The 124,488-nt window shown below is 32.1% G+C and overlaps 1 protein-coding gene and 1 long non-coding RNA gene across 6 annotated transcripts; one reads left to right on the top strand and one right to left on the bottom strand.

The window, feature by feature from the left end:
- Positions 1-5,760: 5,760 nt before the first annotated feature.
- Skp2 (S-phase kinase-associated protein 2) lies at positions 5,761-97,500 on the top strand. Of its 3 annotated transcripts, none has more exons than XM_085818547.1 (12): positions 5,761-5,895; positions 7,345-7,558; positions 18,106-18,247; positions 28,735-28,843; positions 42,690-42,804; positions 59,628-59,674; positions 68,380-68,514; positions 74,463-74,561; positions 83,573-83,700; positions 83,841-84,003; positions 86,056-86,262; positions 94,645-97,500. In XM_085818547.1, exons 1-11 carry the CDS (start codon positions 5,888-5,890, stop codon positions 86,240-86,242), a joined length of 1,347 nt encoding a protein of 448 aa, XP_085674673.1. In that variant the 5' UTR covers positions 5,761-5,887; the 3' UTR covers positions 86,243-86,262; positions 94,645-97,500. The 3 variants fall into 3 exon arrangements, with proteins under 3 accessions (XP_085674673.1, XP_085674672.1, XP_085674674.1); XM_085818546.1 differs by having other exon boundaries at positions 83,823-84,003; XM_085818548.1 differs by lacking the exon at positions 5,761-5,895 and adding an exon at positions 5,996-6,300 and having other exon boundaries at positions 83,823-84,003.
- Positions 10,311-38,450, bottom strand: LOC146996783 (uncharacterized). 3 transcript variants are annotated; one of them, XR_015041665.1, is made up of 4 exons: positions 38,337-38,428; positions 32,401-32,528; positions 18,609-18,769; positions 10,311-10,987 (listed from the first exon to the last, which is right to left on the bottom strand). It is a non-coding gene; the product is annotated as an uncharacterized LOC146996783 (long non-coding RNA). The 3 variants fall into 3 exon arrangements; XR_015041666.1 differs by lacking the exon at positions 32,401-32,528 and having other exon boundaries at positions 38,337-38,450; XR_015041667.1 differs by lacking the exons at positions 32,401-32,528; positions 38,337-38,428 and adding an exon at positions 37,433-37,736.
- Positions 97,501-124,488: the final 26,988 nt, after the last annotated feature.

Raw genomic sequence — 124,488 nt, 5'->3', positions numbered from 1 at the left:
AATAAGCATAGATATTTCCAAATTCAGGATCAGCTTTCAGTTCAGTAATAACCGTATCTCTAGAATCTAAAATTTTTGAAGTTAACACAGCGCATTTAAGTTCATTTCCTTCATCGTCCAGTTTTATACGAGAAAGTGCGTCAGCTACATTGTTTTCCTTACCCGGTTTATATTTTATTGTGATATTATATTCTTGGAGTTTTAAAGCCCATCTTATTAACCTGGGCGTTAGGTTTTTTCCCGAGTAAAGTCTACCAACAGCCGCATGATCCGAAAAGACTGTTACTGGCGATTTGCCGAAATAAACTCGAAATTTGTGTACAGCCATTAATACGGCTAATGTTTCTCTTTCTGTAGCTGTATAATTCCTTTGTGTCTGATTCAATGTTTTACTAAAAAATGCCAGCGGATGGTTATTTTGCATAAGAACCACACCCACCGCATAGTCTGACGCATCTGCTGCAATTTCCAGGTTTTCGTCCCCCTCAGGGAATTTTAAAACAGGGGCATTAATAAGCGCTTCTTTTAATCTTTCAAAAGCTGTGTTAGCTTCCGCTGTCCACGTAAATTTACTCTTTTTCTTTTGATTACTAAGAGTGGTTCAACAATATTAGCGAAATCTTTTATGAAAGATCGATAGTAAGAACATAACCCAAGGAAAGATGAAAGTTTCTTGGCGGTGTTGGGCGGTGGGAAATTCTTAATAGCTTTTATTTTTGAATCTTGCGTTTCTATACCCTTTTGCGAAATTTTATAACCGAGATATTTAAGTTCTTTAGTTGCGAACTTGCATTTTGAATCGTTAATTGTAAGACCGGCCTCTTTTAATAATTTAAAAACTTGTTCGAGGTCATTAATGTGTTGTTCCAACGTACTACTCGTTATATTTATATCATCTAGATAAATTAAAGTTGATTTTCCTAGGACAGGCTTTAGAACAATGTCCATAGCTCTCTGGAATGTTGATGGGGCCCCACACAACCCAAAGGGCATGCGTAAAAATGCATAAGTGCCCGATTTTGTTATAAACGCGGTTTTGTGTATATCTTCGGGTCTCATAACTATTTGATAGTAGCCAGACGTTAAGTCCAAAGTAGACATATATCTTGTCGATTTGATCTGTCTAATGATCTAGTCTATAACCGGCAAAGGGTAAACTGGAAATTTAGTAATACTATTTAGTTTTCTGTAATCAATAGCAAACCTCCAAGGCCTTTTATCCGAAAGAGGAAACTCGTTCTTTTTCCTACATAGTACGACTGGACTCGCGTACTCACTATTTATGGGCGTTATTATTTTATTCTTTAACATCTCCTGAATATGTTCTTCGATGATTAGGTCTTTTTGTTTATCATAACGATACGGTTTAGTCCTACAAGGTTTTTCGGCATTTAATTGAATCTTGTGAGTTACTATCTGGCAGTTTCCTGGTTTTTCTGAAAACAAATGAGAAAAATTACTCACCACTTGCTGTATTGCTTTACTTTCATGGTCATTCAGATGGCTAAGGTCCACTTCAGGTGTCTCCACAGGTTCCACCACCCTCTGGTCCATCTCCAACACCACGGAACTATCTTGAAAATTTAATTTGGCCCTCGCGGCCCTTAGAAAGTCCATACCTAAAATAAGAGAGTGTTGCAGGTCTTTCACCACAAAAATTCATACTTTGAGATTTTCCTCTTTTACCTGTAAGTTTAATGATAATTTCCCGATGCAGTGACATGTTTTTCCTTGCGCTGCTATAATTTCCGTATTTCTGGTTTTAAATAGTCGTATCCTATAAAAATTCTTTTTGAAGAAATTTTCACTCATAAAATTTCCTTCTGCTCCTGTATCTATGAGGGCTTCTACTGGTACATTGCCAACCAGGACTTGTATAATTGGTAGTTGTGAGTTTTTTACGATGACCGTGTTTAAATGTCTATTTGAGGGTTTCTCTAAAACTTCCGGGGTCTGGACCCTCCCTTTCACAGGCCCCTCTACTCGTTTAAAGCTTTCTTTTCAATCTGTGTCTTCTGGGTACGCGGATGTTTATTTTCAAATTTTCTTTTTGGGCCTTGACCTTCGAGTTTCGATGCGTTAGCTTGATAGTTCTTTCCCCCATAAGAGCGATTTACATTTCTGGTTTCCTCCTTCCTTCGGGTACTTTGAGAATATGTTTCCCCTCTCGCTCTTTCCGCTATTCTGCGATTTTGAAACTTCACCGCCAATTCGAAAAGTTCCTGCAATGTGCTTGGGTTTCTAATTTCAAAGTAGTCTTGGACAGCGGGTAACAATCTTGGTAATATTATTTCAATTATCTCCGCATCGGGTTTTTTCCATACAGCATATCAGGTAGCTTGATTTTTCGTAAAATAAAGTCCGTCAATTCTGCTGTATCCCGTTGGTAGAATCTATATAGTTCGGCTTCCAGCCGTGCGCTATCTTTCACTATGGGGAAGGCCTTTACTAACGATTTTTTGAAATTTTCAAATGTATACGTCGGGCTTCCAAATTCACCTAGAAGAAATTTGCCTATATTTTCCCACCATAGCGCGGCCTGTCCTCTTAGTGCTGATGTGGCGATGGCAACTTTTTGTCTTTCAGGCACAGGGTAGAGCTGAAAGTGGTTTTCTAGACCTTCTAAAAATACCGCCACCGAATTTTTTCCGTCGAAATGGACGTTTGGCTTGATTGATGCTCTCAAAGTCTGGACCAGGTATGCAAATCCTTCTAACTGACTTGTCATTTCTTGGTGTTGTCCAGCGGCTTCCATCCAATTTTCGGCCATTTCAGTTCGATAAGTGTTCGGGCGCCAATATAACGTTGCGCGCCTCCAACTTGCACGCAACCAAGAGGTGACTGTGAAAACTGGATAAAAGACAGAGCCTTGTGAAGGGGTTAAGTCCCTTTTTATTCAACGTAATAAAATTACAATTGCGTGCTCTTGACGCTCACAGAGTGTGCCAACTTGGCAGTCAAATAAAAATAATAACCTGAAAAGAAAGTAAAGACAAGATTCTAACTACGAGGCTCTCTAAAATAACTAACTCACCGCGTTTTACAATACCGCTGCTAATTCAGCAGACTTGAAGCTCACTGGAACGATTACCACTACTTCTCGCCAAGCACATAGGCCGCAACGCGGGGTTCTTCAATTCTCGCTAACTACCTCCGCGCTCGTGCATGTAAGAATATCACACACCGAACTCGTTTCCTTCTATTTAAATCAGAATACTTCCGCTGATAATTTGAATCCTTGCGCGTTCTACTAAAATTTACATATTCTGGCATTGGCAGTTCCAGGGGAAAGTAAGGCTTGACAGGAAAGATAGTTTAAACTTAAAATAAATGTTAGTTAAAATAAATATAAACCCTACAGGCTGACAAGGTCTGCAGTAGAATCAATCTCTGTTTCGTAAACAAGATCCACTGTCATTGTAATGCATGAAGTTTGCATTATCTATTTGTACAATTCATTTACAACAATTCTCAAATATCTTGCTGTAACATAAACAATTACCAAGGACTTCAGTTTTCTTAATTTAATTAAATAAATCATGAAGGAAACACTGCAAAATTTTTACTATCACATTCTGTAAGTTGGAGATGATTTATATTTATGATAATTAAAATAAAAAATGAAACAAACTATTTTTAGTTTATTCTTATAGCATTTAAATCCACTTTTATTAACTGCATTATTTTATGACACCAGAAAATATTAATTTATTAAAATTTATTGAGACTTCTGAGTTCATAATGCATTACATATATATAAAATACTATTAAGATGAGGAAATGTTTAATGCAAATTACTCTTTCCATTACATAATGCATGTAACTAAATATGTGTTTAAATACTACAAAGTATGTATCCTTCTAGCAGGATACATACTAATGAAATTTAGTAATTTTAATGAAATTTTTATATTTATACTGCAGTTAAAAAATGAAATTGCATTTTGTTGAATTTTGAACAATTAAGACTTGAAAGCATTACCATGTCTAACAGCACACAAATTTATCGCATACATATTTATAAAAAGTTATTATTATTTCTAATTCGTACAATTAATACTAAATATATTAAATCTGCTATAAACTAAATATCAGACTGAGGCTACAAATGTCCCAGAACAAATATACTGCAAATATGTTTAGTCTGAGAACTTAGGTCTGTTTAAGCCAGATATTTCTAGCAACTGTGAAGTAAAACTGCTACTCTATAGGCAAATTTAAAGTTCCTCTGAAGTCAGATTACTGTACATAACTATGAATATGATATGAAAGCGCACATTGACTTATTTTATTGCACTACGATATGAAAGCACACATTGCAAGAACGAAAGTACAAGAAAATTCAGAAGTCAAACAACAAAAATCAGCGTTATACCTACAAAATTTTGTAGGTATAACGCTGATTTTTGTTGTTTGACTTCTGAATTGTATTTATTCGGCGTGTTATTGTGTCTTAATTACAAGAAAATGTTTATAGATTACTTGCAATCAATGCACATAAAATAAATACTAAAAAACTATAGAATAAACCATGTTTGTACATCGATGAGTACAGGGAAGCATAACAAAGCAAAAGAAAACAGAAAATAAAGCATTAAATAAATATTTGCAGGTGCAAGACACTTATTTTTACATATATTATCAATATTTTATTCAATTATGTGCTATTTCTAATTTAATACTCTTTGCTTGATAAGGAAATAGCAAACATAATAATATTTTCCTAATACGTATCCCGATCTGCTGCTACGGATAATTCCTTAGCAGGGAAAAAGTATTACGCTGTCCTCTTAGAAGAAGTACGTCATCGGATGACAACCATAACGTGGTCTACCATAATATGCTGTTTCTCCCCGTTTTAGCGTTAAGTCTGTTCTCCGAACCTTATCCCATAAATTCATGTATATCTTGAAATTTTGAATAAAAAAACTCTAGTTTTTGCAGACATGCTTAGGAAAACATCTGATTTAAGTTGATGGTTGATCAAAATTTTATAGATAATTATTTTTATAGGTAATTATTCTAAAACGTTTTCGAAAAATTTGTAAAATTGTTTTAAAAGTAAAAATTTTTAAAATAAATTGTAAAAAAATTGGCGAATTTTATTTACAAAGAACCTAAATTTCGAAATGTGAAAGGAATAAAAAAGAGATATTAATAAATGCATACCAAATTAAATTAACATGGAAAAGCTAAAATTTTCACAGCTAATTTTTTTAAAAACTACGCGTACGATTTTTTACAAAACTTGGCAGTTTGGCATAATTTGAGTCGTAGAATCGAAATATGGAAAAAAAAATTGGCATGCTATTTCAGAAAAAGTCCAATTTTGTGTCAAAATACCTATGTTAGAATAATTGCTATGTGTAAATCTTATATATATTCTAATTCGCGTTTTCCAGACATGCAAACGCAAGTTAAATTTCGACAGTCGGACCCAGTAGAACGGGAGCTATAAAACTGTGCTATGTTTTTTTGTGCAAGGTGTACATCCTATGTTTTATCTGACACACGAATTAAAATGTTATAAAGTATACAATTACTTTATTTAAAGGACAAACAGTTTTCCTGTTAAACCTATGTAATTCAATTTTTTTTAATATAGCTACGAATAAATATTTTGAAAAATTAGGCGAAATACCCCTTTTTTATTATACTGGAGTATTTTCTTGCATAAAATTATTGCGATTTTCAAATTTATAACTATTTTACAATGGATCAAAACTTTTTTTCACCAAACCGTACTCCCTTCACTTCCAATTATTTCATTGCCCGGTCTGGCAATAGGTAACCATCCAGTTCTGGCGGCAGAAATAAAACTTTTGCTAAATTTCCTGTAATAATGAATTTGCAATGATTCTGATTAATTCTTCTTCTTAATTTAAGCATGCTAAGGTATCTGTCTTCACACTTGTTATCCTTTAGTGCGCAGTAAAAAAAAATCAGTCTTATCATTTAATCGAAACGTAATCTCCGATATGAATCGTACTCTTCCTGTTAACTACATAGACCTTCTTTTGAAAAGCGCCTTTAATCTTTAACATTTAGATTTCAGCCTGACTTTTCACAATTAGATTTAACTCCTTCAACCTTGAAAAGTCGTGTTTTTGCAAAAGATTTATAATAGGCTATGAGAACTTGATCTCTTTCGTAAGCTGTCGTATAAATAAGTCTTTCGCGCCAACGGGAAGAGAGCTATCTAAAATTAGCAGAAATAAATTTGTTGTTATTTTTAATTTCCTACTGTAATTATGATCTAAATTTTTCTTTCAAATTTCACCGATTGCTCTTGTGGTTAAGGTAAACTACAATCTTTGGATATATATATATGTATTTAATTCTTGAGCGGTGAAATTTCCAGAATTTATATTATGCTTTTTTATTTAGCATTCATTAGCCTTTTGCAATTTCTGACATTTTTATGCTGATTTTTTATTTTCTATTCCCCATTCTCTTTGTTTGATGCTTGAAGCATTTTTTTTTCTCACTTAAATTATATTTTCTGATTATTCTAAGATTTTGTTTTTTAAATAAATCCAATAATCGTTCTCTTGCAGTATTATGAATGAGTATTATTTAACTAACATGATATTTTCATATGTTTTGCATTGTATTTTCTGTGCTGCATGTAGATTTCAGTTGTACATTGAGTTTTTATCATGTGGTTTTCTTTTATTATTAACCGAAATGTTTGTATGTTATTATTATTATTATTATTTTTTTTACTTTCCAGTTACTGTAGTGAATGTAATAAGGTACATTTCACAGACAGAAAAATTTCATTATTGACTGCTTGTAAATTTCCTTCGTAAATGTACTTTTTATTCTTCACCTGCTGTTATCTAATTATCATTTATATTTTGCTATCTTTCCGTAATTTTTGTTTGTTTTGCATTTGCTTGCTTTGGCATTCTATATTATGATCTAAAACTTTGGATTTAAGTTAAGTGTATTATTTTCTTTTTACAAATATTAATAATTTTGGAAGCAATTTTTGCTATTAAAGAGTTTATCCTTCATGAATTAATCATACCTTATTTTGGTAAATCTAATAAGAAAGAGAACCTTTTTTTTAAAAAAAAAATAATAACTAGAATAATATTTTCAGCATAGAATTTTAAACTGATATTAAATAAAAATAATTTATAAATTTAGAATTTTATCTTTTCTGCTTGCTATGGCTGTAAATGAAGTATAAGACAGTTATTTAAAATGATCTGAAATGAATGAGAATATTTAGTGTTAATAAATTCAGTCACTTAGTTCCAACCAATGTTTTTATACGATTTGTTCCTTTTAAGCAAATAGTTTGTGAAAAACTAATAATGAAGTTAAATTATTTAGGTCACAAAAACAAAATAAGCCTCAAAAAATGGCAAGAACACTTTCTAAAGAAATCTATTCAGAAAAGATGTATACTAAAGAAGAAGATATTTTAGATGAACCATTAGCTTTACGCATCATGAGAGAAATGGAAGTAGTACCTCTGGAGGATACTCTTTCTTCTGACGAATCTCTCTTACCAAGTGTACGTGTTCCACCCAAAAAATTAAGAAAGGTAGTTTTATTTTTATTTATAGTATTTTTGTTAAAGGATTCTTTTTTATGCTCATAAAATTGTTGGTTCATGAGATTGTAGTAGAAACTGCAAAAAGTATAAATGTATGGTTCTTACGTGATGCTGATGATAGAGTTTTCAAATTAAATAAGAAATTTATGGTAGCTAACTTCAAATATGTTTTCTATTAAATCTCAAAGAAGTATTTTTTTAACATTAAAGTTCTTGTGTGTGAAAAATATAACTGTAACAGTCATAAATATTACTTTAAATATGAATGTATATTATTTTTCAGATATATTGATTTTTAATCATCAGACCTTAATCAGATATCCAAACTTATATATACATGCATGATTTGTGATAAAAAAGATTAAACTGAACTCGGAAATGATTAAAGTGTATATTTTTAGAAATAATGAGTTTCATATATTTTTGTAAATAAAAGAAGTAAGAGTTACTAATGCTTCAGTCTTATTGTAATATTAATATTTTGTTATTAAATAGCAAAGTGTTTTGCAATTCTTAAGTCATTTTTAGCTTACATTGTATCTTACTCACCTAAGTAGGGGCAGGGGGAAGAGAAATTAAGGCAGAAATATTTTAGAGTAGTTCTCCAAAATTTAGAAATTTATCTCTTTCATGCATTTGTGAGAAAAAATTTAAACAGTTGATAAGCTTCAGCAATTGTGTCAATAAACAATTCATTTAGCCTCATTTAAAATGCTTGGTATGTTTTGCAGATAGCTATTATAACATTCGAAGGTAGTCAAATTCTTCTTTGCATGAATTGCTTTGTTCTGATGAGAGATATGCCAGTGACCTGGTTCAAAGTAACCCCTCTCGCACACACCATTCCATTTTTAAGAAATCTTTTAATATGCTAATATTTAAAAACCATATTTGGTTGATCTTTACATTATGGTAACCTGGCGAAAATTTGGCGACCAACTCTCCTACAGCAACCCTCTATTTTTTTTTTCCCGCCGCCATTTTGTCTTCACAAAGTAAAGACATGTTTCTTTTCTTTTTATCTACTGAACACTTCTTCCAACAATCTACTAGCTGAATTACACTTATGCTAGAAATTTTATCTAACAAAACTGCTTAATCATGACAAATATTCACTGCAAAATTGGGAAAAAGTGCACAATACCATACTCCTTATGCGTTTTTCAAAATAACACATACACATAAACCATGTACACACCAACTTACTTTTACTTAAAAAAAATCCCAGAATTACACAAAAATGGCATTGCACACACTCTTCACTATATCCATGTGCACTGCTTTTTTCTCATAAATTAGAAAAATTTCACGAAAATACATGACAATTTTCTGAATCTTTAAACCCGGTAAAAAGAACATATATGAAATTACCTGATCGCGAAAAAATTTATACCCTTTCCAAATATGAACATTTCCACATATAAAATATCCAAAAACTTTTACCTCTAAATCATCTATTATATTATACACGTCACCAACGAATTCATACCGCAAGCATTACAAATACTTAGTATCAAATATTTAAATTATTTCCATGCACGTTTACTTCAACTTAAACGTATACCAAATTCCTACAAACATAAAATTCACAAAATAACTATTATTTAATTAAAGTATCACTAAACCATGTACACGTCGACTTATTTTTACTTAAAAAAACATCCCAGAATGGCACAAAAATGGCATTGCTCACACTCTTCACTATATCCATGTACACTGCTTTTTTCTCATAAATTAGAAAAATTTCATGAAAATGCATAACAATTTTCTGAATCTTTAAACCCGGTAAAAAGAACATGTGTGAAATTACCTGATCGCAAAAAAGTATATACTTTTTCCAAATATGAACATTTCCCCGTATAAAATAAATAAAATATCCAAAAACTTTTACCTCTACATTATCTATTATATTACAAGCGTCACTAACTAATTCATATCGCAAACATTACAAATGGTTACAAATACTTAGTGTCAAATATTTAAATTATTTCCATGCACGTTTACGCAAATTACTTTATTTGCACCTTACATTTAGAACAATGCATAAAAATAATATCCTCAAATAATTAAAAATACTAACTTACTTATTCTTCTTCAGAATCTTGATTACGTGTCCGATAAACTTTTCTTATTTCTGTTTCAGGATCTTTAAAATCATACTTATAGTTCACACCAAGGTACCAGGTAAAATAAATAACTTAATAAAACATCTTTACTTCTATCTCGCACAACCTTAAAGAAACATTTATTACTACCCCTTTCAATCCCACTGAATACCCATTTCGAATTCACTTTAGTTAGGGCCATGGGATCCAAAAATTAACAAACACTGTTTCACACAAAACAGAATAAAGCCAAATACAAAATTTCCAGATTTTTTCCCGATTTCCCCCCTTTTCCGATTAAAGAACCGTAATTCGTCCATTAATATCACATGACATATCCCATGATCTCTCATTTCCCTCACACAAAATAATGCGTAATCGGAACTGAGTACTGCTCACATTATTACCAAAGTCCCAGGTAGTAACCTTTATCGCCTCCAAAAATGTCGCCAAACTACCAGTTACCATATTCTAAAGATCAGCCCCATATTTACTCACATTTTAACCCCCCACAGTTTTCTTGCTAATTTTATATGAAAACCAAAAGAGAAGAATTAAGTGAATACTTAATTTCTGAAGGTTACAGTTACAGAAAGAACATAACAAATGTAAAGTATCTGTTGGTAAACTAAAAGTAACTATCACAATATTATTTATTTAAATAAAAACTACATTACAATAAGATTACATAGTAATATTAACATTACTCCTGTATCTTGAACCTTGTCTACTTTGTATGCCTCAAAACATTTAATGCTGGCTGCTGTGTCTGTCATCTCTACAACATGTAAGTTGTCATTGTTCTTGTTATCTTCATTACCATCCATTTCTCTTTTTCTGCTTGCACTGATTTTCAGAGATATCATAAGCATTAAATATCCTGGTTTTCTTAAAGCTCTTCACTATTGTCTCACCAGTCATACTCCATGCAGTCAAAATCCACAAGAAAATCAATTAAGAAAACCAAAAACAATCATTACATGAATGAATTCATTTTAAAATTTATAGAAGCACATTTTCTTGAACTCCTTAAGGGAACGGAAAATTACACGACTTCATAAAAATTTTTCAGAACCCTGCACTAAATTAAAAAAATGCATGAATAAATATGATAATAGATTTATCATGAATATTATGACAAAATCAGGCATCTCAGATAACAGATATGATGCTGATGTTACATTTACAGTGCCTTAACATTCATCAGTGCATTGTTTTTATTCATTGAATTTATTACTGTGGCTTGGATTTAAGCTTAACATAAATTTACTTCCAAAGAAGTGATGTACAGTGCCCAGGAATGAAGAATGTTCTGCAATATATACAAAAACAGTATGAGATTGTATGAAAAATATTTTAGTATTCAGAATTTTTAAAATGTAAATAAAATAATAATAATAAACCTAAGTAGCTGTAACTAGATGGGAAAAGAATTTTATCTGAAATGTCAATGCATTCCAAAATACCTGTATGACATTCCATAGGCAAAGTTTGTTCTTTGGTACTGGAAATTCTTGACAATCATTCTTGACAAATGGATGCATTGACATGATTTCAGGTACACATTTCTTTATTTCTTACTTTGTATGTTTGAAGGATATTTTGAAATTTATTGGTCTTGAATTTCACTTTTTTTGGGGAGTCTTTGTGTAAAATAGATTCTAAATGTCTTACTTTTAGTTTTATACTGATCAATTTTCAGCAACATATTGTGCGAAAATACTTTGAATAACTTCTTTTTTAAATAAAAAAAAGGTACTACTCTTATATGTGCCCTCAGATCGCCAAATGCAGTGATATGTGTTTTGCGCATGGTTTTGGCAAGCTTGCGTGTTCTGCGATGGTTTTGGGGATAATGTTGGTTTCTAAGGCAACCCTTTTTATGTGGAAACTTGGATTTCAGTTGCTAGTTGGTTCATGTGATGTGTGGTATTTAAGTGATTTATGACTGATTTATGTTAGCTGGACTTTGTATACTGTGGGTCTCGGAAGATAGGAGTGAAAGATAAAGTGGTGGAAGTTGATGAGTCAAAGTTCGGCAAAAGGAAATATCATCGTGGCCATCCTATTGAGGGGCAGTGGGTATTTGGAGGTGTGGAAAGAGGGTCTGGGATATTATTTATGGTGGTTATGCATGATAGAAGTAAGGAAACTCCGATGCAGTATATTAAAGAGTAGATTGAGCCTGGTACAACTATTTTTTCATATGGCTGGAAATCTTACAAGGATTTAAGAAGAGAAGGTTTTGAACATTTATTTGTGAAAGATAGTATCAATTTTGTGGATAGGGAGTCTGGCTGTCATATAAATGCAATAGTGATTACGTGGCGGCATAAAATTGGTATTTCTGCTGTTCGAAGAAGCATTCATTCATTCATGGTAAGTGCATTTTATTTTATTTTTGTTCTTATTTTGTAGAATGTTATGTTCATTGTTTTTTTAGTATGAATTTCTGTCATTATTTTTTTGTTTTGTTTTAATTGTTTGAAATTTATTTTAGTTATTTTAGTTTATTTTGTTGATTAGTGTGCAATGCCTAGATTGTGCGATTCATAGATGTTTTTTAAAGTTGAAACAGAACGCTGTGTACACGGTATTCTTGAAATTTATTGTTGTTATGTTAATTTATTAAAGCAAGGTGTGCATAGCTCGTAGATTCCTTCGCTTACTAGATTGTGCAATTCATAGATTTTTTTTAAAGTTAAATGCTGTGTACATGGTATTCTTTGAAATTTATTGTTGTTATGTTAATTTATTTAAGCTAGGTGTGCGTAATTCGTAGATTCCTTCACTGCATAAATTGTACAATTCTGTGATGTTTTTCCAAGTTAAAACATATCGCTGCGCACATGGATTCTTATGAAATATTTTGGTTAGAAACTTTTAAGTTTCTGCTATCTAAATTTTTTGTTTTTGTTTCAGATTTTTAGCTTAAATTGTGCGTTCAAAATGTGGTTCTTGCACATACGAAAATCACATTTTTTTCAGACATTTTAGGCTTAAAGTTTGAAATGTAGACAAAAAATTTAGGTAGTAATATGCCGGCGTGAAGTTTCTAGCCAACCAAGGGTATATATGAGAGTAGTTCAAAAAAAAAAAAAAAAAAAAGTGAATATCTATATATATGTGTGTATGTATATATGTATATATATATATACTAATAGTACCGGAAACTTAAGAAGAATTTTGATAATATTTTTACCAATCTACTTAAGACTGTTCGTAAAGTAGTTTTTAAACAAGTTAAAGAAGACAAAAACTTCTGCTGGATTATTTACGACAACTTGAAAATCATTGAAGAAGTTAAAAATCTTAAAATTTACAATATTAACTGCTATGACTTTGAAAGCCTCTACATGCTGCCACTCCAAGACATCTATGAAAGTCTTATAGAAAAGTCAGAATTTTTCCCTGAAGTACTTATTATACTGGATTAACAAAAATGGAAAGAATTTCTACATTTTTCTCTGTACAATAACTATATTAAACATTCAAACTTTACATGTAAACACAAGGAATTCCAGTGGGAAGTTCATATTCCGCTCATATTTGTAACCTATTTCTATTTTCTAAAGAATTTAAATTCCTTTAAAGCCTTTCTGATAATGATTTCAGTAAATTTGAACACACTGATGACATTATTACTTTCAACAATTTTAATCTGTTTGAAAACAGCAACATCTACCCAACTAAATAAGACCAATAAAAACCAAACAGAAATAGTTTATCTTGTTCTAAGTATTCATAAACTAAAGGAAATTAAACTTTTTGATAAACGTAAAGATTTTAATTTTTTTATTAATTGGAGCTAATGTATCTAAAAAAGATATTGCAAATACTATTTTTAGCCAAATTAGTAGAATTAAAAAAGTTTGCACTGAAATAGAAACACACACACACGCACACACATACAAAAAAAGAAATTCTAATTCTCATCACAATTTTAAAAGCAAATGAAAACCCTTTAAAATTCATTAATAGTATATTAAAGAAATCTGGAGTAGTATACACCCTATACTACTTTTTAAAAGTATGAATTTTTTATCTGAAAGCTCCAAAAGAGTAAGATGTTTTAAAAGGTATATATATATATATATATATATATTTAAATGACTATTCTATTACTAACCATGACCTTATATACAGTACAAAGTCTGTAATCCGGACTCGTCAGGACTTCGGTGATTCCGCATTAGAGGTTTTTCCGGATTATAGATCATCAATTTAAATCTCGTAAGATGGCATGCAGAAATTATATAATTAAAAATATGAAACCGTAATTTATGAAATAAAGAGCAATTATGATCTAAAGGGTATCAAAATTTACAAAAAAAAAAAAAAAAGCTTAATATTTATTTGTTTACTTTAGCAAACATTTCTATCAATGTAAGTTGTTTAAGTTGCTTCGTTTTTTTGTGCTTATACTTTCTCTTTAATTCTATAAACAGACATAATTCCTTGTTCAGTTACAAAGTTCCACTGTTTAAGTCCTGTAATTGCTGTATCGAGAATACCAACTAACTTGTCGATCGAAATTTTTTTGTTTTCAATAACGTTCTCTGTTACTATCTTTACTATTGGAAGCGCCCATGGGTAAATGCTTTACTGGCTTTACGCGCATGCATAAACGCATTACGTGCATGTGTAAGTTTGTGGCTTTAGGGTCCGGATTATAGATAATTTCGGGTCCAGATTAGAGACTTTGTATTCAAAGTTGTATATTCAAATACAATTTCTTTGAATACAAAATACATAAAAAAAAAAAAAAAAAAAAAAAAAAAGAACAAATTCAATTCTTTGAATATACAAATATTTGTATATTCAAAGTTGTCATGAGAAGCCCATGACTTTTCTAACATAGTTCCTTTGCTTCCTTTTTCAATTTTTTTTCCTGTAATTTTAAATTACAAAATTTGAAAACTAAAATTCAACTTTATAGATTTTTTTACTCATATCTACAAAACAATTATTAAAAACTATTTGATCACTTTTTGGACTACTTTTTGAGTCTTTTTTTTAAGGATTAATTGATTTTAAAATTTAATTAAAGTTTCACGCTAAATAATATACTGGTTATCATAAATTAAGGAAAAATCACAAAAATCACGATTACTGAAAAAGTTACATGTAGAATTTTATGAAACTTACCTACAATATACAACACATAGTAAGGTATCAAATAACATAAAAAGAAATTACCAGACAATTATAGTAGTATAGAAATTAGCACTTGTATAAAATGAACAAATCGAAGATGTCTGTTTGCTATAGTAAACGTACCTTCAATATGGAATATAATCGCCTCTAGAAGCAATACAGCACATTCAGCGATGTGTGATGCTTTCAATTATGCGGTCTATCAGTTCCATAGGAAGCGAGAGCCATTGCTCTTGCAAAGCAGTTGCAAGCGCGGCAAGGGTCTAAGGGGGCGGTCTAATTACGAATTTCAATTTCTGGTCTTTGTGAAATATTTGGTTTTAAATTTCTTACTTTATGTCTTTAAATGATAATTTTTCTGCAGCAATAATGCATGAAAATACTAAACATGTTTATATTTTGTTTTCAAAAGAATTATTTTGTAATTATATATATATAAGTAAAGGCATAAGGTAAGAAATTTAAGCATAATGCATGAAAATACTAGACATGTTTATATTTTGTTTTCAAAAGAATTGTTTTGTAATTATATATATAAGTAAAGGCATAAAGTAAGCAATTTAGAACCAATTTTTCACAAAGACCAAAAATTGAAACTCATAAGTAATAAATTTCAAATAATCCTATAAAAGGAATTTAATAAATGTTAAAAACGAAACACTTCAAACAAGCAATACTCCAATTAAAAAAATCAATGAAATTTAAAGAAAAAAGAACATAATAGAAGAGGAATTCAATCAACTTCAATGCTACTTCATCAGGAGGAGGACCACTGAAATCTCTCCTACACAAAAATCCCTGCTTTTCTGTATCTAGATTTAGTCGGTGAACCATTTCAATGTGTTTTAATTAAAATAGTTCACCCAAAAATTCTGGATCCTCCCCAAAGCAAGGAAAAAACAAAGTAAATTCTTATTAATTCCTACTTTATATATATATATATATATGTGTACACACACATACATGTAGAAATTTTTGAGAAGTTTTGAGTACTTATGAACATTTTTAGAACAATGCCCAAATATGCACTAGAGAGCCTAATAATATTATTAAAAATTCAAACAATAAGTAGAAATAATGTAGCCCAAAAATTTTCATACAGAGTATGAAAGCTATACAAATATTTATAAATATCATTTCATGTGTTATAGTCTATTTTATAAGATTGTAAGGATCTTAAGTTTTACTAACGTTTATTTTATTTTAAATCTTTACTATCACCTCTTATTTTCTACTTCCGGCCAGAATTATAAGCATTAAAGTATTTATGCAAAGTTTGTCTGGCGAACGCCAAGTATTTAAGTTGTGGCTTTTTGCCAAGCGAGAGAGAGGAAGCAGTTAGTCGAAGCAGGCCGCTTACCTTAGAAGTTTACTCAGTTGCTGGTTGCCTTCCGGGCTAGAGGTTTTAATCCTCTTGATAATTTTTAAACGTATTGTAGTGTTCACAGTTCTCTGTACTACATACGGCTTCTTGTTAATATAAGGCAAATCTTCCACGTTTATTATTTTAAAGTTAAATTAGAGTTTAGTTCTATTTTTATATTTTTACGTTAGACCCCAAGTAGCGGGTCTGTGTATTCCGAAGTACGGAAGTTATTGTAAATAGAGAAAAATAAAGGGTTTTGTATACCCTTCTTGTGTATCCTGTCTACTTCCCACAGTTTTGAACATAGCTTTAGTAAGCTTTCTGTTCCGAGTCAGGTCCTTGCATGTTCCCGAAGAAGGTAAGACGGAACATTGAACCTGATAAGATGAACATTTCTTTCTTGGCATTTATCAATGATTACACTTCACATTAATTATTCTACAGAGCATAAAATAAAGTGATAAAATTGCTGAATATAAGGAACTTTTTGACTTTAAAAATCCTGAGTAACATGTTGTTGCAACTTGTCTAAATTTAGAAAGTTCTACAGGTCTTTTTTTCTGGTCTTTTATAGAGTTTTTGTTTGTATACTGTTGTCAAGAGCATTTTTTTATTATAAATAAATGCACTTCTTCATTTGCACTACAGGCCAAGGCTGTCTCAACAAGTTCTTCCGATGGATCCGATCGGTCGCTACGGTCCTCCAACAACTGATTTTTAAAGTCTTGAGATCTATCTGCCTCCACACAGTATATCTAGTATCTTGTGTGGGATTTTCCTCTTTTCCTGGTACCCTCTACACTTGCAAAGGTTTTTTTTTTTTTAACAGTGTTCAAGTTGTTGCATCTAAAAATATGTCCAAGCCACCTGATACGATAAGATTTAATGACTCGGACAATATTAAGTTATAAGGTATTTCTCCCGCCTTCCTAGCGTGCTTTCGTGGTGTAGTGGTCAGCACACTGGGCCGGTATTCCAGAGATCCGTAGTTCGATTCCTGGCAAAGATGTTGCTAATTTTTCACTTTTCCTGCTTCCAAAAATATACCTAATGTCTCTACAAGGTTGTTTGTATCTTCTATAAATTTCATGGTTAAACAAAATTCTCCATTTGTTATTTTCTCTATCTGGGCTTTTCTGAGTATTTTTCTTTCAAAGATTAAAAGTCTTCATCTTTTTATGTTAATGGCCAGCATTCACTACTATACGGTAAGATAGTCTAATAAGAGTTGTTATAAATATTTATTTTTATAATAAATATTTATACAACTCTTATTAGACTATCTTATCATACAGTATGGTATAGTTTAATAATTTAGACATTAAAAAATTCTTCAAAGCATGATAACATGTATTACTTCAGGATTACGGACTCTGAAAAGTTCGATCTTTTCCCAGATATAATAATATAATTCAAATATGAAGGGGAAAGGTAATTTAGTTCATTGGAACAAAGATCTTTGTGCATCATGAAAAATTATTTTTAAAAAAATGAAGCTAGAGTTGAGTCCTTACATGCTAAAACTGGAACTTAAGTATTAGTTTTAGCCCTAACTGATCCATGTTTGATCCTAACTGATCCATGTTGGCCATGTTTGATCAGTTAGTGCCATGTTTAGATTGCCATGTTTGTCTTCCTCAGTTAGTTAGACAAATATGGCCCTAACTGATCAAAAATTACAGTAGCATAAAAAATTTCAACTGCTAAGTTTTTTTTTTTTTTTTTTTTTTTTTTTTTTTTTTTTTTTTGGTTGATTGAATTTGAGTAAAACTTAGCAACTATTGTTGTACAACAAAGCTTCATTATTATTACAGCATTAAAAATGATCTTTGTTTGTATTACTGTGTATTATTATAATTGTTTTCTTTTAATCAGTCAATATAAAAGATTATTATTATTTTTTTTAGACTTTGAAAGTTAAAAAGAAATCTGTAAATCTGTCTTCTGGAAGGTCTCAACCACAAACTTCTGTAAGGCCTCATCTGATAGAACTTTCAGATGATATTGTTTTGTTTAGAAAATTGAATCTTTCACAGCCATCAGGAGAAGGTATTTTTATCATTTTTTTACTAGGTACTGAGTTTTGAAACTAGATTTCTTGTAACTGTGGGATTAATAATCAAAAGGAAGACAAACATGGCAATCTAAAATTTTGTAAAGAACTAACTACTGATTTTGAGATGAATCAGACCCAAGTCCTTATTTTTCATTAGGAAAAGAAGAGAGACCTGTGTCTGATCCCCTTGAAACTAGTTTTATTCAACATCTGTGGCAAAGTAAGAGTAATTAATAAGTTTCAGTTTGAAATTTAAAATGTATGGGCTACGTATTAATATAGTTTTCAGTTTATTGAAAAATTTATATATAATAAAATTGGCTTTGCATACACAAATAAAAAGGGGGCAGATACCTTGGACTGGCTGTGAGCTGACTTTGGTGCCTGCATTTTGTTCAAATGACTTCATTGTGTTCTGGGAGACACGATAATATGGAAAATTAAGACTAAGAGCACTGTCCATCCCACGTCACAGGAAGAATCCATCTTATAGCCCTAGAAGGGCAGCACCTGTTCTAAAAACAAAAAAGAGGGCATCCATCAGCCCAGCTGTACCATAATTCGGTGAGCTTAAATTTTAATGTTAATCTAAAATGTAAAAAATTTTAAACAAAATTTAATCTAAAACTAAGTTTAAGCATAATATACATATGTAATAATAAATTGGTATGAAGAGAGAATTTAATAGTAACATTCACAAATTTTTTTGGCTGGATAGCATGGATGGTGATAGCAGATAGCTTGACTTTGTGGCATAGTAGATAATTGGAACTCTTTTGAAGAATCACAAAATTATTTGATAATTTGACATCTCATTATTACTCATTGATTCTTATCAACATATCTGATTGCATAGCCCAACACAATGGAGTAATTTAAATGATGCAGTTACATTTTTTAAATAACAGAGAAATATGGTTTAATGAAGAGGTGTGATTTATCAGGACAGTGCAAGCGACAAAAGAGCAATATATGATAGTTGCAGTAGTATTTACAGGGTTGCCATGCTACCGGGAAAACCAGAAAAAGTCTGGGAGTTGACCAGAAAATTTAGGGACTTTAAATATTTTAGTCAAAATCTGGAAAAGTCAGGGAATTTCATACAGCGATCCCGCCAAAAAAAGCAAGTTTTATGTTGACGTTGGAAGCGATCACTTTCTTGGCGAATTGTGTATCACATGAGCGTCATTCGGGCAGCTGGCATAGAGCAATTTTCGCAACTCCAATTAGATTGTCTTTTAGAAAAGCAAAGCAAGTTTCCAGCAACTTTTGGTTTCCAGTAACCTCGAGAATCGCATGTGCAGTGCATGTTGAACCAAAGAAAGTACTTATTCTTGTATAAAACAAAATGGGTTTAATCCTAGTATACTGTACATTGGAGGTTTGAATCAAAGAATATGTATTGTAAAGAAGGAAAAACCTCTCTGCAACAGGCGTGGCTCCGTTCCAACATTGAGGAAAACAGCTGTGCATACGTGAAATATCTGTTGCCAAAGCTCGAAGCCGGTGTCGAAGTTCCAAGGTCACATTATCAAGAGTTCATAAAATGAATATCATTTAAAATTTCTTTAAACTTTAACCCGCGAGAACATGCACCCATTTTTGAGCACGAAAACTCGAGCCAGGTATCTCATACCCCAGTTCATTTCTACTATTGAAATATCAATTAATACTGTTTATAAGCAAACCTTATGTAATTAAATATTACAAAATAATACATTAAAGAATTTTAGTGAATTTAATTATGCATACATACATGTTTAAAGAAAATTTTGACAAACTACATACTGATGTTCAACACAGATTTATTTCATATTTTTGGCTCATAAATCTTGATTTTCTGTCCTTATTTCATGGACAAAATGCACATTGTTTATAATTTGCTTTGAGATTTTATACCAGGCGGTTCACTATTATCAATTTCCAGTTCCTTAGAAGTGCTTCGAAGTTTCAGGCTTACGGTTTCTGTATTGTTCTGAAAGAATGAGTTCCAGTGTTTTAAAAAAGAAACATCTTCTTCTGAACTGTGCGGGATGTTTGTGGACATCAACAAATCCTGACCTTAATAACAGTCTCATTCAACATGTAAAATAAAATAACCATTGGCCAGCGATTTCATATCCTCGCTGTAGTGTATGCTGGGGCCATTTCGTCGACAACGCCCACAGCTCCTTTCGTTAGATTATAAAGCATGATGATATTAGATTTTTGTTTCAATTCCATTGTGATTTCGTGTATTTTGTCATCAGTATGAATTGTGGATAATATAACTACATTGATGTTCTTTTTTGCAGAATACGAAGCAATTGTTTTTTCTTTTTGAAATCCTAACCAGAAGAGCGCTGCTCTTTTTTCTCCAAAAATCCAGGTGGTATTTCTCTTTTATTTTGTCTAAATTTTTCAACCACTGTAAGTTTATTTTTCAAAAGTCCTTGCCCTAGCTGGTATTCCGTATACCAATTGTCAGTTGTCAAGTTGCGTCTAAAATTAAAAAGCTGTGTTATCAACTGCATCACAATGGATTTCGAGCTACAGTCTATTTTGAATGGTCCATTGAGTTGTTGACCGGCATAAACCTCCATATTCCAGGTATAAAATACTCTAGAATCTACTAGTGCAAATATCTTGATGCTATACTTAGGCTTTTGGGGCATATATACTGCCTGAATCCACACCACAGAAAACATTCCATGCATCTACGGGAGAAGCAACATCTCTTGAATAAGCTGTATTACCTGGAAGCTTGCTAATTATATCCCTTGAAGGCTTCCTAACATTTTGCCAGTATTTTTTCTTCTGCCATTTTGTAACTTTATCTTTACCAATATAAAAATTGGTTGTTGACAGTGAACTTTCATCTTCTGTTTCTATCTCAATTTCGTAATTGGGTAAGAATTGTAATTGCTACAGTATTCAGTCCTCCTTCAGAGGCAACTCTATCATCAGATATAGGTTCATCATCACTAGAAACAGTCTTGATAAGGTGTTGAAAATATTTATTTTCTTTATTGTAATTCAAATAGTGCGTCATAATTCACTAAGCTGACAGAAAAAAGGAAAGATCTGACCGACACGAGGACTAGCATGGGTAGTCCTCGCGTCAGTCAGATTCTCGTTGCCAGGTTCCGTTGCCAAATCCCTTGGTAAATTTTCCCTCCACTTTCTAGCAGCATATTATGCTGCTTTCTAGCAGCATTACGTCTGTGAAACCTTTTCTTTTTTATATAGATGTTCTTTGGTTAGAATAACCTCCACGTGCGGTACACATGGGATTTGGCAATATTATGATGAGCAGTAAACGGGTGAATTTGGTGCTGGTGACATTTTTCAGAATCGGGCCAAGGCCTTACCGTATACTAGGATTTTACGGCAAATTTTTTTTTTTTATCAAATGCCTTATTTGTCATTTTGAAATAAAATAAAAAAATAGTAATCAGTCATCTAGGCTAACTATGTAATATAATATTTGCTAAAATATCATTGATTTTCAATTTTTAAGTAATTATCTTTATTTTTATGTTATTCATAATCATTTAATGTTGCTTCTTCCTTAATTTTATTTGTTATTAGTAAATAATGCTTCCAAATTTCAGGAAATTTTCTCTGGCATAATCTTGAAATTAATTCTAGCAGTATGATGACATACCATCACGAAATTCAATGCACATATTTTTTGCTTATTTATGCTGTGAAATAAATATAAAATACCTCTGTTTATTTTTAAAATATCATTAAATAGATTTATTTCTTTTGTGTAGCTGCAAAATGTCTGCAAAAAAGCCTACTTTTATTTCAGATTGGGCAAATTCTAATCTCAATCTTCAGTGGAGAAAATAATTCCTATTATAATTATAATAGTGTGCTTTGGGGATATAAGTCGTATGTAATTGGAAAATTTTTCTGTTTTCAAGTAATACCATAATTAATTTACCTCTTAGCCCAGCCAACGTGCATTACGCGAATAGACTGGAATTTTCTTGAAACACTTCTTGAGTCAGGGAATTTCATTCCATTCTTCATTGAATGGCAACCCTGTATTTATAAGTATCCAAACATTTTTAGGGTAAACCTAGGTATTACTTTAATGCATCTGTTGTACTTTAGTACTTCATAAATGGTTCAGTTGGAAGTTCAACAGTAATATTGGGTTTTAATGAAAGTTTCCCACTACCGCAAATATCGTCTGCACAAACAGTCTGTGTTGGATGTTTAATTGTATTTTTTTGTCAAGTGATTTTTCGCATTTAAGAGAAAGAGACTTGCTTTAGAGAACTGTGTTAGGAAATTTACAAAAAAATATTGTTATCATTAAGTGCAAGGTGTCTGAAATGGAACTATCATGCTACTAGATTCGAACCATCATTTACTTCCAGATCTGTTGCAAAAAGTCAGTTACAGAATGTCATCAAATCATGTGTACAGCTTTAGGTACTAATATTGTATCAAATGACACTGTGAAGGTTTGGTACCAAAAGTTAAAAAACAAAGACTCTGACATTAAAGAAGTGGAGCATTCTGGCCAGTCAACTGATGTTGAGGCCTGCCTGTGAGAACTTGTGGAAGATGATCAGTATGCAACCACTCAAGAGCTTGCTAAGGAGTTAGACGTTAGTGCCATGTCCATTAGTCACACTATGCATCACATACACTTGATGTAGTAGTTCAATTGCTAGCTTACTCAAGCAAATAAGCTTGAGCTGACTCAAGCAGATAAGAACAGACGTTATTCGTACATGCAGTAATTTGCTTGAATATGAACGCAAGCACAAAATTCTAGACCAGATTGTCACTTGTAATGAAAAGTGGATTTACTTCAACAACACAGGCCAAAAAGGGGGTTGATCTGCACCCAGTGACCACGTCAGCAGCATCGCAAAGCACAATTTGACTAACAAAAAGATTGTGCTTTGTATCTGGTGGGATTGCTGTGGTGTTATCCGCAAAGAGTATCTGGAAAAAGTAAAACCTTCGACAGTAAGGTGTACAGCAAGATGCTAGTCCATGTTGATGCTGCTATCAAGGAAAAATGTCGAATTGAGTTCTGGTGCATAATGTAATGTTCCATCAAGATAATGCAAGACCACATGTGTCTGCATTCACCAGCTGGACTCTTTATTGACTCGAATGGGATCTTTTGGCACACCCACCATATAGGCCGACATCACTCCTTCAGACTTCTACCTTTTTTCACACCTGCAACTACATTTAGCTGGTGCTATCTTCCATTCTGCACAGGATGTCCGAAATGAGGTTGACCTGTTTTTGGAATCGCAGCCACCAAATTTCTGCGTCGAAGTCTTTGAAAAGCTACCAAAACATTGGCAAAAAATCATAGATTTGGGTCATTATTACTACCTGCCCTAAAGGAACTGCTTTCAAAATTTTTGTTTGTTTGTTTTGTTCCATTAAGAGTGTTTTTTGGTGGAAAGCTTCCGTTACAAACAGATACATAATATTTTTAAGCCTAAATTTGTATTTAGTTGCATTTTTTTTTTTTTTTTTTTAATTTTTCATATTAACTAAATGTCTAATTCCATTGTGCATAGGTTCTTGCATATATTTTATTGCATTGCTTATTTTATTTTACATTGTCTTTTTTAGTCTTAATTTTTTCCCCTTTTCTACACTATTGTGAATATGTCCCATTATTGCATCAGGGAAACCAGTCATCATTGAATACATATTTAAATTTTCACTATATTTATTTATATATTTCTCTGGTTTTGTGTATAGCAAAAGTAATTTATTAATTTGTATTCAAGAATCAACTGTAACGAAATATGATAATCCCTAAATTATTGTGCATCTAAAGAAAAAAAAATTCCCTTTAAAAGTCAATTCTCCTTTGGTAAATAAACAATATTTAAATTTTGATATTTACATTTTATTTCTATTGTAAAAAAAATAACATTTGTTTCATTTGTATAATTTTATAATGTATCATACATATATTCAAGTAAACTTCAATATCATTTTTAATGGTTACTATTCATCAGCCCAATATAAATTTTATATCTCAGACTTCTAAATTAGTTAAGTTTCATAGTAATTTAATATACTTGAAGTTACAATAATATTGAAATACTGTTCCTAGGAGATAATAATTAAATTCTAATTTTAGTTTATATATAGTTTATATATATATAGTTTGAATAAATTCATGAAAGTAATCCTGATTATACCATCTCTAAGGAAAAGGTGTAGTGAAAAAATTATAGATGTAAAGACAAGTAAGACTCTTGTATGGGAGTCTTATATATATATGTGTGTGTGTGAATATGGCAAAGCCTCGAGGGCTATCTGCCTAAGGGGAGGGATGCCTTCGTGGAGGACTTTCTAAGGGAAACTGGCCCGTATACACATTACACATGGGGAAAACCACGAAAACGCCCATGCAGCCAGCCCATTCGCGGGATTCGAACCTCAGACCGAACTACCAGTGTTCAGCGACTTTACCGCTCGGCCGCTGGTGGGCTCTTATATATATATATATATATATGTATAATATATTTAATATATATATATATAATTCCAGAAGCACAGAATAGGAATCAGCTTGCAGTTTTTGTTGTGGCTGAGGGTGGAGGCTTACAGATGAAGATAACAAAACATGAACTTGACAAATTGCCAGTCTTTATTTCCATACATATAAAATCATCTCCATATATATTTATCTGATCATAATGAAATCCAAGACATTTCTATGGTTCAATCTTAATGAAATATGATAGACTGCTGTGTACATTGGCTCTTAAAATTACTACGCAAGCATTTTAGATGGAGAAGCAGAGCAGTGGGGATATTTTAGCAGTGGCAGAAGCTAGGAAAAGAATGACATAATTAGCTGCCAGAAGTATTTATACCAGAGTAGATGCGATTTTCAAGCAGCGTTACGTAACATAGAGAAAAATCTTGAATTTGGGAGAACAAATGAAATAAGGGAGAGAGCACCAAATCTACAATGTTAATTTTGAAATCGGCAATTATTTTTTAAAGCAGCTATCATATTTTGTTATATCTTATATATTCCTCCCCCTTGAAAAGAAACGTCGGGGAAGCAGGGTGCCAGAAAAGGATGAGTGAAACAAGAGAGAGTTTAGTATATGAGGAAAGACATGAAGAAGCATCAAGGACATAGCCGCTAGGTTTGTCTATGCTCTGGCATTGTTCATGACCTTTCTCATACATAGATTAAGTAAAACTTAAACAACTAATTTACAATTATTGCAGTAACAATATAATTTCTAAATAAACTAATAAATTAAGACAAAAATTAAAACAAATATAATTTTAAAAGTCCTTTAGTCCTTTTTGAAAAAAAAAAAAAAAAAGTCCTATGTCTTTTTGAATGTTGAATGAAACGTTTGTAAATTCTGTTAACTGCAATAATTGCACAAGGTAAATGTTCAAAATTCACGAAAAGTCTTCCAAAGTAAATGTTCACATGTTTTTCATAAAGTAAATGTTCACTAAAAATCTCTCAAATTTTTGCTGATGAACACATTTCCATTATAGTATATATTAAATTGTGAACTTTCATTTACTTTCATATTCAGAAAAATATAATTTTCATATTTAGTTAAACTCATGTTCAGTGAAATATAATCTTCATCTCTAGAATTAATTAAATAAAATTTTCTTGCTGTAGATACACATACTTAATACAACAGAAATTCAATATAAAAACATAATAATATGATGCAATACTAAATAATACACTAACACTTTGACAATTAATTTGGCATGTCCTCTCCAACAAAATCAGCGTACTAACTTGCTGGTGGTTGGCGGTATGCTTAACTACAATAGGCCAGAAAAACCTCCATTCCTTGAACAAGGTAGCTGGTTTTTGGCATTGTACAGTTGTCAAAGTTTGTTTTCTTTAAAAAATCTTTCATATTACTTAATAAAAATACAACATCATATAAAATTAAAACTGAAATTCAAGGTAAAGTCTTTTTTTTATTTTGCAAAAATGTCATTAAATAATGGGATCGCCAAAAATTTTAGCAGTTTTGATATTTCTTTAACTTATTATAATAATTTTACAAATATCAAATATTTTTACATAATATATCTGAAAGTAGATAAAGATAAGACAATACAGACAAAGAAAAAAAAACGAAAACATTTCGACGCATTCTTTTTATAATATAAACGTTCATGTTTCTTGCTTTGCACGTGACATTGTCATTTCATCTGTTACGTATTTAAAATTTTCACATTGTTCTATGTCTTAAAATTAGAAATTAAAGTTAATGACCTAAAACTGCAATAGTATATTATGGTACAAGTGAAAAGATTGACAGTTTCAATCATGTGTGTGTCGGATTTGCTCAATACTTATGGGGTCCCACAAAATTTTTGTAAATATTATGGGCTCCTAGGGGTTGCGAATGAAAAATGTTTAAGAAACCCTGCCCTACACTAAGAAGAAAGAAAGAGAAAATTTTTTTAAAAAAATTAATGCGTGTGTGTGTGTGGGGGTAGCACTTCTTTGTCAAACTATGTTTAGAGTATCGTGACTGGTTAAAAAGGAGGGGGGGGGGAAAGAAAAAAAAAAGAAAAACCAGTGTCAAAAATAGAAAAACCAGAGTCAATATCATGGCCATAGTTGAATCTCCTAACAAAAAAAGAAGAAATAATTTTAATATGATGTTAGGAGTATCCCTAGGTGGACAGTGGATGTCTGCTATCACTTCTTGTATTCTCCCTAAAGAGAAGATACAAGGAGTAATACACATAATGTAAAAACTAGTGTCGGGGGGGGAATCATTTGTCTTTGAATGAAAAATCTGGTATTGAATCCATATTTTCAAAATGTGTTGGTAGAGTTTTTCCTCTCCTCATCTTCTGGGCTGTGGGGGACATACACAACAAATTTTGAATGGAAAAACTCTGGGAAGAAGAAAAAGAGCCAGATTAGGAAAGGTCAAGATCGGAAAAAATAATTTGTCACAGTTAGGGTTTAAAGTCTAGATCAGGTTTTAAATGTCATAATCGGGAAAACAAAATTTTTAATTCAGAATTTTGAAAACTAAAATGAATTAATTTTTGACAGAGACAAGAATTTTACTATTTCTAATTGTTAATTTAAATTCACCTTGCTGGATTAAAAGGTTTAAGTCTGGTTGAACGAACAATTTCTGATTTCTTTTTGGTTAGAGAATTGGGTTTATCTATTTCAAAAGTAACGTCATAATATTGTTTTAAAATTTTGTAAGGATCTGAAAAAGGAGGAGAAAGTTTACGAGTATTAGGATATTGAAATTCTTCGTACATTACTAAATCACCTACTTTAAAATTACTAGATTTATAATGAGTATCATATCTTTCTTTGTGTGGGAGTCATATATATGTATAAATAAATATAATAAATATGTATAATATATATGCGTGTATATATTTATAACATAAATTATATGTATATATTTTGTGTATGGTAGATATTATGCATATAAATTGACAACTTTGTGATAAGAATTAATAATGTTATTTTTATGCCACTATTTGCATTTTAATTTTTTAACAACTTTTTGTAAATAAATTTGCACTTTCATTTTCCTGAGAAATAAATTGTAATAATGCATGTAAACACATATAAATAAATTTTTGAATGATTAACAAGAGATAATATTTTAATAATTAAGTGTGTTTGTAATATAACATTTTTTTTTTTTTTTATTTCAGTATGAGTTTGTTGAAAATAATACATTAAAAAGTAAAATTAAATTACATGATGTTTACATTTTAATCTTCATCACAGGTACTTATGTATTATTCCACTGACCATGCAAATTGGCTATCATCGCACCAAAAAAGTTAGCAGAGATCCCATTCTTGTAGAATGCTGAGCCACATTTCTATCTGCAGCTGTTTCAATAACATTTGTCTCTCTGCACAATCTACTAAATTGCTACTGTTGTGGAAATATTCGACCTAATATGTAAAATGGTTTTCGATTTTTGCTGTTTTGATAGGCATTTTCATTTAATCAGAAGCTCTGTTTAGAATGCTATGATTACAAACTTTCTGTAGATGATTGTTCCGAATGATTTCTGCTTTGTTATCCATATCCAGCTGTTCTTTTTCCCATTCAACAGATATTAATTCCGTTGATCAGCTGTAAATGAACTAGAGTGCAATCACAAATATGATCTACAAACTCCGGACTAATGATTTTCAAAATTCAAGAAATAAATACAACAATAGCGATTAATTTACATGCTTGTTCATAAAAACAATTTCAGATAAGTCTGACTGAGAATCAATCGGGCTTACTTTAAATTGATGACATAAATCAGCTGATTTATGATAAGACTGATTAATATCCTAAATTGCATTGCTTTGTGACAGTTGACAGTCGATAGGATAATATGTATGCATCAGGTAGTCATATAAATTTTATTTTCATTTATGTTAAAATGTTTTGCTTTTCTATATATTTTCTGTATTGTTAATTTGTTTTCTGTATCGGCAGATCCATTTGCAAAATTATCTGATGAAATCATTTTGCATATATTTAAATGGTTACCAAAGACAATTTTGGTAAAATGCTCACAAGTTTGTAAAAGATGGAGAAATCTGAGGTAAATTTTATTATTTAATTATGAAAATAATGATCTAATTTTTTATGTAATATTTTTCTTTTTACATTACCTCCCTTTAATGATATAGAAAACATCGAAGTGATCCAAATCTACAAAAAATTTAAGTAGTACACCCTCCCAATAAGGGACACCCACCAGACCCTTAAATGTCTTGTCCCTTAAATACAAGTGTTCCTTCTTCAGAAGGTACATGCTAAAGAAATGTAATTTAATTAAAAATTCAGGTTATATCAAGCTTTAAGTAGATGATATGTAAATAACATAGTCACGGATATTTATTTCAATTCGAAGTTAATGAAAAATTAAAATTCTTAATTAAAAGGTTTAAGTATTGTAAAAATGTGTGAAATGAACAATATTTTTCCTTAAAGAAATTTATTGAAAATAATCTGTTACATACGTTGAAAGTCTGTGAACTGCAAGCATTTTTTTCCACATGGATATAAGTCATTTTTATAAGAATTCATTTTCATCAGTAGTATTTTCATTGAGGGCACTCGAAACTGTAATTTTAAAGCTTGCTTTCTTAATAAAGTGCTAAACACAACTTTATGATATGAATTTAACAACTTTTGTTATCCACTAAATGGCATTAAATATATTGACACATTCTGCAAGCTGATCACCATTTCCATCATTGGTGCAAACGCTGTAATACTGATGTTGCATTAAGTAGAAAAGGTACTTAATTCCATTGATTTGAGCTTTAAATTTGGTGGGTAGGCTGATGAATTGTCAAGAAATAGCCAAATCTTACTATTTTTCTTAGACATTGTTTTATCAAGAGTAATCAACCATTTTGACATTATGCTGTACACCATCCGTGAAATTTTATTGTGATGTGAATGGATCACGTAAGCTTTTGGACTGATGTGTTTGAAGCAGCTTTGCTTTTGGCCATTCTAATTACAAGTGGTTGCTCAAACTCTCCTCTCACGCTACAACAACGTAGCACAGTAAGACATTCTTGGAGCTTTTACCAAAAGGGGACTTTTTTCCTTTAAAGCAGTGTTTATTAGGCAAAATTCAATGAAATATTCCAGTTTCATTTAGTTTCAATTAGAATAATTTTTTATGTTAATTTGCTACCTTTAACAGCAGATATTTAATTTTCTTATTGTTTTGTATTCCTTTTTTCTCTTTACGATTTGATAATATTGTCCTTTGTTTTTGAAGAACTCGCAATATATTGTGTATTTAAATATTTGTGAAAAAATAACAAAGCAAACCTAGATTTTTCAAAATAAAATAGTTGCCAAGACTGGGCAAGCTCACACAATTGAAAAAAAAACTTTTATTACCAGCAGCTAAAGATATCATTTTAACATCATTCAATGAAAAAGTGGCTAATGAACTTAATAATATTCCATTATCAAATGATACAGTAAGTTTAAGTATTCATGAAATGGCAAATTCGATAAAAGAGAGACAATTCAATATTCGAAAAATAAAGCACAATGAATATTTCGCATTGCAATTGGATAAAGGTACTGATGCAAAGAACTTTGTTCAATTATTAGTTTACATATGTTTCAAAGAAGATAAACGAATTGCCAAAGAGTATTTATTTTGTGAATCTCTTCGTGATAGAGCTACTGTAAGTGAAATTTTCAAAGTAATTGACAATTTTATGTCTTAGAAAGATATTCCTTCGAATAAGTGCATTGCTGTATGCAGTGACGGAGCTCGGGCTTTAACAGGAAAATATTCAGATGTTATTTCTCAAATAAAGAAAGGTCGCACTTGAAACTAAATTTACTACTCCATTCATCATGAAGCTTTTATTGGCCAAAACAATCCCCGAAAATCTGAAAATCGTTTTGAATCAAGCTGTAAAAATTCTTAATTTTATTAAAAGCTTCTAAATTTAAGAATATTTGTGATTTTATGCAAATCGATGGGCAGTGAACATGAAACATTTTTGTTACATTTCGAAGTAAGGTGGTTGTCCAGAGGCAAAGTTTCAAATCATCTTTTTGAACTTTGATCAGAAATCCAAATTCTTCTCTGTGATTCAAAATTTTAATTGCAAAAATGTTTATTTATGAATTATGGTTGGCATATTTAGCTGAGATTTTTGGAAAGTTAAATGAATGAAATTTAAGATTACAAGGAAAAAGTGTTAATTTTGTTACTAGCTCAAAATATTTTGAAAATAAAAGAAGAGTTTGCATCTGACATTAAAAACCATTGGTTGTCATTGATAAATAATTTCAACATGTATTTTTCTAAGAATTATGAAAAAGAAAATTAGATTATAAATCCATTTTGTTGAAATGTACCTGAAATTTTATGTTGTGAAGAAAAAGTATAATTTATAGTAATTTCCTGTGCTCAAACTCTAACTGAAGATTTCAAATAAATACTCTTTTGGATGCTTGTTAGCATTTGGCGGAACTTGAGGGGGGGAGAGTTTAAACACATTTCAAATAAACTATTAAATTTTTATTGCCTTTTCACACAACCTATTTGTGTGAACAAATTTTCTTCCATGTTTTATTTGAAAAATAAATACGGAACAAAATTAAAAGTAGTATCCTGATATATGTTTAAAACTAAGTGAAATAAGACCAGAAATTTATCTCTCTTAAACAGTCCCAAATTTTACACTAAATTTTAGAATTAAAATATTATAACTTATTTTTTTTATAATTAAAATGATAACTAGTTTTTAATCTGATATTTTTTATGTGTGCATATTTAATACAAATAGCCGTTGGTTTAGGTAAAATAACACGCCAAACAACTATTAATTTAGAAGTCAAACAACAAAAATTGGGGTTATATTTTCAAATTTTCACAGGACTAGTTTTGATGGTTTTACCGAACTTATTTGCACTTTGACAGCTGAGGATCATGGTTCGGTAAAACCATCGAAACTAGTCCTGTGAAAATTTGCAAATATAATGCTGATTTTTCTTGTTTGACTTCTAAATTAAGCCAGTAGTTTGTACAAATGCAAATATATTTTTATTAACATTTCTATTGAGAAACTAAAAAATAATCATTGTAAAATGTAGTGGTGGTACTGAAGATTTTCAAGTTTTGTTTAGATGATACGCATTAGTCGAAAGGTTGAGAACCGTTGGTTTATTTGAATTAGTAATTTATAATATTTTTATTTCTTCTGTTTGGCATATGACTTACTCGGTTTTTAATTATTGCAAATATCTTCCCTAAATCTCTCAAACTAAACTTTTCAATTTCTGCTACATTAATTATATCAACTTTTTGTTCTTATGTTAATCTTTTCCTCTTTGAAGCTATGATAGTAACGTATGTAAAAATAATTCTAACATGTACAAAACTACACTTCTCTTGCTTCTCAGTCCTAAGAATGATAGAAATTTGCACTCTACATTGTGAGATCCCTGTGCACTGGTATCTTGTCCAGTTATCTCACCATCTTTTCTTTCGGTCTTGGGTTTCCTTATATCTTACTTACAGGTTTTCTTAATGCTACTGAGAATTGTAACAATAAGGAGATACTCAATTCTGTGAATGCAAAATATACTTTTGATTGTACCACAACTTACTTTTTAACAATGTAAAAATGCCTTTTCTCTACTCAAAAGCAGTTTTCAAAAGGGAGGGATTAACTTATCATTTTATTGTTCCTTTGTCAGAAAACTATCTTCCACTGAGCACAAACATGCCTTTGAACCTAAAAAGATTATTAACAAAGAGTATTTCAATTTTTATATATCTATCTTATTTTTTAATTTTTCATCCAAATTCTCATAGATAGAGTGTTCATTAATAAGAGATAAATACATTAAGATCCATAAATAAAGGGACCGGGGCCGGGATTCTGTACTTGTGACTGGTATTTAAACTGGTTACTATAGGCATCAAGATACATCTAGTTATCACAAACTATAACTGGAATAATGTTAACTAAAGTATCCAGGGGGATCACTATATGTATGACTTAGTTTCTTCTTAAAGTATTGCCAGCGTAGTTTGTCTTCTACAATGCGTTTCATCCCACATGAAGAAGTGCAGGGATGTTAAACGGTTTTTAAATTAGGACAGCATGAGAGGAGCTTAGCTGCTAATCTTTCTCTTGTTTTGAGAGTGTAATTTGCCTGGTCTGTTAAGTCCTGTTTCTTGCATATTGTGTGGTAAATTTTGCATATTGTTCGGTAAATTATCGTGGAAAGCGTGTAAATTGGTTCCACATAATAATGGAGAAAATAATACCATAACTGTCACCTCTCAGGCCTTAGAAATTTTGTAACCCAGAAGATATTTAATAATAATAAACAAGAAAATAAATTATGCATCTCCTTGATGTTATTTCTAAGTATTAGTATATAAAATATAATTAATATTAATGATTAAATGTGATTAAATAAAATTATTGTATTTAATCATATATGTATAAAAAGTATTAACTTATCTTTGAATACATTTGTCTAATAGGTAATATATATGTATAATAACAATATGCAGTGGTTGATGGTACAATAATACAATGGAAACAATATGCAGTGGTTGATTGATGATGTTAATACAAGTTATGTTACGGTAACATTAGCAGTCAATGTTATGTTGCTGTGCTACTCTGACACTTTGATGGTCACATCTGCTGAACAGCACTGAGTAGTTCTCCATCTGCAACTCCACTGAGAGTAAACAAATGAGTTGAATTGAACTGAATTATTAGTAGTTCTGATTTGAGCCAAATAAAAAATATTACAGCTGTCATTCATTTTTTTGCCATAAAAGGCAAAGATGGCTTATTAAATCATAATATAATTTGTGTACAAAAAATATTATTCAAACTAGAGCTTCAGTTCATAAATTGCAGATAGATTTGCATTATAAGGCAGAGTTTCCGAGTCGAATCCAGAGAGGTGACAGTGAGCAAGACCTGTATCTCTGCCAAGGCTTCTGAATCTTCCTTTATGCATCTTGCCTATCATCTTCCTCTATGCGCTGATATAAACATAAATAAAACTAAATAATAATAAAATTATTTGATATAAAACATGAGGATAGGCAGAAAGAATAAACAAGGCAAAATATTATGTACAAAGACCCACCTTGATATCTCCAGTAAAGCTAAGAAAAACGTACAAGAGACGTCACCTTCCCATGCCTGTGTTTGAAGGTTGCTGCTTTGAGTAGCTGTGAGAATATGTATGCGTGGTATATGTAATATATATCTGTATGTATGAATAAGTGTAAATACAGTACATAGTCTGAGATTCGGATGTCTAATATCCAGACCTCAAAGGTCACCACAATTTTTTTTTTTTTTTTTAACATGCTTTACGCATGCATATTTGATTCCGTGCCCTGCGCATAATAAAACATGTGGCGAGTGTTGCTTCTTAATTTCACTTCGGCACTAAATAAAATACTTCATTATTGAAGAAACAATCATTTTAGCATAAATTTTGTATGATTGAGAATTTGGCTCTAATCCGTAACTGTTTGGTGTACATCTCAAACCGAAACATTCTACATAGACACATCGTTGATTTCACCCCTACGAATGTTTAACATCCCTGACGCCAACCTGGCAAATCATTATTTACTATATTTTGCTTTCATCACCGTATGTTTATCAACACATAACAACTTGAGTAATGACTCATGTAGCAATGCCTAAAGAATTTGTTTACATTAGTAATTGAGTAATAAAGAGTATGGTAACCTATTGTGTTGTCATTACGCTTGGTAATGATTAGAGATTTAAGTTAAATGTGCTAAGAAATGTTGATGAGGAAAAATATAACAAAAATTCTTTCCATATGCTATAAATAGAGTTTCTTAATGATACTTGTAGGCCAAAAGATTACATTTAGTGCTATTTGAATTAAGAATAACTTATTTGTTATTCGCATAAACCTAGAACCAAGGCCAGGGCTTGTATGGTGGCAAAATGTAAGGAAGACAAAGAGAGGTGCTTGTAGTAGAATTTGGGACCTACAGAGACAGCACCAGGCGGTAAGATATCTACTCCAGCCCTCAATAAGCCTTAAGTATATGTGGGAATTTATTTATTCAGGACTTAGATAAGCCTTAAGCATGTGCAAGAAGAAATAGACATAAATATAATAAATAACTAATCTAATACAGTTCAGGCTTAATTCTCAGAGCGCAATAAAAGATCAAATTTAGCGGAACAACTTGTCTTTAGTTGCCAATTTCACGATACATAGCCAAATTTGTATAGGGAACGATAGCTAAATTTTCTACTGACAGCTGCAGATTTTAAAGGTTTTCAGATATTGCAAGTCAAAGGGAAAATTTTCCAGGTAAAGGATTTTGTAAAGAAATATGGAGAAGCAGTAATAAATGATGATGATATAGAAGAAGATTTTGTGATCACAATGCTCCTCAATCAACGATCAATTAATGGATGGTAAAATCTGTAATATGGTTCTAGATCAAGAAAATACCAGTACTGATAGTTAAGAAAGTGAGAGAGTGTACTGAAAGCGAAAAAATTTCGATTGACAAGTTAATCAGAATTATCGACACAGCAATTACAGGACTTCAACAATGTAACTAAAGAAGAAATTATTTCTGTCTGGAGAATTAAAGAGAAACTATTAGCACAAAAAACAAAGCATCTTAAACAACTTACATTGGAAGAAATGTTTAATAAAGTAAACAAATAAATATTAAGCCCCCCTTTTTTTTGTAAATTTTGGATTCCCTCCCCTTTTTTTAAGTTTTGAAGCATTTATGATTTTGATCATAAATGCATAATTATTTCATAAATCACATTTTCATATTTTTAATTTTATAATTTCTATGGACCATCTTACTAGATTTAAACTGATGATCTAATATCCAGAAAAATAGATTTATATTTCATACAGTTATGAGAAATGTTCCGTACTGAATTAAGTGTAGTATAGGAAAATTTTAAATTAGTGCACCATTTATATAAGTTGCTTCTAACGAAATTTTAAGCAATACCACTTAAAATTTTTGTTAACAATAAAGAGTAACAACAATAATTTTATGATGAGAAAGTTTCGGATATATTGAAAAATATGCAAAATTTCACAGTAAATTATGAAATCTTGCATAATGGAAGTAAAATGTATTGGCCATGTAGATATAACACAATTTTGAAATGTTATTGCTTACCTTAATTTTTGCTTTCTTCTTTCCTTCTGTTATAAACTTATCTCATTTTTGTTCAATTTCTTTTTCTGCATTGATAGAGTTTGATGTTCCTGCTGTATCTATCACATAATACTTAGAGGAGTTATTTTGTTATTCATCTTGATTTTTTTCCCGCTTTTTTTTTTTTTTTTTTCTATTATAATTGATCTAAATCTTGAACTTTTTCTCTTCATTTATTGATACTAATTTTCTGCATCCATTTTCGTAAAATACCTACACAGCACATCTTTTTGTTTTAACTTTTCTTCTCTATTCGGCACTGCTTTTTCTTTTTTTAATCCTGATTTATATTCGTAACTCATATTTGGTATTTTGCGGAATTCTGTTAAAAATGAATTAATTTAAGAAAATAAATAGAAATTGCTTGTATTACTTTTTACAACACCAAATGTAAATGCAAACGAATTAACAATGAATGAACATGTACAGTATGTGTATTTAGAGTTATGTCATAGCTCATACAAACTATAATCTGGTACAGTATGTAGCACTGAATCCAACTGTATTTATTTTTCAATTATTATGATGACAGTTATTTGTATTTTAAAAAATATGATGTTAATATTCTATATTGTTAGAATTTATTAAAATATTTTTTAATCTTTAATTATTCATATTTTGTTTTAATATACAGTCAAAAGTCGTTAATCCGGACTCGTCGGGACTTCGGCGACTCCGGATTATAGATCATCAGTTTAAATCTGGTAAGATGGCATGTAGAAATTATAAAATAAAAAATATGAAACCGTAATTTATGAAATAAAGAACAATTATCATCTAAAGGGTATCAAAATTAAAAAAAAAAAAAGCTTAATATTTATTTGTTTACTTTATTAAACATTTCTTTCAATGTAAGTTGTTTAAGTTGCTTCGTTTTATGTGATAATACTTTCTCTTTAATTCTATAAACAGACATAATTTCTTCTTCAGTTACAAAGTTCCACTGTTCAAGTCCTATAATTGCCGTGTCGAGAATACCGACTAATTTGTCAATCGAAATTTTTTCGTTTTCAATAACCTCTGTGTCACTTTCTTCTTTATTGGAAGCGAATTATAATGACGAGGAATTTGATTTAAATCATAACAAAGACAGAGTACATCGATATGAAATACTACATTTAGTAAGGAATTATAAGCCGAATAAAATAAAAACATCTGCCCTGAAGATAAGGATAGTGCTGACAGATCAACTTCCAGTTCATTGCGTGTCTCGCCTTCCCCGCAGAGCAGCGTGAAATTGATAAACAGATTTCGGAATGGTTAGAGAAACAAAGGATATGCCTTTATCCATTTTTTGCAGCAATTCCACTTTATGTTTAATAGACTTCGAAACATACTTTCGCTTTGTTGATCCTTTACATATTAGTAAATATATATCGGAAATTCTATTTGACATAATCGAAAGTTCAAGCTTACTTTTATAAAACAGGGGTGTTTGTGCTCCGGGGAAACCCTGGAATTCCGGGGATTTTGAACTTTGATACCCGGAAATTCCGGGGATCGTCGTTCAAAAGGAAGTAGGAATAATAATGAATTATTTATTTTGATCTGGGTAATTTTGTTTCCTTTGAAAGCAGAAAACGCAAGGTCAGTGTGTGTGGTGAAAACTTTTCCTTTCTTTCTCCTAAGGCAGTGATAATGCGTGAAAAGGGGGAAAAAACTTCTTTTTTGTTCTTTCCTTATTGCGAGTTATGACTCATTCCCCCGGTTCTTGGACATTCTCTTCTGGATTCTTTTTGGCAAGTAGGCGCGGCATAAAAAAAAGGGAGAGACTTCGTTCGACCAGATGTGTGATCACGTGACTCTGGGTTCAAAGGTCTTATCTCTCCTGGCGTGGCGCCAATAAGTAGAGAAGGGGGATTTTTCTCCGTATTAGTTATTTGTTATTGATCGCTTCTCAACTTTTTTTTCTCCACTGTGTAAAATTTTCGTTTCATTTATTGATGCACGTGTAAATTTTTCGTTTCGTTTATTGAAATATTTTTTTATTTATGTACGCAAGAGAATTTCACTATGAAATTTCTCAATATAAATAGTGATATTATACAATTAGAAGAAGGTATCCGGAATGCATTTAGGTGGAATTGGATTGAACGGAGAGATGGTAGTGGGGATACCATCGGCACATGGTGCAAGAAAATAAATGTTGCTGGACAAGCATATTGTGTTTTCTGTAACTCACTACTGAAGTATGGTGGGGAAGAATTCAAGGCTTTCACAAATCATTCTAAAACTGTGGCACACATAAAATATTTAAAGTGCATTAGACATTCAATGACTTTAAGTAATTATGCTAATTCAAAAAACACTGATGACTTACTGGAGATTGATGCTCGGCCATTGGATAGAGTGACAAGAAAAGCACGCCAAGAGGTATTAATAACTTCGTTTATCGCCAAGAATTCTCTTTCTTTCAATGTAGCTCCCAATTTAATTGAACTCTGCAAACAGTTGAGCCGCGATCAGACGGCACTAAACTTGTTGGAAATGTCCAGGACTACTGCATGTTATAAGATAAAATATGGGCTCGCAAAAACTATTAAGGAAAATATCATTAAAACTTTAAAGGAGACTCCATTTTCTCTAAATTTGGATATGAAAGTACTAGCAATGCTCAAGAAAGTATACTGGCAATATTGGTGCAGTTTTATGACAACAATCAAAATGAAGTTGTAGTTCATCATTTTGCATCTCTAAAGATGGAATCTTGCAATTCAGAAGCTGTTTTTAAAGCAGTTGTTAATACTATTGAAGATAATAATATTCCATGGGCAAACTTAATTAGTGTAGTAATGGACTCATGTAACACCATGCGTGGAAAAAAAAAGGGTGCTGAAACCAGACTACAATCAAACAAAGCACCCCACTTATTAGATATTGATGGTGACACATGTCACACAGCTAATAACTGTGCAAAAAAATTTGCTTCATGTTTTGATAGATACTTAGAAGATTTGTTTGATGACATCTATTTCGATATGAAAAGCTGCAGTAAAAGAGAAATTTTTTTCAAAATCTGTGAATCCCTTGCCATTAAAAACTTAAGCCCTTGAAGAGACCAGACCATAGGTGGGTGTACACTTTATGTGTTTTAGAAAGAATCAAAGATCTGTGGGATGCTCTTATTGCATTTTATTTTCACTATTTGGATAAAACTGATAAAGGGGATTATTTTTCTTATGTTGAAACTGTATACAATAAAAGAAATATTTCTGCAGCTCAGAAAAAAATTGTTGAAGGGGTGTATTCTTGCTTGCATTTCCAACAACTCACAAAGGATGCTTTAGCTCGGAAAAAAAGAATACTAAATGGGTTATTTGTTATGCAAAACAAAACTTTATTGCATATGGCATTAAATTCAGCAGTATTACCAGAGTTCAACACATATATTAAATTATTTGAAACAAAAAAATCAATGCTTCATTTAATACATTCCAGTATTTATAAATTGATGGCAAAATTTTTCTCTTTTTTTTATGAAGCCAGAAAATATAGAGTGCACATCTTATAATGATTTATTAAAGGTTGATGTCACAAATCCAGAATTCCATCTACCTAGCAAAGTAATATTTACTGGTGCAGAAGCTTCCACTCTCCTGAAGAAATTATCAAAAAATCATCCAATAGCAAAAGAATTCCAATTCTTGTCACTCTATCCAATGGCCGAGCATCAATCTCCAGTAAGTCATCAGTGTTTTTTGAATTAGCATAATTACTTAAAGTCATTGAATGTCTAATGCACAAATTTCTGTAATGAAAGCTTATACTAATACAGCAAAGCATATGAAACAGAAATTACCCCTTAAAAATTCATATCTAATTAATTTTACAGCATTAGATCCAGAGCTAAGAGGTAAAACCAGTACAATATTAGCTTTTGAAAAATTATCATCTTTTATGTCCCATATTTTTAGTGATAATGAAAAGTCAAAAGTAGAAGCTGAAATAAGGTTATACCAGAGTGATATTGATATCACCAAAGAAATGCTCTACACATCTGATGAAAGTGGAAATCAAGTCAAGTGTACAATTGATAAATATTGGTCTAAAGTTTTTAATTTAAAAGATGATTTCACAAATGATTATAAGTATCCTATATTGTCTAAATTGGTCAAAGCCTGCCTTAGCTGCTTCCATGGCCCATTAATGGAAAGTGCATTCAACTTAATGGATACACTTGTCACTGACTATAGAACCTCTCTTAAGATTGATTCCCTAGATTCAGTGCAGACTATTAAATATGATTTAATGGCTTCTAAAGAAACCTCATGAGAAAAATATGGCTAAAAAAATCCAATGACTGATCCAATTCACAAAGATCTCTTACTGAATATGAACAGGAGTCGGAAAACATATCAAGAGGACTTAAAAACATGTATTTCAGATGAGTCACCTATAAAAGTCTCTGAAAAACCTTCTATATTAGCAGAAAAGCAAACTGCTTCTACCTCTGCATGTGCAGTTCTCGAGGAAATTTCTTCAACTGTAAATGAGGAAAATAAAAGTCAACCTTCCTGCAATTATGAAGTTCACCACAAAAGAAAGACAAGCCCGCAAACATCAGAAAATAAAAAAAAGCAGCAGAAATTAGATAATTTTTTTAAATAATTAATTCAGGTAATTTAAAATATTTACATAAAATGTAGTAGTTTATATGTTTGAAAATTTATGGTTATTAATTTTGCAAAAAAATAATTCATTGAACTTTTATAATTAGGTCATTCAATACTTCATAATTGTAATTTTTCATTTCTCTCCCCCCCCTCTCGAAACTCCAAAATGTCGGTAGTAAGTCCGTAAAAGTTTCAGGGGATTTTTTGGGGTCCCACAAACACCCCTGATAAAATTGCTGTAATAGTCTGCAAAAAATAATAAGCCAGCTCTAATTCGAAGATTAAGGAACAGCGCAATCTGCAACATTAACGGAATTAGGTAATTTTAGTTTAGCTTATACCGTCTGTTATACATTAAACGTGCAAGCGTAAACGTGTTATGCACACACATATCCGCAGCCGTAAAGTTCTTACGCGCGTCACTGCGACGCATGTGCAGAAAGTTTGTAGCTTTGAGGTCCGGATTATGGGTGTCCAAATTAACAACTTTTGACTGTATATATTTTCCTCCTGTACTAATCATACTCCTGTAAAATGTAGACCCCAGTTATGAATGTCTGACATTTTGATTTTTTTTACTTTTGTTATAAATATTTAAAAAGTGTGATGATTAGATTATAATTTTAACTAATTTATCAGTTGCATGCCAATTTGTATAATTTATGCATTAAAAATATGTTTGTATTTTGATTTTATAAAGATTTCATTTCACATTTTGAGTTTCATGTTGTGCTTTAAATAATAAATATAAATGCTGCTTTATCTCTGTGTCTGAAAATATAGCTCAGATTAGGTTTTGAATTTTAATTCTAACATATCCTGTCACTGCGGTCATATGGCAGCTAGTGGCTAATTGAATTCACACTATTAAAACTGGATTCAAATCCCTGGACAAAACAAATACTTTCAGCTGAAGTGTCTGCAGAATTGGGGCAAGTTGTCTTAAGATGCTGGTTATATGGAAAGAAAGATAGAAGACATAATGTTCAATTTTTTGGATATTTTTGGTTAAAATTTGGATGGAAGTAGAAAGTCCTCGTTGGCTTGTCTGAATTGAGTAATCTGATGCAATGTCAAATCTGAAAAGAATTCAATTTCTCGATATGCATCATAATACACCTAGCATGCAACAGAAGTCATTTTATTAGTTGCTATATTTTTCTTATGCTTAATGCACATTTCATATTTTATTACAGAATACTTGGCAATGTAGTGTACTATAAATAGTGCAAGGGTTATGCATAGATGAGCTGAAATTCCCCATAACACACGAGAAATATCACAAATCATCAAAATTGCTTACAGGACAAGGCATCTTAATTTCAGAATTGTCTGCAACAGATCAAGTCTCAATTCATCTATTATTGGCTCATAGCTACTCACAGACTCACAGTATATACCATTTAGGAGCATAGGCTAGGCTCATCTGGAATATTCTAGAAGAGTCACTCCTAAAGCTTCAAAAACACATCTTATGAAAACTTTAAGAATTACCAAAAGAAATTGCAAAATGTTGCTAAGATCTGCTGGCCCATATCTCTGGACTTGAGCCATGATCATGATCCAGTGTCAAAAATAAAAGCTGTGCAAAATAATACCCAAAATATGCACATACAAACACATTATTGGAGTTCTAATTCAGAATTAAATAAAATATTCTGTAAGTGAACACAAAGTTATTATGCAAAATGCACCAAATAAATAACTAAGAACAGATACATACGAGTACAAAAATACGTAAGAACTAAATTACAGATAAACAAATGTAAATATTTCTATGAATATTATGCTTGTAATTTTAGGTTTAGGGGGCTAAGTTTTTGGGTAATTCTTTGTTAAATTATTTTCTCATGATATTTAAAAGTTGCACATAACAAGTTGCCAATTTAGGTTAGTTGCAATAGCTGCTTTAGTTAAGAAATGCCAGTATTTGTAAAAAATGCATATCAGAAAGTTACTTAAAAGAAATATCATTTAATGATTCTGTTTTATCATTTAGTGATTAACTTGTTTACATACCATGTGATAGATCTAGGAATAAATTATTCTTTGTTTTTTAGTTATGATGAAACGTTATGGAGAAGGTTTGATTTGGGAAGAAAGTTTATAAAACCAGGTGTACTTGGAACTCTTTTATCACGAGGAGTTAGTGTATTACGATTAGCTATGTCTGAGGTAAGACTTCTAAAACTCTTGTCTGAAACAAATAGTACATAAAATAAAGAGAAATAAGGCACCTTAACAATTTTGAATTACTTAAATGTTAGTGACTGTTGTATGTAAGTTTTCCACTTTTGAACATTGTTGTTTGGTATTTTATTGTTTTGAAACATATTTTTAATGTTCAAATCTTCTTTATACTATTTTCATCATAATTGTGGTAAGATGAAAAGTATTTTTATAAGGTGCAATATTTATAGTAATGATACCAAAAATATAAATAAGCCGCATCATCTTTCTCAGTTTTAGATATTTTCTGACTTATTTCAAGGACTTGAAATAAGCATTTTATATATGAGACTATAACCTAGGGCTCTAGACTTTGATTCTTTATTTATTTACATATTTCTACTTATATCGTACATGGAGAAAATTTATATTTTTAAAAAGTAACTTGTCTTCTCTGGCGGAAATCAGTATATGGGAAGTATCCCAGGCAGCACGTCTCCAAAAATATAAGTATAATTTTGGTGAAATAAGGGTATAGTATTTTTTGCACTTTACTTTTATGAAATTTATACGAATGAAAAAGGCTGAAGTTACTGTTGACTCTTTATCGTTATTTTTACGAAAATTATATGAATCCGAATGTACTGAAAAAAACTACCGCCATAATGGTATATTTTATTCGTCACTTTTACGCATATTATACGAATCCGAATGTTCTGAAAGAATCTACTGCCTTTATGGTATATTTCATTCATCACTTTTACAGATATTATACAAAGTCTAAAAAGATTGAAAATGAAGTTTATTAATTCAAAATATTTAGTGCATTTTTGGCATTTCACTTTGTTTTCCTTTTCCAGGAACATGAAAAAAGGGGCATTCATATATGAGGCTAAAATTTTTCTATGAATTTTAACATGTGAGCTAAATCTTTACGTGCATTTTTGCAAAAAATTATATTTTCTTAATTTAAAGATCTTCAAAATAACTTATTTATTTTCTTATATCAAATTTGTTATTTTTATTCATATCAAAACTTACATTAATTTACACAATTTAATTTCTTTTATGAAAATCCTATTACACATTTAACCGGAATAAGCTGTATGTTAAATTTGTGTACTTTACTGCTGAGTTTGGTACAATACTCGCCTTATTTTATTTAGCAGATGTGGGCAATTAAATTGGAATAAGACTAGCAAGTGGGCAATTAAATTGGAATAAGACTAGCAAATCTTTCATGTCGAAGAATAGAATAATAAATAGAGCAGAAGATGCTTGAAAATGTTTAACTTCTTGAACAATAGTTTAATGTAGACCTAAGGATCATTAATTATAATCAAAGATATACTAATATTTTTATTTAATAATAATAATAATAATAATAACTCTACAAAATTGTAAGCTGAATCCTGATATTTTGCATATATTTCAGTTCCTTTAAACTTTGTTATAAAAATCACATGAGGCTAACATTTTTTAATTTTGTTTAATGTACGGAAAAAATGATATAGCGATTTTAATAATTTTTATATGAGGAAGAAATAAATAATGTAAATAAATAATTATAGTATATTTTATATTTTTCCTGAAACAGTTAAAGACATTCTTAATATGGAGATCTACAGAATAAGTACAAGGGTCCAGTTAAAGGAACTCAAAATTTACATAGTTAATTTTACGCTAACTTATAAAAATTAACCAGATTTACGATTATACACTGAGCATGCGCTAACACAGACATTTCTATTTTTCGTTGAAAAATTTAATTATTACCTTAATACAGAGATGCTGTGAATATAAATTTATATAATGCAAAAGTAAGTTTATTTCATATGCTAATTTAGAGGCTTTCTTAGTATGTTTAATTATAAAGAAGAAAAAAAAAGCGTTGCAATTCTTGTTCATTGACCAATGGCAAAGCAGGCACTTTCTACTTCCGGTTGTGGCGGGATATTTGTGAAGTCAGCAATGGCGGTCGAAAAGAATGGTAAAGTCGCAAAGAATACTGTTTTTTCGTGGATTGGCGTTTGTGACTGAATCCATCGATGTTACTAATTATTTGAAGAAAGTAAGTGAATATTTTATATTTTCAGTGTTTGATACTCGTACTTTCTTTACCTATATAAAATTTTATAAATAGCATCTGTGTAGGAAATGTGATTTTCCATGTGTTGTTCTTTTGTGTACGTGCCTAATGATTCATTTTCAGATTTGGTACCAAATCAATAAATTGAAAAAATTTTGCACTAGTCTGTTACTTACTGTTTGTGTCACTCCTGTTTGTATGTGTCTCACCTTTATATAGTTGTATTATTTTTACTCAAACATTTTAATATTTATCTTAAAGCATACTGTAATTAAGCAGGAAATAGCTTTTAATGGAAAAAGAAAGGCAGTATTAACATGACTAATTGTTCAGAAATCTGTTCTGGAAATATTATTTACCTTATGCCAAAAAGTAAAGCATGTAACTTTCATTTATTTATGAAATTCAAAATTTTTTACTTGCTTAGTATTTTCCCTAAAAATAATTTAATTTCTTATTTTTGAATTTAGTTTTATAAATTTGCTTTAATATATAATCTTTAACTCAAAGATATTGTGCTATTAAAACAGGAAATTTTATGCAATAGAAACACAGGTACTTTGTTCCAAATCTTTGTTTATTTTATTTTATATATACTGAATTTTCATGCACTTGTAATTACTGAAATATATCCTTTCATAAATAATAAGTAAGTCCTAAGTCCTTTCATGAATGCATTTCTTTTTTGTTTGTTTGATTTTGTTGTTTTAAAAGATTTGCCATAGTTAAAGAAAGAAAATAAAGTAAGAATGCTTTACTTTCAGTATTGAATAAATTTATTACTATTTACTACAGCTTCAGGTTTCTCTAAACATAATTTTCGAAGTCAAAACTTGATAGTTATGTTGATTATTAGACTTGCATGTAAAAATTTATTTAAAAGTTAGTATTTGATCTAAAATACCTTAAATTATTTGAATTATATTTTACTAAATCATGTATTTTGATATAACTAAATAGTTAAAAAAATGAAAATTGTAAATGTGCAGAAATGCTTATATAAAACCAAGAAATTGTTTATATTTTTGTTGCTTTTTCCCTTGTAAATTAAATATATGTATATATTACAGTCTGGGGAGTCAGCATCCTGCTGAATTGTAGTAAACGAGACGTCCAATCTACTAGAACATCAAAGACACACATTTGGATTTTCTATTTCATAGTTATTGAAATCATAATGGTATGTTTGTTTAAATTAGTACTCTTTATGGATGTGATAAAAATAAATACTGATAAGCTAAGAAAGGATTTATTTTCTATTAATTATGAACTGTAAATAATGTAACCAATTTTCTTCATAGTATTTACTAAACATTTTTTTTAAAAACGGGAGGTAGTCTTATTTATACAATTCTTGCACAGTGAGATACCAAGAAATAAAACATTTCAGGAATTTTCACTCAGTGTATCTTGATGTTTAAAATCATGTTGTTCAACGCCATATTACTTTTTCACAGGAAAGTAATTTTATTGATCTAACATCTGCATAAATCAAACTTTTTTAAGAATGATTACAGTTTCTAAGCTAACTTAAAATTTTCAGATTTAGAAAATATATGTTTAATGTAGCATTAGTTTTCCATGGAATAGAAAAGGTTTTAAAAATGTTCAGTTGTTAGAGGGAAATAATATAAATGAGATTGTCCTGATATAGTTTTAGCTGGAAATGAAACTGAATTTTCGGATAGTGAAGATGAAATTCTCTGCATTTAAGAATTCTAATAAAACTGATTAATGTAAATCCTCTGCATTTAAGAATTCTAATAAAACTGATTAATGTAAATCCTATGGTTCATGTAGGTATTCTTCTGTTATCAGGACCAGATTCAGAAATGTGTGTCTATATGCATGCATTTTTAAATGTAGGTGCTCGTGTGTGCATGTGTAAATTCTTTATGTATGTATGTGTATACTCATACACATATATGTGCATACATGCATATGCTTACATATCTACAGTGAAACCTTGAGATACGAGTTTAATTCGTTCCAGCATTCAACTGATATAGCGAATTTCTCGTATCTAGAAACAAGCTTCCCCATTGAAAATAATGGAAATTCAGTTAACCTGTTCCACACCCCAAAAAATATCAACATTTTAATATCAAGTCAATTTTTCCTAATAAATAACACTGGTAAATAATATAACCATAGTTTAAGTTTGTTACCAACCTTTTAACTCCTTCTCATTAATCCACACCAACAACAGCTTCTCAAATCTAGGAGTACTTTTATGGTGCTTGGAAGCAACGATAATTCCTTTGGCTACATCAAGTTTCTTAATTTCTTCCTGCTTCTTCAGAATAGTGTAGATTTTCGATGTTGAAAGGCCGCAAATCTTCGCCAATTCCATCACCATGCTTATGTTTATCTATGATTTCTTTCTTGATATCAAAGGCCATGGCCTCCTTATTTTTCCTTGCAGCACTATTTGAGGCAACAATCTTCTTGCGAGGCATCTTGAAATAATTATTTTCAAGTTAAATGTCAAAACAAATAACTTGCAATTGCACAAACACGTATTTAAAAGAACACTGAGTGATCTGACGTGGGGATTCCCCGAGTTGAGCCGGATAGGAAAATGGCACCTCCCATACCAACAGCCTGGCTCATTGCTTGTTACTCGAGTCAATGCTTGTATTTTGCTCATATTTTCCTCATATCTCGAGGTTTCATTGTACATGTCTGAATCCTGTCCTAATTACAGAGGAGTGCCTTTGCCAGTATTGCAACAGAGCTAGAATGAATTATTGTTTTAAATATGTGGAAAATGCATGCTTAAAGTACTGTTATTTTCTAAAAATATTCTGTATGTCTATTTTTTACAAGAAGAAAAAATAGCTAAAAGCTGTTAATTTATTTATTAGTCCAAAGGGGCTTTGTCCCTAAAGGACTATTTTTTTGTTTTGCTTTGGTTCACTATAAATTCACTGTAATGGTTTCACTTTTCAAACTGTTCCCACCAAATGTTAAGAGTCCCTAGTGTGGGATTAATACTCTCTATCTTAGTGCCCTCTATGACCTATGTTAGGGTTAACCTGTATAACTTATAAGGATTGCCAGTTTAGGCGAGATATCTAGGTAGTCATCATAATACGTACCTTATTTTTTATTATTTTAAAATTAAATTAAAAGTAATAAACTAGTTTTCAAGAATGGAGTTAAACTAGATTTGCATTCAACTCTGGTTTATTGTGTTAATGATGTTTTGCTGTAACAAATATGAATTTTATTTTAAGTATAATAATTTAAAATGTTTTTTCTAGAGAATGAAGTACTGCCACTAAGTCGTATTGGATATGTTGCAAGGTAATTTTCTATTCTACATTAACTCAAACTTTATATCCTGTTACAAATATATTGGCAGAAATAATTAAAACCTGACATTCAAAAAGAAAAATAATAACGTTAAATGTAGTATATTAGATGGTTAACTGTGGTTTGGCAGCTCATTAATAATCTTACACATATTGAATACGAATAATTTTGACAATTGCCAGTATTTTCAATAGTATAAAATTAGGTAAGAAAGCAGCTTTAGTTTAGCACCGATTTTAAATACAACTCTCTTAATTTCGAAGGTGATCCTGCACACACAGATCCTGTGTAATAGAAGGATCGGCAATGGCCCAGCAGTAAAGTCGCTGAGCGCTGGTTCGGTTCGACGTTCGAATCCCGCGAACAATCTGGCTGCATGGCTGTTTTCGTGGTTTTCCCCATGTGTGACGTGTATACGAGCCAGTTTTCTCCTTAGAAAGTCCTTCACGAAGGCATTCCTCACCTTAGGCAGATAGCCCTATTGTGCTTGCAGTAATTAAATAAACCTAAACCAAACCTGTTACAGATGTATTTTTATGTTACTAAAATAGTAAAACTTAAAACTAACCTGGATGGCACAAACAGCCCTTAGAGAGCCATGGCTGGCAATGCCTTGATATCTACTTTCTAGATGGTGAGCTCTGTGGTGTTTGTGCATAAATGGTCAGCTTGTTGCAGGCCCCCCGGTATTAAGTCCCCAATGAAACTTGGTACTAATTTTATCGACCCACTCAAGGGATGAAAGGCTGTTTCAACCTTGCCCAGCCTGGGAATCAAATGCCGAACCTCTGGTGCTGCTGCGTGACGCACTAGCCACTGTGCTACCGAACCTCCCTAAACTAGTAAATTTATGAAAATTATTTAAAAAATTCAAAATATCAGGGTACATTTCCATTTCGCCGTCGCAAATCTTGCCAAGCAGACTTAATTAGCGACAACACACAATATACAATTAAAATATGTTAACAAATGTTAGTTCTAAGAAATTTTTATTTTAAAGGCATAAACATTTTAATATCGTTTAAAATTTTGTAAAATGATAAATAAAGACAATAAATTTGCAGAAAGACATTAATTTGTATTTGTAAAAAGAGATTAATTTAAGAATTTACTATGCTTTCATAGTATAACATTCTGATTCGCCGTTTCATATCACGTGACCCCAAGTGATCTCATCTCATGTTAAACTACGCTAATTCTCTCAGTAATTATCTACATTAATTTCAAGTTAAATCTTAATTTGGAATACAAGTTTAAATGCAAGAATTATTTTATTTCGTATGAATAGGTTACTCAGAAATTATGTAAAACTATAGTGCTTTACTTTGCTAGTGTATTCTCATTAGAATTGATGAACTTAACCCTTGATTTTGCCTTTTCTATATTTTCGGGTGAGCGTGTGATTGCATCCTAATTGATATAATTACCACGAATGGCCTTAGGACATACAATTGAACTATCTGGTAAAAATTCTATGTAATTGTATCATAGTATTGAAAGAAACATTCAATCTGATAGAAATAGCTGCAACGTGTTTTGAAAATGAAACATAAAAGGTTTCCAGCAAGGATATTCTGTTTGGCATCGGTTGTACCATTTTGGGCGACTTAATCGCTTGCACCGGCTAAATGGAACAGTACCAATATTGGTTTGACAAAGGTAAGATGTAATTGAATATAATAAGTTGGAAATACTGTCTGTCTGTCCATGAGTTAAAAAATAATTTCAAATAAAATTTCTTTTTTCAGTTTTTCATGTTATTTGTTTAATGTTATTGTAATCTGATTTATCATATTTAGTCACATGTTCCATCCCTCTTTGCACTATAGTATATAATTCAAAGGACTTATCAGTTTCAGCAATATTTTTTTAAGCAGTATACATTTTTACCATAACTCTGTTTCTAAATCATATCCTGAAAAATTAAGGAGTAAAGTACACAAAAAAGGGAAATATGCAAGTAAATAATGGCATTTAGTGTTGTTTATGTGTCTAATATTTGTACTAGATTGTAAAAGTTATAAAATTCTATTAGCTTTTATTCTTTTTTAAATTGAGATGTTTCTTTGCACCCAAATGGTTAAAGCCTTCCAGAACTGGTACTTTGATCTAACTTCTATTCCTAACAAAAAATCCAGCTGCATACAGTTTACTCAATTTCTGCCATGTGTAAGGTAAACAGTATTAGCTTTTTTTAAATATATCTTTTACAACTATTCCATCAGGTAGATTTCTTTCATATTTTGCCTTAATTGAGTCAGCCTGCTAATTAAGAATTTATTAAAGTTAATATTTTAAGTTTTTGTATGTATAATCCATTTTAAGTATGTGCAAGCAAATGCATACATTAACAGTTATGTAGAATTATGTTTTGGGTATCAAATTCAGAAATTTTTGGGCTGTTTTTAGAAGATTTATTAATGATTTATATCATATTAATATTGGTAAAAAAATTCTGTGGCTTTTATATGAGAGTATATATTTTAAAATAGCTGCATGATATGGTAGAGGTAAAAAGCTTCGTGTGGATCATAAATTAATATTACGTGGGAATTTTTCATTTATTTAATAAAGAAAATATTCAAGCCACAATTAAATTTTTTTCATTGGATTATTTCCATACAAAGTTTGCAGCAAATATTTCCTGCAACAGAAGTGACAATTTTTATTTTGCCAAGACAGGAAATTTAGTTAGTGAAAGCAGTAACTCTATTTTGAGATGTTAAATAAGAAGGCAGATTTTTGAATTTAAATTGATTTTTGAAGGAAGACTTCATTTAGTCTTGCTATCATTCTACGTGGCTTTTAACTTTTTTATGGTATTTATAATTTTATTGTTATTCAGCTTTCTGTTTGCTTAGAATGCACATGAATGTAGACTTGAAATATTTTATATTGCAAACTGAGATGCCATTGTTATCATAATTAAAGATTTGTGTTCTGATTTTGGAGGAATTTACTGATTATACTTTTGATTGTGTATTGGTTTCTGGTTTATTGAAATGTGTAAAATAGCCTGTTAATGCATATACGCATGTTAATGACATGTATATATTTATGAAGTATTCTGTTATATGTATATAGTGTTGTGATTAGTTTTCTTCTTACTCTTTAAGAAAAAGTTATCTGTAAGAAAGCGAATATTCTTTACTATATGTAGGAGTAAAATTGGAAAGGCTAATGCAATATAATTAATACAAAATTAAGTTTTTTCTCGTGTACTTAAATACAAACATAGCCATTAAAGACTTTCTTAACCTTGCAGTTCTAAACAAATCTTTAGGTATTTTTTACTTGAAATTATAGGCATTGTGTAAGGTATATAATTGAAGTTTACTGTGTGATAGTATGAACTTAAATTTTTAATTACTAAAATGTAAATTTTTAAATATGAAATACTCAGTGCATTTTATATGCATCTTTTAATACTTCAACTATATTTAAAAACTGAAAACATCTGAAGTGTGAAATTATTACAAATTTTTCTTTTTCTTGTTTAGGAGCTGTTCTCAAAACATTGGGTGACAAAGAATTCACTTTTACAAAAATTGAGCAGGATATTAAAGACAGCGAACTATAGAACAAATATGGCAAAGCTGAATGAAATCTATGCTGAATTTTATTATTGAAAAAAATTATGCTCTTCAGATTTAATGTTAGTTTTTATTGTTTAACAGTAATTGCAGTTTTCGAATACCTGTAAAATAAACCTAATTCTTAAATTAATTTCATGTGTATTTCTTTTGCTAGTATTACAGTTCATAATACTTCAAACAACTTGAAATTTGATACTTGTTAATTTATGTGGGATATGTTCATAATAATTTTATAATTTAAATAACTCATTGTCATCATATGAGCATAATCTAAAATGCACAGCATTGGACAACAAATTAATAAAAAATTAGCCAACTTCTAATTGCTTTCTTTTGTCCAGTTGCCTCTTTTTAAATAATTTAATACCATAAAGCTATTTGATGAAAAAAAATAATTGGTATGTCCACATCAACATGTACATTTATTATGATGTTATAGAAAAAGTCACATGAGATAAATATTTAAAAACTTCAATATTCCTAAACAAATTAACTTTTTAAAATTTTATCTGGTATATAAGATAAAATAAAGAACATATTTAGATAATTTTGAATTTGCATAATTTTATGAACTTATTTATGAAATTAACAATTACATAGTAAAAGGGAACTTTTTAAAAATGCCTCGATAAAGCATTTCTTTTGTAGAAGTGAACTTTTAGTACTGATCTAATATATTTATAAGATTTTAAACTGAGAAAGACAACAATAATAGATTACAATACATTGCAAGAGTGACTGATAAATGTAAAATATTTACATATCATAATTATGTGTGTAATTAAAACAGAAGTTACTCGATTAACTTACATGCAAATTAATATTTTCTTTAACATGTTTTGGATAAACTTAATTTTAATAAATAAATATGTATATATTTGTGTATTATCTGAAGATATGAATGCAATATTTGTGACATTAAACATTCATCTTCAAGAAAAATAACAAAAAGTCAACTTCATAACTATTGGAAAAGGTAAGTTTTCTACAATTTCCTGGTCTATATTTAACAATTTTAAAATTTAGCACACTCATTCAAATAATCTAAATATATGATGTTTTCTTTTGCGCTACAGTCGTTTACTGAATTTGGTAATTAACTATATTGTACTTTAGATAGAAATTAACATAGATATTCCCCGTATTTTACAGTACAAAATCTTATATATTTGAAAATAATTGACCTAAATCTTCCCTATGTTTTCTTTGCATATGCGAATGACTTTGGTAAAAATTTAGTCCGATGTCTTTTCTTTACTGTGTATAAGTGTACATTTTTGGTAAAAATGTGCATAAATCTCCAGTTACCTATTTACTGCATTTTTCGTAAAATGTGCTTATTTTAATCTCGTATTTTTTATATAAATCTATGCAAAAATGTTCTGCATATTATGATTAAAAGATAAAATGTTAATTTAATATCAAATTTTTACATATCCACCTTTTAGGCATGTACAGCAATATGGAATATATATAATTGGAAAATTTAAATGCAAAAAAATTAATTTCTATTCAAAAATTACGTAGCACATAAAGGCTGAAAATCACTTTTAATATTTCATTTTAAAGTGACTACAAAATATGCAATAAATTTTTTAAACCTAAGTTCTAAATTTTAAATTAATTAATGCTATGAAATCACTTTGAAATGAAATATTAAGTGATTTTCAGCCTTCAAGTGTTACGTAATTTTTTAATAGAATTTTTTTTTTTTTTCATTTACTAGTGCATTTAAATTTTCCAGTTACATGTAACATAACTAAAAGGCAGATATGTAAGAATTTGACATAAAAATGACATTTTACCTTAATCATAGCATGCAGAAAGTTTTTGCATAGATTTATATAAAAAATATGAGATTAAAATAAGTACATTTTACGAAAAATGTAGTGAAAAGGTAACTGGAGATTTATGCAAATTTTTTACCAAAAAATGTGCATTTATACACAGTAAAGTGGAGAAGACATCGGATGAAATTTTTGCCAGTCATTCGCATATGCAAAGAAAACATAGGAAAGGTTTAGGTCAATTACTATCAAATATATACGTTTTTGTACCGTAAAATATGGCAAATATATACGTTAATTTCTATCAAATATATACGTTTTTGTACCGTAAAATACGGGGAATATCTACCTTAATTTTTACTTAATATATACGTTTATATACAGTAAAAAATCGGGGAAATTTATGTAAATTTGTATTAAATATATAGGCATACGTGAAGCAAAAAATTGAGATCTACGTATATGCGATAAATATACGTAAATTTTTACTAAAAATATATGTAAATCCCTGAAATTTACATATATTATACGTAAAAGTTGCAAATGAACAGCAGTCTCTCGCGTAAATATACCTAAATTTTATGTAAAAGTTACGTATAGTTTAACGTAAAAATATACGTAAATATTTAGTAATTGCCACTAGACACTTTTTATGATATTTTTACGTTCAACTTGAACGTTTTTTTTTTTACGAAAGGCCATTCGTAAATTGCACGTATTTTTCTCGTGCAATTTACGAATGCATGCTGCCTGGGATACAACTTTCAAAAAACTGTCTCTGTTTTGAAAAGACATGAAAAAGTCATAATATAAGAATATTTTTAACCCTCCAAGGGTTGTGGATCTAAAATTGGCTTTTCAATTCATTACCTACAAAAGTTACTGCCTTTTCCTGGTGATCTGATTTTGAATTCGGGTTATAATTACCTTGCTGCCTACTCTCCTGGTTTTTCATCACATCAATCTCCTGGTAAATAACCAAATTTCAGTAACAATTTTTAGCTTTTACTGATGAAAATGCTTCCTAGCAATAACTGAAATTTATTGAATTAATGAGACTTAAATTAGGCAAATTCCGATCCCCCACATCTAATCTAATCTTCATATTAGTTTTTCTCATTAAATTCTATTTCATCTGAATTGTATTGTTTTATTATTACATTTTACTGAGCTTTGACATATTAAATTTCATTTGTTCTTATTTGTCTTAATCGACTGTAGACATTTGTAGACTTTTATCTGAAGATTCAAGCAATGTTTAATCCTTTGCGGCATGGTGTGGTACGCACAGAAAAATTGAATGAAAAAGGATTTATAGGTTACTCTGAACCTTCTTTATTTACAGTAAATGACAGCTAATATCCTTATTCTATATTAGTTTTAAATTTTTACCTTGAAATCTTACCTAAAATCGAATGGCGAACCCAGGTGTTCCCAAAGTGGGCTCACCGAGACTCTAAGACTGCTAAGAGACAGTATTCTTTGTTTCTCTGCATCTCATCAGTCAGTTCATTGATGACAAAAAGGTGGGTCCACATCTGTGTTTCATTTCCTGTTTTTCTCTTTCTTCTTTTCTCTCTCTCTTTTTTTTCGGGGGGGGGGGGGGACATTTGGTTATCAACTAACAAATTGTTGGGGTGATTTTCTGAAGGTCAAGGGTAATTTTATCAGTTAGCTGTTTGGTTTTTCACTAGAGCAATTCTCTTTTTCTCTTTCGCTTTTATTCAAAGCTTCGCTAGCGCTACGTTTAATAGTTTTGAGTTGTAGACGTTTATTTAATTTTATAGTTTATAATTTCTTAATTGTAGATATAATATTAGTTTATTTATTTATTTTTTTTTTTTTTTGGATTTTTCATTATTTTCCAAATGAATTGAAGAGGGCTAACCATTTCTGAAGCACTGAAAGTGCTACACAAATTGCTTTCAGATAGTGAACCTGATATGGATCCCAGCATATGTGCAAAACATTCAATATTGGGTTGCGCTTTTTTAAAGGTGGTGTCACTTTCTTCGAAAAATACCACCATGCAAAAAATAAAACATGAAAAAATAAATAATGTAAATATCATATACCCAAGTTACTTTTTTTCCCATTCATACGCATATAACCAAAAGCGAGCTTTTTAGGGGTGTGCAGAGTAGCAGGTCTACCCATGGCACACCCTGGGTAATGCTAAATCTGCTACGGTATTCAGAATCTAAAGTTTTTTTTATCATAAGCAAAATCTCTTACTCTTTTGCGTGCTTCTCAGCAATGCTCGTTTCAGCACTCTTTCGAAGCTCTATTCAATCAGTGTGCCCTCTTCAGGTACACCCACAGAATTAAAACGATAATTGCTATCTTTACACAATTTTACTTGTGTACTCCACTAGGCATAATTAGACTGCCTACCCCTTTTTTTATCGAAATTCCAACTTTAAAAAGTACTGTGCCGGTAAGGGTTAATCTATCAATATCTATTTGTATTTAATTTTTTTGTTTCAATATATGGTACATTACTAAGTTTATCTGAACAAATATTATGTGCATTAATTGTTAATTTTATTTTCATTGTGCTGAAATGTACTTTGGTAAATAAAAGCTTTTCTTTACTACTGAAGATTTTCTAAGTCTAAAGGTGTAAGAAAATAATTAAATAGTTCAGTAACTTGAACCACATCATATTATAAGTCAGTTGGGAGTTCCTTTGAATCGGTGTCGTTGTGCTGCAGGAAAAATCCTCCTCTTTTTCTTTTCTTTTCTTTTTTTTTTTTATCTTCTTGGTTTTAAGATTTCAACGTTGGAAGCTATGATATTGGAATCAAAAGGGTCAACATACAAAGTAAACCAGGAGAGGGTCATTTTGGCATTATAACCAAGAAAATATTATTTATTGATGACATTTTGGAGAACTCAGAGCCAAATCTGTAATGCTTGTAAGGTAAAAGCTGACAATCACAACATTTTTAAGCATTGAAATTCCCCTCCCCAAAATTATATCAAAAGACTCTGAAATGTGCCTTAAATATTTAATTTATTCAGTATTTGCATATTACCTTGGCACAGTTTGCTGATTTTTTACAGATGGAAAGATAAATGTTACCTATCAAGAGTGCAAATTGGTTGTTTTCAATACTTTTTTCAAAAAGATTTCTAAAGTATTAACCCATTAACTGCCAAAACTACAAGGAATGTTTCTTTTCTCATGAAAATAATAAAAAATATTAAATTAAACATTTATAACATAAATTTACATTGAAAATTAAAAAAATGCTCTTACCTGTGGAAAAAGTGAGTGTTGCGTTTGCGCAACGTCAGCGGAATAAGACTGCGGATGTTTAGTGAGTAGAATTGTACTCATGTGATGTTTCTTTTGAGTGGAGTGCAGGATTGCTTTTTAGCTGTATAACGTTTTATAAATCTACAAATCACTTTAATTAATTTAATATTAAAATATACATTGTATTTCTTTTACAAATACAGATTATTTCATTTGAAAGGTTCAAGCATGAAAAGCTTGATTATAATCATGATGTAAAGCTAAATTGCATACATTGCATCTATAAACAGTCTGGCTATGGTACTCTTTACAACATTTTGTTATCAACGGACTTAACGATAAAATGTTTACCATCTCCATGCAATGGTTTTTGAATGCTGAATTTACTAGGTCTTCCTGTTGCTGATCTATTTTTGGCTAATTCTACACTCTCAATAGAAGTTTGCAAAAGGAATAATGCATTCTCGTGTCTGGAATCTAAAAGAGACTTAGTAAAAAGTGGTGATATTTAGTAAGTTTAGATACGGTCTCCCTCCTATAATTTATCAGTATTGTCAAATGCAAATTCTGTTTCATATTCCTGTACTACAAGCGTGATATCAATTCTCGTACGACAGGAACAGAAATGTCCTGATCAAAAGACCAATACATTTTTTCTTGAGGTAAAGAATGATATCCTGTAAGCAATAATATTCCAATAAATCTTCTCATATAGGCTTCAGATGCAATAAATTCTGTTCCCCCCCCCCTCAGCATATATATTTGTTTGTTCAACGAGAAGAGAGTAAATGTGTAGACCAAAAAGAAAATCTGTGCTCTAGTATTACCTCGCGTTTTGTCTTTTGTAATTTCTTTTCTATCTCTTTCTTCATGTTTTTCCTGAGACATAACTAACAGTTCTTTTTTATCCACTTCAAGATTTCAGTCTTCTACTTTTTAAACTTTTTAGTATGACTATAACTGCTTTTAGAAGGCTGAAACTTACTTCTTACGTGAATTTCAACTTTCCCAGCAGTATCATTTGGTAAAATATCATTATCATTATTTAAAACATTGCCATTCCTTTCTTCTTTGTCACTAGCCTCTGCAATTTCTGGGGGAACAACAACAATATCAGTTTCATTCTGGTCATTATTAACATTATCATCATCTGTATCTTCATCAAAAATTCTTTGAAGGGCTTCTTCTAATGTAAGATACCTCGTTCTAGGTATTTTTAAACAACCAGAACATCGAAAGGAATAAGTGAAAAAGGGAGATTGACTACCCGTTTCCTGCTGACATTGCATCAATGCAACACCTGTTTTCCCTTCCTTCCCAACGCAAATATAAACATCTGACTGATGTAATGTTCTGATAAACGGTGACCTTGACTAAAAATAGATCACTCATAAAGACGGCAATTCTTTCGTTAAATACTTTCAGCAAAAATATATCCGGTCGAAAATTTTGCTTAAAGTATGAGATTAATTATTATAAACAAAATTATTGTTGAAGGCAAATATTTTTTTTACAGAAATAATCTTCATAATATTCCCTACACAAAATCATCTGCTGGTATAAAATATCTTAGGTAGTTATATTTATATATGCATTTATTTTTACCGTTGTGTCAACGCAACACCAGCGGCTAATGGGTTAATTGAGTTAAATTGTTGTCGGCAAGTTGAATTATATGTAGGCAAGTGATATCGACGTATGAAAAGTCAACAGACTTTTTCAATTTAAAGTAAAAATTTTAATTTTTAAATAAAGGATTACATGACGTATTAAAAAAGATAAAAGCCTTTTTTCTTCTTGAGTATACAGCAATCTGTTTTTGCATAAAAGAAAGAGAATATCTGAGACTTGATAGTACTCAAACCTTGGGAGTGCCAGCTATCTACCCAACACATCTCTTTATTGTTCTCTTTAGAAATTTTGCATCAAAATTCTATATTCCTGAAGAAGTTTTATTAAAGTGTCTTCCATTGCTAGCAGATTCCAAGCACATTTTCAAATTAAGTTTAAGGCATAAAAATATCGCGAATTATTTATAAAAGCTTTTGAAATATAAAAAAAGAAGCATGTGAAAATAGCAGTGTTGCTTGACTGAAGGATTGTTCTGAGCATGGTTGCTTGAAGAACTGTTATGCACATGGGTTCCAGAGTTTAGCACATTCTGAAAATTTGGTGACTTCTACTAAAATGGTTGCAATAAAACATAATTTCTATTGTTCTTGGTTGTGAAAAAGTACTGTTTCATAAACAAAAATTAAAGCCAGTGTCGTGGGTTATAATTGAATATTTTCATTTGAGTAATTTTCAACGATTCCATTTTTAACAGGTAGTCCATCATATTATCCTCTTAATACTGTGAGTGAATTTTACTGTAATGAATGTTTTTTTTTATGGTCTCCAAGATGATGTATTTATTTTTTTGTCGGATAATTTTGATGAGTGTGCATGTATATGTAATCTATTTTTGGGGTCAGTCCTTAATAATTTTAGAATCTTTTGTTTTACATTATAAATGAATTTTAAAATTTTATGTGTGTTTTCATATCTTTGTCAGTAACTGGAGTTAACTAAAAATGTGTACTTTATTATGTATGTTAATATTATAGTTTTCTTTTTTTCTTTTTTTTTTTTTTTTTTTTCTCACTGTTTAAAAAACTGATAAAATATATCTGACACATTGCTGGCCATCAAAATTAAATAAAACTTTCATATGTATATAATATTTTTATTTGCAAATAATTGTTTTATTTTAAGATATTAATGTTTACATTTTTTAGATAAAACCTCCTGTTTTTGATGACTATTTTCAAGACACTTCAAATGAGTAAGATTCATATATTATTCTGATTAAATTTTTTTTTCCATCATCAGTGAGGTCATGTTGCACTGATTGCTTTAAACAGCACCTCTGAATATATGTTCTATGTGATTGTTATAAAATACTAAAATACAGGCATTTTGCACCAAATTCTGCAAAAGGATATTATATTAAAGAATACACTTGTGTTAAGAAAGGAGAAATAAACATTAAATATTTTTTGAAGTGAAGTGTAGGCTAAAATATAAGCAAGGAAAAAAAAAATAAATGATGCTTAAAAGAATTAAATATAGTCAGAATTGAGGAATAATAGCTAAACATTTTTGGAAGTTCTGTATGGCTTAAAATGTAACCAAGAACAAATGAGTAATATTTGGATGTGTTGAATATGCAATATAATGCAAGTGCTTGTGCTGTTTAAAAGAAAAAAATTGCTATTGTATTTTCATATATTAAAAATATTATCATTTACCCTTGCTGAAGAAAAATGAATTCTTTTTTAAGTTGAAAAACATAATTCAATTCAATAATTTAGAAATAAATCAGTGCAGATGTTAGCTCAGTGCTTACATCCAAAACCCAAAAAGTATTTATCACAGTTATATATATATATGAAATGTAATTTCATTACATTATTTGTTTTGTGCAGCCGGGGCAACAGGAATGAGACAAATTTTGGAATATAAAGTGCTAGGTTTATTTTAGCATCCATCTCACAAGCGTTCTAATCGTACCTTGAGCAGAAGCCCTACTTATACATATGTGTGCGTCACGAGGCTCATCCAATCAGCGATATTAATTGAAATCACGAGGTGACGCTATCTTCTCATCAGGAGTGTTCTTAAGGACTTTATGTAATATGACAGATTTATGACTTTGGCGATTTGGCGGGCGCCAACACGTTAATATATTTTATACTAAAGAAAGGATTTCGCCAAAATTTAGGAACAGGGATGCAATTTAGGTAGAGAATCGCCAACATATTATTAAGCAATATTATTAGAATTCAATTTAATCAATTGATTTAAAAATATCATTACAGATTATCCCCCCCCCTCCCATCTGAAAAGGCTTGCAGTCGCGGGCGTCGACCCAAGACAGTCCAGATAGTGAGAGCAGAAAATTTAGTTATTAGGAAATTAAGTGATTAGGAAAACTGATTGGATTTACCTCAAGGCACACAAAATGTTTACATAAAATATGACATAAAATATTTGAATATAATTAATACAGTATATTAAATATAATTGATTAATGAAATTATAATGTAGTAACTAAGTGCAGAACAAATAAAGCACTAATAACATATTGCTGGTTAGCTACGCGGCAATAGGAAATAGTAATATAACTGAATTTGTAAGTTTATATCTTACGGCATGCCATTCACAGTTTGTGTATGAGTCCGTACAATCATTAGAGTTGTCATTCAGGCTCATCTTCAGTCTTTTACTGATCTTTGAAAATCTCCGGATCGTTTAATTAGCGCTAGAATTATGGATTAGCATTGGCACTGAAAACATTTGAGTTTTTATGTCACGATGCTATAGCTCTTATACTCTTGTTGAAAATACACATTTTTCTAGGTTTTTAACATATTTTGTCACTCTATTTTTCTCTTATTAATGATAACAAAACAAAATTTAACTTCCAACATCCATACCAGTTTTTGTACACGATGCTGCAGAAACATAAAATGAAATTCAGAAGTTTCAACAACTGAAATTTAACTTTTTCAACTGTTGCTACAATTTATAACACAAACATAGGAAAACATGAGCTCAAGGAAATGTGAGGGTATAGTACTCTACTTGTAGTATAGCCTCAATTGAGTGTTTCCCACACGAAAAGTGCATTGAACCTGAAACTCAAGTTTGAAGGAGCCCAGTAAAAGAAAAGGGCAGACAAACTTTTCAGACACTGAGAGACCCCCCCCCCTCAGGCGTGCATAGTTATGCTATATATTAGGGGGAAAATAAGTGCAAGTTTTGCTGTCTAAAAACTGTTTACTTTCACAAAATAAAGAATAAAAGAAAAAAAAAAAAATGCATAGAATAAAAGTGTAATAAAAAAGATGTAAGTATAATAAAAATGATGTTTGCATAATGAAAAAGATGCCCCAAAATGGAGTTTTTGATCAATTTTTATACCAGTAAAGTGTAATATCAGATTTCAGTGTTATTATACCTTATAAAATTAATATACCTAGAAAACATATATTTCTTCTGAATTGTTTGGAGGCCACAATTTTGTTCTTGACTTGAGTTTCAGGAACAATATGAAGCACAAGCAGGTCACCAAAAAATAATTTTAAAAAAAGAATCATCATTGTCAGACATTAAAAAAAGGCATTTACTACAAGCTGTAAACGAAAATGGAAGACACAGAATAAAAAATATGTTTTACTCAAACAGAAACACGAGCAATAACCACGCAGTCATAACTTTCACCGTTTCAGAAACATCCCCCTCTCCAATTCCACCAACCTCTTCTCTGAAATAGTATCCTCCTTCACATACTCTGTCAAGGTCATTGTGGTGTTGCATTCCAAAGCTTTGCGTATAATTTTACTGGTAGCAGTGCAAAGCAAATGATAGTATTTCAGAAGAGCGTATGTATATATATATATATATATTTGCCCAGGGCAGTTAACGCATTGGCTAAGCAAGGCATATATATATATATATGCCCGCGGCAGTTCAGGGGTTAAGGACTGGCACATAATGCAACCATAGGAATTATTAGCATCAAATACTGAAATGTAATTGTGAGGTTTGCTTGGATCATAAGATTCTGGATTGTTAGCTATTGCATGGCACTTACCTAATAGATGTCCCTCCTTGCATTTGGGATTCAATACAATTATAATTATCCACATTATTGAACAATCTAATTCCATTTTTGTATATTTTAACCCAGCATTCCAAGTAAGATTTGCTCTCACAAAATGAATAGGATCAAAATGATCAAAATTATAGTATTTGACAGACATTTGATGAAAAGCTGAAAATAAATCAGCTAATAGAAAAGTATCAGTGTTCTGATGAAGTTTCAAATAATCTCCCTGTGTTTGGTAATGAAGTATTTTATATATGAACAGGGCATATTGATACTGTTAATCTGTTATCTCCGATTATTAGTCAGTACATTAAAAGGGGATTTTTTTGTCTGGAAAGCATGTTTCTTTTTGATCTGATTCTGAATCTAGATAGGAATATTCTGGATTCTGAATAGATAGGAATATGGCAAGATTCCTTTTCTCAACAGTAAGAATCTGTTTGTTTCATCTTTGAAAAAATTATTAAAAATTTCAAATTTGCGATTGGACCTTTTTTTAAAATTTTCAACTGAAGTATCTAATGAGGTATCTAAAAATTGATAGGAATTAAATGGTATGATGCATTTCTAAACATCTTTTGGCATGTGTTGGAAAATTAAATGCGAATCATAGTTACAGGATTTATGTATTACGACAAAAATAAAATATGTAAATTTGTAATTTAGGTTGCAAAATGGATGTGCTAATCTGCATATACAGTCAAAAGTCGTTAATTCGAACTCGTCGGGACTTCAGCGATTCCAAATTGTAGATCATCAGCTTAAATCTGGTAAGATGGCATGCAGAAATTATAAAGTTAAAAATATGAAACCGTAATTTATGAAATAAAGAACAATTATGATCTAAAGGGTATCAAAATTTTAATCATCTGAAATTTCTCTCTGTTTTTACGACTGCGATTTTGAGTGTGAATTATCATTTTGGAGGAATATTTTTGGCAATTCACTGACGTATATATGGTTATCTTTCGAATGGGTTCATGGGTTATAATTTGTTTCTATTTCTATTATAAATGATGGGATACTCTAGTTTTTAAGAAAGAAGTGAAACATAAGCATTTCGAAATTCATTTTTTCTAATAAAGAGCTCATAAACAACTTTTCGCTTTTGGGGTTGTGAATTCTTTTATTAAATGGTTCTAAATTTGACAACTTGTCAACAGTTTGGCGATTTTAAGATCAGTTTCTATAGAAAATTTTTAATTCCGAGATCTGAGAATTTTTCGGCAATTTTTTTTTTTAAAACATCATAACATTGATAAATTTCATTAAAATAATGGTAATATAATAGAACTATATTTAAAAAATAACATTAAAATAAAACATTTTTATTTTTTGCTGTCATATTATAAAGTTTCATTTTGGTAACTTATTATTACTTTTAAATCTGAAAAATAAACAAGGTACGAGGGCCATCCAGGAAGTAGATTACGTTTCCGTCTGTGTCCGTTAGGGGTGGGGCTAGCGCGGCCATCTTGGGGTCAGAGCGTTGCGCAGCTCAGTCTGCATCTAGCCGTGCTAGTGAGAGGTTCGTGCTGTGCTCCGTTCAGATACTGTGACGGTTTGAAATGTCTGCATTAATTGAAAATCCCGCGAGCTGCGAGGTGCGCTCAGTAATAAGGTTTCTGACTGCAAAAAACTGTAAACCGATAGAAATCTATCGGCAGCTTCGTGAAGTGTATGGGGACAACATTATCACTGAAGGTGGAGTGCGTCAGTGGGTCATAAGATTTCAAAATGGCCGAACCAACGTTCACGACGAAGATCGAAGTGGGAGACCCAGCATAGTGACCGCCGGACTTCTCGAAAAAGTCGATGCTAAAGTCCGTGAAAATCGAAATTTCACAATAACGGAACTTTCTTTGAGTTTTCCACAAATTTCGCGAAGTTTGTTGCACGAAATCATCAGCGAAAAGCTTGGTTACCACAAGTTTTGTGCAAGATGGATTTCAAAAATCTTGACAGAGGACCACAAAAATCAGCGAATGGCTGCAGCGTTGAACTTTTTGGACGCTTACCATAAGGATGGTGACTCTTTACTCGATCGCATCGTTACTGGTGACGAAACATGGGTGAAACATGTGAACTGTGAAACGAAATTGCAATCAATGCAGTGGGGGCACACAAGTTCTCCCCAAAAACCCAAGAAATGCATGCAAACAATGTCGGCAAGGAAGATGATGGCGACTGTTTTTTGGGACAGAAAAGGTGTAATTTTGGTGGACTTCCTGGAAAGAGGCACTACAATAAACTCTCAAAGGTATTGCCAAACTCTCCAAAAACTCAGAAGAGCAATTCAAAACAAGTGCAGAGGAATGTTGAGCTCTAAGATCTTGTTGATTCACGACAACGCCCGGCCCCACACGGCAAATGTCACTCGTAAAGTTCTTGAATCTTTTAAGTGGGAGTTGTTTCCTCATCCGACGTACAGTTCCGACCTGGCACCGAGCAACTTCCACCTATTCCCAGCAATGAAGAAGTGGCTGGCTATGAAGGCGCAGGCGGCCGAATTTTTCGACGAAGGAATTTCCAAGCTCGTACATCGCTACGATAAATGCCTTAATTTATATGGTGACTATGTAGAAAAGTAGTATTTGAGTGTGGCTTTCATCTGTATATAATAAAATTTGTTTCCTATACTTTGTTTATTTTTTTATTCCAAAACGTAATCTACTTTCTGGATAGCCCTCGTATATAGCTGTTTACGTTCCTCATATTAGAATGGCGTCGACATGGATGACGCAGTTTCGACTTTAAACATACTTAATAAATTCAGTCACTCTCGTCTATTTAAACCAAACTGAATACATTTAATAATAAAACATTCACACATAAACATTTAGTAATAATTCAGCAGTACAGATAAGCATAAAATAATAATTACAACAGTTACAGGTCAGCTATGCTTTTAGCGACCGAATTCTATGAACAGCAAATCTCAAAAGCGTGTTGCCAACGCAGGGCAATGAAAAGGTAGAAATTAATTCGATAGGCGTGGAAGTGAACAATAGCTATAAAGCATAATTTACGAAACAGCTCTTAGTAAAAGCAAAATTAGCTATGTAATTAATTAACATGTCTTCTTTTTAATTTTTTCATAGTAACCGTTTTTCCCATGTAATTGTCTCAGATTATTCAAAATTCTCAGAATATATATCAGTTCTCTCTATAAAATTAATTTTACACTTTTTCCTTCACCCCCCCTTTTTTTTTTTTCAAAATATTTCTGGCTTTTTGCTGCTACATAATTGGTTGGGATAATTTTTCTTTAGTATTTTTGACACTGCAGCATGGAAAGTTTAGAAGGATTTGAAGGCAAGATTTATAGACCCACAATTCTAGAAGATTCGAGAAATGTCTCCATGAATGAAAAATGTGTCCATGGTATCAATATATCAACATGTAATGGATACATTTTACAGAAGGTTTGCAATGAATTTCTTACGTTTTGGAGAACGTCTGGAAGAACAATGGAAACATAATATTTGAATGTTTTACTCCTGATACTAGAATCTTTTTTCTTAACATGCTTATCTTCCCTTTATTTTTTCTACTTTTTACTAGACAAAAGCATGGAAAATATCAAAAATGCTTCTAATCTTATCACTTGGGCATGCATTATAGAAAGAGATTTTTTTATTAATAAAGAAATTGAAAACTTACAATTTAAAAGATTCATCTAATGTGTCTAAATGCCTCATACACCGAGCTGGTGCTATGCATTTTCCCACCTGATGCAATCTCTGCGTATCCTAAGTTCTGCTGTCTAGTGCCTATCTAAATTCTGCTTCCAGTGCCTGCCAAATTCCAAATTTCAGATTCACCATCTGAAGATAAAATTTTTATTTATCACAAGTTTTGCATGTATCTTTAGATGTTTGTTTAAAATGTAAATTAAATTTTGTAGCGTATTATTTTTCTTTCACTGGTACTACATTTTCTTTTCCACATTGCTTGGCATATAGTTTACACATTTTCTTAATATTTAAGTACTGTCCTCTTGAATTGTGAGTTCTGGTGTAGTGACTAGTGTAGGCTGAAAATGACTATATGTTTTATAACTAGTGTGTCATCTATTTTATTGCTTGCAACACGGCCTTTGCGCTCATCAACCAAACACTCGTAAAATATTTTTTGCGAGAGAGAATATCATGTCGGTCTCTTCAAAAATAATATGTAAAGGAATGTAATCTTGGTTCTTTAGTATTAATCGTAGTGTGTCTTCTTTTTATTTCTTTAATACAATCTCGAAAGAAAATATTTTGCTCAAGTTAATAATTTGACTGCGTAAACTATAAAATGTCTTCATGGCAGCCTGTCAGTCATCCGAAATAATTTTTTGATCGCACTTCTGACGATATTTCAAATTAAATCAACAGATGTTTTTGCAGGTATTAAATTTCCCCAATTAATATGTTTGTTGCAATAATTTTATTATTGCAATCGGAAGAATGTGAAGAAAAACAAGTGAGCCAGACTTTCTGTTAAAAAATCACATCAAAGAACCATCAGATGATTCACTATTTTTCACATCCAAATTGTTATTTGTCTTAGTCATCTCTATTATAACAGTATAATATTTATTTTCATAAACAACTTCTTCTATGAAACTGAAATAATTCTTTATAATAATTCAAACACAATGCTTGATTCTACAGCAGCTAGATTGTGACCAACTAATTTATTGTACTCGTACTTAAGTTCTGATTTAATGGCACAAGAAATTTACTGTTATCATTTGGCATGTGCTACTGAATTTGAGCTGAATTATTGCAATGATTTACAATAAAGTACAGAGTTAATTGAAGTGGCTTCTGACAAACATTATTTTTTACGACATTCAGTGGCCATTGTCGTTTAATGGTGTTAATCTTCATTATTTGGAAATTTATTATAAATATAAAAAAGCTGTGACTGAACAAAGTGCTTTGGCAGTTAATTGATTTGTGCAGTGAATGGTTCAGTTATGAACTGCATTTCTGAACTCATTCCAAAAGTTAAAAAAAAAAAGTAGTAAGTTCCAGTTTGAAGATGTGGTAATTTCTTTTGTTTCATTAATATATTTAATATTACCCATTTCTGTTTCGATACATCATAGTTTTAAAATACTGTTTAAGTAACCATTGCATTTTTCTTTTTAGTATGATGGTTTTATCTCGATATTCTTAACTGAATAGCTTCAATTTTGAAATCCTCCAAAGCCACTTTCAGTTTGAATTTGTGAATCTAGACTTTTCAACTTGCTCATTTTCTCATTTGATTCTTTGTATGTATAAATCATGAATTACAATTTTACATCCTCTTGTGAAACAAATTTTTAAGTTCATTTTTATTTTATTTAACAGTTAACTGTTTTATAATTAATTTCTCTTTCAGATTTACAAGTATGATCTCCAGTTTTTCGGTCCTTTAATTACATCAGTTTATAATTGTTAAAGATGATCAGCAACATGAAGTAAATGTGCATTAATTTGTAAATCAGATTGGACTGCATAAGTGGTGTTCCCAATGCATTTGTTGACAAATACAGAAAGCCAGCTGAATCATTTAGTAATAGTTTAAATATATTCATTGAACACTATTGCCATATGTTGGCAAGCTTAGAGTATAAAAACCATCACTAACTACACCACATTAACAGCATAAACCATCACAGCTTTGTGTATTTTTAATTGACATTTTTATTGCTTTTCAATACTATTTTTGTAGAATTTGCCAATGAAGCTTTTAATTAAACTAATTATCATTCTATTTATTTCCATTATTTTGTGTGTCTAAGGAGTTGTAGATAAAATTATATAATGAAGAAATAATAAAATTAGATCTAACAGATGTTATACCAACATAAAAGGACTAATTATATTGGTATTTTATAGGTTTTGCCATTTACAGTATTTAGATTTAAGTATGGCAATGATTCCTATAAAAGAATTATCATATCTTCTTGCAGTGTGCAACAAATTAAAAAAACTTAGTTTGGAAAATTGCCCTTTGGATGAGGATTGTTGCAGGTAATTTTTTGTTGTAATTGTTATGCTCATTCTACTTTTCTGTATGTTTATGAGTAATGTGTGTACATCCGCCATATTAACTTTTGTTATCATATAGATAATGATAAAAAAAGGGCCTTAAAATTAATTCAGCCAAATCTCCTCCAGAAAGAGGTTAGCTGAATCTTTCATATTTTAGTATTTGATTTTAATTTATCATCTAACCTTTAATTATACTTACATTTTGGTCTCTTAATGATTGCTTTAAAAAATTATTACTTTTTACTTTATATTGGTGTTTTTATTGTGTGTGTTTTGTCATTTATTTGCTTAAACTTTTACACTTTTATGTTTAATTATGTAGTCTTATAATTTTTAATTGTATAACTTTATGTAACAAAAAGGTGTTACTGATTTGACCATCTTATTTGGGAGTATTTATTTTATATAAGTATTGCTTTATAACCTAGAGTCATTATAATATTCAAAGCTTCTATATTGATCCATATGTCGAATGGATTTATGAAAAGCAAACAAGCCTACATTTCAAAACAGAACAGAATTCACCTTCAAATTTGTTCTAATTTTATCAAAAAATGCTCTTTGTTGTGATATGAATATAAACGATATGACTTGACTACAATATGCTGGCATAGACTTTTCTTCTTTAAATTAAGTAATTGTATAGAGCAGAACATTTTGTTCACTGAAGCTAGACCAACATCAAATTGTCTTTTGAAATGCATTGAGCCTTCTTTATTTAAAATAAGGGCCAGTTTAAAGTTACAATTTGCATGATTTTAAAGTAATTAGATCAATCATACATATTAACTGGGTTCAAACTGACATATTATAAAATCATCAACTAGAGTGTTTCTGCAAGTTTGAATATGTAGAAATTATTTTACTCGCAAGAAAGAATTGTACAGAGTGATATGAGACTTTTCAGGAATATTCAGTTTAAAAGAATTGTTAACTGTTTGGCTTGTAAGAAATAAATATGAGTTTGTCAAATCAGGTTTTAGGTAATAAATCTAATTTTCTAATAATGTTCATTTGCCTTTGTATGCTCTTGATGAGGTCTAAACTGAAGTTATTGTACAATTTCAATTTAAAGTTTCACTGAAGATAAAAAAGTTGAAACCTAATTATTAGTTAATGGGGGGGAGGAGTATAATTCTTCTTTGAAATGAAATGATTGCAGAATTATTCATTCAAAAAGACAACATATAGATTATATTATGAAAATTGGAAGACAATTAAATTTTCTTGATTTCCCTTCTTTGAGGAGTTCTGTTTTTGAGCTATAAATTGCATTTTAAAATTATGGAATCTGTCTTAGAATTAAATTTACCAGTTTTATTTTTTTTATAGTACAGGCCAAGATATTTCAGGGCACATTTTAATAGTGTTTCTTGATGCGTGTCTCTCTCCTCTTCCCCCCTTTTTTTTTAAGTTTTAAAGCCATGACATCTGAGGACTTTGGCTAAGTTTTTGATGCCATCTTTGATAGACATTAAGCAACTGTTTAAGTTGTTTGATGCCCATATTGTAAAATATAGTGTCCCAGATTATGAATTACCATATCACTGCTGTTTTGACATCCATATCACTATTTTTTTTTTTTAAATACCAGGCACTAGTTGTTTTAGGCTTTCACCACTGCTAAGGCCAGAAGTGTTGATCATTTTATTATGGAGTCACTGTTACCTCTTCTGAAAGGGCACACAATTTAAATCCATGTCTTCCCCTGGATTTGAACCTGGGCCCTTAGGTATGGCAGTCAGAGTCACTTACCTATTTGAGCAACTCACTCTGAAATATGCAGTCAACGAAGATGTTCCTTCAGATGTAAGAAGTGAAAATGTGTTCAGAAGCTCAGATGTGAAAATTCCTTGTCAGCTTTGGGCTAATTGACTGTCTAAAGGTTTCTATTGAAAATGATGGATTATCTGCCATGTAAACCTAGTCTGCCATTAAGTCATCTTTTCCAATTTATTAATCCATCTTTTTTTTTCTTCATCAATTCCCAGTCTACCATTAAGTCATCTTTTCGTATCTATTAGAGAATTTCCCATTCTCTTCAATTTAAAAAAGATGAAGCTGTGCAATAGAGCTGACATGATTCTACAAGTAAATATTCAGGAACTATATTTTATGAGACAATACTTGAGAAAACATTTCCATACTTAAATAACTACCTCAATCCTCATGATTGCCATATGGGGGGGGAAAAAAACCTATGTGCGCAATAAGAACTTATTCCATTGCATCCAAATAATTTGTGCTTTTGAAATAATAAATCATGGGATTAGAATTAAGGAATTTGGGGATCAGAGAACTTTAAATATTTTTGTAACTTGTTTTTGTGAATTCATATCAGCGCTACATCTATAGGGCCATCTTAAATAGGATTTTTCTATATTCCCATTTCTATGGAAGAGTGAAAAATCTAACTGTTCTTATGTTTAAAATTAGGAAACGTTTGTTTTGTCTCTTCTGCATTACAACTTGAATTGTTTAGCAATCCACATTTTTCTAAAATGTTTGATAAATTTAATCTTTTGTTTAAGTGGTGAGCATTACATATTCGCTTCAATCTAAATATTAAGCTAATGATCATATGAGCTTCTGAGTCTTCTGTGTCACTGAAAAGATTTGATTTTGATGTCTGTTAGCATTAAGCATAATCATTTCATTATGATCTGTATTACCGCAAGGCATGTATGAATAAGATGTTGACGACTTTTTCCACATTTTTGGTAGATTATTTTTGGGTATTAAAAGCCCTTTTTGTAATTCCTGATATTTTTCTTTATACTTAACAGTATGAAGAAATGTATGTTTGATTGTTAAAAATGTTTTTTCCCCCCATCTCTCTCTCCCTTAATTACTTGTGCATTATTATGATCCTGGTTATTTGAACAGTTCCAAGAGACCTGTTGTTAATGCATTGCACCAAATCAACTGTTCTCAAATGGGCAGCAGACATGGTACTTACATCATGCTCATTATGAGAAGAGCTTTGAGTAATGTTGACATTTTGTATAGTCCATTAACAAGAAGAGCTTTGGTGCTGTTTAAATAAGGGAAGTTGCAGTACAAAAAACCTATTGCTTGAAAAAATTATGCTCAGCTGCAGAGATAGTTGCTGAGGGGATATTAATGGAAGTAATCAAGATAGCTAAAAGGATTTATGTATGTCAAATTATATATATATTTCCTTGAATATATGTTACTGAATTCTAGTTGTGATTACAAATTATATAAATATCAGTGTAATTATTAATGTTTTATAAATAGGATTGCTAATGCAGTGATTGTTGTGTGACATGTTTTTTTTATATATTATAGCTTAAAATTTTAATATTTCTATTAGGAGAGGATTTACAATGCATATCCCTTTAAAACTCTGTTTAGAACTTTTCGTTTGTTGTTAATTTTATACCTTCTTTTTACACCTTTCTTTTAATATAGAAGAATTAATATTCAATAATTAATACAGAAAAATGTGATATATGCAGTACAAAGACTGAGTTTCAGACTTGCCAGGATTTCATCAATTCCCTATTACAGAATTTTTTTATTTTAGATCATCAGTTTATAGCTAGGAAGCTAATAAGTAGATATAATAAAATTAAAACTACGAAATGGCTGTTTATGAAATAATGATGTATTTAAAATCTTAAGAGAATCAAAATTTACCAAAAAAAGATGAACATTTACTCCCAAGAGAATCAAAATTTACCAAAAAAGATGAACATTTACTCCCCCCCTTTAATTAAACTTTTTTTTTCCCCCGCAACAAATATTCTTGTCTACTTTCAAAGTTTTACTGTTCAAGTCCTGAAATTTGAGCTGAGAATCCTGACTGAAGTGTAAATCAAAACTTTTTCATTCTCAAAAACCTCTTCTTCACTATCAGTAACAATATTTTCTGGATTTAAAACCGTACAACATATTTTGCATTAGTTAGTTGACTGCTGGTTTGGGTATTGCCATCACAATAGTAAACTTCTATTATATTATATTGATTTATTATCATTTTCCCACACTTTTTTACAAATTCCATTAACTGAAAAATGTCATCTTCTATAGTATTCAAAATCTACATCAAGATAACGTTATTCTTTTGCCTAATTTTGAACCTGCACTTTCTTAAGCACCAAGGCTAGTATAGAAGGCAAGGATAAAATATTCTTTCACTTTGCAGTTCCTGATACAGCTTCAGGATCAAAAACTCTTTTCGACATAAATATTCACATTCAAACTAAATTAATTTTGATACGATAGCTGTAATAATAATAGCTGCAAAAAATACAAATTAGTAAACTAAAGAGTGCATTTTGCTATGTTAACTGAAGTTTTTTGGAATGTAATTCTTTTCTTTTATCTGCGCTCTCCTACTTTGCCAACAAAAGAAAACCTGTATGAGCAACACTCCATTTCAAACAATTATGCTTTGGCACTTCCCATATTGTTTAGGTCAAACAGAAAAATATTCTCCTGCCCTCTTCATAACCACTCAAGTGCCAGATGTGTGATCGCAACTAGTATCAAACGTATTGTATTTCCTTAGGAAACAAAGACAAACTACAAAGCTACTAAACAAGTGGCATCATATTATGAATTTCCATGTGTTGAACGTAAATGAATAATTATTTTAATATTGGATTTTATTTACAAAGTCGAACACACTCATGTATTTTATTTAATTTTGTGCTGCTCTTACTAAATAATAATCCAAGGCTTCTGGTTGCTTCATGAGATCATGTGTCCAATGCTCTCTCAAGAAGTATTCCAAACCTGGATACCCACTTGCCTTTCCAGCTGATCTTACTCCTGGATTTTACGATGCAGTGATTTTTTTTAGATGAAATAGCCTCCATTTTTCTTTTTCAGAGTCTCTTAGGGCACTACCTAAAAAAACTTCAACCTGTCAGAGTTTTCTTGGGATCAGTTGAGACAAATGGAAAGAGCTACTAAGAATTGGCATTTAAATGCTGGTTTTAATATAAATATCCAAGTATCTGTCAGTCAATTGTATTATCATTGACCCTTTTGGGACAGGGGCCTCAGTCTCTTGGGATGGGCAGTTTGTGCAGCTAAGCCTAATTTAGGAGGGATTCACATAAATTAAATTTGTGGTCCAATTGCTCCAATTTTTGGCATTTTATGAGTGGAACACTCAAACAGTTGTCAGAAGTAATTTGGAAACTTTATCATTATATTATTCTTGCCATTTGAAGTATAAAAAATATTTCCTTAAACAATACACAAAATATTCGCCTCAACACCAGCAAATTCTTAGAGGAATTAGTAAAACCTCTGAACAATAGAGCATATATCCCCTATCGCCAAAAAGAGAGTGTTCAGAAGCATCAGGTATATCCTTGTTGTTTACATCAGCTGATACAATTAATAGACAGCTCTGTTTATTTATGTTACTCATTCTATGATTTTTGTTTTGATTCCAAAACAAAATACCAAAAATAAAAGATACTGCAATGGAATAAAGGTCAGCATTCTCCATTCTTGATAAATCCCACCATTAGAGACACATGGCTACATCTAGAAGCAAAAAGTATTAATTAAAGATTCTATCTAAAAGTTCATATGTTGTACACCCATCCTGACAATGCATTTAATTGCCAATTCATATATGATACACCTGGCTCTGTGATATAGTTAGGGGCTGATGTGTATATGAGAAAAAAATACATCTCCCGAAAAGGTTAAAATGACATACAGGAATCTCAGCTAGTTGGAAGAAAAATCACTTTTACCACACACTTCCTTTTTTTATTATTATATTATCATTTTGTAGAGTTTATATAATAAAAGTTACTGGTGGTCTGAATTTCGGGCTTTGTACTGTAATTAATTGTCTTACACATTTTACTGTTAATCATTAGTTTAAAACTATATTTTTTTAAGATTACGGTGATAAATTTCTCAATTTATTTCAGTTACATAGCACAGAATAATGACCTTAAAGTTTTAAACATGGCAATGTGTAGTGGTCTCACTCCAGAAGGGCTTTATGAAATAAGCATATCTTGTGTGAAGTAAGTTTAAATTGAAATTCGTTATATGTTATGGAGTTATTAGCAATTAATTATATCATGATCTGTGAAGTAGTAAAATATTTTGAAAAACTGCCTGTTAGTTTATAAGATATTTCTCTTGCATTCGTAGCATGCCTTCGTGGTGTAGTGGTCAGCAAACTCGATGTGTATTTGAGAGGTCCTGTAGTTTGAGTTCCAGCTAGGGCATTGCTCATTTTTTACATCTTCTGCTTCCAGACTATCCTAATATGTCTACAGTAGCACCCAAACTAAAATAGGTGGTGGATGATGATTCTCTGCCACCAGGATTTGGCAATTGGGGTCCCCTAATCCCCAGTCGCCCATTAAAAATGAAAAGTATATGAGGTATTTCTCCCGCCTTCTTAGCATGCCTTCGTGGCATAGTGGTCAGCACATTTGGCACATATTCGAGAGGTTCAAGGTTCAAGTCCCGGTGAGGGCATTGCTCATTTTTCAAGTCTTCTGCTTCCAAACTATCCTAATGTCACCACAGGTTAAATGGTTTTTGTATTCTTATTTTTTATTTTTGTATAACAGATACTTGCTCAAAGGCACTCATTGAGCTTAGCAGAATTTATCAGTCATTTAGCCATCTCATCACCAAGAATGTTGTGGACCGATGCAGTATCCTGTAGGGAGGACTTACATGTTAACCAAGCCTTTGGTGGGAGTTGAACTCAACCCTTGATTTTGGGCTAGTAGTTATCTTCTACTAACCACTGTACTGTTTCCTGCAGCTTTTATAAAATACATCTTACTCTCCAAATTTTTAAAATGCATTTCCATTATTTAGTGAGTTTTATATATTCTGTATTTTTCTTAAAATTAATAACATAAGCTGAGGTATTGTTAATATGCTAACACTACTCTAAACATATGCTGCTGACTATTCAAAATGTAGAAAGCATCTAATTAGCCTTGAAATTTACCTTTATCTAAACTTTGCTAGGATAAGCAAATGATTAGCATTGTGACACATTAACAAATTATGTGTGCCAGTGATTCTAACTAGGAGCACTTTGAAAAGAAAGAACAGTACGTTGTTTTATGTACTTGAATCATTTCTTTTCCCAACTTTTCTTTGTGTTGGAAGCTTTAGTATGCCCCATTGAAAGAAGAGCAGCCATTCAAACAAGCTTCTGATTTAATAGAGGAAGAACTGTGGTTAAGAAAATTGCAGATTGCCTGCAAAATAAAATAAAATAAAAAAATAAGGTTAGTTTCAGTGAGACTGTTTTTTATCATTATACTTCTGGTAGGAAGGAATCTTCCATTAATGAGCAGTTAAGAAAACCTGGGAAATCCACCCAATGACAATTTTCTAAGACAATGTAGTTCCCAATGGGAACTTTTCTAGTTGAGTTAAATGCCAGACTTTCTGCATTGAAAAACATATCCAAACCTGGAAGATAGCTAATAATTATTGGACTTCAGCAACAACATTTGAAATGAAATAATAGTGAAATTATCCTTATTACAAAGGGTGACAGCATACCAGATGTTAAGTCACAAGTTTATTTATTTATTATTTTAAGTAATGAATTTGAAGCTACCACTGCAAAAGACTTTGTTAAATTGCTTCTTTATATATTTTATCCAATCTTAGAACACATTTTGCAGGTTGTTATGAACAGTCACATGGCAATAAAAGCATTATGAAAGAGTAAAATGACTGCAGATAAGCTTGCATTTCTTAAAAATCGAGAATTTGGTGCAATTTTAGAGGTGACAATTCTCTCATTTTGGGGTGGGGTAGGGTCTCCCATTTTCAATTATACTTTCGCCAGCCCGATTTACAACATACTTCTCCTGATTTTTTTTATTACTCCTAAGACTTCTGTTTTTAAGTTGCTTGGTATTTTTTATTATTTAAAAGTCATTTTTATTACTGAGGAAATTTTTCTGATTTATTTGAAAAACATTCAAATATTAGTGTTTGATAAGTTGGTACTTCTGGAATCTGGTTGCTTTATGAAATGGTGTGCTTAAATCTTCAGTGATTACACTGAATTTCTTTCTCATACAAATATTAGTTCGTTTGTTTTCTGCATCTATGAAATGCTGGCCAAATCTAATCAGTTAAGTATACTTGATATCGACATCATCCACAAAATCAGATGGAATGTGAGACTGAAAATATTAAAACAGTTAGTTGCAAACGTAAGATCATTATACATTCCTTAGATGAGATGGAAAAAAATGGAGCTTCATTTGTTTTATTAGCCACCTAATGAATAAATATAAAAATAATAAAAGATACACTACTTTTAAATTTTATTTGCATTTTGAGATCTGATGTAATACTTTTAAGTCAATCAAGCTAATAAAACTGGAAGGTACGCAGTTAGATTTTACAATGAAATTTTAAAATTCCACACTAGCCGTTACTAAATAGTTCCATATCAGTGATTTTAAAAAGCTAAAAAAGAAGCAGGAGAAATAGTTACATTATAGAGGGATTTTTTTTAGTTCAGAGTCTAATGTATTTGCACTGCTACTCTCCTAACATATAATATATCAAGAAGTATAAAGAAACCTTGCGCATAAAATATCCATATTTTATATAAAGATGCACTTCAAATGTTTTTCAGTTATTCTGTAAGATTGACTAATAAAATTGGTTGCTCGATCAAAATGGTGACATTTCTTTAAAACTTCATTATAGACATATAATATATATATATATATATATATATATATATGTGGTAGTAATCGCTGGAATCGAAAAGTGAAACCAGTGTTTATTTCAAAGCAAAAAGAATACAGGACATGTGCATGTAAGTTGTTTATGAATACAGTGCCATTTTATATGAATATGTTTCATCTTATTATTGAATTCAACTAATAGTATGATATTCTAAGCTAGAGGTTTTAGATTAAAGCATCAAAATAATTAGCCTGATTAGAATATTTCTGCTTCTAAAATTTGAGCTCTTGTATAAGAGTGGCAAAGTTAATACATTAATATTATAATATTTCTATTCTGAAATTTGGGCTCTTGTATCAGAGTAGCAGATTTATTACATAATACAAGAAGATTTCCGTTTGAAATTTGAACTTTTGTATTAGAGTCCTAAATCAAGAATTTTGTTTTGTGAATCAAGTTAGAGGCTTGAAATTTTCTATTTAGTTTAGCATAATTCAGCAGAATAAGCAAACTTTACAGAGTTTATTGAACGGAAAGCACATATTTTTTTATTGTATTGAGTTTTTTTCTGTTTCAAAAAATGTCATTTCTTGCCAAGGGTAAGAAACAAGATTTAATAGAAGTAGCTGAAGAATTAGGTGAGGAAGTGCAACTAACTAGTAAGGTCTCGGAAATTAAAAAAAATAATCATTGAAAGTCAATTTCACAATGAGGAAGAAGTTAAATTAATTCTAAACTGAGTAACTGCTGATTGAGAATGTCTGGTTCTCGAAGGGAGAGAAGAAACCTGGCTTGGGGAGCAAGGGCATATGAATTAGAAACAGAGCTGTTTGGAAAAGGTTTAAAACTTCAAGAAAGTTATCAAAATGGAAACAACATGCAGCATTGTTATTACCATAGACATAATCCTAAAGAAATCTCTAAAGATTTTAATACTAAACCTGTAATTAAGACAGAATGTACTAATAAAATTCATGAAAGGGAATTCGAGAAACACAGACAACCTCGCTGTTATGAATGTGGATTCTACTCGCATCTTCAACATTGTGATAAACTCAGAAGAGTTTAGAAACTGTACTCTCAAATCAATTTTCCAAAAATAGTTTTAAGGATATTATGGCTCCATATACCAGCCTAGGTAAATTAAATGGCTATAAAATGCCCATATATACAGATACTGATGCAACTTTGCATTTAATTTACATTAGTTTGTACGGCCTCCTATGTATACCAGTGAAATCATGTGGATACGAACATCTCTTGAAGAACATCCAGTGTGCTTACCTTTGGCTGAGGTAGAGCTTGAATGTGATCTTGGCCATATAGTAACAACGGCTGCAGTCTTAAGAGATTAATTAGATTAACGGAGGTATCTTTTAGGTAATAAAACTGCTGTCTTTGCTGTTTTATTTGAAGAAGCAAAACAAGATGATGAAATTCAAGTTCATATGATAAATGCTGTACAGACTCAGCAACATCTAAAAGAAATGGAAAATCTAGTCTCAACAAATGAGTGAAATTCTGAAACTGAATTTAGTGACAAAGACACATGAACTGAAAATGAATATTTGCCTCCTGTGAAATATGAACGTTCTGAACTAGATCTGAGAAAGGCTTTTCCAGAAATATTTGTACAAGAACAGAAGGAGAGTGTTGAATTGAAGCCACTTTATGAAGAAGCTAAAATAAAATTTTGTAAAGATACAAAATATGTGGAAAGGTCAAATGCTCTTTTCAAAAAAGATCATGATGGAATACAAAGACTATTGATTGTTGTTCCTGAGAGATATCAGAAACAGTTGATAACTATTTGTCATGAAGAAACAACAGCCCATCTTTGTGCAACAAAGACCAAAGCTGTATTATTCAAAACTTTTTATTGGCTAAATTGTTGCAAAGATGTCGAGAATTTTGTTAAAAGTTGTGCCAGATTTCAAAGAATTGGAAAGCTGCAAGATAAAAAGAAAGTGCCTTTTAAAATTGTCCCTGTTATCACAGAAATATTTTCAAGAATAAATGTTGACGCTTATGGGCCTTTACCCATGACACCTTCAATAAATAAGTGTCTTATAACTGCAATCTGCATGTCTTCAAAACATCCTGATGCAGTTCCTGTCGTAAATCTTTGTTCAACCATGATTGTTGATGTTTTCCTTCAAATTTTTAGTCAAATAGGATTTCCAAAAGAGGTGCAGACCAACCAAGCCACATCTTTTATGAGTGCGCTGACATCGAATTTCCTAGAAGAATTCTAAATTAATGTCGTACGAAGTTCTGTTTACCACCCGCAACACAATCCTGTAGAGAGGATGCATAGAACTTTTAAAAGAATTCTTTAAGTCCTATGTCTAGAATCTTTTCTGGAATGGGATAAAATCTTACCTTGGGCTTTATTTTCTCATCGAGCCACTATTCACAACAGTACAGGTTTCTCGCCATCAGAATTAGTTCATGGCAGAAACTTAAGAACTCCAATTATGCTATCGTATAAAAATTATCTGATGAAGAAAACAAAGAAAATAGTGTAGTGGACTGTGTTTTTGAACTAATGAATCAAATGATGAGATGTCAAAAACTTGCCATCCAGCATATGGATGAAGCCAAAGAAAGGCAAAAAGTCTGGTGTGATCACAAAACCGTAGAGTGTAAATTTCAAGAAGGAGACTTGGTTCTAGTTGTGGCTCCTTCATAGCCAAATTATCAGTTAAGTGGGTAGGTCCTGGAAAAATAGCTCAACAGTTATCAGAGGCAAATTATGTAATTGAGTTTCCCGAGAAAAATAAACTCAGGTGTACCACATTAATATGTTGAAACTGTATTTTTAATGAGCAGAAAATATAAACTTGGTATGTTTAGAAGACAGGATAGACTATGAAGATGAAATACCGACTCTAAATTATAGCTCAGATACTGAAATGTCTGAAGTTTTCCAAACCATCCAGTTGAATTCACAATTATCTGAAGATCAATAAAAAGCTTTAAAACAGTTGATATACAAGTATTCCTGTATTATCTGTAATGAACCAGGATGTACTGACCTTACTGAACTGAAAGCAGACAGACCAATATGTACAAAACCTTATCGGATGTCTGCCAGACAAACCAATATTTTAAAAACTAAGTAAGAAGTAGGAAAAATGATAAAATTCAAAGTAATAGAACGAGGTCAATCGAATTTCACCTTTCCACTCATACTGGTTGAAGTTTCTAGAAAAGAGGCAAGAACATGCATTGATTACAAGGTAACTAGGGCACAATATTTTCCCTTGCCAAGCATTGAATATTTAGTAGAAGAAGTATCATCTGCCAGCTATGTAACTGTTCTAGATCTTACTCAAGGTTACTTGCAGATTCCACTAACTAAAACAGCCGATATTCCACTAAAACAGCCCAGCGTTACACTGCTTTTGTGACAAGTTTTGGCACATTTAAACCCTTAAGGTTACCATTTGGGCTGAAAAATACACTGTATGATTTTAGACATTTGATGGTAGGATTATTAAGAAACTGTGAAGAGTTCTACTGTACCCTATATTGACAATGTCGCAGTATTCTCGCAAACCTGGGAAGAACATTTGAAGCACCTAGAAATTATTTTGGAGAAGATGAAAATTGCTAAACTGCATATTAAGCCTTCAAAAAGTCAATTTGCTCATACAACTGTCTTAAGTCATGTAGTAGGACAAGGTCAAAGAAAACCAGGAGATGTAAAAATCAAAGCCATAAAGCACTTCCCTAAACCTATCACAAAAACACAGGTATGATCATTTTTAGGACTTATGGGATTTTATCGAAAGTATATTTCTGAATTTTCTGTGATTTCTGCACTACTGACAAATTTTTTAAAAGGAAAACGTTGCAAATCAACAATAAATTGGACTGATGAAACCCAAAATGCTTTTGATGAACTCAAGAAACAGTTAACAGAAAATTCACTGTTGTGCAGTCCGAACATTTCTCAGCCATTTATCGTTCAGTGCGACGCTTTGAATATTGCTTTTGGCATTGTATTATCACAGACAAATGCTATAGGTGAAGATCATCCAATAGTATTTCTTAATTTATCAAAGTTTTCACCTACTGAACAGAAGTACAGTACAATCTAAAGGGAGTATACCGCCATTGTCTTTGTTGTACAAAAGTTAAAATTCTACCTAGATGCACCTCGTAAGTTCATCATTCAGACTGATCATAATCCTTTAATGTGGTTGGATAAAAATGCTGGGACTAATCCTAGACAATGGACTTGGATCTTACAACCTTTTAAATAAAAAGTTGTGCATAGAAAGGGGAAGCACCATCAAAATGTTGACAGTTTAAGTTGTGGTATCCAGACATCTCACAATTAAAAATATATATTCTAGGATGTTTAAAACTTCATTGTTTAAATATTTCTAATGTTGGAATATTAAATTTTATGTGTTTAATTTAAAATGTTTTTTTTGAAAAGCACTTGTACTCATTTGGTCTGGTATCTAATTGTATTTGTTAACAGGTATGCTTGACCACTTTTGTCTTGTAAACATATTTACTGTATTTAAACTGGAAATTTGTCTTGAAAGTTCCATAAAACTGAAAGAAAAACTTTTCTTTGCAAAGTTCCCTGTGAGGGAAGGAGTTAAAGACTAATGTATTTGCACTGAAACACTACCAACATATTATACCAGAGAGAAATGTGAGGAACCTCACATGTAAAATATCCATGCTTGAAGATGCACATGCTTAAAATGTTTTTCAGTTATTCTGTAAGATTGACTAGTAAAGTTGGTTGTTCAATCAAAATGGCGAGATTTATTTAAAAATTTCATTACAAGAGATACCGTATACATGACATGCAAGACTATGAAGAACCAGATTTCTTATGATATAGGAGATGGGCCCATTTTAGGTGAAGAAAATGACCTATGAATAAATTCCTTTAGACGTTATGCTATTACGTCACTGAAAGAAAGATCTGAACAATTTAGTGACTATATGGTGTGTTCAGTGTTATTTGTGATATTAAGAATTTGACACACACACACATACCAAAATGGGGACTTTCAATAGCAGTTGGAACTTATTAGTTGCTTGCCCATATTTAGGTGGAGGAGTATGTTATTCAAAATTTTATGGCACTAGGTACCGTTGTTTTATCACAATACGACAAACATACATACAGATTCTTCATTATTTAATTTCTTTAAATATAATAAAATATTAACAGTATTTCAGTGTATCCTTGAAAAAACATTTTCCTAAATGTGTTAGTTGCATTGCAAATCTGTTTGTGCATGCTTGTGTATCTAGCCTCAGCACATTGCAAGTTTTTCAGACTAAGGGTGATACAAAGCCTTGCTTTGTATCAATTCAATGAATTTGATGTTCAATGAATTCAATGAATGAGTGGTAAGAATAACTTTCTAAGACAGTAAAGGAAAGGATATTTCATGTTTATAGTATGCAGAGAAATTAGGGAATGCATTTGTTAAAATGTTTACTACCTAAGAAATAAGAAGATTTAAGCTAATAATTTAGAAAAAAAAAGCTTATATAACGAAGAAGATCTGCAAGATATCTTGCAACATATGAAGATACCTATTTGAACTCTTGCAAAATAAACAAAAGTTACATACGTTGAAGTGTACACAACTGTTGGAGTGAAACTGCACTAACATGTAATTGGGAATAGTTCATAATGTGCAAGATGTTTTAAATTCATTTAATTGTAATACTGTGCATTTTAATTAATATTGAAATAATAATTGGTGTTTTTTACAGTTTTTAAATACTTCTGTAATCTCTTTGGCCTAGAAAAATTACATCACTTTTAAATTTATTGATGTACAATAATAATTATTTAAATGAACATAACCTTAGTTTTCAAAAGGAAATCATTTGTAGTCTTTAATTTTTTAATGTTCTGAACATGCCACAGAAAATAAGAAATTTAAAAATGACCCATGAATAGAATTTAATGAGAATTTCATGTATCTGCCCACATCAGCACTGTTTTAGGAAGGAACTTGAAAACTTTTTAAACCAGCTTTGCAAATAATCATGGATGACTTTTCTCGTAGCATACAATTTAGGGCTTGATATTTTAAGTTTAAACACATTTCCACTAGATAACGGGTGGAAATCTTGTTGTTGTTTAGGTTTTTAAATACATTCTGTGTGAAATTTTTAAAATCATTTAAGTAGTTGGAAAGAAATTTTATCAGTTTTAAAATTAGTAAATGTATTGTTCAAAAATGTTCAAATGAATAAGTCCATATAGCTTTATTGACTACCTTTCATAAATGCTAAAATTTGATATAATATGCAGTAAGTTTTGTGTGAATGTTAATATTTTATGTTCCAGGTTAAGGGAATGGAATTTGGCATGGACTAACCTTGGTAGCATGTATTTTGGTGCTTTTGTAGATTTTATTCCTAAGTCATTGACGAGGCTTAACTTAAGTGGACAGAGAGAATCATTATTTGATCAAGGTAAGATATTGATATTCAAGAGACTTTTATTCAAAATATATAGTCACATATTAATTTGATCTTTTGTTTTTCCCTTATTAAATATGTTGTTATTCTTTTCCTCTATATTTTCATTATTTTAGTTTTATTTATTTATTTAGCTCTGATTGCTGTCATAAAACGATGTTCAGATTTAATAGAGCTTGATATTAGTGACTGCCTGATGTTAAGTCGTGTTTCATTTGAAGAACTGATAAAAAATTGCCCTAAATTAGAGCATTTGCATATGAGTCGTGCTAGCAACATTCCTACAGAATGCCTTAAGTAAGTTAATTTTTTTTGTTACTGCAGACTTTTTTTACATTTAATTCAATTGTTACAAAATATCTGCGTTTCTTTTGATTATTTACAAGTAACTCTGATTAAAATTTGGGATGCTACATATTACCTGCTTACTATGAAGAGAAAATGAATAATCATAATTCTATGTGGAGGATTCAGTAAAATTGTTTGTAGTAAGACTTGTATATAAATATTTACATATAATGAATAGTGTTTTTGAAAGATAATCAAAAAAGTGTTTTTTCAGACTAAAAGCTGTTGATATTCAGTTTTTTTTAGGGGGGAATACCCATTCTGCCATTTGATAAGAGAACAAGACTATTTTGAGGAATAAGGCAACATATACAAAGTAAAAAGAAATTTCATGACTCTATAAAAGTTGATTACGGTGATCAAGTACTATATGCAGTGATTATAGAATGCTGTTTACATAAGTGATTTTCTCCTTTCTGTTCAAGCATTTTAGAGCGTAACTTTTACAGACATAAAGGATAAATACCAGTAACTAAGTATAAACTGTAAATATTATAAATCCTTGCCTAAGGTAATGTAAGGTTTACATCTTTGATACATTGCCTCACACAGCAAAATCATGTTTTGCTTTACTGGAATATAGAAAAAATGGTTAAGTATACTTCAGACTAAGAATGTATGTATCATTTATACAAACCTCAATATTTTTGTAATTAAAAGGGAAAATGAAACATTTAAATTGAAAGGATTTCTGTTACTGCTTAATAAGTAGGTACATGACACAATTATTTTTTAAACAGCTGGTGATTTTTGTTGCTTTCACCCTCTGCTAGTGTTATAGGATCATTTAGTTCTTCATTTGTCATTTGATGGTTCATTTGATTCTCAACTAATTATTTGATTTCTCCTTCTTCTATGTCTAAAAATCCTTCTCTGCCTGGTGCTTTTGCAATTTGTACAATTTCCTTGGCTTCATTTTCAGTCGATGGATATCCTTTAAAACTGTTAATAACTTTCGGCCAGAACTGATGCCAGCAAGTATTCATTGTTGATGAACTCACTTGTTCCCACATGAGTTTAATCATTTCTATGCAGTATCATATCTTGAACTGCTTCCAGAACGCCATTAGGGTTTTATACTTTCCTTCATGTAGTGCTTTATTTACAGAGATGGAAACACCCCTGACATAATAGGCTTTGAATATTTTTATGATTCTTTGGTCCATTAGTTGGATTAAGAAAGTGGTGTTCGGTAGAAGGAATTGAACATTTGGATGCAGTGTTACAAGGGCTTCAGCACTGTGTCTTGAAACATTATCCAGAATTAGGAGAACTTTAAAGCTCAGGTTTTGCTGTTCTAAGCAATGTTTGACTTCTTTAATAAAGGAATTTTTAAACCATGCAATAAAGAGGACTTTTGCAATGTGGCCATAGCTCTGCAGTGTACCGCATATTATTAAAATTAAATCCTTGGACAAACTGAATGAAGACAACTAAGATGGATAATACATATATGCAAAATTGCGTTCCGCAAGTCCGCATTGGGCAAGAGTTTACTGTATTAATAATATTAAATCTTCTATGTATAATGAGTGATTCCTATTGCTAAATTTTAATTATTAAAATGACAGCCGAATACCCCTTGGAAAAATATTCAGGTGGGCAACCACAATGGTAGTCCCAGAAATGGTGACAGAAAATATCCTGAGGTTTTTTACTTCAGAACAGGTACTTCAAGGCCATTTTTTCCTTCTGGATTACCTAAAACCATGGTAACAACCATTGCAGAAGGTGACTGAGACCTCTTGACTTGCTAAAATCTCTTTATGGCGAAAATGACTCTCATTACAATTACAAATGAAGGAAGGGTCAGTGTGTGACCTTAAAAGTGTGTATTTTTAGGTAATATATAATAATGCAGCACCCAATATTTAAGTGCTTAAACAACATGCATAGTTTTTTTTTTTTTTTCTTTCTTTCAAAATTAAATTGTAATCTTTTGTGCCTTTATTAGTATTATAAAATTATCTAAATAGAATATTTTTCTTTTCATTTTTTTAGGTTATTGAAAGGTATGAAAAATTTCAAAAATTTAGAAATCTTCAAAACATTGCCTGAGGAATCACTTGCTTCATTACGTGAATACTTACCCAATGTCAAAGTAAATGACAATCTGTTTTCAACTATTGCCAGACCAACAGTTGGTATACGAAGAACTAGCATCTGGGGATTCAGAGTTCGAGACTGAGGTCTCCCTCTATGGAAGTGGTGAGAAATGAATTTCACATTCATATAAATATAACTATGACTATATATTTAACAAAATATATTGGATACTTTGTTTAATTTAACTATATACATATATATGTAACTGAACTTCAGAAAAGGGACATAATTAGGATTATTTGGGTTATTGCAGGGTTCTTATGGTCCTTAAGAGTCCTTGGATTTTTGGTCCTTAAAAGTCCTTAATTTTGGCCAAAATCAGCAGAAGGTCCTTAATTTTAATCATCTGAAATTTCTGTCTGTTTATACGACTGCCATTTTGAGTGTGAATTAGCATTTTGGAGGAATATTTTTGGCGATTCACTGACATATATGTTATCTTTTGAATGGGTTCATGAGTTATAATTTGTTTCTATTTCTAATATAAATGATGGGATACTTGAGTTTCTAAGCAAGAAGTGAAACATAAGCATTTCAAGATTCATTTTTCCAATAAAGAGCTAAACAACTTTTCGCTTTGGGGATTTTGGCGATTTTAAGATAAGTTTCTATAGAAAATTTTTAATTCCGAGATCTGAATATTTTTCCACCATTTTTTTTAAAACATTGTAACATTGATAAATTTCATTAAAATAATGGTAATAATAATTATATTTAAAAAATAACATTAAAATAAAACATTTTGATTTTTTGCTGTCATATTAGAAAGTTTCATTTTGGCAACTTATTACACAATATTTTGAATCTGAAAAATAAACAAGGTATAATGCTATAAAGCACAATTTACGAAACAGCTCTTAGCAAAAACAAAATTAGCTATGCATTTAATTAAAAATGTCTTCCCTTTAAATTTTTTTATAGTAAGAGTTTTTCTCGTGTAATTAATTGTCTTAGAATATTAAAAATTCTCAGAATATGCATGAGTTTTCTCTATAAAATTAATTTTACACTTTTTCCCTCCCTTTTTTTTCCAAAATATTTATGGCTTTTTGCTGTTACAGAATTGGTAGGAATAATTTTTCTTTAGGATTTTAGACATTGCAGCTTGGAAAGTGTAGAAGGACTTGAAAGCATGATTTATAGACTCACAATTCTAGAAGATTCAAGAACTATGTGACAAAATGAAAAATGTTTCCATGGTATCAACACGTAATGGACGCATTTTACAGAAAGTTTGCGATGAATTTCTTATGTTTTGGAGTATGTCTGGAAGAACAATGAAAACATAATATTTGAATGTTTTACTTCTGATACTAGAATCTTTTTCTTAATATATTTATCTTCCCTTTATTTTCTCTACTTTTCACTAGATACAAGCATGGAAAATATCAAATCTTATCACATGGGCAGGCATTAATAGAAAGGAGCTTTTTTATTAATAAAGAAATTGAAAACTTACAATTTAAAAGGTTCATCTAATATGATAGAGTTGCTGAGCCAGATTAAATTAAAATTAAATTGTATAATCTTTGACCATTAGTCCACATTTTTAGTTTGAATTTGACCGTTCTTGTTTAATTACGTCACCGTGAGCTGTAAATGATTTTGTTAGCATCAGAACATGTCTTTATGTTCTAAGTTCTTTTTAATTAAGAGGCTTATTTAAACCTTTGTCTGATACTGTAGTTACTTTTAGACATAGCAATAATTTGTTTCACATATGCCGGGGGGTTTTGGACTATTTAACTTTTACCAGATCAAGTAAACCCTCATAGGTACATTGTGGAGAGGTTGGCAAGTTAGGAGATAAAGCACGCGGAAACTAGTGTGAGCACTGGTTTGCATATTGAGAAATCTCTAATTGTTAGAAAAGATGCTTAAAGAGAAGGAAATCTATATAAACTAACCAAAATGATTGGGAAGGCTTCAAATTAATAAATAATGACAGATAAATATTTTGTTGAGTGTTGTTGTTACTAAACATAAATGTTTTGTAGCTTTTAAGGCTTTAATTATCCTAATATCGTTTAAGAATCAGTGTCATAAATTACATGTATTTTAAATTATGAATTTTATTAGATTTTAATTTTAATAGGACTTTTTCAACAAATATTGTTAAAAAATAAAATTTAATAGTGGCCATGTAAATCCATAATGACTAAGGTTATCTAACTACCTAATTTAATTATTTATACTAACTGCTTACCCTTAAAAATTATCTCTACATATTAAAGCGAGTTATTTTCTTTCATTAATACTCACTGTGGTCACAGGATAAAACACAAAAATGTAAAAATTGAACTTTGTACAAAACTTATTCTTTGCATCTAGTGAGACTTAAAATAATACAAAACAATTTATCACCTCTCTAATGCTTTAATGGCTTATTGGAACCTTAAAGTATACTAATTGGGTTACGACCCCTGGACTTCTACACGAAGCTGTGACACTAACTGCATCAAACAGAGCCTGACTAATTTTCAACAGTTGCCAACCATGCCTAAATCAGGCCTTTCAGGTTTGTTCTGTTCAGCAGGTCTCTCTCTAGACAAGCAGCAGCGGTAGCAACTTTCAGTCTTTTGCTTCGAAAAGAGTGCTGAAACGAGCATTGCTGGGAAGCACGTAAAAGAGTAAGAGATTTTGCCTACGATTAAAAAACACTAGATTCTGAATACCATAGCAGATTCAGCATTACCCAGGCTGTGCCATGGAAAGATCTGCTACTCTACACCCCCCTAAAAAGCTCATTTTTGGTTATATGATGATTACATGCTTATGAATGGGGGAAAAAAGTAACTTAGGTATATAATATTTACACTTTAGTCTATTTTTTTTTTATCATGGTCCTTTTCGAAGAAAGTGACACCACCTTTGAAAAAGTACAACCCAATATTGCATGTTTTCCACATATCCTGGGATCCGTATCAGATTCACTATCTGAAAGCAATTCATGTAGCATTTGAACTGCTTTAGAAATGGTCATCCCTCTCCGATCCATTTGGAAAATAATTAAAAATCTGAATTGTAAACCATAAAATAAAAATATAAATGTCTACAGCTCAAACCTATTAAATGTAGCGCTAAGAAAACTTCTTTGAACCAAAACGAAAGAGAAAAAGAGAACTGTTCTAGTGAAAAACCAAACAGTTATCCCTGACAAACTGATAAAATTATCCCTGACCTTCAGAAAATCACCCCAACAATTTCTTAGTTGATAACCAAACCTCCCCTCCAAAAAGAGGGAGGGAAAGAAGAAAGAGAAAAACAGGAAATGAAACACAGATGTGGACCCACCTTTCTATGTTAATGAGCTGCAGAAAAACAAAGATACAGCTGCCTCTCAGTGATCTGGACTCGCAGTGAACCCAGTCTGGGAATGCCTCGGTTCGCCAGTCGATTTTAGTCAAGATTTCAAGGCAAAAATTTAAAACTAATATAGAATAAGGAGATTAGCATACAGCCAAAAAATAACAGAGAAATTTCCTTTCAAACAATTCCTTTTATACCCTAAACAAAATCTGGAAGATTTCTTTGAAAAATGAGGGTCTTAAAAAACTAAACATGGCTAAAATATATGGACTGGTTTGTGTTGAGCTGCCATCTAAGTAAAGAAGATTCAGAGTAACCTATAGTAATTTTAAAATCCTTTTTCATTCAATTTTTCTGTGTGTACAGAAGGAAATTTTTAGGTGTGCCCAGACCAAGCACACTGTGCCCAAAGGAATAAGATTAAAATATTTAATACTACTTGATAAATTGCATAAAGTTTATTTTATTCTCAAACTTATTTATAATTATGCTAATTAATTCATGTTTAGTAATAATGCTTACTACTTAGGGATCTATTTTATTTTTAGGATGGTATTGCAAAAGTGAAAAGGCATAGATATTTTTAATTGAATTTATTCAGTTTCCATTTGCTCATAGGTCCTTAATTTTTTTCATTAATGGTCCTTAAAAGTATTTAATTTCTGTGTGCAGGAATGTGTACGAACCCTGGTTATGGGAAAGCACATTAGGCTTATCTGTTTATGGGTAGAGATTCCTTCATTGAAGACTTTCTATGGAAATAGATTCAGATAGCCTTACATTGTGCAAAGTGATAAATTCAGATGAGAATCACCACCAGAACATGAATATGAAATAATTTATAACATAAATTTTCATATTACCATTTGGCCTCACTTTAATTTTTTTCAGTATTCTGCCAGATAATGATTTAAGGGGAAAAAACTATCACGTTAAATATTCGATGATATTAATAATTTCAAATAGAATATCAAATTTATGTTCAAAAGTTTAAGTAAAAATATAGTTTTGAGATACAATTCTCAAGTTTTTTTTATTTCCAGAGTTGCCAACTCTCCCAATTTACGTAGAAAATTTCCGATTTCTGACCATACTCTCACCAACCCAATTTACAACATATTTCACCTGACTTTCTCTTATTCTTAAAATTTCAAACAATTTTTATGTAGCTTGGCTTAATACTTCATTATTTGCATCCAAAAAAAGTGATTTGGAGCATCTGAAAGTGCATGGTTTTTCTCTAGATTACATATAAAGAAAACAAATTCATTTCATCAGTGAGCCATTATGGCGCCCTTCTGCTTTGCAAGTGAGAGCAAATGTATCCGAAAACACTGTATTCCATTTCTCCAATAAGCATCAAATGCTGCCATCTGCCATATATTAGCCATTAAGAACAAAACAAGATCAAGGTTGTTATTTCGTTCATCTCACCGCTGATCGCTGTCAGTTTCACATTCGTTCAAGAAATATGTAAAGAAATTGCAATTCTGGAAAAAAGGGGGGGATTATTCATGCATACTGCACAAAAAAGGAGACAGTTCTAGAACTCCCATTCTACTGGGCCGATTCACAAAATTCAAATTGCGTTTTCAAAAGCACGACTTAAGATATATATTAGATTTATATACAGCATTGTTCTTTCTAAGATAGGTATTGTGACACAAAACCAGACTTTTTCTGAAATAATATACTTTCTTTTTTCAATATTTCGATTCTAATACTCCATTTATGCCTAGATATTAAATTTTGTAATTTCGGGTGGGAAATTTATGGAGAAATTAAAAAAGTTATTGTGACGCATTTTTATCAGTTTGTGCCAAGAATAATCCACTTAGCAAACTTATTAATTTATAGCAAATGTATTTTCCTTTCCTTTCTTTCAATGTACACAAGCGGAAAGAAAATCTTCTTTCATATTTTCAAGTAATTTTAACAAAATGCGTAAACCACATTTGGTGTTATTACCGCTTATATCATATATGCCAAATTTCAAAACATGCCAAAATGTAAATTCAAGTATATCTTAGAAAATTTTGAATAAAAAACTAATTTTTTCAGGTATGCTTAGAAATACATCTAAGATGATGTTAAAAATTTTATAGGTTATAATACAAAAATTGTTTCAAAAAATTGATAAAAAATATTTAAAAATACAAATATTTGAAATAAATTGTAAAAAATGTACAAATTATATTTGGATTAAGCCTAAATTTTGAATTCTGGAAGAAAGAATCAAGTAAATTTAATTTAAAAAAAAAGAGATGTTAATAAATATATATCAAATTCAATTAATATCGAGGTGCTAAAATTTTGAGAGCAAATTTTTTCAAAACTACTCGTGCGATTTTTTTTAAAACTTGGCAGTATGACATAGTTTGAGTCTTAGAATCGAAATATGGGGGAGGGGGGGAGAGGAATTGGCATGTCATTTCAGAGGAATTCCAATTTTGTGTCAAAATACCTAGTACAATGCAATATATATAAAATCAAATACATATCTTAAGTTGCACTCTCGAGACATGAAAAACGCAAGTTGAATTTCGTCAATCGGCCTAGTAGGGAATGGGAGATATAGAACTGTCTTCCCTCCACCCCCGAAGTGTACCTTTCAAAAATCATACACAGATGACTTTAGTTGTATTTTGTCATTAATTGGTTAAAGTTAATTCATTGTGAAAAAATATTTTTTCCATGTATTTATTTTTATAATTAAAAAGTTCTTTTGTCATTGAGAAAATTCTCCTGAATTTTGACTGTCATAGGCTGGCAAATATACTTTTCTTTTCTGTTTTTTTGCTGCATACATCTTATCTATATTGTTGGTAAAAAAGACATGTTTAAATTTCTGAAAAATAGTTTAAATCCTGCTTTAAAACGTTTTTAGTGGTAACCTCCTACATTTAAATCAAAAAAAAGGGGGGGGGAGAAAACTATTAATAAATTAAAAAATATACATATAAAATAATGATATATTTTCCCTTTTACTGAATATTATGTGATTCCTTTAACCCTTTGACTACAAATTTAAAAAAAGAAATTTTTACCCCTTTTTCTGTCCAAGTGAACAAAATGTCATAAATAAGGTAAATTTAGCATTTATTTTTTTTGGGGGGGGAACAAATGATTTTCAACATTATACATTGAGGAACTCATGTTTGTTCTTTCTCTTTCTTACAAATGAACAACGACTTTTGTGTACAACGACCACAACGGCGTCTTCATTTCCAGCTATTGGAAGATGATTCCCAACATTCAGGAGATTCTCAATACTTTTAATTCCAGCAGTAATTTTTAAACTTTTAGTGGGACATATATGTCCTGTTAGCAGTCAAAAGGATAGTAATAATGATGTTACCATAGATTTTTTGAAACTTTTCAGTAAAATAATATTTTGTTGTACAATGTTTTAAGCAATATGGATACATCTTGTACTGTTATAATGATTTATTTTGTCACTTACTAAATTGTGTTGCAATAATTTTCAGCAGTTTTTCATGTAACATTTTAATTCAAGAACTATATTTATATTGTATTTTTGTTTAATACCGAAAAGAGCAATGTTTTATGTTAAATTGCTTCTAAAACGCCGTTAATGTGACTGCTTTTCTTTGGGAAATTCATAGAACTAAAAGTGTTTTCTTCTTTATGTTGATGGCTATCATCATAATCTTCATGGTAATGCTTTCATTTAACCATGTTTGTACGAGGTGTATTCGGAAACTAAGTACTGTTTTGAAAAAAAAAAATAGTAAAACAATTTTTTTGAATCCAATTTTATTTTTACATAAAAATACATGTCTTATACTATTTTTCAACATAGTTTCTGCCAATGATCAAACACTTGTCATAGCGGGTGACCAGTTTTTGTATACCATCGTCAAAGAAACTTCTCGCCAGTTTCGATAACCACGACTCTACAGCATTTTTCATGTCATCGTCAGAACCAAAGCACTTGCAACCAAGCTCACGCTTCATGTGCAGGAACAAGTGATAGTCGGACAGCGCCAAGTCCGGGCTGTACGGCAGGTGATCGAACTGCTCCCAATGAAACTGTCGAATTAACGATTGAGTGACACCAGCAGTATGGGGCCGAGCATTGTCATGGAGCAACACGATTCCTTTACTGAGCATTCTTCTTCCTTTGTTTTGAATGGCACGCCTTAGTTTTGTTAAAGTCTCACAATATCATGCCGTATTAATGTTTTCACAGCTGGGAAGAAATTCAGTAAGCAAAATGCCTTTCCTATCCCAGAAGACAGTGCACATGATTTATTGTGATGACATTGTCACTTTGAACTTTTGTTTTTTCGGAGAATGAGTGTGTCTCCACTCCATCGATTGTTGTTTTGATTCTGGTGTGAAATGACACACCCAAGTTTCATCACCTGTCACAATTTGGTTTAAAAAGTTTTCTCTCTCATCACTGTACCGTGTGAGAAATGTCAGGGCACTACCAAGTCGCTTTGTTTTGTGAACATCAGTGAGCATTTTTGAACCCATCGGGAACACAGTTTGCAATAATTCAAGCAATCAGACACAATTTCAAACAAAACAGTACGTGAAATTTGTGGAAATGCCTCTGAAAGAGTTATCATTGTGAAGCGTCTGTTCTCATGAATTGCTTCATCAACTTTCCTTACCAAATCATCGGTGACAACAGAAGGCCGACCACTCCGAGCCTCGGCGTGGACATTTGTTCGACCTGCATTAAACATTCTTACCCACTTTCTCACCATTCCATCACTTATCGCGCATTCACCGTAAACTTCTGTCACTTGACGATAAATTTCGGCCAGTTTAACATTCCTCGCGTTCAAAAATTTAATCACAGCACGAATCTCACAGTCAGCGAGAGAACTAATTGTCTTAAACATTTTGAATGTGCACAGCAAACTGAAAACACAACATAGAGCAACCAAAATGGCGACAGTTGAAAGTCAGTGAACAAGAAAGACTAGTGCGCATGCGCGGGACGCCTACCACAGTGCTGCGACGGCGCTAGAATGAAACGGTACTTAGTTTCCGAATACGCTACATATTATTCTGCTGATATGCTCATTGTGTTTTTTAATTCATATACAATTTAATGTATAATATATATTTGCATAATTATATGTGAAGTAAAATGCATTGTTTTGATTAATGTACTCATAAAATTTTCTTTTCTTTCAGGCAATAATACTATTTGCTCATGATTTCAAATGCAAATTATATAATTATTGTGAAGGATACTGTCATACTTGTTCACAATCATTATGTTTAATAACTGCCATTTTTACTGTGATAGCATTTCATGCTACCTGTTTATTCTCAAGTCACTCCTTTTGCTGCTTCTGTGTTTAAATGGAAGATATTCAGAATTTTTTGTTAGATGAACCAGAAGTTTTTCTCAAACTTCCTGTTGATGATTTTAAGTTATATTTTAATTAATCTTCATGCATAAGAATGAAAGATTGTGTGTGTTATTTAATATGTATGAATGTACAGAATACTTCAGCAGGCTTATATATTCTTTTCTACTTACATTTGCTAATATTTTTTTCACTTTCATGTCTAACGAAGTAAAGTGTACATTACTACACTCAGAAGTATAAGAATATTTTTGATAGTACTGATAAGAATGTTAGAGATATGGCCATACTATGTGTTATTTATATTTTGTTTGAAATATGTTGTAACATTTTATCCTATTCTGTTATATCATAATACATATCATGTTCCAGGAAGAGCTTTATGTAAATGTGCCTTAAGTGTTCAGATGATCACACTTGCAAGCATTTTTATTAAATATGTTGACACTGCCATTTATATTACATATTGACAAATGCTCTGTTTTGCGTAAATCAAATAACTATTTACTCAGTAGAAAAATAGATGGATTTGTAATTTTTTATATGAACTTCTATTTAAATGTGTTGTTTCTATATAACAATATAGTCTAATTCCTATATTTGTTATTTTGATAAAAAAAAAAAAAAAAGGTCTGGAGGTATTTTTTCTCCTCCAAAATGTAAGTAAAAAGAATGAATGAATTTCGTTCTTTAAATTCAGACTAAGGAAAGGTCAAATGCATGAGTTTAGGAATAATAAGTAATTTACCATGAAAGGAGTAAAATGTTAGTTTTGCAGTTAAGTTTGTTATTTTCACCTTACATGAATTTTCTTTTTTAAATGGCATCTGCTCTACATTTTTAAGCAAGTTTAAAAAAGCATAATTTTGAATTTATTTTTGTAACATGAAAGATAATTTTTTTGCATAAAAACAATTTGAGAAGTAAGTTAAAAGTATTTTGGCAAAAATATATTTAAGGGTGACCGTTGGTGATGTTTGGCGGTACATGGACACCGAGTTTGTGCAATTCTTTGACTTGTTATTTTAACTTTGTGTAGCAATGACGTTTGTGCCAGAAAACGCCTTTACACAAACCCAAAATAACAAGTTAAAGAATTGTACAAACTCGGTATCCATGTATACATCAACCTATTTTCACTTTAAAAAGCATCACAGAATTGCACAAATTAGACATTATGAAATCCCTTGACTTTGTCCATGTACATATAGATTTATATTCACTTAAAAAGTCAAAGGAGCAGCGAACAAAAAATACATAATCTCAATAAACTACATTTTAAATCAAACAATGAAGTAACATAAAAAAGGAAATTTATCTTAGCACTACACAGAGGAAATATCCACTTACCTCATTTACAAATTTCCCCGTCTTCAGTCAAACAAAATTCCTTAACAGCATCCGAAAGCTTCCTAAAATTATACAAACTAGAATCTGTATACTGGGGTTGCCACATAAATTCACAAAAATAAGAGTAAAGAATAAATATCCTCCATAGTGCAGGTATTTTCCGACATTCAACCATATGCATTTCCTTCCTACAAACAGGACACTTATAATGACCTTCATTTACACACTAGTCAGTTCATGCTTTTTTCCCTTTCTTTCAAAATTGTACAGAAACTTCAAATTAATATACAACATTCAGCCATTTTACTGTGTAAACCACAAAATAACGACGTACCTTCCCATCATTAAAATTCACCACAAAATCCTTCCCATCATTAAAATTCACCGCTATCATGCAACCAATTACATCATAATAGGGTTTCCATAGCATTCAAAACTACACAGGTTACCATAAATGAAACAACAACTTGGCAATAAATGAAACAACTTAGCGATAATCCAAGGAGCACCATTCAATCTACTCTACCAATATTTCTTTTAGCAATATAACATAAAACTTTTGCAAAGAACATAGATTGCAGTTCAGCCCAGAGTATGTTTGTTTACCACCAGCGGCAGCAAAACTCAAGTGCAAAATTTGGAAAAAAAAGGAAAGTTCATCTGATCAGTCCAACCTCAAAATGAGGGAAGAAAGTTACATAATTTTTTTTTGTGTGTGTGTGTATTTTATAAAATAATGTTTTGTGTAACATTATTTGGAGATATTTTATTGATGCGTGAAATTATCTTTCTTTTAGGTTAAATAAATATGTAATTTCATCATAGTTATTAACTTAAATTCATATGCTGCAGTTGGATTTCAATTGGTTTGATTAACTCTGCTCACTTCACGTTGGTTTTGTTTTCCTCAACTGATAATTTAAAAAAAAATAAAAAAAAAAAAATTGTGCAGATATCCTAAATATATATGAATTATTTTATTTTTACTTTTTGGAAAATGCCATTGCTGTTCTTTATGTAAAATGCCTGATTTTTCTTTTGATCAACATATTGCATTATTTGATTGATTTTAAAGATGGTAAATAAAATGAATGCATTCCAGTATGTTAATTTTCATAGTCAGATTTTTATTCAAGGGTGATTTTGTAACTTTTTTTTATGAGGGAATTGGGTGAGAATAAGACTATCAATTATTTTTACTGCATGCTTTACTCTTTAATAATTACATTTCCTATTTTTAATTTTTGGGTTTTATGTACTTTTTTCATTAAGTATGCCTGTTATTTTGCATTAATGCAATTATATGAATAAAATGTTTTGTAGTGTACTTTGTGTAGTTTTCTAGTCAGTAACATTACATAATGGGTATTCATTTATGAAATAAATTCTTCTGCGTATTACCCTAGAATTTATACCAAAACAAAGGGTGGAAGCAAAGCAAAAACGAGTGTAGTGCCAAAGAAATAGTAAAGAAACATGACACACAAGATTTGAGATTACATTTTAATGTATACAACCCAAGTGTAATCTCAGATCTTCTGGTCAGGTCTAGAAAATTATCATAAATTCAAAACATGGCGTTTTCATTGCATAATAAGAAACATCCCCAAACACTTATATTAAACTGAAACTGAGTTATATTATAGTCATCTGAAAATTGCCACTTAATTTTTTTTTACTTTTGATCACAAATCTTGGTCTAGAACCGAAACCACTTGTCAACGCCAGGAAACATTCTTGCTTCTAAATTCCAAAAGCTCAAACCCCAGCCATCTACTCTCATTCTGTCTGTTAATCTTCCCACTGTAAGAACTAATTGCTAATACCTCTAATGTTAATATTTTGGAGGATCAGATGAAAGTATTAAGATAACTTTAACCTTCCGAAAACCTCTAAGCCTTCAGCTTGTCGAGCCATTTCATTTCTTTCAAAATTTTGAAATTCGGTAAAATTTCAGAAACACAGAACAATTTTAATAATTGCTCATTTTAAATCTTAATAGAAAAGAAAGCCTTACGTAAAAATCATTCAAATCCAAATATTATTATTTCCAATGCTGTTACGAATGGACAGATTGTTGTTATGGACAAACACGCATTCATATTGATGGAGAAATGAGACTGACAAATGAAAGCCAATATTGCTCCATCCATAAAAATCAAGCAACTTCTGACCTTACAAGACTTAAGACAGCTGTTAAATCTTCTCATATATTCTCAATTCAGTTTAAAAAATCAATCATTCCACCTATTGCTAATTGTGGTAGGTTTTATGCTCTCACCAAAGGTCACAAAATTAGAATCCCTTTCCGACTTATAGTTTCTAACTTGGAAGTTAGAAACTGTGGCCAAATATTTAGTTTCTAAATTTTCCCCATTACTTTCTAACAGTATTACTCAGCACTCCGTTCTTTTGAAGTCATCAAAAAAGATATTGCTTCCCAGAGCTCAACTATGATTTCCTTTGATGTTAAATCACCGTTTAGAATTCTAGTTAAAGGAGTCCTAAAGTATCTTAAAAATAGACTTCAAGAACTTCATTTCACACATGCTAGAACTGAGGAGTTATTTCTGTCACAAGTTTCTTTGAATCAAACCCACTTCATTTTCCAAAATAAATATTATCGCCAAAATAAAGAATATAGGTAATCCTGTGAGTCCACTATTTGCTGACATTTGAATTTTGTAAATTGGCTGCCTTCTGTAGTTTATTTCAGTGGTGTCCAACTAGTGGCTTGCAGGCACCTGGTTGCCTGCAGTTCTACATTTAGGCACCCACCAGCCACAATCACAGTACTGCCATGAGACAAAAATTTTACCCTAATTCTAATGTAAAAAATGTAAACTCATCATGTACAGAGGCACTGAATTTATGTTTACCTACTCGAATGTTATCATTCCTGTTTCCATGATTTTTAACTCCGCTGTAAATTGGGATTAGAGTGCTGGCTTTAATGCAAGCCCTGCATTCATCGTTTGTGCAAACAATAAATCATCCATGCTGTTGCCGATCACCAGTTCTGTTGAAATGTTTGCGACAGCCGCTACTAAATTGCGCTGTTTCTGGCGAGTTTTAAAATGACACTTTTAATTATTACATATATTTTGTGGTGTGCTTATCGACAAGTGTGATGTGTCAGGGCCAACCAAGAAATAGAAAACTTACCACTTCATCTACAAATGGGAGGAAAAGCTGCAATTTACAAATAATGGCAAAAAAGCAGTTTGTTTATTATGTAATGCTTCAGTAGTGGTACTAAAGTGGTTGAATGTCATCATAAAACCGTTTATAAGGATTTCAACAGTAAATATTCTCTCAGGTCTGCTTTATGTAAACAAAGTTCAGTCACTGAAAGCTCAACAAATTTATTAATAATTTTTTTAATAAAAAAATTAAACATTTTGTTATTTAAAAAAATATTATTATTTTTAAAAAATTACACAAACCCTCCTTCAGAAATGTGATGCAAGAATGCAACTTAAAGAAAAGTAAGTTACATTCTTGCATCACATAAAAAGGCATACTCAGACAGAGCCCTTGTGGAAGAAACTGTGCTGATAATGTCAGAGTCTAACAAATTTTAAAACAGAAATGAAATAATCACAGGTATAAAAAATGTGCCTCTGTCACGAAACACAGTAGTACAATGAGTGGATGATATCTGCATACAAATGAGATATGATTTGGAAAAATGTGTGTCTACTTTTCCTGAAGTTTGATAAATCCATTGATGTTACTCACTGCGACTTCTAATGTTAAGAAGAATGCAGTTTCCTGACCTTTCTGTGTGAAAGAAGCATTGTTGGCTTTGTCACAATGCACTCGTGGGCAAATCATGTATGATGCAATTAAAAACTGTGTTACTAAAGAGAAATGCAAATAAAAGAAATTCATTCCGCTGTTAATCATGAAAAATCTGGCTGCTGAAAAGCTTAGCCTCAATCACCTAATGACTATTACAGTGTAAATTTTGTTTTAAATCTTTCCTTGAAGAACTACATAGCGAATTTGGCAATATAATTTACCATGCAGAAATAAGGTGTCTGAGTCGAAGAAAAGTTTTAAGATTTGTTGGAATGCTGCTGGAGATTAAAGCTTTTCTTATATGCAAAGACCATTATGACCAAAAACTGGATGACATGAGTGGCTTGTTGACTTCGCATTTTTAACTTATATCACTGTAAAACTCAACAACCTAAATACCGCATTACAAGGAAAAGGAAATTAATATCCCATTAATAGCAAGTTAATGACTTGATGAAGTATTTGACAATTTAACAGTTATATTTTCTTGTATTATAATAGTAACTAGTTTATTAGTGTGGACTTTTCTTTATTTTCTAATTTGAAATAAAATTACTTTGAACCTCTTCCACATTTGCATTTTACTACATCTTCAGTTTTTCTACGGTCGTATTAATCTTCCTTATTATTAGGAAACAAAATCATCCAATAAAATTATATATTTTCCAAACATAAAGCTCTGGATGCCCGCGAGGCCAGCAGAAACTTAAAAGTAACCCTTAAGACAAAGCCGGTTTGACACCACCGTCTCAATGAATAAGGCCTGAGCAGAACCGGCTTACTGGTCACGATAGGAAGACCGACGCAAAGCAGCGACTAAAGAAAATTTGGTTGTTGGTTGGGAGAACTGTTGCTGCTGACACTATCTCAGAGGATGTGGTTTTTGGAGAAATTGTCATTTCATCTACCCCTAGGGCTAAAGACAAAGGAAAAAGAATTGAACAAGCATGTCAACGACCCCGAGATTTCACTCCCTGAAAGTTTTTCGGTGTTAGGAGGGCCAACTAGTCCTGAAACTGAGAATGACTTAAAGATATGTAGGAAACTGATGAAAGTCAGTATTTCACCATTGGAGGTGGCTAGTAAGTCACCCGCCGACTCTGAACCTAACGAGGATCACCCACCGCCGGCAGTTAACCAATCGTTATCGACCCACAAGACCTTAGACGTGTAGCCAATCGCAAGGGAGAGAAACACCGAATGTAACGCCTACCTGAAGATAAGTACCAGAGTCCCGCCCATTGTGGTTAAGGATGGGACTTACAGCTGGAAAAAACTCAGAGAAATGATAGCGGATGTTATAATTCTGTTAAAAACAGGTAAACTACTAACACAGGGGCAATATGAATCAAAAGTTCTTGATGTTGAGACACAGATTACTCACTGCCTTTTTGAATGAGAAAGGCCTGAAATTTCACTCTTACATCCTTCTGGAGGATGAAACAATTCAGGTTGTAATACGAAGCCTTCCAAATGATACACTTGTCTACAGTATCAGCGAAGAACTTCAGAAATGAAACTATCCAGTCAGAAAAGTAGATAAAATGGTAAGCAAAAGAAACATAGAGAGGATTAATTTACCCCTAGTTTTAGTCACATTTGATGGATTTGCAAAAGGTAGAGACATTTACAGACCTTCGTTTTCCTAAAGCTAGAGTGGAATCATATCGTGGCCGTACAGAGCTCGTTCATTATTTCCAAGGTCAGGCTTTTCACCATGCCCATGCAGGGTGCAAGGATGACCCACGTTGTATGAAGTGTTCCAGCGGCCAATTTTTTAGAGAAAGCTCCAAGCCAAGCGATGAAAAACCCAACTGTGCTAACTGCTCTGTGCTAAGTACAGATGGTGCGAAAAGTATCCAAAGCGGAAAACACAAAATCAAACAACTAAAAAGTTAGTGAATTGTACAGACAAAACCTATGCTGCAGCATTAGCAGAGCAAAACGCGAACTCTTAGGATAAAACCAATACTGTCGATGAGGACAAAAAAATCTTACAGGATCTTAAAAATCTTGTTGAAGCCATTAGTTTCTCCGGATTATCCTAGATGAACTTCAAGACTTGCGAATCCACTGGCAGCAAAATTGTGCCCTCACAATTCAGTTATGGCTAGTTTCTACAATAGCTGTGCTCCTATCAGATTGTTAGTAAGGAATGCTAATAGTCTGAGACAAAAATCAGATGAATTTCATTGAGTCTGTCTTAGAATGACATTGATATTTGCTTAGTGTCGAAAACTTTTGCCACCCCCAAAGGATAATCTTAAAATTATGACTTGCAAGTCCTACTACTGTGCTCGTTTGCATCATAGAAATGGAAGCGTAATTTCTTATTATATTGAAAATATTCTTGTTTAATTTCGTACGACAGGGCCAACGGTTACGAGACTGAGAAATTAACCGAAGCTACTCTTATTAACATCATTGCGGATTCTTCTTCGGTAATCGTTGGAGGAGATCTAAATAGAAGCATCAGAACTGGGGATGTAGGAGCACGAAAGGCAAAATTCTCGGGATTTTTTGGAAAATTACCGAGTTACATTTTATGTTCCCAACACTCGTACTTACCGACTGATGATTTAGAGACCAGTTCCTGGGCATTATGGGTCTAATACTTTCCAACTCAGGATACATATGATGATTGAAGTACATGACGAACTCACTTTTGATCACGTCTCGATTGTGGCCACTCTGAGAGTCGCTAGTGATACTATTCCACATACCAAAACCGTCATTGACTATAATCCCTTAAAGAAGTATCCGATAAAACTTGTGAATCTGAGAGACACAAAATATATTGATATCGCAATTAAGTTCTGCATTTATCTCAATGACGCTTATTAAAGCGCCACAAAAACTGTGTGTTCCACAAATAAAGTTGCTAGGCCCCCAAGTGATTTCAAAGCAATTATTGCGGAAAGGAACAGAATTTAAGGAAGAAAGCAATTACGGAATGATTCCAGACTTAAAACGGAACTCTCAATTCGCTAAGCAAAATTATCAAATAAAGTATACGAGCCCATAAGAAAGAGAATTGGGAAGATAAAATTGCTAAACTCGGGCTACATCATGTTTCCTTCTGGCGGTTCACAAAGAATTTAAAGAGAAAACACGACTGTTCTTAGCCAATCACTTCCAACAACGTTACGGCCTACTCGGACTGGGATAAATGTAGTGTATTTGCAAAATATCTAGAGAGGGAATAGATCACATCATCGGACTTGAACTTTTCTCATATTGTTACAAAAGGAGCACGTGAGGAGCTACACATGCCGACTGCACATGATACAAACGAACTTGCCACTCCTGGCGAAGTCACAAATATGATCAGGATGCTAAAAGTCAAAAACGCTCCTGGCATTGATAGTGTCACTAACCTTATGTCTTGGAATCTTCCTATTAATGCCATTAATAAGCTCACTACAATCTATAACGCCTATTTGTCGCACTGCTATTTTTATGAGCCTTGGAAGCTAGCCCAAAGTCTTCCTTTACAAAAAGCCAAAGAAGGATGCTACCAGGGTGGAAAACTATCGTCAAAAATCATCCTTTTACCCACCGGGAGTGAGATTTATGAAAGACTTATTTTCACCAGGATCAAGGTTTCACTCCATTTGCTTCCGGAAGAACAGTACAGCTTCAGAAGAGAGCTCTGTACATCCAAGCAGCTTCTCAGACTGGTAGAGTTCATCGGTGCTGCTCTTCATCACATGTGCAGCGCGACTCCTTTCATGCTAGATGTGGCGATACTTTCGATCGCGTCTGTCATGACGGCGTCATTTACAAATTGATTCATTTCAACTGTCCAAGAGACTGATCCTTCTTCTAAAGGTTTTCCTTTCAGACAAAAACTACACAGTTAAGGACGCCAATACCTACTCTCCATGCCAGCGATCTTGGCAGGTGTCGAACAAGACCTGTGCTGTATCTCTTTTACGCCGTGGAACTTCCCAGGGAAAACACTGACAGAAGTGGGATGCGCAGGTGATACTGCGGTGGTTGTCAGGTGACTTCAGCCACACAGAGGCATTTATGAGCTTCAAGACTATGTACTAGAAATTGAAGATTGATGTTCTAAGTGAAAAGTCGCTAATAATGCTACAAAGTCTCAGCTGCTAATGATTAGCCAGAAGCGCATCAAGAACTTCACCGTACAGTCTTTTATACTGGTTTGGACAATAGGCGCCAAGAGTGGATAGCCCGTATAGTGAGTGTCATAGGACAAACTTTGTTTTGCAAGTTGGACCGGGTTGCGCCCTAACAAAACAGTAATAACAAAACAATCAACTACATGGGGGTTCAGCTCAGTCATCGGCTCACTGGTGACGTCGCCCTTCGCGATATATACAAGTGATTATCTTGATTTGATGATGGGGCACATATATTAACTATGTTGCCAGCAAAGAGCTCGGCATGGTTAATAAGATGCAAGTTCTGGACAATGGTTCCAGACTTAGTCTCAGGACTAAGGAAGACGCAGATTTATACCCAGATTTTCTGCCCTGTTATGTGCTACGTTTCCAGTGCATGGGCAGCATGGCTTCTGCCAGTGATATCATATATGTACATTTGCATGGCTTCCGCCAGTGATATCAGTTATACAGATTATAAGCTCCTGAGACAAATTACGAATGCGAACTTCCTGATTAGGAATGAACTACTTCATGACGATGCGAAAACAGACTATATCTCGGACTACTTACGTAAATGCAACGATAAGTTCTTCAGACAAGGTCTGAGCTGTACCAAAAGCAATTTCTGTGATTCACTTCAGTACAGTGCCATCCCTGAAGACGTTAGTACTCGTCCATTCAATGCGTACAGGATGAAAGACCACAATTTCGTGACCTAAGCTATCACTTTGTTCATTTCAGTGCTCTGCTCTGCTTAGTTATCTTTATTTATATTTTTGAATATACAGTAGACATTTGGGACTGCTGCTTACACTAGTAGTTTTACCTCTGTTTTGTCAGTATTAATCATTTTACCTTCTCCACTGTATGGTTGTACTTAATTCTAGTTTCCCTCCCCGGGACGTTATTTTTGCCTTTCATTGAGATTAGACTTTTCCAGTTCATTATGAGACCGTGGTCTCCTCCATTATCTGCCCTCCTTTTCTTCCCCTTGATTAATTCAATTGACAATTTTACGTGTGATGTGCCTATGGAGCTTTGATTCAAATAGCTTTAGACAGACAATTTTTTGGCTACGAAAGCAAAAGCATAAGCATTAAAGCAAAGTGCATTCCACAAGCTCAAACCAGTACTCAACAATGATTTTATAATTTGCGCATTTTGTTGCGCTTTCGCTTTCTATATTCGAATTCTGCCTTAGATTAGAGCCTAATTTAATATTAAAATTTCGGAAACGTTGCGGAAAGTTGATCAGAAATTATGAACAACTAAAATTATAACTACTGTGTGTAAATTTTGTTTTCCGAGAATACTTGGTTGACACTTGCTTCTCAAACAGTGTGCGAGTAATTTAAATAAGATTAAAAAAATTGATGCTAAATAATAGTAAATTAATTTCAATTAATCATAAAAGTGTATATTTAATTTAAATAATAATAATTGATAAATATGTTACAACAATTAATTAAGCAAATAAACAATAAGTGAGAAAATCATTTATGTTAAAGCATGCTAAGTGACGCGAAACTAGAATGAAAGAACAGTTAAGTACTTTAACAATACTATTTTTTTATGACGTTTATTTCTCATTCATTTATTTCGAAGAAAAAAGATTAAAGAACTTTATGTCGAAAATATAAAATTAAGCAGTAACATTTTTTAATTCAGAAAATGCAAAATGTCTTAAATAGTAAACATTTTTTTCAAAATTCATTCTAAATCGGGATTTTTTTTTTAACTGAAGATATTTTAAAGAATTTTTCTAGGATGTAATAAACTGTCACGTCAACTGCAAAATAAAACAAACTGAAAGTCACACTACAAAAGATTTATACCAGTAAAATGAAAAAATAAAATTTTATGTTGAATATAATAAAAAAAAAAATGCCATAAAACGCATTTTAAATTCTCTAAAGAATTCATTTTTATTATCTCACTTTTGCAAATAAATCTTTCCTTCTATGGTTTGGTTGATTATGGCAAAGCCTTAATTTGCCGTAATAAACCAAACCTTCTTGTACGATACCTTCCAACAAGAAGTTGGGATACCTTCTTGTAGGACTTTTTAAGGGAAACTGGCTCCTATACACGTTACACGTGGAGAAAACACCTTTCCTTCTATGTAGATTAAGTTTAGAATTTAGTGAATTTCAACAACTAATTAACATGAATTAACGGTATGTGTCTTTAAACACACGTTTTATTCTGCAAAATTTTAGGCATTTGCATTAAGATCATGCATTAATTTTATATATATTCATACAAGTGTTTGCTTCTCTATATCGCTTAAAATTCATAGTTTTACTTCTTGGAACCCACTAATCTCTCTTTTTGATTTAGATTTTTTTCGATAAAATTCGCTATTCGTTTCATTTATGAAAAGTTAGTTGATTATTTATGTGGCCAATGTATTCGGCCAGTTCTACAGAATAAAAGCCCCACTGAACTGGTTCGCAAATAAATCTTGTCGCCAAAGAATCAACAGTCTTTTGGCTTGAAAACCAAACCCATTCGAACATACATTTAGGAGTAAATGGATAAGCTTATTCCATCAAGACGAAGATTTCGACCTATATTTCGAACGAAACAGAAACCTATTCTCACAATTTAGAATTATCTATTATTCCAAAAATAAAAGATGTAATTCCTTCTTCCATCCTTCCTGGATATTTCAAATCTAGAGATACCGCATGAGAAAATTAGCAGACCCTAAATTTTACGCACCTGGTAAAATATTGATAGGAAGGGAAATATTCTTTAGTATCTTGAAAGAAAGTCAAGTTCAAGCGCTTAATGGAAATATAATACTATTGTTGATAGCAATTGGTAGTTGTGGACTGTATATTAATTCATAAGAGTCAAGTTGAGAAATGTAACAATATTTATTTTCTTTCAAGAACAATAATGTCGCTTTAAATGGCCAAACTGTGAGTAAGGAACAATTAACAATTGACTGCTGCTTTGTTTGGGCAGAGGAACGGAGACTCGGTGAGGACCGAGTGCATCCCTATAGCTTACTGATTAGTACTGGGCTCTCGCCACTAACATTACGTGGTGTTGCAAACGTTAAGCCAGTACAAATAGACAGAAATATTCTAACCGAGACAGAACATTCCCCCGGCATTGAAATTTGATACAAAAATTTCAATTAATTAATTAGTTACAAATCACAATAACTGAATTATGGAGTTTAATAACATTAAATATTGAAAATAGTAATTATGCAAACAATATATAAGTTGACATAAAAAGTGTTACAATACACATACATTTCAAAATAAGCCATACAAATCCTTTAAACATATAATCATTATTAAATTCTTGTAATGTATAAACTGATTCCACAAATATATATAGAGTCAGTAGAAACTTGAATATTACATTGGCAATAAACAGATCTTTGATATAGATCTAGTGCAGATTCCTGAAGCAGTTTTAACTTTAATGGTATCATATTCCTGAAGCAGTTTTAACTTTAATCCCTGATACAGATGGTAAGCTACACATACCTTACCATCTATATCAGGGATTGTCTCTAAAATTCTACCTAAGGCCCAATGGCAAGGCGGCAAATTCTCATCCTTAAGTAAAACCATTGCACCTGTTTCTACATTGGATTTCTGAAACTGCCATTTAGTGCGCTGTTGCAAGTGATTGAGGTAATCTGTTTGCCAACGCTTCCATATTAATTGAACAAATCTTGTTGTCCGCTGCGGCCTTGATAACCTATTATCAGTAATTTCAATAAGTTCAGGCTCTAGTATAGACGTGATTGGGTGGCCAACTAAAAAATGTCCTAGCGTTAAAACTTCAAATTCATTAATATCATTAGACATAGGGGTTAACGGTAGTGAATTTAAAATTCCTTCAATCTGAGTAATGATTGTAAGAAATTCTTCCATAGTAACCTTAGTAATTCCCATAGTTCTTCTAAGATGGTACTTTTAAAGTATTTAACTCCTGCTTCTTACAGTTCACCAAAATTCGATGATCTAGGAGGAATTAATTTCCAGACTATAGATTCTGAGGTGAAATAGCTGGATAACGACTCATCTGGTTTTCTAATCAAGTTCTGTAAACGCTTTAACTCTGTATGAGCCCACTTAAAATTTGTGGCATTATCTGTAATGATGGAAGAGATTTTTCCCTTTTCTCGCACAAAATCGCTTAAGAGCTGCTATAAAGGCTACAGACGTCAAGTCTGTCACTACCTCCAAATGGATTGCCTTTGTGGACAAACATATAAATACAGCAAATTACATAAAAAACATATAAATACAGCAACATAGATTTTAGGGAAAATTCCATTGCGTTGACCCTTGAATTGTACATGAAATGGTCCGCAAAAGTCAACGCCACAATTAAGAAAGGATGAAGTCGGAGTTATACGCTCAGTGGGAAGATTACCCATGACCTGATTTGCTGCAATTGGTTTGTTTTTAAAACATATCACACAAGCATGAACTATCTTACGAGACATGCCCTTGCCGTGAATGGGCCAATATTTCAAACGCACCTGATGAAGTAAACCCTGCACTCCAATATGTACGTACTTCTTATGAAGATATTCAAAAATCAATACAGTAACTGTATGAGTAGGAGGCAAAATTAACTAGTGTTTACAATAAAATAATAAATTTGAGTTTTTTAATCTTCCTCCAACTCTTAAAAGAGACTTCTTCCTCTAGAAAAGGGTCAAGACCTTTTAACTTACTTTGTGCAGGAAGAGGTTTATCTCGTCGAAGAGCTGTAATTTCCGAATTAAAGGCAGTTAATTGGGCATGCCGTATAAGAAACTCCTAAGCTTTTTTCATCTGATCTAGAGTTAAATATCCCTGCATCTTATCCTGGGATTTACAATTTAAGATAAACCTGAAAATAAAACAGAATTCTGATTAGCTTATTATTGGAAAGTTTTAGAAAGGAGTCTATAAAATGTTCGTTCATTGTCAAAGTCAGAACTGGATTCGATGATTGTTTTAGTTCTTTTTCATACTCTTCATTCGAAGAATAAGAAATGCATTCCGGCAATGGAAGTTGCTGATTGAGGAACTCAGGACCTGACCACCACAAGGAATTAGCCAAACGTTCACCTAGTGTCTGCTCCTCGGGATATTATATTCGCTGGATTTTCCTTTGAGGCAGCATGACCCCATTGGAATTGGTGACTCAAGTTTTGAATTTCAGCCATTCAATTGCTCACAAAAGTTTTGAGCTTGTACACAGGCGTGTTTATCCATGCTAGAACAATAGTAGAATCACACCACAAATAAATATCATCGATACTTAGCCGCAGAATTGTAATTACCTTTGACACAAGCCTACACAGAAGTAATGCTCCACACAATTCAAGACGTGGAATTGTAACAGGCTTTATAGGAGAAACTCTGGATTTGCTACAAAGGAGATTGGAATAATTCATTCCATCAGTGGTAATACAACGGATGTAAATAGCCGCACCATAAGCCCTTTCTTAAGCGTCCGAGAACCCATGGATCTCAGTTCTAACGTAATGTTCAGTTAAAACATATCTGGGAATATTCAATTGATCGATTAACTGAAGGTGGGAAAGGAATTTTTTCCATTCACACAACTCCTTGGGAGGTAATTCCTCGTTCCAGTCCAATTTCAGTAGCCATAGTCTCTGCATGAATATTTTTGCCCTCGTTACTACGGGTCCGATGAGACCCAAGGGATCAAAAAGCTTAGCTATTTCAGATAACACCTGACGTTTAGTAAAGCTATCTTGATTGTTCACAGCTGTTTTGAAAGTCAAGTGATCATCCTTCGGTTTTCAGAGCATTCCTAGCGTCTTCACTACACTTTCTTGAGATTCAAAGGAATATTCCTGTGTTGAAATATCATGCAGCAGCTCGGGATGATTGGATACCCATTTATGTAGCTCCATACTTCCACGACGAAGCATTTGTACTAATTCAGACTGAAGCTCCTTTGCTTCTTCTAAAGTATTTCCTCCTGTCAGGATATCATCCATATAAAAATCCGTAGATGTGACCGCAGCCGCCCTTGGAAAATGGTCCTGTTCGTCAGCTGCCAATGTGCCCTTAAGGTTCTCGTGGCTAAGAAAGGTGCCCTAGTAGTGCCGTATGTAACCACAAACTATACACTTGAACAGGGTTCTCGCGGCTTGGTTTCTAACAATTCTCTGTAAATTTCTTTGCGATGGATGTATGAGTATTTGTCGATACATCTGCTTAATATCGGCACTAAAGGCAAAACGATGTTTTCTAAACCTGGAAACTATAGACAAAAAATCTTCTTGAATTGTGCCTCCGTTCAATAGAATTGAATTTAGCGAATAGCCACTTGATGATTTACACGATGCATCGAAAACAACTCTTAATCGAGTTGAAGTTTTCTCCGAGCGATATACTGCGTGATGGGGAATGTAGTAACAAGTATCACAGTTATCCAAGGGTATAACAGATTCCATGTGATTTAAGCTTAAATATTCGTTCATAAATTCCTTATACAAATTAGCCATAGTCTTATTAGCATCAAGACGATTCCAAATTGTATTCAGTCTCTTAATAGCAATTTCTTTAGATGAACCCAGCATAGAAATAGCATCATCCTTCATAGGTAATTTTACTATGTATCTACCTGTTTTATCACGCGAGTATGTTTCATTAAAATGCTTTTCGCAAAATATTTCTTCTTCATTCTTTACGACTTCCTTACCATCTCCCGGGAAGAATTCTAATTCGAAAAACTTCTTAATTGCATTATCGAGACTTGATTCCTTAATCAAATAACAATAGGACTGATTATTAACAGTAGGTAGTACCCCTGTCATTAAATAACCAAATTCTGTGTTTTGCAATGTTATGTTTCCATTCAGCGCTTGAACTCTACCTTCCTTCAAGATGTGAAAGAATAGTTCATTTCCTATCAATATATTGATTTTACCAGGTGTATAGAAGTTAGGGTCTGCTAATTTAATGTCATGCGGTATCGTTAGATTAGAAATATCCAGTTTTGTCGAAGGAATTACACCTGTTATTTTTGGAATAATACGTAATTCTAAATTGTGAGAAAAGGTCTCTGTTTCGTTCGAAATATGGGCTACAATCTTCGTTTTGATTGAATGAGCTGATCTACTTATTCCCGAAATGTGCGTTCGGATGGGTTTAGTTTTCAAGCACAAAAATTCTGCGCATTCTTTGGTGATGAGGCTCATTTGCGAACCCCAGTCCAGTAAGGCTCTTATTCTGCAGCGCTGCCCGAACATATTCGTAACATAAATAACCACCGTACTCAGTAAGACAGTTTCCCGCACCGGGAAATAGATGCAAGACTATATATATACTGCTTGCTGTATATTGTCACCAGAAGCTTCTTCGGAGGGGTTTGTTTTTTTCTGGTTTGACGGAAGGCAGGGAGTGTCCGTTGGACCCTGAGGGTCATTGTGCCTATGGAGAAGAGAATGATGTTTTCGGAAACAGTGGCGTACGAAAAGTTAGAATTGCATTCTCCGGAATAAGTTTTTAGACAATTCACACATAATTTTTTATTTTTGACGATAATGAGCCTATTTTCAACATTCATTTGTTTGAATGCACTACATTTAAAGAGGGTATGGTTTTCTTTACAATGGATACATTTTTTTGAGTTGGAATGAATTGAATTTATAACAAAACCTTTTGGTTTTGCACCGATACTGGGTTTAATAGGAAATTTGATAGGCGTATTTTTATGAATGCTTTCTAGAACCAAAGTTCGATTCTCAAGAAAACTTAAAAATTCATCGAGTAATGAAACATCTTTGAACTTTAAGGTGAGCTCAAATTACTTCCGGTTTCCTTGTCAATTTTCTGAAGGAGAATATTTATTAAAATTGCGTTAGATAGCCTATCAAGATTGTACTCTAACGTTTTTAAGGCGCGTAAATTGCGTTTGGTATGATCATAATCGACGAAGTTCCTTAGGTGACTCTTGCTGAATTTTTTCTTGATTCAAAATATTTTGAATATGATTATCCACTATCGCCCGTTTATTTTCATATCGTAATTCTAAAGCATGAAATAGTGACTTGTATGCATCTTCGCAATTCTCGATATTTTTTGCTTCTCCTTTAAATGCAGCCTTTAAATAATAAAGTTTTGTGTTTCAGTTAATTTCTCATTTTCAGCAATTAAGGATATGAATTGGCATTTAAAATCATGAAATTCTTCATATTTTCCCGAGAATTGAGGTAAAGGAATTTCAGACAATTTAACATTAATATTTTCAACAGTATTATTAAGTACTGATAATGCATTAGTTTTTTATTTTAATTTTGAAAGAAGGTATTTGAGACTTACCTCCATTTTCTCCAGATCGTCCTCCAGTTCGTCAATAATCTCACAGGATTCCTCTATGGAGAGGTCTACTGGTAGATTGAAGTACCGCTGTTTTAATTCATCCAAGGATCGCTTTATTCCTGATAACGATTGCAATTTCACTTCTAAAAATGATTCACTTTCTTCATTTTCGACGAAGTCACACAGAGAATGTTCCAGCTTTGTTACTTTCGCTTTTAGGCAACCGCGTTGCCTATTCAAAGATATTATATTATCCGTAGTTGCTGTACTTTCTCCGGGTCGGTTAGGACCAAAATGTTGATAGCAATTGGTAGTTGTGGACTGTATATTAATTCATAAAAGTCGAGATACTTAAGAACATTTATTTTCTTTCAAGAACAATAATGCCGCTTAAATGGCCAAAGAGTGAGTAAGGAACCATTAACAATTGACTGCCGCTTTGGTTCGGGTAGAGGAACGGAGAGTCGGTGTGGACCGAGTGCATCCCTGTCGCTTACTGATTAGTACTGGGCTCTCGTCACTAACATTACGTGGCGCTGCAAACGTTAAGCCAGTACAAATAGACAGAAATATTCTAACTGAGACGGAACAACTATGAAACACAGAATTTGGCTATTTAGTCATAGGAACCTTACCTGCCGTTAATAAACAATTCTACTTTTCTTTGATTAAGGAATCAAATCTCGATAATGTAATTGAGAAGTTATTTGAATTAGAATCCTTCCCAGGACACCGTAGTGAGGTCGCAAAGAATGAAGAAGTATTTTGCGAAATTATAAAACAGTTAGATAAATTACCTATGAAGGACGTTGCCACTTCTGTGCTGCGTTCTAAAGAAACTACCATCAAGACACTGAACACAATTTGGAAGTGTCTCGATGCTAGTAAGACTATGGCTAAATTGTATAAGGAATTTATAAACGAATATTTAAGCTTAAATCACATGGAATCTGTTATGCCCGTGGATAACTGTGATACTTGTTACTACATACCCCATCAGGCAGTATATCGCCCAGAAAAAAAATTTTAACTCGATTAAGAGTTGTTTTCCATGCATCGTGTAAATCATCCAGGGGCTATTCCCTAAACTGAATTTTATTAAACGAAGAGGCAATTCACGAAAGACCTTTTTTCTATAATTTCTGGATATAGGAAACATTGCTTTGCCTTCATTGCAGACATAAAGCAGATGTATCGAAAAATAAATTTTCGATACATCTGCAGAGAGATTTCCAACGAACTGTATGGAAGCTAAGCCGTGATGCCCCAGTTCAACTTTATAGGTTACTAACGATAATATGTGTCACTAATAGTACGCCCTTCTTAGCTAGGAGAACCTTAAAAGCATTAGCAGCAGACGAACAGAAAATATTTTCCCAAGCTGCTGTTGTCTCATCTACCGATTTTTACACTGACGATACACTGACAAGCGGGAATACCGTACAAGAAGCAAAGGAGCTTCAGTCTGAATTAGTGCAAGTGCTTCGTCGCGGGTTATGGAATACCATGGGGTAAATGGGTGTCCTATCATCCTGAGTTGCTGCATGATATTAAGTCTAATTTAGTAAACGTGCTTCGTCGCGGAGGTATGGAGCTCCATGGAGTAAATGGGTGTCCGATCATCCTGAGCTGCTGCATGATATTACAACAAAAGAATATTCCTTTGATACTCAAGAAATCGTAGTGAAGACGCTAGGAATGCTCTTGAAAGCGCAGGATGATCACTTCACTTTCAAGATAGTACAATCAAGATAGTATTACTTAACGTCAGATGTTACCTGAAATAACTAAATTTTATGGTCATTGGGTCCTTTCGGACCCATAGCAACGAGAGAAAAAATATTCTGCAATTAGACTATGGTTACTTAAACTGGATTAGAATGAGAAATTACCTCTCAAGGAGGTGTGTGAATGGAAAAAATTCTTTTCCCAGTTCTTCAATTAATCAATCAACTGAACATTACCAGGTATATTTTAACTGAACGTTCCATTAGAACCGAGATTCATGGGTTCTCGGACACTTAATGAAGGCTTATGGTGCTGCTATTTACAACCGTTGTATTACCATTGACGGAATGAATTATTCCAATCTGCTTTGTGGCAAATCCAAAGTTTCTTCTGTAAAGTCTGTTACAATTACACGTTTTGAATTGTGTGTAGTGTTGCTTCTGTGCAGACTTGCGTCAAAGGTAATAACAGCTCTACAGATCTTAAGGGGGCTCATATACAGTTAAAGCGCTTGCAAAAATTAATTAGAAAACCAGATGAAGCATTAGTCAGCTGTTTCATTTCAGAATCTATTGTATGGAAATTAATTCCCCATAGATCACCGAATTTTGGTGGATTGTAGGAAGTGAGGGTTAAATCATTTAAGTACCATCTTAAAAGAACTATGGGATGTACTAAAGTCACTATGGAAGAATTTCCCCCTATCTTTACTCAGAATGTAAGAATTTTAATTCTCGCCCTTTAACCCCTATGTCTAATAATATTAATGAATTTGAAGTTTTAACGCTAGGCCATTTTTTAGTTGGCTGTCCAATCACTTCTGTACCAGAGCCTGAACTTATAGAAATTACTGCAAATAGGTTATAAAGGTGGCAGCTCATAACAAAGTTTGTTCAATTAATATGGAAGACTCGGAAGTGACATTAATCTCAATGATAACAATAGGGCAGTAAATAGCAGTTTCAAATATCCAAAGTACAAACTGGTGCAATGGCTTTGTTTGAGTACGAGAATCTTCCGCTTAGTCATTGGGCCTTAGGTCAAATTTTAGAAATAATCCTTGGTACAGACGGTAAGGTACATGTAGCTAAATGTAAAAAATGCTTCAGAAATCATTACTACATTATCTGTTTCAAAAATCTGTTCTCTGCCAATATAAGATTCAAGTTTTCTATAGAATAGACATTATACATAGGGCTTAATTTCTAAAATTAGAAGTGCGCCCCTCAGGCTGCGAAGAAAGAAGAAAAAATAAATTCGTAAAATAACTAATAATTAAATTATTGAAAAATTTAAATTCTTCTATCGCTATCTTTATTATAAATTCTGCTTCTTTACCAAAAGGCAAATTAGTTTCCTGTATTTGAGCTGAGGTTTTTGAATCTTTAATTGAAAGAGCTTCACGCAATCGTGTTTTGCTATTGGAATTTTTAGCCAGCTCTGTTTAAAAATTATATTCCAGATATGGTATTCTTGCTAGCCGATGTTTTAAATACGCACTAATAAAATATATTAGATATATTCTATTTAAAGTGCAATCCTAGACTACGTTATCTACGTTTGAATTTAATTATCTGTTCTGTTAATTTAAAATATGCACAAGCTATGGAAATTATTTATATGGATAAAAAAAAATTCTAAAATTAGGTGTGTTGAACCCCTACGGAAGACCATCAGGAAAGAGGAAGAAAAACAAACAAATAAATAAAATAACTGAAATTCAACAAAATGTAAAGAGATAAATATAAATTTAATAAATTATTAAATTAATGATAAATAGACGATAAATAGACTAAATACCGGACCTCATCTTCTTTGGGTGTCCAGATAAAATCACAGTTTCACTCAAACATTAAGAAACAGCAGAACCTGGCTTCAACTCAATTTAAACCTTAAATATATAATATTTCAAGGAATAATAGAAACACAGAGTGTTCGTTTTCAAGTATACCAATGAAAAAAGGTAAAATTGTTAAATCGTCACTAATAAGAATAATGAATTGTGGATAGTATAAGAGTATGGAAGGATAAATTTGTGAAAAATTGTAGGTGTGAAAATAAAAAAGAGGAGAGTCCAAAACGCTCTGCCCACGATTTTCCGCTGAAATAATTTTAGCTGTCATGTAAAATATGTGACGGGAAAAAAACTTCTATGAATCCAAGAGTTGATTTGCAAGCTGAGAACAAAGGTCAGGCTTTGTACAATAGAGCATTTTATTCTTCGTATTTGGTTATATCGTTCATAAAGTCTGCATGGGCTCTGTCCTTAGGAAATCACTAGGGTTGGATGCGTTTGAGTCATTTAGCTTAGCATTTCATCATGTTAAAGCATTTAAGTGTATAAGCAAAGCATTTAAGAGTATAAACAGTAGTTCTCCTTCCCTGCTCTATTGTAAAGTTCTTATTAGAACAGGTTCCTGTTTGTATTGTGTCAGCGAATAAAACGCCATCACCAAGGCATCACTTCCATCTAGGTTCGAGCTAGGACGCTGTAACAGCAGGCTGTCCAATTTTAGCTCCGTCTTTGAGTTTCTAGCTGATCGTCACTTGATCATCGATTCGGAGGGACGACGCAGTGCGTGAAGGACGACGTGAAAGCGATTGCTTCTGCTACTAGATCCGGTCTGACCACGTGCTACGTCCAACGCTATATTTTGCTTATCCGTTACCATCGTCTGATAGCTTAGTTATCGCTATAAATTGCTTTTATTTTAGTATTTATTATTATTTCGTAAATATTTAATTATTTTCCTGGATTGGTCATATAACCCACATAGTCACCCCCAGCTCTTGCTATCAGTGTGAGAGGCAGGGGCCTTGTGTGTTTCCGCCTGCCCACCCGGGACGCATATTTCACAAGTGCACATCAGCGTAGCCACTGAGGGAGGGGTTTCGAAAATGGACTAATGAGCTGCTATTGCTCTTGTGACGATAAACTTTCGTGCATGTGAGCATATGTTGTTTACGTTTTGATTTGCATTTGTTTCGCAGTAATATGGCGTAATAGTAGAAATCTTGTAGTGCTTTCGTTTTCTGAGTTTAATTAATCGCTGACATTTCACTTTCGCGATTTTTATCACGCATTAATATTTGGATTGATGTTCTCTGCATATTATGTGGATTAAGAGAATTCAAGTGAATATTTTTTAATTTAGCTGAGAATGACTGAAAGGGTTACAATGAATCTAGTGTTTACTTATTTCAGTGCTTGCATTCTTTTGATTTTCAAAGTGTAAGATTCAGAATACATATGATCTGATTATATCCATTGCTAACATTAAAAATTATATGTAAATAAATTGAATATATTCGTTGTGAATAAGATAAATTCACTCTGTTTGATGAGTATTTCTTGTGTAGACAGTGCATTTAAGAGTGAACAGTTATTAAATGTGAAATTTAACACACTAAACGCATACGAATGCAAATTAGTAAAGTTTACTTAGAATAAAATTCTGCATTGGTTATTATTATAGGACATCTTTTTCATATAGACTGCAATAAAAGTAGCTGACTTCTATTTGCATGTATAATGGTGTAAATATTTTTCTCATAAGCATAGGTTTATGTAAAGATTGCATTTGAGCTCAGATCTTTATCACATATTTCTTTCTTCATCTTATTTACCACTTATTAAGTAATATTTCACATCGATATGTTTGAGAAGTATCCAACATGAGTTTGTATTTATTTCAACCAGATAGTGAAATCTTCATAATTGCTTATATTTGATCTAACTTCGCAATGAAAAGTTTCAGAACCAATCGACAATGCTTTAATTATTTTGTACAGAAAATTGCGTAGCAGAATATTTTCAACCATCTTGCTTAAATCTTAAAGCATGCGAAAGGTCATGTGACATGACAGAAATATTACTGGATGCTTATTTGTCCATCCTAGAAGCCACTCCCTCGGTGGCTAGACATATGTGCACTTGTGAAATATGCTGCCGGGACACCGTCGAGTGGGTCCGGTTCCGGGCTTGCGAATTCTCGGGCATTGGATTTTTTGGATCGATTCGGTTTATGTGATCATGGGCAGACTTCAGGTAATTTTCCAGCAAATTATTGCTGAATTTGAAAATGAACAAAAATTAGGAGAGCTTAATAACAGAAAGCGTAAAGAATTTAATTTCTTTATACAAATGCAAAATGGCTTAGAAACGCTCTTAAATCTAAGCTCAGAAGGTGAATTTTACTCAAAGCCTAGGGGCGACCAAATAGTCAGGAGCAGGATTAAAAATACAAATAACGCTAAAAGACAAAAGACTGAAAATACTATTCAAATGACCAATAAAACTCAAATTTCCGTAGCTACGACTGAACAGATAAAAATTAACACGAATATCATGACAAACACCTGTCAAGGCGATAACACTACCTACTATACCAGCACAAACTATACCAGCACAAATGATCAAACAATAAATCAAAAACCAAAAGAAAATCAATAAAAAACCGAAGAAGAATTTTCTAAGAAAAACAAAATCCCACCCATCACCATTACAGTTGGCCGTAAGGGATAGAATTATGTCAGAAATAAATTTAAGGAAAGCAATATTGAATTTTTACCCCATACCATACCAAACGGTGTTAAGATTTTCATAAAAAATGCCGATCAATATAGGTTACGCATAAAACTCTTCAAAGAAGGTGATATAGAATATCATTGTTTTATACTGTCCCAGGATAAGGATTTGAAAGTCGTTGTTAGAGGCTTACTGGGAGACGACGACCCCCAGGAAATTAAGAAGGAATTTGAAGCTAGAAACTATAAAATAACTTCGGTTAAACAAATGTCACGACGGAGAAATGGGGAAGTCAACAAACTGCTCTTATTTCTAGTTTCCCTACCAAAGACAGCAAAATCTGCCGAAAGTTTAAATGAAAAATACCCACTGGACTTAAATATTAAGGTGGAGCAATACACAGAACGGGCGGGACCCCTGCAATGTTATAGATGCCAGGGGTTCCACCATACCCAAAGCGGTTGTAACCACTCCCCAAAATGTGCTAGATGCGGCGAAAGCCATTTCTGATATGAATGCCCAAATAAAAACAAGGATGCGCCGCCACGTTGAGCGAATTGCAACTTGGATCACACCTCCAATTTTAGGGGTGTGGGAAAAGTTCCCAAAGAAAGCTAATAAAGAAAAACCTAAGAACTACCCCAGTCGTATTGTAGAGAATAAATCCTTTGCTCAAGCTTTAACTACAGGACTCTACACAGACACCATTAACGAAGCGAAAAAGGTTTTCGCAGATTTAGCGGAGCTAGTCTCTGTAATTAAAAGCTCCGGCTTTCTTCTCTCGCAGCAAGTAAGACAAATCCAAAGCCAAGTTAAATACAAACCTACTACTGAACCCAATAATGGACAAATACACCAGTGGCAAGTCTCCTATTGTATTAATGTTCTGGAACGCTTGCTGCATTCAAAATAAAATAATGGAGTTACAAAATTTTCTTATTAATGACGATGTTGATGTTGCGCTAATTACGGAAACTCACGCAGCACCTAGTAGGAATATTAACATCACAAACTACCGCACGTACAGGTGCGACAGAATTAGTCACAAAGGTAGGGGGTCGCTATTTATGTCCGCCGTACTCTTCAGTCCTGCTTAATCAGAGAAAATAGAGGCAACAGTTATGAAACTGTTACTGTCGCAGTTCAGCTTCTCTTCTATGGCACTATTTACTTGACCTCTGCTTACAATCCACCAAACTCTCGACTTAATGATATTACTTCTTGCTTCTGCCCAATGGACAAGCCGTTTATCACAACAGGTGACTTAAACGCTAAGAATACAGAATGGGGTTGCCATCTTACGAATAAAAATGGAAAGGCACTTTATAACTTTCTCTCAAATAATCCAATGGCAATCAATGCACCTGCAGAGTATACCTATAGACCTAGCAACCCACGAAGAGCTGACATTTTGGACATCATGCTTACTAACATTTCAATTCCCATGGCCTTCGAGGCCATGCACAAACTCACGTTGGACCACATTTCAGTTGTTGTGATGCTTGGTGCCTCTAAGGTATACAATAATGAACAAGTCAAGATCACAAATTGGGAGCTCTGCGAGGAGATGCTCCAGAACAACCCCCCAGCTCTTGGAAATTTAATGTCTAGGAAAGACATTGACACGGCTATTAACAATCTAACTGACTGCATCAGCAATGCGATCAATAGCTCCTCACGCTACATCACTAAAGAAAAATATGCGAACAGGTTGCCCAAGGGCATTAGAAATATAATCACAGAGCGCAATCGACTACGCAAAAGATGGCACTTAACTTGGAGTCCTAGCGTTAAAACAGAGCTGAATAGATTAAATAAGGATATGAAGAAACGGATTGAACAATTCAGAAACGATACCTGGGAAGAAAATTTTGAGATTAAACCTTATGGATGGTTTCCTATGGGCTTTCATAAAGAATTTAAAACGTAAACCGAACAGCACGCGGCCCCTTTTTACAGACCCCAAAATAGCATTTACTAACAAAGATAAAGCTGAAGTACTGGCCGATTATTTAGAGCAGCAGTTTATGCCAAATCGGATCCCACATGACCTGGATTTCGTCTATGAAGTCTGCCATAAGGTAAAAGACTGGCTAAATACGCCCACTGTTAGGAAGCAGATTAAGCATGCCTCGCCTTTAGAAATCAGGGACTTAATCAAGAAGCTAAAAACACGGAAAGCACCCGGGCATGATGCTATAAGCAACGTTGCTATCAAGAAAATGCCTATGAATGTAGTCACGAAGTTCACTAGCATCATAAATGCATCTCCCAGTATTAGATACTTCTCCAATGCCTGGAAGCAAGAAAAAATTATACTGTTAGCAAAACCTGGAAAAGATGTCACCAGGCCTAAGGGCTACAGGCCTATAAGTCTGCTCCCGGGTCTGGGGAAAATTTATGAATGAATCATTCTGAACAGGCTCAGGCCTCTCCTTGACGTGCTACCGCGTTTGACCGCGTTTGGCATGAGGGGCTTATTTACAAGCTGATAAGCTTTAATACTGATAGAGAGGTTATCGCACTTATTGTCTCTTTCATTAGTTTCGTGGTCTGCATTGGAAATGATACAACTAATACACGAAAGATTAATGTTGGGGTCCCCAGGCGTCCATTTTAGGACCCATTTTGTATCTTCTATATGTTGCTGATTTTACCCGAACACACCTGAACCGAAATAACTTCTTAGGCTGTTACGCAGATGACACAGCTCTAGCTGTGAGGTCTGCTAACGTCAAACACGCAGTAAAGAAACTACAAGACATTATGCCAGAAACTGAAAGTTGGTGTACCAAGTGGAGAATTTCAATCAATGCCGAAAAATTGCAGTTGCTCTTAGTTAGAAGGAAACACACTCAGACTCAGCTCAAGAGAAAACTCTACTTGTTCAACGAAGTGGTCCCACAAGTGTCAAATGCAAAATACCTTGGGGTTACACTTAATGAGAAACTGACTTGGAAAAACCATATCACAAACGTCAGAAAAAAGGCCTTCACAGTTATAAATAGCTTAAAGTCCCTGCCGAACAAATATTCTAGATTAAACCTACGCAGAAAACAGCTTGTTTACATCATGAACATAAGGCCGATTATAACTTATGCATCACCCGCCTGGAATACGGCCAACAAGAATGACTTACATAAGCTGCAGCTATTGCAAAATATGATTCTTAGACTGATCACAAATGCTCACTATTTTGTAAGTAATGCTATGTTACATAAGAACCTGAAGTTAAGTACCATAGAACATCGTCATAAGCTGAACAGAAGTTTTTACCAGAAGGCTATTAACTATGCACATCTGTCAAATCTGAACACGCTCAATTATGTGATTTTGGAGGAGGACTGTAATATTAAACCATTAGCGGCCCACCTCACCAAAGACTCAAATTTTCTTACTTAGGATTACTGGTGCGTAGCTACATGTACATGGTGTATATATTGCATATAGACTTGTTACTGTAAAGTACTATTCTATTTTTCGTTTTTTCCCCCGTATTTGCTTTCCTTTCTCAAACAGAATTATGACGGTATACTCACCACGTTTTATCTGTTCATGTTCGCAGGATTTTCGACCGCGTGATGTTCCGGTCCCTTTTTACCTACCTCCTCATTACATACGGGTTTAATGTATACTCACAGTCTAACGTGCTGCGCCCATGTGGCAATAAATTGATTGAGCCGGAGAAACCGCATTTCGTACGGTATTCCGGCGATACGTAATCAGTCAGTCAGTCATCACTTCCAGTACTTTCGAGAAAGAAACTTTATTCAGACAAGCTCTCAAAGATTCATTGCAAAACTTCGACATGTGCTTGAAGCCTTTTGTTTACTTAAAAGTCTCAACTTCCAGCCAAGCTAACCTTTGTATTTCTGAGCGCAACGTATGTTTTGAAAAGTTTCTTATTATTGAAAGGCGCGTCTATAGATCTCAAAACGCTTTAACGCAAACTGAAACTAATTTCTTCAGAAAGTTCTCCGCAAAAACACCCCTCTCAGTACGCAGATTATCACCATTCTTTTATGCCTTGTTCAGTTAAACAATAAACAAAAATCTGGTGTGTACACCACATGACTTCCTTGTACGGAATATTAAATTATACGCATTTTTTATCAATAAATAACAATAAAATGACAACAAAGTATCGGTTACCATAAATAACTTATCCATCCAGCAATGGGTTTACCATAAGTCGCATTACTCGCCAAAAGAAAAATTGCGAAAATCCGTGCAACCGTCTACCAAAGTAGCACCAAAAATTACAATAAAATAAGCTATATCCCTTAATATAAATATTAATTATCCTAATAAAAAAATTAACCAACTTTCCGTTGAAGAAAAAAAAATCATGCAAAACTTTTCAATATCTTACAAACAGTGAAATAAGAAAAAAAAAAAAAAAAAAAAAAAAAAAAAAAAAAAAAAATGAAAGAAACTCAAAAAACAAAAAATTCAGCGCAGAATTTTACTCTGCAGAACAACTTTATAAAAAACATCAATAAAAATGTATTATATATATAAAAAATCTGATGTGTACACCACATGACTTCCTTGTACGGAATATTAAATTATACGCATTTTTCTTGCATTTCGTTTAAACTTATAGGATTGAATTAAATCTACTTCGTCGACAGCGCATAAACCCCAATAGAATAAATGCATTCTTTAAAATTCACTCTACTTGTTTACCATAGCGACACTCTAGTGCTAGATTCACTTAACAATATTATATTTCGCTCATATTATGACACAGAATGGACAAAATTTATATCATTTAAAGAATTATCTAATCGTTGCCACATGTTCTATTCAAATACTATAATAAAGCTAGAAGGATGTATAAAAGAAATTAAGCAAATAAAACAAAAAAACAAAAAAAAAAAAAAAACAGTTTTTCACAGACGGTTGAGTATTTCTCATTCAATTAATTCAGTTCTCACTTCCGGACAATACATAAAAACTCAAAATATCTGTATTAAAAATTACGAAGTAAATCTAAAACACTTATTTCCTCGAAAAATTTCCAGAAAGGATTAGCATGATTTAATTCGCAATAATAAATGAAGGCGTTATTTTTATTGTTGCGAAGCTACGTTTCTTTAGATGGCAACAAATCCACTACTCGGCTGTTTAAAATGTAAACAAGCAATGGCCGCCATCAAAAGAATTGTTAGGCTTAGCGGCACTTAAACAATTTTAAAACTGTTGTTAATTCTAAAAATATTACCTACAGATTTACTAAAGGCATAAAAACCTTAACCGGAAGATAAGAACAACATAATTCAATCATTTTTAAAGCAAAAAATGTACAATTTAGAGACATATAAGAGTAAAAAGAAACTGAGATCACTGAACCGGGTAATAGAGTGGATATATATATAAATATATTTATATACGTTTGGTGCGGTCGATTGCAACCAAAACACGAGGTGCAGATCTACATGTTATAGTAGTCCTATATACAAAATTTCAACGTTCTGAGGCTACTCGTTTTTGAGTTATGCGAGATACGTACGTACATACTGTAGCATCTGATTTCGAAAGTATCAGTACTCTTATACCCGAGAACCTCTGTGAACGAGAGTAGAGTAGAATGTAATGTAACTGCGTAAATAGCGCATCGCTGCTGTCTTATGTGTTAGTTAGAAATAAATGTTTGTGCCGTGAACTAGTCTGTTTTGGTTGCGTCATGCACTTCACTGAACCCACACCGCTAGACACAACAAGTTGGCGACGAGGCTGTGTGAGAAGAAAATCGTTCCCCACTCGGCGCCATGGAGGTAGGAAAGGGAGGAGGA

Source organism: Stegodyphus dumicola, chromosome 6 (assembly GCF_044657685.1).
Source record: "Stegodyphus dumicola isolate Sdum_Otavi_A_Nest chromosome 6, ASM4465768v1".
Classification (NCBI taxonomy): domain Eukaryota; kingdom Metazoa; phylum Arthropoda; class Arachnida; order Araneae; family Eresidae; genus Stegodyphus; species Stegodyphus dumicola.
Note: the sequence above shows the minus strand (reverse complement) of the source record. Positions and strands in the feature narration are given on the sequence as shown.

Coding starts and splice junctions, on each gene's coding strand:
- Skp2 (XM_085818546.1), top strand. Junction 74,562..83,572: donor ATAAGCATATCTTGTGTGAA/GTAAGTTTAAAT, acceptor TTTATGTTCCAG/GTTAAGGGAATGGAATTTGG. Junction 84,004..86,055: donor ATTCCTACAGAATGCCTTAA/GTAAGTTAATTT, acceptor TCATTTTTTTAG/GTTATTGAAAGGTATGAAAA.